Here is a 121,230-nt window from a genome sequence, read left to right as displayed (position 1 = left end):
CGATCTGTGCATTTTATGCATACCTAAGTGCATATGGTGTGTATATGTCGCAGGAAAAAGAAAGTGCAGATATAACCGTGTTAGGTTTTCTAAGTATTGCATCACCCCTCCGGCCATTCTAACCGGAAAATGCTAGACGTAGTTTATTTTGTCCTTGATGTTTTTTGCGGCATATACACCGAAGGTGCAGATATAGCCTTGTAAGGCTTCCTAAGTCTTGCACCACTCCTCCATGCCATCCCAGTAATGCATGAGCGCCAAAGCGGGAAGCCACGGATAACAGTGTTACTAACCAGGTCTTTGGTCTGACCCGGCTGGGGGTCGAATTCATGACTGAAGTATTCAGTGTGCGGGATATCAGGCGACATATCCTGCTCCCATATAGTCATTCAAATCTTGATTTATACGAGATATAATTTGATTGTGCAAGTGCAATCATGTGCAATGTGCATTGTATTTTCCTGTTAATCGCAGTCATATTTTTTTGCTTGCGTGCGACATAGCTTTTACATTTTATCAAATTGCGATTCGTGTTTTCGCGCTTATTCAGCCCCTTGTGAGACAACTATATGATTACGTTTATGGAGGAGAGGTCTAGGTCAGTGGTTCTCTTGTAATACACTGATCGAAAACCTGTCAATTCTACAAGTCGGCAGCTACGGAATCAAAACAAAGAAAATTTGCCTATGGTGTAAATTACCATAGTAGTCGACTAACACCATGAATACCACAAACAACAACAACAACCTGTCAAATCATCATGGCAGAGTTGCTACATGTGGCATACAAAAGCCGTCTCGTTCTAGCTGAAAGATCCGCGACCAGTAGCTACAAATGCAAACCAGACCAGCAACACTAATACAGAGTGACCATAAATCAGATGCATCAAATGGGTTATGAGAGTTTCAATTTAGCCCGCAGGCATACAATCTTGATCAATCAAGTCAAGTATGCGGTTGCATCAAATGATGATTTGTAACTAATCGTATGTCAATACTGCGACATTCGACGCTACCGTGCGCGTACGACGTATACATATTACATATAGGCCTAGATATAGACATAAGTAGCAATCGTATAGCAGGTGAGGTGTGGGTTGAGATAAAAAATCAGAGTTGCAGCTATCGAAAACCTATCAATACACTAATGAAGCAAGAAAAGACGCGAATTCCTAAAATAAAGAATGCCTATATCAAGCAATTTCGGTTTCAGAGTAGAGATCACCTTTGTGATGCTCCAATACCACAGGTGGAATTTTGTTGGAAAAGCAAAAGGGTGAGAAATATTATTTAGTCTGTTATATTAGATATACCGCTGAAGTAAAGTATAATTCCAAATCAGTTAAGTATATATACTATAACTATACTATAACTATATATAGTTATTTGACTGAATAATGAACACACATAACGGCTGTGTCGATAGAATATTCGCTATTATTTATATCTCGTGGAATTGTCAACTTGTCCAGTTTATTATCATGCGATGTGGATCACAGCCGTGAGCCAAAGGGTTATAGTACCCCGCATAAGTAGCCTATAACACCAGACATTAAAACTACACATCACAATTGCGACGATAACTTTGCTCTTTGCGGCATTTTCACTAGGGATGGTGTGAACGTGAGGTTCACGTTCGCGTTCTGTGTGTGAACCTCAGAAATTTAGAGGTTCACGTTCACAAACGAACCTTGGTAAGTTCTGCACTGTGAACTTTTTTCATATATTACACTTTTCACCTCATCATAACATCTTTGATTGAAATTATTCGCATTTCAACTGCGAGCCACTCTATGCATGGCGCTGGCAGCAAAAAAAAATCAACTCTAATCGAGCATAGACCTTGACAATCTCAAAAATTTCACTTGCTTTGTTACAAAAGGTTGCTCGAAAGATCCAGCTTTCCGTTTGTGAATATTTAGTGACTCTCTGTTGTGAGCTTGACTCGCAATCACACAACATCAAGAGCGAAATACACTACATGCAGGTAGTCAGCGAATGATGGTTATTCATCCAAACAATGAAATTAATATTGTTGTCTGATGTAAAAAAAATCGAGCAGGCGTACGGGATCAATTAATCTTGACTTTATATGTTTATCGTACCATAAAATCCAAATCCTTGCGATTGGGGTATTGGCTACTGCTGTATTACTTTTTAATGGGGTAATATCGGTAGCAAGTATAGAAACTCGTTTTACACCCTGGTCACTTTCAACGTAGCAATACTCAGACGCCAAATACGTTGTCCAGTCTGACCTATACCGTTATGGCGTAAGCATATATTCCCTTGCAAGTCCTCGTCGAAATTGTTGGCAAAGCGACGGAGGATATTGATTTCATGATAATATTATATCATTTGATTGCCCAGTTGATACATTTGGCGAAGTTCAAAACGTCAGTATGTACTTCAGCATTGTGGCATTATGTGGCCCGAGTCGTCGCTAGGTACCGTGCACATTAATATAGCCTATCACTTCACTGAAATATGGGGTTGGAATTAGCAATATGTCGTCACGTGACGTCATGGGGTTCACGTTCGCGTTCACACAGAACCTTTCCAAAAGGTTCGCGTTTACACGAACCTGAACCTTTCAGAGGTTCACACCATCCCTAATTTTCACGACGAAGTGATTTTCCTATAACTACATTATCTTGCTTAGATGCGGAACCTGCGATCAATCGCTTTTGTCATTTTTCTCTCCTTGTATTGCTTATCCCTAATGGCATTGCTCATGACGCGGGACAAAATCCACGGTATCAGAGGATTGACGACTTTTGTGAGGCAATCAAAGTGGAGGCTGAACCATTTACTTAAAAAGAGAGCTCAGGTAAAGCGGGTGAGAATTTGCAAATGCTCTATTCCCTTCACGAACCACGACCTGTGTTTAGTCATGGTGCAGAATTTGTCACTTATTGCGTGCCGTATTACGAAACCAATGTAACACTCGTATTGAATTGACGACACTCGATTGACGGTATACTCTTTTGTACAGGATATTTCATTAGCAGATTAGCTACACGTGATAGCAAACCGTTATTGCCGTCATTGTCACAATGGTCCATGTAAATATAACTATACCTGATCATTGTGATGTAACATTAAACTGGGTCAACTGAGAATTATGTCCGTTCCTCCCCCTATACCTGAAATTAGATGGGATCATCGACGAGCTCTGACTCCTGAACATTGAACGATATTGTCAGGGTGGTGACTTTATATCACTTTGATTAATCTCGTTCTGAAGCTGATGTGCTTATCTATATCCTGTAGGCAAAACTTCCGACAAATTCTACCGCGGAGCGTGCTATCGAACGCATTGCGGAAGAGCAAGACGTCGCCCAGAGTCGCCTTATTGCATCACTATCAGAACCTCACGTTCATAAAAAGTTCACAAACAGTGCGTTTGGCGCTTGGATGAAGGTGCATATCACATTATGCACATTTTATGAATATGCCTTCCTAATTCTCCTTCAGGATCCAAACTCTACGGATGATAGAATCTTCGTGATGGACAATTACTATCGCAACAACAAAGTTGTAGTCTATGATTCGATGGAGCATTTTATGGCGGGCTTTGAGCCGGAAACGCATACACTTCCGGTGGACTGGGGTGGTACCGGGCACGCTGTGTTAAACGGTCACTTATACTTTAACATGTGGGTATATGTGAGGCCTAAAACAATACGTATACAGTCATCCACACCACGGGTTCAATATGCTTGCAAAATGCTAAAATTTCCACGGTGGAGCAATTGCCATAACCTGTCACCGAATAAAAACTAATTTTACCTAATCTAGATAATATCGTACAGGCCATGCATGTTCTGTTCTTGTTCGTTCATGCAAGCCAAGTTCTGCGCAGTGGTGATTAACGTACGAACGATCAAGTTAAACTGACGTTATTGTCTTTGTGGTTGCATTATAAGTGATTACGAAGTATACTTGAAATCGTCTCGGCGGTTGTCCCGTCGCGGATTGTGCTACCGTAATTCTATATATACCTTGGCAGGTACAACACATCAATCATATGCAAATACAACTTTGAAAGGCGATCACTAGTACGCTCTAGTAACCTCCCGAATTCCGGATTCGGAAATCTGTCTCCTTACCAATGGGCTGGAAGCACGGATATTGATTTTGCCGTTGATCAAGGTGGCGTAAAAGTAATTTACGCCACGCCAAACAATAATTGGAATATCGCAGTATCACAATTGGAAGAGGAAAGTTTGAAGGTAACGCTTAGATCGGCGAGAATATCGATCGGAAATGTGCTAGCTATTAGCAAATCATTTTGACCGCCACTATAGCCGGCCTTGAAACAGTAGCGATTCACAAATTTTGTGAATCTGTGTGCTCTTCCATTGTGGAGTATACCTAAGCATACTTCACGGCAATATATACGTTCTGAAGATGCACTGTACCATTTCATTGCTTCTAAACTATTATTTTGTCGTTGGGGAAATCTATATATGGGCTCACTACGTCATTTTATTGCGACCTGGCGGTATACATTAATTCAGTACTTCCCATCAGTAGGCCGCGAACGTATTTCTGGTGGGTCGCGAAGAATTTATAAATGTTACAGTTTTTTATTCAATTTTCCAAAAAATTCCAAACACGGTTAGACGGGCTCATACCCGTTCTCCTGCTCGGAATTAAACCCAGGCCCCGCGCTTACAATAATTTGCGAAACAGATTTTCATGACAGTCATTTTGATAGGAGTGCGAAATTGGGCAGTGTGTTTTCGTGTATGCCTTGAAATTGGGAACGTTGATTGGACAATGCAATCCAGCCCGATTGTAATTGGCAAACAATACTCGGGACCCTTTTACGTTCGACGTAAACGACGAATGACTATGTTTGAATACCCACGTACTCGTTTGTATAATCCACCATTACGAGCATTCTTGTCAGCTTGATACACTCGTATACTCAAATTGTCACGCAATTTCACTTGTAAGCATCTAATTTAACTCGTCACTGACACGACCTATTGTACGTTGAAATATGTTCTCATATGTTCGGTCATATTCATATCTCATGGTTGGTCGCACAATGAAACATTGCGGTAAGAGTAGGTCGCGAACTGAAAATAGTTGGGAAGCACTGTATTTATTGATATAATGTCTGAAAAGCCCCGACCGACCAGCAATTCCCTACTTTTGATTGTACTGCGTTACCACTCTTAGGAATAAAGTAATTCGAGATATTGAAAATCAGCGAACATATTTCAGCAACGATAACACGTCCAAAATGGCCACGATTTCGATCAAGTATCTTTGTAAACTTAAAACATTAGTGCTGGTGGGATAGGCCAATACCATTACTGCCAAACCGTTCACAGACTCGCAATTCATAAAGACGTACTAAAGTTGCACGGTTCCAATTTGATATCGTGCACGTCTATTACGAGAAAATGAATACATTGTTCGTTTGAGCGGGTCCCGAATGCGGACGCTAGTACTAATGTCATCAGGGATATCTAGATATCCCTGAATAATTCCCAGTAGCGTTGTATTTAAAACAAACGGTGTTTTAAAACACTTTGTTTAAAACATGTTTTAAACAAAGGCCTTTTAAAAAAAATTGTGTTTGTTTTAAGTTGTAAAATTATGCCATTGTGTAAATACTTTCCGAAAAACATGTTGTATGAGCTTACGGACATATATTGACATGGGATGATCGGAACCCTCAAAATAGTCGGTTCAACATTAATAGTACAGATATTTCGTCAAATGAGCTATATTTACCCTATATTTTCAATTGTTAATATCAATCCACTATGACATCACAATTGAATATTCGCAACGTCATGACTTAAAATAAACATTAAAAAATATGTTTTAAATTTGGGCCTTTTTTAAACATGTTGATTTTGACATTGACATTGATCTTTGTTTTAAATGCAACGCTAATCCCCAGAGTATACACTTCAGGTTAAACAGACATGGTATACGGACTTTCGGAAGAGATCAGCAGGGAATGCTTTCATCGCCAATGGAGTTCTGTACACACTGCAGCGGTATGATGTCCACGTAACAACCTTGAACTATGCATTTGAGTTGAGAACGTCGCGATGCTCCTGGCCTAAAATTCCAATCGAGATCAGGTGATTTCTGTTTTCATCGCTAAACTCACTGTAATTTCTGAGCTTTTTGAGTCACTGCAGCTGCAATGAGGTCAGCGACGTGAAGCCCAGATGAACCACCGACACTGAGAAACCTGGCAGAGCCGAGGCTCGAGCCAGCAACCATTGCACACTCAGCCATGCACCCGCTTCCCCACGTCACCGAGATAAATTTGTCTCCAATCACGCACTATCAAATATCAATACGGAAATCCAGCTTTAAACGAGCTTACGCGGTATACTTACACCTATACAGTCCATCCTCAAGATTACCGGACCACGACTGACCTATCGATCTCGCTTCCCATGACATGCCGCCCTATTTCTTGTCGCATTCTTCTTCTATACTATCTTCTTTACTTTCATTCAGTGTGCATGCCTCCTCTTTACATCGCCTAGGCCACGGTGGGTGTCAGATTCCATAGACTACTCCTTGTCGCTTCGACATCTTCCTGTCTTTTCATTGTATCGCATTTTTGTGGTGTATTGAACTGATAAAATTGCTAATAAACCAATGATGATGATGATGATGATGATATTGCCAACCCATTATGCATTGTGCATAAATGAGAACCGCAATGACTCTGCTTCCACAATCATGCAGTATAATATATTTCGTTAATGGGATACTTTTAAATGATTAGGTATGGAGCAATGTCCAGTCTGGATTACAACGACAACGAGAAGAGGCTTTACGGATGGGATAGAGGGCACCTGGTGTCATATCAAGTCAAATTCATCACGTAAACTCCCGAGGCAAAGAAGACAGAACTGGAAAATTGAGAATTAAAGGCGTACATGGGCCTACTACACGCATCCTGAATGACCGGCTCCGCATAAAAGTATATACTACACCACCGAATGTTGCATTATTACAATGGGCGCTGCAATTCAGAAATGTTAGTATTCGAAATATGATAAAAATATACTGTGATAATTTGCAATAATAATCCGTTCAAACTCAAGTCATGCGGCTCATGCCACCATAGAAAAATTTCTAAATAATTTAGACACGATGATACATGACTGTGTTTATGTTTATTTCTATTTCTATTTATATATTAGAATTATACGAATAAATTTTCGAAAACGGTTGGACCAGCGCCAAAGTGTTTAGTGTTTACTGAAGGATGAGACACTGCAGAGTGAATATTGTATTATTTGCATTGAAATAGAAATCATTATGGACATCATGGATTGTGGTACCTAATACGTCCCCCATTGAGATCCATGCGACCCCTCATTTGGTAATACCGAAAGGATTGGCATCTGATTTCCATCGCAATAGTACGTACAATTGTACGTAGGCTATACAATATAGCCTATATGCGCACCAGGCATTATCTGAATCTTAAATTTCGAAATCCGAATCCATTCTGTTCCTTATGGAGATTTCAATATCAAAGTTCGTATAAAGATCCGATGATATAGGCTACGTATAATCCTGCTATTTAAGATATGTATCAGATGGATAAAGCAATGTTAAAATATGAACCGCCTGATTGTCCTGGTTCGGATCCAATCGTCTGACGAGCTATAACAATCCAATCCTGCTTCCGATAAACGTACCGGATACCTGTCTGATTGGAATCAAATCCGGATCACCCTACGTGACTCCAATATTATATAGATTACTACCATCGGTTGGTCATCAGTATATGTAGACACTAGAGAAGAAAAACTCTAGGCCTACTAGAATTATTTCATTGACCTGTAGAAGAAAAATGCTAGCAGCTAAAGCGAGAATTTTAGATAGAACATTACTGAGCTACATAACGAATCTTCAGCAGTGTGTAATGTGTATGGATAACGTTCTATTAGGGTTACCGCAATTTACCAAACGTCCTCCTTTAGGAGGATTTGTCTTCCTTTTTCAGGAAATTGAAAATGTCCTCCTTTACAGTTTACAGGCTAATGGACAGGGTCATCTGAAAATCGGCATAAATGATGCTAAATTGGTAATGTGGACGTTCGAGCGGGTAATTAGGGAGTCGAATCATAGTGATGAACGTTTTAGTCAACAACATAGAAGTATCGTAAAACGAGGGTAATGCAGAAGTCAAGTGTCAAAGTGATGAACTTTTTTTCTTTTTCTTTTACTCAACACCATAATATTTCCATTGAATATTACAAAATCAGCTCCATCAATTTCCTATAACTCACTTTTAAAATGTCCTCCGGTCCGAATTCCAAATTATGGCAACCCTACGTTCAATGATATGTATATCATTGGTCAGGTTCAAGCCCCAACCTTTTTAGAGACTACTTGGAGAATAATTTCTGACTCGAGGAACATTTTTTTAAAATAATAACTGATTTATTTTTCTAGCTATAGATAGTATAGGCCTAATAATTAATCAATGATGATTATTCAATAGTCGTCAGATTCTATCGTAATAATCCTAATCGCAATATTCGTGATATCATAGCCTGTATGGAGGCTATGGTCAAATGATATGTATGTATAACAACCAAAGTAGTTTTGTTCATTTTACACATTTTGAGAAAATTAACTTCATGTAAAAGTTTTAATTTTCTGTCGACATATCATGATCATGGCTAACTTTGAAACAATGTGAAAAAATTAAATAGCATCAGTATATTAACATTTCCATCATTTCAAAACACCACATAACTGCGATACAATGAAAAGATAGGAAGGTGTCGAATCGGCTTGGAGTAGTATTTGTAATCAGACACCCACCTGAGCCTATAGGCGGTGAAGAGAAGAGGCATTCACACTGAATGAAAGTAAAGCAGATTAGGGTTGCTATATGCATCTGGTCAGTAATATTTTAAATTAATTCTGTCAATAATATCGGTTCTTTCACATGTTACTAGTTTTGATCCTCTCTCCATCCACATGATCAGAGTTAGCAATAGAGCTGATGCTGGAGGATGATGTCCCTCGATAATGTAGGGAACGTAATTGTACATCTTTAAGACATGTTCATGTCACACCGATAAATTATTTATCAGCCTCTAGTGCCAGTGCGCACCACTGAGCTCTACGGTGGTTTCCAACCTTTTATGGTCGCGACTCCATTTTCAATGTTCTGTGGCCCGCCAGCTCAAAATTTGTTTATGCTGTTTACCAAAAAAAGGTCAGCGCTTTTGCCCAGACCAAACCACGACCTATTTTAAATGCTGATTAAGTTCAACATAAAGGCAAACAACCCGCAGGTTAATAAGAACCACTACCTTTGAATAAAGCATTTAAACGGCCTTAACCGACTCTACAAATATATACCATTCTCCTATAATTTAGGGCTACCATACGTCCTCCTTTTTAAGGTTTTTAAAAATGTCCTCCGAGGACGCCTCTATGTCCTCTTTTTGGGCAGTTCGACCTCCTTTACAGCTTTCACAGCTAAGATAATGGATAGATTCGAGTGAAAATGGTCATAAATGACGCTAAATAGGAAATTGGTGGTTCGCTCGAAAGCGACGACCTTGTCTTTTAGTCCCACCATATTTTTCAGCAAAAATAGCGAATTCCCCTGATTTCAGTTTTGATCAGCTAACTTTTCTGATTCGGTAAAATTGTCTTCCTTTCCCTATTCCAAAATATATGGTAACCCTATTGCGATTACAATTTTCAGTAAATTTCGGTTATTTTCATTTATATTTGATTGCAGTTTTTGCAAGGGGGTATAGCAGGGTTGTAACCAAGTCACAAGGCTCCGAGTCACAAGTCAATCTCACTTTTATCGTTTTGACTCGAGTCAAGTCGTGTCATTTCAATTCACCACCGAGTCAAGTCCGAGTCCAAGTCAGCGAGTAGAGGGTCGAGCCCGAGCCACTTTTATTAACTCTGTTTGGTGATATCGAATGTTTCGCATTTATAATATACCAATTTTCCTCACTTTTAGCAGTTTCTGGTCGCATATTCAAGTACCAGTACCAACAGACGAAATCCCAATAGTGTGTTGGCTTCGGAATTACAATTAAATGTCGGTCTTGGCCGTCTGAGTGTCGAGTCAATGACTTGTTTCGAGTCATGCGCAATGACTCGAGTCCAAGTCGAGTCAATACACATATTGACTCGAGTCGAGTCGAGTCATTTCCGTATTTTGAAAAAATGACTCGAGTCAAGTCGAGTCATCAGAAAACCGTGACTCGAGTCGGACTCGAGTCGAGTCATGACTCGAGTCATTACAACCCTGGGGTATAGTCTCTACATTAAAAAATATATGTGATGCTAAATCGCCCACAGCGTGAAAAAAGTTTTCATGTAGCATAAATCTGCCTAAAAATAATGTTGTTTATGTTGATTTACGATAAAATTATGAGCCTATACTTCAAGCCTTTAAAATTCCGGACATTTCAGCTTATTTTAGAAATTCCTCCCGGACGCAGTTTGAAGTGAATAGTGAAATTCCCGACATGTCCGTTAAATTCCGGACGTGTGGCAACCTTAAAGCAGATAATATACAAAAGGAAAACGACAAAATGAGGTGGCATGTGGCGGATGGCGATATCGATATGTTAGGCTTTGGTCCGATGATCTGGAAGGCTGACTAGCGTTCCTTTAGAACAGCGGTTCTCAACCTTTTTGTCTCCGCGGACCCCCCTTAAGACAGTCACGGACCCCCGTGGACCCCCAAGTTTTGGATCAAATATATCTCGATTATCGACTAACCGTTATCTGTCTTGTGCAAATATCGACCTTAATATGCTAGCGATAATAGCAATCAGGATGCTAACAATCCCAACGGATAATTCGATGGCATGGAAGGTTATGGCTGTCGAAAAGAGAATTGTCCAATATGAAATTCGAAGTTATACACAGAGCAAACACCACTAATGGCAAGTAAATCGCGCGAAGCGCGAAAACTTTTTTCCGTTGACTGCGGCTTTGAGCCCTTCTTCAATTGCGTTGACCTCATTCTAGTTTGAGAACCTCTGTCTCAGAAGAATGTGAATGGTTGCAAATACTTCGAATCGAAGTCACCCTGGTGGACCTTACACTACTCCAACTTCCTATTTTTTCCACAAACCCATACAGAACATCTCTAAACAGCAATATGTTTGTATTAGTAGGCTATTGGCAATTAAATTGAGTTTGCACTGTATTTGATTAGGCGGCTATTCTGGTTATGTGAGTCAAGAAGTTTCAGAAGTAATAAAGTGAAACGGCCTCGTGTTTTCCCAAATTATGAAAAAATATGTTTCCACCATTTTGCAAATTTCGAGGTTTCGCGGACCCCCGGTTGAGAACCGCTGCTTTAGAAGAAATTGCTTATATTTTGACTATTGACTTGAATGCGGACATGCTCGACGACTGTCGGATTATAGCCGACGGGATGCTACTATTGGGGTCCGGCATACTTGACAAAGCAATGTGTTTTTTTTTGTATTCTGTACTGATCATATGGTAGTTGCTCTTCTTTGACGAGCGTGTGCCGTACTGGTGCGCTTTTCAGTCCGAGGTGACGTAGTCGTTGAAATTTTAGGGACTGTGGCCGCAATGAAACAGATACATAAACTTGGCAATTTCTAGCTTCCTCGTGTCTTCTGTGTTTAGATAACCAAATCTTTCGAGTAGCGATTTATCAGTTGCGCATCCAGGCCGCCAAGATATGACCGAAAATAATGAAAATATGACAAAAACTTGATTTCCTATCATTATTGTTAAAAATGGATCTCAGATTTTGAAACAAGAAATAGACATAAACTACTTCGTTTCCACCGCGACGATGTAAAGAAGGCTAATATAGAGATATCTCTCCATCGAATTGCAGTCTTATGGTGATTTTGAAACGATAAAATTGTGATCAATTATCTGAACACCGAACAACCAAATGATATTAATCCCAGGACTTAACTCTCTCCTACATCGGAAAAAAGGCCATAAGTCTGTTTCGGAAATTGTGAATACGGATACCGAAAACAAACTTTCAGACCCGGCGGCCATCGCGAATCACTTCAATGAATATTTTTGTAACGTAGGCCCTAATATTGCTTCTTCTATTCCAAAACCTGTGTCGGCCAGGTCAGAGGTGAGATCGATATCCCAGTCAATTGTGCTTGAACCTACGACCAAATACGAAGTAGAAGTAGCCATCCACAAACTGAAATCGCACAAGGCCGTCGGCTATGACCAAATCCCATCATGATTTTTAAAAATGATAAGCCTGCACATCGGTCAATATATGGCCCATTTTTTCAACTTCATGATCGAAAATGGAGTCTACCCAAGCTATCTAAAAAAAGCCAGAGTAGTGCCTGTACACAAAGCTGGGGATAGAACTAATGTCACCAACTACCGTCCGATATCCGTTCTCCCATGCATCAGGGTTGTATTCGAAAAGTTGCTCCTCTCCCGCCTGTCCTCATTCCTCGCCAAAATGTCTATCATTTCCCCTCAACAATTTGGCTTCCGAAACAAACACCAAACCGCACATGCCCTCCTAACAGTGGCCGAGCAGTATTATGATATCTCAGAGAAGCGAAATGTGGGATGTAGCATTTTTTCTCGATCTAAAAAAAGCGTTTGACTGCGTGGATCATAAAATTCTCATCTCGAAATTGGCGCATAACGGACTTCGGGGCCCACAACTTGAGCTCATGAGAAGTTACCTCACTGGACGCCAACAAATGGTTGCGATCTCAAACACCTTGTCCTCTCCTCACCTGGTGACCTGTGGTGTGCCCCAAGGCTCAGTACTTGGACCGGTCCTCTTCACCTTATATGTCAACGACAATTTTGAAACCTCCTCCTTGAACACCACACTGTTCGCTGATGATACTCACCTCCTCTCTTCCGCATCTTCTACGGCAGAACTGGATGCCCTGACTGGGGACCAAATGCCTAAAGTCCATGAGTGGACGGCCCAGAACAACCTTTGCATAAACGCCTCGAAAACCCGATTGCTGACAGTAAATTCAAAAAATAACCTAACCGTTAATATCGCTGGTCAGCCCGTTTCCAACACAGATAATGCCAAATATCTCGGGGTTTTACTGGACTCGAACCTGTCCTGGAAGAGTCATATTCAGTCCCTAGAAACTAAATTATCACCGAAGTGCGGCCTGTTCTACAGCCTTGGGCGTTTCATGCCAGCATGGGTTCTTCTGATACTCTTTAAATCCTTAATCCAATCGAAGTTACTTTATGGCATCCTCTGTTGGGGGGCTGCCAGTAAAACTGCACTCAAGCCACTGCAGAAACTACAGCATAAAGTACTCCGAATCATAGCTAGGGCCCCAAAGGGGCCTGGCTGCCCATCCAATAAGTCGCTGCTGAAGAGATCCGGCGTCCTAAACATAGAAGATATGCGGAAACTAGAAATCGCCAAGTTTATGTATCAGTTTCACTGCGGTCGTTGCCCCGAATACTTCAATGACTTCTTTACCTCTGAATCAAAAGCGCACAGGTAGGCTACAACACACGCGCGTCCACGTCGTCCAAATATCATATGATCGACCGAAAAGATCATCGCTCTATCAAATATGCCGGACCTGATGTGTGGAACAGTATCCCGCCGGCCATCTGGCAGTCGACGAGCATGTCCACATTCAAGTCGAAATACAAGCAATTACTACTAAATAAAAACAGTCCATCCTCAAGATTACCGGACCACGACTGACCTATCGATCTCGCTTCCCATGACATGCCGCCCTATTTCTTGTCGCTTCCTTTTTCTATACTATCTTCTTTACTTTCATTCAGTGTGCATGCCTCCTCTTTACATCGCCTAGGCCCTAGGCCAAGGTGGGTGTCCGATTCCATAGACAACTCCTAGTCGCTTCGAAATCTTCCTTTCTTTTCATTGTATCGCACTTTTTGTGGTGTATTGAACTGATAAAATTGCTAATAAACCAATGATGAATGGCAAAAACACGAAACCTGAAATATAAAACACTGGCAAATATGGCAAGAACTAGAACGATACGTCATTCTGGCAGATCTTCCTAACACTTTCTACTTTTCTAGTCAGTTCTGTGTGTGGGAGGGGTATAATGTATTCTAGACCGTTAAGTGCCCAGCTCTTTGATAGTATCCTCACTATCGTGTCCTGTGGGACGGGTAGTGTTGCAGGTATTTATAATTCACACTTGACTATGAATGTTAGTTTTTTATTTAGTGAATGCTAAGTTTCGCGTAACGCCGTAAAGCTTAAGGTTTAAACAAGTCTTTATCTGTTTAGTTTACAGGCACACTGCTCCAAGTGACTTAATATGACAGATTATTGTCGGAAAATGACCTTAGGCACTTGAAACGACCGTGTTGCTCGTATGCTGATCTGCACTGCAAGCTCGAATACATATATAAGATACATTTTCGTGAAACATCTGTGCTGTGGCTTGATTTGAACTGTGACAATGGATACTAAACGCCCATTTAAAAAATTGAGTGAAGAAACTCTAACAAAACAACCGGATGAAGTTTTTGATCTGCTTGAAAAATTAGGCGAAGGATCATATGGATGCGTTTTCAAAGCAATTTACAAAGAAGCTGGACAGGTAATGCGTTGTATACCGGGCTCGCGTACTGGCTTACTTGAAAAGTTTATATAATAGCAGCTCAATCTATGGCAAGTTGTGATGTTGAAGCTGAGTGTAAGCCAAAAGTATTTGGGCTTATTTAGATTTGATTATATTATTCAATTGTATGTTGCCAATATATAACATTGGCAGCAAACTTGCGAATGAATCATGTATAGTGCTTTATGCTACAAAAGATCGAATGATTTCAAGTGTCAATTATTTTTCTTGGTTATACGCCTGATTGGAAACAGTGGTTGTTTTCGGCAATGAGTTGCGCTTGACAGAGGGGTTTCTTACATAGAATAATTGGCACTTCTTCGATGGCAGTCAGAGATCGAAAAGTGTTCACCATGATCACGAATGAATGTTTTCCATGAATACGAATAAACATTTATAAACGTCAAAATTATTGTTTTTGCGTTTGGAGAGGGTTAGGGGAGATATTAGGGTTGCGGGAGGGGGTTATTAGGGTTGTGGGAGGGGGGATATTTGGGTTGTGGGAGGGGGGTATTAGGGTTGCGGGAGGGGGATATTAGGGTGGCGGGAAAGGGATATTAGGGTTGCGGGAGGGGGGATATTAGGGTTGGGGTTAGGGGGGATGTTAGGGTTGCGGGAGGGAGGATATTAGGGTTAGGGTAGGGGATATTAGGGTTAGGGAAGGGGGATATTAGGGTTGGGGGAAAGTGGGGTTGGAGGTGGATTAGGTTCAAAGTTGGGGTTAGATTACCCCAAACCGTGGTTTAACCCATCTCCCTTTCCCCCAACCCTAATATACCCCTCCCCCAACCCTAATATTGGGATACCCTAACCCACCTGCAATCCCGCTTACCCAAACCCTAATATTCCCTTCCCCCAACCCTAATATCACCCTTCCCCAACCCTAATCTTGGGATACCCTAACCCCAACTTTGTCCCTAACCCACCTCCCCTCCCCCATCCCACAACCCTAATACCCATCTCCCGCAACCATGATATCCCCCTAACCCCAACCCTAATATCCCCCTTCCCACAACCCTAATATCCCCCCTCCTGCAACCCTAATATCCCCCCAACCCCACCCTAATCTTGGGATACCCTAACCCCAACTTTGTCCCTAACATACCTCCCCTCCCCCATTTCCCCCAACCCTAATATCCCCCTTCCCCAATCCTGATCTTGGGATACCTAACCCAACTTTGACCCTAATCCACCTCCAATCTCCCTTTCCCCCACCCCAACCCTAATATCCGTCTCTCCAAAGGCACACAAAAACAATTTATTTTGACGTTTATAAATTTTTGTTCGTGTTCATGGAAAACATTCATTGGTGATCATGGTGAACACTTTCCGATCTCTGACTGCCATCGAAGAAGTGCCGAATAATTAAGGAATTGAATGCAAAGTTGCGCGTGACGTTACCACCAATTCCACTCTGGGTTATACGGGTCCCTCATGCTTTGCCTTGTCATTGTAACCCTTTATTATGGGTATAAGGATGGCTGTAGTGTCGGCATGTGCCAGACAAGGTGCTTGCCTTTCTACTTCGAAGTTTGAACATATATCCACGAAAATTTATTTGCCTAGCAAAATTTTCGAAATGGCTACACACCTCCATACCATATTACTGAAAAATAGCTTGTAATTTCAGATCTCTATACGATTTGTACTTCGTCATTCTGGTACACATTACTAGATATTCTGCACATTGAAAATTTGATATTCACGAACGTCTAATGCTTCATATGATTGATATAACCCTATTAATACGGCTACACAAACTAATTCAATAATGATATTTTTATTATAGATATATTATAAATAGTAATTTATAGAGTGATAGTGATGTACGATACCTACACTAGAGTGTAGGTTCAGCTACAACTGTTTTAGTTGGCCCATGGCTATACACCACTGCCACTGCGATATGCTGACTCAATCAATAACTTGAATTTTCAGGTCGTTGCCATTAAGCAAGTACCCGTCGAGTCGGACCTGCAAGAGATAATAAAGGAGATTGCTATCATGCAGCAATGTGATTCGCCATATGTTGTAAAATATTTTGGCAGTTACTTCAAGAATACGGATCTATGGATTGTCATGGAATATTGCGGCGCCGGGTAGGAATGATATTCTACAAAGCAAAGTTTTAATAATAGACTTTGGCATGAAATAGATTTTGGTTGAATCGAGACAATTTTCATCCAAACTTAATTTTCAAAAATATTTGTCAACAGGGTTGAAGTCACAAGGTTCCGAGTCACAAGTCAATATCACTTCTACAGTTTTGACTCGAGTCAAGTCAATTCATTTTCAATTCACCACCGGGTCAAGTCCAAGTCAAGGAGTGGAGTGTCGAGTCCGAGTCATAGTGTTTGGACTCGAGTATAAGTCATTGTGTTGACTGTTCGGTTCCGAGTTAATGTCATGTGAAACCCACTTTTACTACTCTGCGCGATGATATCGATTGCTTTGCATTCATAATATACTAATTTTCGTCACTTTTACCAGTTTCTGGTAACATTTTCAAGTATCAGTACTGAGAGACGAAATAATAATAGTGTGATAACTTTTGCTATTCTTCGAAATTACCATGAAATGCCTGTCTTGGGGTAGACGCAGTCTCGAGTCATATGGCTTGGTCAGACTCATGCGCAATGACTCGAGTACAAGCCGAATCAATACACAAATTAACTTGAGTCGAGTCATTTTTCATTGTACATTCAGGTCAGTATCGGACATCATCAGGATTCGTAGAAAAACACTGGATGAAGAGCAGATCGCGACGATTCTCAGAGATACTCTGAAGGGGCTCGAATATTTACATTTCATGAGAAAGATACACAGGCATATTGCGCCTTGTCACGCATCTGGATTTTAATGGTATTGACCATGTGGCTGTCTTTTCAGGGATATCAAAGCTGGGAATATTCTGTTGAACACGGAAGGCAACAGTAAACTGGCTGATTTCGGGGTGGCCGGTCAATTGACTGATACAATGGCAAAACGAAACACTGTGATTGGCACTCCTTTTTGGATGGCGCCCGAAGTCATCCAGGAGATAGGGTACAGAAATACATGCTTCTCCGAGAGTATATTTGTGGCTATCACTTTGATTTGATTCAGGTACGATTGTGTAGCAGATATTTGGTCTCTCGGGATCACAGCAATCGAAATAGCTGAAGGAAAACCTCCGTATTCTGACATCCACCCGATGCGTGCAATCTTCATGATCCCAACCAATCCTCCACCTACATTTCGAAATCCAGAAAAGTGAGTATAAGAGTATAAAATTACATTGGGAGAGTGAGCCCCGTTGGGTTACATCTCGAGTGTACCTGCATTGCTGTGCTACGAGTAATGCCCCACCAGGTCCTGGGCTCATCACAAGAATCTTAGCCGTTAATGGTATTGATGGGGCTTGGTCAACGACTGACATGGTACTTTCTACCAAGGTTCCGGGGACTTTCCCCCTAGTCAGGCCAACTTGGTGGCGAGACTAGGAAAGCAGGTCTTCCCAATGCTCTTACCTGAATCTTTGTGTAGCTTTATATACCAAAGCATTCCGAATTAATAGCATTTGAGGTGACTGGCACTGTCATGTTCAGTGGTTTTTTTCACGAAATTATTTTGGTAATATTCAATGTCCTGTACAGGTGGTCGATGGAATTTATCGATTTCGTCACCAAGTGTCTTGTCAAAAGTCCGGAGCAGCGTGCTACCGCCACTCAGTTACTCCAGCATCCCTTTATCAAAGGTGAGCCCGGTTGCTCGGTGTGGCTGTGTTGAGTCAAATTTCTCTATTCTCCTTCCAGCTGCAAAGCCGGTAGCGATCTTGAAAGAGATGATACAGGAGGCGATGGAGATTAAGAAGAGAAAGGAAAACGATGGTGTGATGGATCACAGTGATAGTGGAGAAGAGGAAGACGATGATGAGGTGATCAATACATGTTAATGTTATAAGTTTGTTGTAATTTTTAGTATCCATGACTTGGAAATGGGCACAATTTCTATTTTGAATGTTACTATAATTGAGATATCAAAATGAGACTTGACACTCTTCAATAGAGTGAATTACCTCATCTCTCGTCACTCTCGCCCAGATCTAACATTTTGTTCGTCACTTGCCCTCACAATTGTAACCGGTAAAAGTTTCTAAGTTAGTTAAATACTGCTATTGAGTTTATCAGAGGTGTTCAGTAATCAAGTACTTTAGAAGTACTCCAAGTAGATTTTCCTTACCAGCACTTCTTCCTCAAGTGGTTATGATTTTAGACTACTTACTACTTGACAGTTTTCTGTAAATCTACATGTAAATCTTCTACTTGAGTACCGACGGTGACTACTTTGACCACCTCTCGAAATGGCTGCTTGTACTTGTAATCAAGTGAATTTTACTTCGACTTGAGTAGCTATGAACAACTTTGTGTTCCAGGTTGACACCAGCACGATGATAACGCCCGGAGGCTCCACTGTTGACGGTGATTTTAACACCATGGTGACCACTTCAAGTGAGTATTGGAAATCAAATTAGTTCCAAATCACTGTAACCGTTTTAAACACATGACTGCCTAATATGTTCATCACTCCGACTCGAACATTCATATAAATTTATGAGAAAATTATGCATTTATTACTTTAGTTATTACCAAATTGTTACTTAGTGAAGAAAGCTATTCTATAAATAATTGATTCCGCCTATATAATATTAAACATATTTCTAAAAACATCACTTAATTACTAAATTTTGTGCTAAATATTAATGGAATAGTCGTATTACCAGCCAAATAAATTTCTAACAAACCTATTGCTGACACAAGCGTATGACAGTCGTTTATGGTTGTTGGTAGGCCTAATTTCTAAGATTATCTCCGCCAGATCTTTTTTCATCGATGACCACTGATCAGAGAAACTATGTTTCAGGCCCACCAACATGAAAAACTGGATAGCTTCTTTCTGTAACTAGAATTTTTAGTAACGTATCAGGAAATTTAGTTCAATTTAAAGTAGCTGGAGTCCTAACAAATTCAGTATAATATGCTTTCCCAACTCCTACTCCATCATAGAGAATTTGACTAAACTATGACTCCAGCCCCACAGCCCAGCTAGTAATTGAGCTTACGTTACCCAGGCAACGCCACAATGATCGAGCACGGAGAGAGTACTCTCGAATCCAAGATCGGCACCATGATCATCAATGAAGACGACGAAGACTCGGGCACCATGCAGAGATTTGACACGGGCCCGAACCCGAATTCAGATTCCGGCGGCAACGACAGGCCGCAGTTCATGGACTATTTCGACAAAATGGAGAAGAGCGACTCCGGTTCAAATTCAAGGTCCACCGCTCTCGCCCCAGACCAGGCGTGGAAGATCAACAAGAACATCACCGAACTGGATTTCGACTTCTTGAAAAACCTTTCCTTGACCGAACTGCAGGGCCGGCTGAATTCTCTGGACCCGGAGATGGAGAAGGAAATCGAGAACTTGCGCAACAGGTATCGTCTGAAAAAGCAGCCGATCTTGGAAGCGGTTGAGGCGAAAAAGCGGAGGCAGCAGAACTTTTGATGTTTGTCCTGTTGTTTTCTTTCTCAAGTTTTACCGAAGCTGAGGCTGCACTGCAGTGTTATGCGTGGGGCGCAGGTGAAGATTATTTCAGAGATGCATGGTTGAAAAATATTCCAGAAACTGAATATCACGGCGTCGAAGAAAAAGATAGTGGAATAGCATTTTTCTGCGCTGGTGTACAGAAACGGAATTACTGTGTTGTCTAGGTGTCGAAACTCAATTTGCTCGCAGGCCGATTTTCTAGTTTTTGATGACGTCTCAGGCTGCAGCATCAATAGTAGGGTGTTCGATGTCTTTCCAAGTATGCCTTATTTGACAGGACCTCGCGAAATGATATTCCACGCCCATTGTGAAAATGTGATTTACTGTGTAAGAATTTGCGCCTGGCCGCACAATGTCCTCTGTTCCGTGGCCCGCCAATTTAGACCCCTGATGTAGGCTATTTGTACTCGGACCTATTGACGTTTTGATCATATATATCGGCGATTTTTTTCATTTCAACTCTATTGTCTATGGATCAGCGTGGTATGTTGCTATGTGTGGAAAAGTATGGATCATCTGAAGCTGCTATTTAGAGATGTCAAGTTGTATATACTCTTTCACTTGTCATACTTGGCTGACTCAAAGTCGAAATAGTGCGCTAATCATTGTCGATTGTGAGACGTTGGACACATTGGCTAATAGGATTTTTTCCCAAGTACTTGACCCATATGACTAGCTGCAGACGGGGTATCTTGGCACGTCTCTGCAGTGCAGTCTAACACAGGTCAACAGTTCAATGAATGTACACGGAACCATGCACCCTATTCACAAGTAGGCAGTATCAACCACTACATCCCCTGGGGGTAGATGTGGGGAATTGTATGTAGCAATAGGTAAAGAATAGATAGCCATTTTGTGTAATTGTATTGTCATGCAGGGTATGGGGTGATATGTCACCATCTCGATCGAATTGTACTGCTCTTTATCATCATTGATCTTTTTTCTCTTATTCTCAATAAATGGATTCATGTTGCTACAAGTTGCTGACTGCCGTGTAGCACACCAGCTTTCTTCACAAGATTCACATATAGCTGACAAACACATCGCCATGTGTTAAATCGAAAAAGATGTCAATATTGTTGTACATATAATTATCTATCTTTACACAATGACATGAGATACGTGCCAAGCAAGCGATAATACTATTCAAGTATTTAAAAAATATGAAAACGCATCCAATTCTGCCGCGCTTGAGATTATACGTGGTGGAAAGCCCAAGACAATGAACGGTATAGTAAATATTCATGAAACCACACAGCTATATCAATGACTGATCCGTTGATGATCTGACAAAATTGAAAATATATAATATCCAATCGTCCAACTATGTGACTCACTAAAGGCTGCTGAGCCACAGTCCCAATAAATCAACCTTGATCTGTTGCCAATTAAAACTAAACTGCATCAGTATGATGTGATGATGATCCTGCGACAGCGGCGGTGAAAAATTTCCATGCCATTTAGACACGACAAATTGAAATATCGTGACAGGAACGGTCGCTAGTATGAATTAATGAGTAAACAATTCTAATGTTGAAAGACTGGTTGGTTAAGTTATCAGGTATTGAATGTGCCGCAACACACTTTCAATCGCGAACACACAAATTTTGTTCAGGACTTTGTGACAACAGTGGAATTCACCAACCACAGGATTAATAAAAATCCGAGTAATTCAAATTGTGTTTTATCATGGCCGAGAGCTGATGAATACCGCCACTCGTCAGCAACAGTAGCGTTCACCATAAACCCTCGGCGATAACAAGGCCCAAGGTCGACAAACTAGCCGGATTCGCACCGTTTCACGGAACTTATTTCGGAAACAGGGACGACGGGACTATACGACCATACCGCATGTGACTATGATGTATCAGTACAGTCGCTATTAACAGTGCCATGTCATGCGTCGCTTTCGGATGTCAGAGTCACATCTCTCGAGCTGTCATCGGTGGCCTTGTCATCAGCGTCAACATTCTCAGTCTCGTCACGGTTATCGGTGCCAGTGTTATCTGGGCTGGCTTTGTCTGCTTTCCTCGACACTTTCAACGTTGAGAAATCCGGAGTTCCGCCACTGTTTTCAAAACCGTCGTCTATCTCCGTCTGGGTATGAGTAGATATCAATTATTATTATTAAACGAATCGAAATCTTGCATCGCAAAATCCATTGCAGGAATACAGACATATTGGGTGCCTCTGATCGTGAGTTGTCGGTACAACATAGGCCTACAATATTTACAGCACCCAAAAAGAGGACATTTTAGTCGGCAAGTAAAACGAAAATAGAATTGATTAGTTTGACATTTCCATGGTAGTTGCACGCAAAAGTTGCAAAATCAAATTTATTTCTCAGATTCAGGTCATGAATACTTTGCGTTTCCCTCAACTTTTGCCAGTAAGGAATTATTATACCGAGATCGTGAAATTCTTTACATGAAATTACATACAACCATCAAGATGATGGAAACGTATTCAGCTAATAGGCCGGCTACAGTAAAGTTTTGGACATAAATATGCCTCACCCAGAAGTCTTGTTTAAAGTATAAGCAACTGACTCGAAATGCCCAAAAAAGAGCGTTTGGGCATCCTTGGAGGACCATTCACTTTTTTGGAGAAGAGGACAGATCCTAAACGAGGACATATGATAAAATGACAGGCATATCGCTACAATGCGAATATCAGTGGACCGTAATTTCGATAGTTACATTATATTCTGCCATGTTGCTTTCACTTTTGAATCTGTTTGAATACATTTAGTGAGCCGATAACACGAGAAGTCTTCAAGTCATATTAATGTGTCTTGCGATGAAAGCAATCTTCAAGTGGAGTACCATCGAACGGCCATTCAAGTATTGAAATCTACAGAACATCGACATTCTGCATATATCAACACCGTAATCCAATTTGCCGGCAAAGTAAAAGTTGACTTTGTACACAACGTAGTAGTCACACATGAATAAACAGTAGGGATGGTGTGAACCTCTGAAAGGGTCAGGTTCGTGTGAACGCGAACCTTTCTGAAAGGTTCTGTGTGAACGCGAACGTGAACCTCATGACGTCATATTGCTAATTCCAACCCTACATTTCAGTGAAATGATGGCCTATATCAATGTAGGGACGGCTCAGGCCACATTATACCACAATACTGAAGTACATAGTGATGATTTGAACTTCGCCAAATGTATCAACTAGGCCAAACAGATGATACAACAATACCATAAAATCAATATCTTCCGTCGATTTGCCAACAATTTCGACGAGGACTGGCAAGGGAATGTAAGCTTACGCCTCAACGGTCTAGGCCAGACCGGACAAATGTATTCGGCGTCTGAGTATTTCTACGTTGATATTCAGCAGAGTATAAGACGGGGTTCTATACTTGCTACCGATATTACCCCATTATCGGGTTATACACAGCAGCAGTTAACACCCAAATCGCACGGATTTGACTTTTACGATACAATAAACATATACAGTCAAGATTAAGCCCATATGCCTGCTAGATATTTTTACATCACACAACAATATCAAATTCATTGATTGGTTGAATAAGCATCATCCGATGACTACAGTGTTTTTCGCTCTTGATGTTGCGTGATTGCGGGTCAAGCTCACAGAGAGTCACTAAATATTCACAGACGGAAAACTGGATATTTCAAGCCAACTTTTGTAACAAAGCAGGTAAAATTTTGAGATTGTCAAGGTGCATGCTCGTTTAGTGTTGAATTTTATGCCGCCAGCGCCATGCATAGAGTGGCCCGCAGTTGAAATGCAATAAATTTCAACGTAAGATGTTATAATGAAGTGAAAATTGTAATGTATGAAAAAGGTTCACAGTGCAGAACCTACCAAGGTTCGCTTGTGAACGTGAACCTCTAAATTTCTGAGGTTCACACACAGAACGCGAACGTGAACCTCACGTTCACACCATCCCTAATAAACAGTTGAAATTATGGATAACTTAGTTGAAAAGTAATTGATGGTTAACAAAACAACAGTTTCAAAACATGAGCCAGTGGCGCTGTCTCAAACTACGACGAACATCGTAATCGCAATTCCGACGATGTAAAGTTGCAGTTTTGCTAAATTTCCTACCGACTATTACTACCACAGACTTCAAAATCAAACCAAATGTCTATCAAATGTTACCAAAAAGTGTCGTTGCAGCTACAGAAGTTATTAAATTTTTTACTTACTTCCTGCTTGGAAGAATTTTTGAACTCAAATAAGTATGTTGATTTACTTGATAATAATATTAATAGTAACTAAAAATGTAATAGCAGCATCATTTCCGAGTAGATTTACAAGAATGTGTGAGTTCTGTGAAGAAAGTATAGCTGCAGTGTCAGTGTGTTTAAAGTTTCCGGAGTTGGAGATGGTACATTCAAGATGTCAACGGTTGGTGGCCATGTAAACTGACTGGTTAAGGCACTGCAAAGAAATATCAACTCACCGAGTCATCGTCCAGGCCGTCCTCCGTCGGCGTCTCGATGACAGTCGAGGAGAGTAGAGATATTTCGGGCGAGAGGCCCAGCTGCTTCCGAATGTTGGCTTCGAATTCAGTCTGGGCCGGCGAATGCTGTGAAAAGAAAGCAACATTTGCCGGACGCTCAATTTTCGTGACTTCTTCTACAGTATAACGGCGACCTCTTGCAATTTTTCTAATGATTTATTTATGTAGTATGCTTATTAATCGCAGAATGGAGAAGCCAATTCATCAGAAATGGTGTTATCAAAATGTTCAGAAAACCATCTTTGACATATTCAAAGCTTCTAGGTATCAAGGGGTTACTTAATCTTAATCTGACCTCGCTTTCCCCCGTTACAGATGCATCTGAGTTCTCAGAGGGCTCCTCCACTGCGTGCTCCTGTGAAACGAGACATTTTCATGATCTTATTTGAACAAAAGAAATAGGCCTGCACCACAACTTGTGAATAATAAGTAGAATAATTATTCTATATCATTTCAAGAGATATTCGTTGGCACAGTGAGAGCATTCAGATAGATCGGAATTGAATTTTATTATAAGCATAGATTCCATTACTATAATGCAATATAACTTTAAGGGACTGATGAATTTTACTCCTCAGACCTCCCCCTACAAACCTGATGCTATGTCAGACTACGATATCATAAGCCCAACTCAATGTAATATACACTCGAGGACTTAAAATGTCAGTTCGAGATCACAATTGACTCACATTAGCAAGCAAAAGCAAGTACCTGTTTGTGAGATGGTGTTGCGAGAGTTATAGTCGGAGTAGTCTCTTTCTCACTCCCGACTTTAAGAGCAGGTTCCTCCAGAATGGGGACAATCAGGTTATCCCGCGACATGAGACTGTACTTTATCACAAACACTGTGAATCTCCGACACAAATGACTTTCGTTCTGCAATTAACCCAAAATAATACTCATATTGCCAGTTGAATCAACACACCACCATCTATTACCTCAAATTCATCAAAAACATGCCTGTGGTGATAATATGCATGCGAGAAAATACGATACACTCTTCGGCATACTGACCCGAGTTTTGCCACAGATGAGTCCTTGATGCTAACTCTGTAAAAAGTATTGACGCCACACTATATAAGTTCTGTGGGAGATAATAAGGACTAATATAAGAGATGGAACACAAAGTCATTGATAGAACCAAATCACTTTTATAGGATATCCTACAGTATAATATAAAATCGAAAAATATAGTGAATCATATAGCCAATTCTTTTGCCTAGCCTCAACTGTACATATACCGAGACCAAGCAGCTACCTGCTGGGGAAATATTTGTTACTGTTCAGCAGGCTGGCAGCCCCGTCGAGCGTGTGACGGGTGTAGTCTATTGCCGGACACTCCTTGGGTGCTTTGTGTGCGGCACACAAAAAGATCCATTGCTCCGTGGCAGTCATTTGAGAGCATGTTTCTGCGGTGCAGTCCATTTGTAACTTTACAGCCAGACCGTTGAGCTCCATACAGAATTGCCTGTTCGGAAAGAAATATAGGCCTATGTTGCCACTAAGAAATTGTTGAAGTATCATCAATCTACCTCAAGTGTTCATATTTCCAAACACCTTCATCTTGACCGTCTGGTGCGTTTAATATCTTGGCGATATCCGTGTAATCTTTCCTGATGGTTTGCTGGATATGCTGCTGCACGGCCAGCGTGCTGTCCATTTCATCGAAATGCTGATCGGGCCATCCACAGAAATCCTTAACAGAATGGTTTAGCATAAAAATCAAAGCTATATAGGGGTATATTCCCAGGTATCATATCAGATATCATCAGAGAGCAGATTTTAGCTAGTAGCCTACACGACTGGTGCAGTTCGTGCCAGGGTTGTAACCAAGTCACATTGTTCCGAGTCACGAGTCAATCTTACTTTTGTGGTTTTCACTCGAGTCAAGTCGAGTCATTTTCAATTCATCACCGAGTCGAGTCCGAGTCCAAGTCACCGTTTAAAGGCTCAAGTCCGAGTCATAGCGTTATGACTCGAGTCGAGTCCAAGTCACAGTATTGAATCATGTTCAACTCATGTTTTCAATCCTGATTTAGCTTATAGCTTATAGAGAATCAACGAATTCATTCTACATGCTATCTGATATAGAACCAACGAATTCACGTCTAGATACCAGCTGATAGAGAATCAATAGATGCTGTTTATGTAGACTTACAGTTTTTCTTTCGCATTATCAGGTGGTTGACTAAAAATAGGTCAGCTTTCCTGCTCAGCTCCCGAAATAGCCGCCGGAGCGTTACAAATATGAGAGGAAATTTTGGATTAACTACAAATAGAGATTTTCGAATTTTACCGGCCACCTCATGATATTGTTATATTGTGTGAAAATATGATTCATAGCAAATTTGGCTCAATTCCAACTAGGAAAAGTGAATTCATTAGAGTGGAATATTTTGGATATGAAAAAATAGTCGGCTTACTACTAGCATTTAATTATATTATATGAAATAATTTCTCACCAAAAACACTCCCTTTATTTTAAGATATAAAATTTTCTTCTCTCATATCATTGATTCTACTTTTTAAAATTAAGCCAGATTCAGTGTTCGTTTTATGCAACATAACAATTTTACCAAGTAGCCACCCAGTAAAATAAATAAGAAGTTATTTTTGAACAACCCTATTGTGCAAACATAACACAACATTAGCCATTCATTATAACTCACGTGCACAATGCACATAGCTAACAAAACGTCAAATGGATGGAGTGTATTGTGTGTGTTTTCACTGACAGCAGATCAAATCAATGATGAGTTACAATTCAAAAATAATAAAGTGGAAAGGAGATCCTCATATATGTTATAACGGCATGGCCTTAGAATAAATCCATATCTACTGAAACACGTCTCACTGGTGCACAAGATATAGGAATTGACAAGCATTTTTGAACCACATTGAAGAGCATTGGATACTCACTATTTCTGGTCGCCCAATAATGCAAAGAATCATCGCCTTCAAATCTACACATGAGCTTATCAGTCTCTTCCAAGTACTTGACCATCTGAGTCATTTCATTGCCTCTAATTGAACTTTGCTTCGATTGTTTGCTTGTATAATTGAAAAGTCTCGAGTACTTTGATTGCGGAGGATCTATTACCTCATCATCACAGGATGATTTTGTACAATGCTTTGCTACTATATGTGCCATCGTCTGTTTTTTTCTGATATCAGACGAGTCCAACGAAAGCAGTGGCGACAAATAGCGATATTGGCAGAATTCGTCATATGCGTTGATCTAGCCAGTACGCTTCGCAAATTTCTTCATCTTCAAGTCATATAAAATATGCCGAGTCGATGACTTGGGTCGAGTCATGCGTAATGACTCGAGTACAAGTCGAGTCAATCCAAATATTGAAAAGGGAAAATGACTCGAGTCAAGTCGAGTCACCACAAATTCGTGACTCGAGTCATTACAACCCTGGTTCGTGCAGATATTGTATAATTGTCACGAGAATATTGCATTCATCAATGACGCTGGTTCACAGCAATGCTTCACAAATTCAACCCCTACCAATTCAATAATAGTTCAAGTTTTGTGTCAGGTATTTTATCAGATCCAGTTCCCCAGAATCGTTCAAGCTTCGTCATCATCAACTATAACCTATTCGTGTCTTTTTTTCAAAAACTGTACGATACGCACAGGCTTCATATTAATAAAATCTACTTCTCTTTTAAATTTCAATACATTGTAAACCATTTCATCATTTCTATACACAAGACTGTGATACAATGAAAGATAGGACGGTGTCGAGAAGGTAGAGATTGCTAACAGATAATTGTGGTTTGCGCAAAAATAGTAATAGTAATAATAATCAGCAGATTTGTTGCAGTGATTATACGATTAACAATACAGATATACGATCATGAGTTTGATAGGTGTGAAATAAAAAAAGATCATTAAATTCAACTCACAGCAGCCTTAGTGCCCGGTAAATTCCTCCGTAGAATTTGGCCCGTACTCATTGTTCCACTTTCAGCAACCATAGAGGATTCAATTAAATAAGAGATATTCTCAACATACTAAAAATGATTGAAAAACCATGATTTGGCTAGGCGGTTCAGTACTAGACAGATCATATTCAATTCATTGTTGAATCAACAGCACAATAAAGCAGTTATCATCGAGATTCAACAGAAAGGCAGTGATAATTACATAACAATGTCTAAAATGAAAACCAAACATTGCTGTATAACAAGGACATCACAGATTGCCACATGGACTTATCCAATTGTCCATGTTGTTTTTAAGGTTCAGTGCATTTCCAAACAAAGATTGGCTAGAAAGCCAGTTTCTTCATCAATAAATAAATATTCTGGTCGATTGTCATACCATGCAAATTATTGGCATCACCCTGTAACCTCATCAATAGTCCACCATATGAAACATATGCCGAAAGTCTCGAGGCAACATCACTTTCATCTCCTTCGATACGATACACCTTTCCGTACATTACATACTCAAATTGATCTGCTCTTGATGGTTGCTGTTCCCATAACGGATTGTATTCTCCGTCGTCCGGCGCACCGTCATCTTGAAGTGTCGTGGCTAATACAAGACGGAACTTGTCTCCTAGTTCCATCGGGTACAGCTGAGTGTTGACATCCAGGATTAAGTCCATTTTAAAAGACTCACTATCACAGTGAAGTCTAGACACACGGTCGAACTTCTTACCCTCAGGATCAACATCTTTCACATCAAAAATATCTTCAAACAATACGCCAGCCATCACGAAATGTTGCAGACTACCGCGCCGTCCTCAAATGCTTCTGCTCATTTACTAATTCTCGTTCTCGGTAATCTCTGGATGACCTATGTGAATCCGGCGGAATATGCTTACGTCATAAATACGAATTTGCTGATTCATTCTCTCGCCAATGTTTCGCTCGTCGATGCACGAAATATTCGTCACGGAAATACAAGATTTCATGCATTAGTGAGAACACAAGCACGTGTAGAGATGCTAAGAGGTCATATATATATATGTAATAGAATGTTACATTACCTATGGTTGTTCAGCGACGGAGTCTATTGCTTGAATGCTACACAACCAGTTGAACGATGATACCGTACTACTGATGATACCTGATTAGGGTCAGACTTGAACCTTAGCTGTGAATTCAAAATGTTCTATTTTGAAATGCCTTTCGCTCGATTATACTCATATATGTTGTAGATAAGACCTTCTACTGTCCAGGAAATGTATTCATTCAATGAGTACCTCGGAGGGAAAGCCAGCGGAATACTTGTAAATTGCGAATAATTCACAATGCCGGTAACGCGGCTGAATGGTCGCAACCAAATGAAATGCCTTTCGTCGCCAACCAAATGAAATGCCTTTCGTTACCGGCATTGTGAATTATTCGCAATTTACAGTTTTACGGTTTCATTGTTCAACTCCGTCGCTTAACAACCATAGGTAATGTAACATTCTATTACATATATATATATGACCTGTCAGTATCTCTACACGTGCTTTTGTTCTCACCAACGCATGAAATTATTTATTTCCGTGACGAATATTTCGTGCATCGACGAGCGAAACATTGGCGAGAGAATGAATCAGCAAATTCGCATTTATGACGTAAGCATATTCCGCCGGATTCACATAGGTCTCTGGATGTCGGTTTCGCGATCCGGCTTTCTCCGCATGGACCACAGAGCACTTCCCTCGAGCATATTTAGTTCCGAGTCAACAGATATTCGACTAAAAAACACATCAAGTAAATCTGCCGTCTCTGAAATATAACACTAATCACCACTTAGCACGGGTACTTTTAACAATTAACGGAAAGTTATCCACGATTCCCATAAAGGTGGCATGTAGCGGGGGAGATAGCGTAGCGCTGAAGAGCGTCGGCGTCATTCATGCAGGCACGGTTCGATTCCCGAGGCCGGACGTTATTCTGGGCTCCTCGTCCCCCGTGTCGTTGTTCTTACGTCGACAAAAAAGCCCCCAAAAAAACTGTTAAAGAAAGAAAAAGAGCAAGAAATAGCGTTTAAAAAAGGATCGACGAAGAAAGAATATAACAACGAAGAAGTTGTGACATCGGGCACTAGGTCGAGGTGAATGCCAGTTCAAGAGACCCCAAATGGTCGTTTGACATCACCCTATTTGTTCATTACATCGCATCGTGTGTCTTGTATATCGCATTGTACATTATGTGTGTGTCTTGGGCAGATGACAACATAATCTGTCGGTTGATTGATTAATTAGCGTTGTATAGGGTCGAAAGTTGTCGAAACGACTTGGAGTAGTCTTTGGAATCAGACACCCTGACATCAGACACCGAGGCCTAGGCGATGTAAAGAGGAGACGTACAGTAAAAGTAAAAGAAGACAGTACAATAAAAAGCAAGCGACAAAAAATGGGGTGGTAATATGTCACGGAAAGCGAGATCGATAAGTCAGATCGTGGTCAACTAATCTAGAGGGTGGGCTGGTATTTATTCAGTAGAATTGCTTGTATTTCGACTTGAATGTATGGATATGCTCGTCGACTGTTAGATGGCCAGTGGGATACTGTTCCACACGTCAGGTCCGGCATATTTGATAGAGCGATGATCTTTTCGATCAACCATATGATATTTGGACGGCGTCGACGAGCGTGTGTTGTACTTGTGCGCTTTTAATTCCGAGGTAAAGAACTCATTAAAATATTCGGGCCAGTGACCACAGTGGAACTGATAAACTTGGCGATTTCTAGTTCACGCATATCTTCTATGATTAGTAAGCCGAATCTCTTCAGAAGCAACTTTTTGGATGGATGGATGGTTGGATGGCCATTGGCCGTGGAAAATTTACGGGATGGAAAGCTTTTCGGTACCGGAAATGTATCTGTACCAATGTTTTTCCAGGGTTGTTACCAAGTCACTTCCGAGTCACAAGTCAATGTCACTTTTTATAGTTTTGACTCGAGTCAAGTCGAGTCATTTTCAATTCAAAACCGATTAAAGTCCGAGTCCAAGTCAGCGAGCAGAGGGTCGAGTCTGAGTCTGAGACATGGTATTATGACTCGAGTCCGAGTCCGCAAGTTATTGTGTTGACTGCTCAGGTTTCAGGTAAAGTCGTGTTAAACCCACTTTTTATAACTCTTTTTGCACTGTAAAAAATCTGGTAGATTTACTGGGAAATCTCTGTAAATTTTACCACGAATTACAGGTCGCAGCCAATTAATGTGCGTAGCTTGTCATTTTACATTTTGATATGTAATATTACCTTAATATAGCTGTAAAGTAAGTTACCAGAAATTCTTCGCAAAATTACTGACAGTTACTCGTTACTGCAGTTTACCGGGCTATTGGCAAACTTGATTAGCTTCAAAATCGCTGCAGCCAATGTATACGTAGAATTGAATGTTACTGATATATCATTCTAGAGGTGATTTGACCTGATTGAACCTCGTTTGCGAGACTGGGGTCTGTCATACCGAAATTGTTGGCCCTAGTATCAATTTAAGCTTAGTAGGGTACAAGAAATAACTGACAATCGTAGCTAATGTGGTACACCGTAGCCATATTATATTATAAGGCAATGGCTGTACGGCCAGTCTCGCTGGTTACATTCGTTGTCACGGATAAGGCTGATAAGTTAAAAAATTAGTTCAGGATGTATAATATTGCTCGGGGAAACTAGAAATATCAGCACCGCATGCTCAGCTGACCATTTGTTAATGGCGGACAAGGCGACCTGTGATAGGTTACATTAGGTGACTGCTTTTTCTGAGATTCGTAGTAAACAACCAACGCACAACTGTGACATCACAAGCAGCGTCTGGTTAGGTAAGTACAGTAAGTAGTGAACAACACATGGAATATATATCAATTTATACGAAATTAGATGAAAAAAGGGACTATATGCAATGATAAATGTTTCTGTATGGAAAAAACGACCCAGATCAAACATTATAACGTGGCCAGTAAATATTATTGGTGTCATGTGTCAGCGGATGAATACCATTTATTTCGAAATCGTTCGAGGGTCGTCTGGCCAGTGGCTATGAGTGAGATTTGAGCAAAGGGTGGAGCGAAGCTTGTTGTGCTTGAAGAAAGTGGACACGATCGTTGAAGATTCCTAGGAATGCTGAATGGAATACGCATCTTAAAAGGTAATACAGTACTACATAGTATTTGTTACCGTGAATATCTGACTCTGCACACCAGCCCTCGATGACTTAGATTTCATGATTGATATATTTCATTCGCCGTATTCTCTGTTCTATTTTGGGATATTTGTCGACTTATATAGTGACCACATACTCCGCTGCGGAGGAGTTGAAACTGTTGGCTTGGTAATGTCATTTTCGGGCCATAGCATAGATATGTTTTCATCCACTGCTGGATTTGTTTGCCACACATGCCACCTTAAATACGGAACCTTTTGCTTCAATACAGATAAAGTCATGAATCTCTGCTATGTCATGTAAAAGGCGGAGCCGTCATCACACAATGTGCCAGTACCGGTACTTCAAAACATGTTATATTTTTGTTAGCGTATTTGTCTTAGTCTTTATAATGTCATGTCCACTGTCTAGGTTAGGAACTTTGCTTTATATAGCGACTTACGCATGAATTCTTTTTAGTGGAACTGCAAGATACTACTTACACAGAAGGAATGAGAATGAGAAAAAGAAACAATTGGAAGTTTGGCCGGTGGTGGAATTAATTCACGTTTTCTTGAGACCACTCGTGTTACTGCATGTCTCCTAAAGAAGAATTAGACCTCCAGCAGCAATATTTTTCCGTCGATAACCACTTCATCGTGATATCATGAATGAATATACAGTTTGTTCCAATGTCGTTTTGGGGATGTGAAGAAAATGTTGCGATATTTTTGCATCGGGTTGCTTTGCGATAAGTATGGATGTACGTGAATTTACAAGCTGGTATGTAATCCTGATTTACAGGGACAGCATGTAGGTAGGTAGGCGGTAAAATGACAGTCTCGATCGCAAATGTACAGGAGAACATGTAGATTAGATATACCGGTGGTGACTGTAACATTACAGTCTTGCGTGTAAAGTGAGATTACCGGACGAGTGTAAGTTAAATTTACATTGACTAACGGTAATGTTAGATTACCACGAAATGTCTGGCTACCGTGCTTCCAAACATTTCGCGGTAAATCGAGGTTTTTATTTTTTACAGTGTGGTGATATCGAATGGTTTGCATTAAAAATATGCTAATTTTCCTCACTTTTAGCAGTTTCTTGTCGTATTTTCAAGTAGCATACCATGCAGTACCAATAGACGAAATCCTAATAGTGTGGTTATTTACTATTCTTCGAAATTACAATGAAATGTTGGTCATGGCCGTCTGAGTCTCGAGTCATATGGCTTGGCTAGGTTCGAGTCATGCGCAATGACTCGAGTCCAAGTAGAGTCTATACCGGAGGTGTTCAGTAACGAAGTACTTCTACTTTTTCGAAGTACTCAAGTAGATTTCCGCTACTTGCGATACTTACTCAAGTAAATCTGCTTTCTGATACTTGTACTTCTACTTCGTAAAATTTTGTGATCTACTTACTTAATTCTCGCTATTTTCAGTTTTTCAAGTGGAAGTAGAGTAATCCTCCAATCAGAAAGTTAGCCTGACGAATTTTCGGGCTGTTTTCGCGCAGTATCAACATTCAATTTTCATAAAAGTTAATTAAAGACAAGAATTTTCGTCGCGCTTCGCGCAAGATACTTATATGGAGTGACAAATATGTTTTCACGAAAGTATCGGTGATTATACTTCAGATAGCGGGTTATGTGGTTCCATTCACGCCGCATTGTCGCCCACATGAAATATTTCATTATAGTAAATATGGCCCATACGTCTGAAAGTTGAAACTACCGTTTCGCAATCTAGCAATTACCCAACCTATCATATCGTAATCTAGCAGCTCAAAGCGTCTGGCCGTCTGTCCTAATCTAGAAAAATCCGGACTCTGACTTTTTTGTGTGTTAGACCTGTTTTAGCAGAACACCATTCAAACTTTCTGGACAAACGACATAAAATATATTTTCCGCATTTTGGAAGTAGTATTGGTATTTCTCTTTCAATTCCCAGTGTAGTATCATACTTTAAGTTCTAATTAGTTTCATTTCTTCTTTCTGGAGATCATGCATGATGAAGTAAAAGAAAGTGTAGTGATGCCTCTATTTTCCGAAAATATAGCCACACTATATGACATTTTTACGATCCGATATATTTTTTATTAAGTATACTATAATCGCTCAAAGTGCTAACACCGTATCCAATACCAGGCCATGCTATGTTCTAAGACGGGGTGTTCGAGTAAACAAAGGATTAGTATCGCATTTCCATATCAACACTATCTTTTGCATCACATGATGGGGACGAATGATTATGCTGTAAAAATTGATACCGCCTGGGATGCATCAATATGAATCAAGCTCTCTGCGCCTTTCGCATTGGTCAATTTGCGACTTTTGACAGTCCACGCGAACGAATTACGACCGTTTTCAAACTACTTAGGCCTACTTACTTGACTAGATTTAAAGTCTGTCAATCCTACTTCTACTTGAAGTAGTTCTAGGCTGCTTTCAAGATCTACTTCTACTCGCACTTGAGTAGATTTTTGCGTCGCTACTTCTACTTCAACTTGAGTAGCTTTATTGACTACTTTGACCAACTCTGGTCAATACACAGATTGACTCGAGTCGAGTCGAGTCATTTCCGTATTTTGAGAAAATGACTCTACTCAAGTCGAGTCATCATAAAATCGTGACCCGAGTCATTACAACCCTGTGTTTTTCCTCCAGTTTAGCAGTGTTGGGAGGACTCGAGTCAATTTTTTCGTATGACTTAACTTGACTCTAGTCACTTTGCAAAAATGAGGACAAAAGGGCGTCCTCCGAGGACATTTTAAAAAAGTCAAAAAAGAGGACAAATCCTCTTAAAAGAGGACGTATGGTCCCCCTATGGTCAACTAAAAAAAATTTTCGCGCTCCGCGCGATCAACCCCCGATATATAGTTATTGCTCTGTGTATAGTCAGAATTTCATCTTTGAGAATTAGCTCATGAGCAGTATAACCTTCCATGCCATCAAACTATCCGTTGGGATCGCCAGCATTCAGGTTGCATTTTGTGATATGACGATAAGGGAGGTGCGAAATGTTTTACCAGACGTGCCTAAAAAAGTTTGAGAACCACTGACTAGTAGCAACGTATAGCTGTTTATTAGACGGTTCTGTCCTTACGTTACACAGCGCTCACCTTTACCAACCCTCTTTTATGATTAAATCGAACGAATATAGTTTATGCGTTTATATTCTCACGGATGTGTTGATGGTTAGGTTAATGCAGGGGTGGGCAAACTACGGGCCGCATGCGGCCCCCATCACCGTTTTGTTCGGCCCGCTAAAGCCTCCGTAAACGTAGAAATATTGATAAAATGCGTATAAAGATCAAGTTACTGTTGGTAAGAGTATTTTTTTATTTTATTGATGGCGCGATGGCCCGACCTCGCGGTCCATGTATTTTGAAAGTTTTCTAATGCTTAACAGCACGCAACGTGAATCGTCAATGACTTAATTCGGACCGCATATGTGTGATTTTAGATCGGAAACATGAGCAAGTTTAATATATTGTGTACTGTTCTTGCTGTACACCGATAAACCGATTCGCGAGTGTGTTAGATACATTCGTCTTTTTTATGCGTAGGAGTATTTATATGTATAATATTTATATATTGCAGAAGCGTATTTAAAGTTAACATATAGCCTAGTTATGATGTTGTCAGAATTTTGTGTCCTGGGATTAAACCAAAAGTACAAGCAGCAAATCTATGAACAGATCGTTGCTCACAGACTCAATTTTTCAATTAGTTATAATTATCGCGATTAGTTATAATATCGCGACAGGGATATCTAGAGTTCTAGTTATCCCTGAATCGGGACAGGGACTTTCATCCCTAATTTTGACAATGAGGACGACCAGCATATATAAATTCTCGTCGATGTTTCTGAAGCGTGTACGTCTTCGTCAAATCCATGTTTGGTTTGCTTTAAATATACAAATATATTATTTCCATGTTGTCAGTCACTATATAATCAAATAACAATCTATTGAATTTTGGCTTACTATTCCAATTTTATGTTGGTAGTGCTGCCCATCACGAGCTAAAAAGTTTGCCCACCTCTGGGTTAGTGTATCGTAAGATATCAATTTTTTTCAGCTTCTCGAGGCTCCGTATTCGATCCCCCACTTTGGCTGATAATAACAGAATGTAGAATGTAGGATGTAGGCCTGCTTCAGAGTTGTCAAATTCAACTGGGGCGAGCCAGATTCATATATTCAAATCACTCGCGGGCCGCACCAGTCAAATGATTCCTAAATGCTAGCTCAAAATTCATAGATTCTTTAAATTGGAATATTTACATGCTCCCTCGCGCTTTGTTTTAGTTGTAGCATAATAGCGTCCTGTGTCGAGTGGACCAATGTTCCCTCTAAGCTGCGCACGTGCGCAATTGCGCAGCGCTGACACGGTCTCTGCGCACAGAAAATCTAAGCTGCACACAAAAAAGCCAAAGTGATGACCTTTTTTAGTCGTTACGCACTGTTGTCCATAGGAGACCGCGCAGTGAGTTGGTGAGTACGCGCAAACTCGTGAAAAAATAGAGGGAACATTGGTGTGGATGTGGACTGTGGACACAAGCAAATCTTACGGCTCAGTGAAATTGGTTATACGTCACACTTTCCATTTGGCTAAAGACAATTTGACGGCTTGCCGAACATTAAATTTAAAAAAATGGATATCAATCGAAAGCTACCGCGGTACTGATTGCGAAACTATAAATTTTATTCTGCTCGTGGCCCTGGAAGCTCCAAAGTCAGCCTCGAATGTTGTATCGTAACGGAGTTCAGTATTGTGAGGCAACCATGCCGTCTGAGCAGCTCAGGAGCAAGTGCGCACGAGAGTGTGAAGGCTCAATCGGTTGCGCAGCAATGGTCGATACTCTTGTGGTTTGCGCTACTTCTTTACCTGCTCCCAGATATTGTTGCGTCACAATCCCAAACTTCATTACAATGCAACATTCGAGGCTGATTTTGGGGGGTTCCAGGGCCACGAACAGAATAAAATTTCGAAATCAGTACCGCGGTAGCTTTCGATAGATACCCGTTTTGTCAAATTTTTTCGCGCTCGGCAAGCCGCGGTCGAAAATTATACCGTCAAATTGCCTTTAGCCAAATTGAAAGTGTGACGTAGACCTTTTTTACTGAGCCGTGAAATTTACTTGTGTCCACACCATATAGGACATTATGGCTATGTACAATGGCGTCAACCCTGCTTAGTGCTTATGCGTTGTGCTGAATACAAAAGATTTAACAGTAAACGGGGCGTTGGAATTTGAGTGATTTGGATCCAGCTCTCGACTTTTTGCGTCGAACTAATGCAGAAATGCGAGTGTTACCATACGTCCTTAAGGAGGATTTGTTCTCCTTTTCGGGTTTTCAAAAATGTCCTCCGAGGACGCCCAAATGTCATCCTTTTTGAGATTTTGTCCGCTTTATTGAGAATTTCGGTTAAATATACGACAAAATTCGACTGAGATACAGTAAATCAGCACTGAAGTAACGCTTCGGCGGCTATTTCCGGAGCTGAGCCAGAAGGCTGACCTCTTTTTAGTCAACCAACCTCAAAGTGGGGAAAATTTATAATTTTTATTCGAATTTCACTCGACAATTCTAAGTCTGAAAATTTTGAAACGTGTCCTCCTTTCCCGATTCCAAAATATGGTAACCCTAAGAAATGCGACCCTGTGTAGCCATTATATACTCCATGTAACATGCATATAAATTATCAGGGTTTTTAGTATTGACGTTTCCGCTTCTGTGGATTAGTTTTTGGTCAATTTTCCGTAAATAACTCAATATATGCACTTTTTCGCTTTCTCGGAATTGAGTGTCAATATCAGCGACTTGCTCCTGCGAGGATGACTAGAAATCACAAGTCACCAATCCGCTGTCCGGTGGTTATAATGTGGTCTATGCATACTAGACATTTGCTATCTTGAAAGAATATTTATTAGAAGTATTTTTACTGCGAAATCGAGAAATGTGCTGGATAAAATACACGCATTTTTCAATCTATACTCAGAATTGCTTCGCGGGCCGGATGAAATCATTTGGCGGGCTGTATGCTTGACACCCCTGATGTAGCTATATAGGCTACATACAGTTACTGACGTATTTCATTAGCAGTATCTACGTGTGCATGTGCGACACAACGCATTTCGCATGTATAGGCTATTTAACTGTATAGTCGTTATTTGATTAGGATAAAGGACCAATTAATCTGTCTTTAAAACAGCTAGCAAAATGTAATGACTTTAAAAGATCACTCATCCTTCGAAAATTCAATTTTACTTGAATTGTGACTTGACTCGAGTCACCTCCATAAAACGAGTGACTTGACTTGACTCAAGTCACCTTCGAAAATCGATTTACTTCACTTGACTTCAGGGACATTTAGATATCCCTGCTTAACTTGTGCGTAGCATTTGCTGAAGGCCAAAAATTCCATTTTTGTGATGTTCTCAGCTTCTCAGTGACCTGAAAGATGGCACTGTTGCGTTTGTATCAGTTGAAACTACATAATATTGACGTGAATGCTCATTTATTGAAAATCAAATCAAATGATTGACATCGGAAAGCCTATAACACCTTCAACAATTAATTGATAGTTCTACTGAAGTCTTTCGTATCATCAACTATTCACCTTTCGCATTGTTTATGCGTTCTCTTGCGCGAGACGGCCTTTGAAAGATTTTTAATTATTGTATTGTGAATACACTTATGATTGCTCAGTGTCATTCACTTCTTTAACCACTCATCGGAGAGTAATTGCTCTTGCAGTATTGAGATATCAGCATAGTCTTATGACTCCATTTGTATGTGGGTGTTTGGGGTGTTCTGACTTATGATTGTCAGTATCAAGTCAGTATCAAGGGCATTTCAGAAACGCGATTGTGAACTACCTGATTAGTGCTTAGATTAGGATTATGTGGAATTCAGATGATTTTGATGAATAAGTATTGCACTGGAATAGCAACCATATCTATCGTTTTTGATTGAACGAGAGAAGTAGAAAATCTTATTGTAACCGGAAATATGTCAGGAAATCCGGAGATACAACATATTTTGATACGGAACCGTCCATCCATGGCTTGTTGTTGTTGCGAATGCCAACGGTGTGGAACGCACACAATGAAGCGGGTCATTTCGAATAAATAACGCAGAGCACTGCAAATGATTGCTCATTTGTGGGGCCAGACCTAGGGCCCGATGTTGTCAGGGGACTTTCGTAAAAATATTATTCTAATCAGCCCACATTATAAGAGCTTTATATTCGTTAGAAATGTAGGAGATTATTTTAAGTTGAGGGTACTTCGTATATACCTTTATGTAATGACTTGCATTCCACAAAAATATAGGGATTAAGGCATATGATGGACAATAAAGATGTGATATTAAATTTTACCGAAATCGAGAATAAGTTTGTCATATGCGGGTGTTTTACTGTGAGGTAGATGGTTACAAATCATCCAGGATCAGGACAGACAAATTAATTTTTGATAGTTACATTTTAAACATGTACTGTGTACAATTGTACATCAAATATTCATCATGCTATTAAGGGAAAGAATTTATTTTGCCATTGCAAATAAATAAGTACAGAATGAAGTGGGAAAAAAATGGAAAGAAATTTTATTGGATAATAATTGAGATAATTAATGTTAGGAAGGCCGAAGGGTATATGCATGTAATGTTAGTATTGATAGGCCACTTCCTTTTTGCAGGGTACAAGTATTATTTAATTTTACCTGAAAGTGGGATGCGTATTGCATACTATATGATTATGATGATTGCTGCGATGTGCACATGAACAAGTTTATTCCCACGAGAGCGGTACAATAAATATCCAATGAGCAGTCCAAAACATACACGTGGCAACAGTGCCGATGACGCCACCCTATACACGCCAAGCTTAGCCATAACACCGCGTGCTTCTTCTGTACCCGGAACATCCCGAATACCCTCTCCAAATAGGTCAAAGCCTCCCCCGAAGCCGAGGAGCCGAGCATCGACCCCACTCAGGTACAGGGAAATCCCACTGACTAGCATATTATTTAAATAAATTTAATCCTGTCTTGATGTTCAGATCTCGTCCGTCCAGTGTATCGCCGATCAGGGTTGGAAGTCGTAGCCCACACGTCAGTCCGATCAGGGGAAATCATGATTTATCTGTAGGCTCAGGTATCCTATATCGTTAGTCTTATTAGCCTACCGATGACCATGAATTTATGACTGAATGTAAATGAGCATGCTGTTATTTAGAGCTTTTGATATCCCATGTTGTCTTGAGATATTGCAGCTGGAGGCAGGTTTTTACACGTTGACAAATTGTTTGTATTAAGATGGCGGATCTGGCCGTAACTTGGTCAGGTATATCACGCATGATATGATCAAGAAGCTATCGAAGGGGAATGAACAGTTGGACCAAATCAGGACTCTGAACTTCAACCTAGCTGGAGAGAAAAAGATTCGGGTATGTCATTGTTGTTACGTAATCATTAATAAACCCATGCCCACCTATGTCACCGCTCCATTGCCATAATTCAAACATAATCATGTTGTAATGTAATGGCATCTCCGAGAGAGCTCTTCTATTGCTGTAATCTGTAGATTGAGACCCACAGCCTCAGGATTCGGGACGATAGAATAGCAAGACCTACGATGTTTGGTTAGGCTACTTTAATACTTCAGGAACGGCAATTGTCCAAATCCCTGCACTTCCAATAAATGACTGTATGCCAGTAATGGTCTATAACAGGGGTCACCATCCTTTTTGCAACCGAGGGCTACTTTTGCGTAATGATTGAAGCGGCGGGCTACTATTTACTCCCGCCGTTTACCCGCACCACACTGTATTTCCGCTTTGATATTCATAGCACTGGGCAGGACTGGACATCATGTTATCTGTTTCTATAGCAGTCAGTGGGAAGCCTGGCATTGTATGATATCAACTAGTGCGCTGTACTCTGGTATGCAACTTAATTGACACTGCAATTCTGAGTGAGTGTTCCAGATGTGCATTGATTAAGCGTGTTTTGTGTTTGTTTTTGATGAAGTTCATGTCCGAAAAGGCTGATTCACAACGATAAGTTGAACCATAGACGCTTGCAACCTTCATAGCTGCTGCGCATACACCACTGTACTTTACCGTGTCAACAAGGCACCAAACGTTTGCTGCAGACTGAGGTGGTGGTCATTTTGCAGTGTTATAATTTCAATCTTCAACTGTTCAGCATCCAGAAATGACAAGATTTCATTATATCGGACAGCAGCAACGATTACATAAAGTTAGAAACCTGGTATACTAAACTGCGTTGAGTGTAACAGAAACAAGCTGTGTCAAAAGATGCAATACGTAATGGGTATACAGATATTCAAAATCTGCTAGTACTTCACGGCCATCTAACTCCGAATAGTAATATTGTTTACTACTTTGGTATTGTCCTGGACATCGAGCTATCATAACGGAACCCCCCGCCATTTCGAGAAGACCGTGAATGGCATTCCGTCATGTCGCCTGTATAGGCAATGCGGCGTAGGCTATCTTCAATTTCTGCTGGTGATTCTATCACATACATCTATATATTACTAATGGTTATTGAGGATATTTTTAAGTGTTTATATATGTAAGTTACATGTTAGTGTATTTGAAACAAGAATAGCTGAATCAATCAATCTATATATTCAAAACATCACTGGTAATAATCTGACGAATAGTAAATGCTGCTATTCCACCTTTTTTAGGACGGGCTCGCGGGCTACTCATCTAGTCCTCGCGGGCTACCTGGTGCCCGCGGGCACCGGGTTGGTGACCCCTGGTCTATAATCTATAGGCCTATATATTCTCTCATTTCATTTGTTATTTTCTATCCGTAACATATGAGCATGCAGCAGAATACCATATGCTTTACTATGCGTCAAATAATCATAAGGGTCAATGTTCAAATTGGGGTTGGGATAGGGTTGCGGTTAGGGTCAGTATTTGTTTTGGGGTTATAAAGTCACTTGTTAGCACATGCCGCATGCTGAATTGTTATTTTTCATCGTGGCGCATCTTGAAATGTCGGGAAACCATTATCTTCATGTGTTTGTAATTCCCACGACTCCACGAGCTCAATGATGTTTCTTTACTGTTGTGGTATCATGGAATGATTGGCAAAATAATTACACAGTATTTCTTCGGCTTTAATTCAACATTGGATATACGGTACGGATCTTGCAAAATGTTCACCTATTTCAGTTGGGGACTTTGTTATGAGATTGAATGCCCCCCCGGTCTATCCCAGAAATTATCGCTTTTGCTAATGAAATGAAGTAAAATCCACCCATCCATCTATCTGTTCTGTCTATGGTTCTTGTGTGAAACTTGACTTGAATGATTCCTTTATGGTATTAAACTGTGTGGGCATTGAGTTATGGCCTGATCTATATTTCCTAATACTATTGCTACATTACAGGTATGATAGTATCCATGATATGTATAATAATGATGTGGGCTCAAGTTTCAATGTACTTTTTGAAACAATTCTGATATCTCAAATCTGTCCATGTTTTCAGTACATTGAAAATCTCGAAGACTGCAAAAATCTGACGTCGTTGAATTTCAGCGGCAATATTATCATGAAAATTGAGCGCATTGAACATCTGACTCGGTTACGAGACTTGAACTTTGCCAACAACCAAATTAGGTGAGGATACCTTGCTTTCTTGTTTGTCTTATAGTATATTGGTGATGTAATACTCTGTCTTTTTTTAGCAAAATTGAAGGACTGGAGTCGTTAACAAGCCTCCAATTATTGAATCTCAGCGGAAACTTTATTGAAACTGTTCCCATGTGGTTTGTGAAGAAACTGAGAGCACTGCGTACATTGAAGCTTGCTAATAACAAAATATCATCGGTTCGTGTCATCAATTTATTATATATTTTATAACACTAAAATAAACCTCTTTGTAAAGTTGATTATACCATATCGTATCACAGACTGAAATGACAGAATACGTAAATTACCTCATTTGAGATTGGGGTCATTTGAATTAAGACGTGAGCAGAACCTTTAAGAGTCTGTAAGTTCAGATTTTATGATCCACCAATCATAATAATTGCAAATACTTCACTGCAAAGAAATACTTCTGACATTCTCCTGGTATTTTTTATCGTTAATGAGGACTTGTAAGATATTCAGAAAGTTTGAATTTTGTTTCAGCAAACACACTTTACTTTTAGCATTGTTTTCCGGAGATTTGAAGTAGCAGACTGCTCAATTAGCCTACATAGAAATTATCACTTTAAATGTTTTTTGCAACTCAATTTGGTTTTAATTGCTTCTCATAAATTTTTCTGATGTGTTAGTTGATCTCATTCTGAGCATTTGTAATCGTAGTATGGGTTTGACCCGAGCCTACGTTTTTTAGAATCTTCATCCAAGCGATCTTATCGTTTCAATTCTGGTGCAACACTTTTCTCTACAGTTATCCGAAGTTGTGAAACTACGTAACTTCCATGATCTGCAGTCATTGACAATCGCCGGCAATCCGCTTTGCGATCTGTCACATCATCGAGCGTACATCGTGTTTCATTTGAGGACACTGGAACAGCTTGATGCACAAAATATCACGTTGAACGAGCGGTCAGCCGCCAAGAATAGGTTTGCTCAAGGTCAGTAACGTAACTGCGATAGGCCGATAGGATATATTGGTTGAACAGTAGTCTCATTACATCAACTTAATCATTTTCCAATGGACTTTGTTTACTATTCTCGTATAGGCCTACTGCGTGTGTCATAATTAATTTACCATTGCAGAGGAAATTGATCGTTTGTCCGCGGAACTTGGGAAGACAACTACTGACCTGAAAGATTTGAAGGTAGATATTATCCCGGTAATCTGTGGTATTTCTTGTTTTGGAGTGACAAAAATCTTTTCATTTGCAATACTGGGATACGATTGATCTGTTTCCATATGTTTGTCGGTGAAAAGTTATCAATGAAGTTAATAAATATCCCATTCAGGGCAATTACACATAGATCGCATTTGGAATATGCCTTTTTCCAAACACGAAATGTAGTAGACCTAGTAGTTTGACTTGTCAATAGTGTTTGTTCCAAATGAATGTCGGATTCACGACTTTAAATTTTTCTGTCACAAGGAAAAGCATGACGAATCTTTGGACCACTTGGAAATGCTGAATGTCAGAGAAAGGGAGTTGACCGAAAGAGAAGATAAACACGAAGAAATCAGGGAGGAAATGAAAATTGAGTTGGATACGAAGGATGAGCTTGTAAGTGCCTGTGTAGTTGTGGTTGAAGCGTACGTCTGCTTTGACACACGTTGCCAGAAAGAATGGATTTAAAGCATCATCTTGATGTGAAGCATTATGTGTTTGTTTCATTAGTGCGAATTTAGTTACAGGCCAGTGATCTTCAATTTCTGAGCGTGTTCGACTAATAGTTGAGTTTTCTGTTATAGACCTAGCTTACTGAATAATATGTTTTCAATAATTACTAAAGTCTTAGAATTTGATCGATACCAATGGTTTTTGAAATTTTAATATTGACATTGTAATATCAATCCAATTTTATTATTGGTTTTGTTTCTTAACCACTAACACGGATAAGTAATATTCTTTCTTCTACAACATTTTCAACCCAAGCTATTTTATCAAATATGTGCCTCAAGTACACGCGCTGGCCACATATAATGTGACAATGCCAAAGGTATTTTGTTTAACCACTTGTGGTCTAGGTAAATAGACACAGGAATCATAAATGGATAATAAACTGAGCCCACCTCTTATACACTGAATAAACATTTTGTCTGTAAAGCAATCCGTGGATACTTCTTGGTATTGGTGTGCTCCAGAATTCATTGTGGCTTTGATTTTGAAATGGAATCTCGAGAGTTATGTGTATTTTAATGTTCCATTAGTTTTGAAAATCTGAAGTCCTTTACACTCCTATTATGAACTCATCTTGGCGTGTCTGACATCACATTTTTAGTCTGTATTATAAGCGAGTTGGTCATACAAAACTATGCTACCAGCACGTTTGCTTGCCCAAAGTCATGAATGTTATCGTCCTTAGCTACTGTAACTGTTCATTGATTCCCGGATTTCTATTCACACAATGTTGAACTATTATATTCATGTGCCGTGTTGGACAATAGTAGTCACATCTTACTTTACCTTGGTCAATTTATTTGCGTGGGAGTGGCCCAAGTATGCTTCGGACTTTATCTAAATCCCGTAGATATTTGTTCAACTAATCTATGTCGCTTGGCAAGTCGGAATGCTTTTTATTGTTCTTGTTGTTTCTAGCTGAAAAAGAAAGCAAAGGAGTTGCAACGTGCCCAGGCGAGTCAGTTGCAACTGGAACGGGAACTGGCTTTTTACAAGCTGGACAAAAAATTTGAACCGTTCGACGTAAGTTATGTTTATAAAGTTTAAAACAATCATTAACTCTAATTAGCAACCTAATATAAAATTATCAGCATCCCAACGATTTTTTTGTTGTGATTTGATGCCTAGGTCTTCTAGTAAGAGTTTAGCAGATTATCATTACCGGTACTAGTCAGGGCTTTGGAGCAGCCGTAAATTTAGACTGCTCCAGCTCCGGCTCCGGAGCTCTCTTCTATCATACATTAGCTCCGGCTCCAGCTCCGGAGCCGCATTATAACCACTGCTCCGGCTCCGGCTCCGGCTCTGAAATAATCGAATAGTCCTGTCTATATCAGGGGTGGCCCGCAAATGTGGCCCGCGAGAGGGTTTTGCGTGGCCCGCGAGGTAATGTCCTATTATACTATCGAAAATGAATAGCTCAGATTGTGAACTTGCAATGCCAATCAAAAATTACAATTCTGGCTGCGACGCTTGAGATGTTGATGACTAAAATATCAATTCCGACGCATTGGCAGATCCAGGGTCCAGTCACATTTTCAGTAAATCGTCGCACATTACAATAAACTAAAATAGTAGCGAAATTTTTATACACGCTTCGCGTATTTAATTTTCACACGATTTCTTGCTTGATGGCCTACCCCCTACTGAAAATGAAAAAAAAAACGCCTAATTTAGCCGATTGAGTCTAACTGTACGCAATTACGCAATTACGGAAGAAAGTATTTTCGCGTTTGCGCTCGCATAAAATCGTCGACGGTGAAATGTAGGCACAAAATTATTGTCGCATATTATCGGAGACCTTCGTTATCGATGTGTCCAGACGCCGAATAGTCATGTCCTTGCAAACTGAGCCTAGCGGGTGGTATACAATAGACTCGCAACTCTCACCTAGTTTATTTATAAACTTGGAAAATTTTACCCGCTTGGCGTGGCTAGTGGACCGCGCACTCATTCGTCAATTGCATGTGCCCCTTTAGCCGAAAAGGTTGGCCATTCCTGGCCTATATAGATTACTAATCGACTAATAGGTTAGTTATCTATAGTAATCTAGAGTCCGTCAGCCGTCAGTAACATCCGATGTAGCAACAAAGACATATAGGTTAAGCCAGGGGTGGGCAAACTACGGCCCGCGGGCCGCATGCGGCCCGCAACACCGTTCTGTGCGGCCCGCGAGAGTCTAAGGAAACTTTGTAAAAATATTGATAAAATGCGTACTAAAAATCGAATTAATGCAGGGACTTCATTAAACTTTTTCTGAGTATATTTCACCATGATAATTCTAAGACAGCTTTTCTCAAACTGGTGGGCGCGCCCCCTAGGGGGCCTGAAAGCATCTGAAGGGGGAGGCGAAGCTGAGCTCAACTGAAGAAATTATCGCGCCCCGCGCGATTTACATCCAATTCCTATTCACTGCTCTGTATTTAGCTAGAATTTGATATTTCAAAGTCTTTCATCCATAGTCGTAACCTTCCATGCCATCACACTATCCGTTAGGTTTGCTTGCATCCTTGTTGCGTTTTGTGATACGACGGTAACTGTGGCGCGAAATCTGCCACCATCATAGGGGTGGGGGGGGGGGGCGTGTCGTGTCTTAAAGAGTATGAAACCACTTTTATAAGGTACATAGGCCTACTTCCTATATTAATTTTTTGTTTAATTTCTGGCGCGACAGCCTGATATCAACTGCTCAACATCACAGAAGTCCTAAACGAGATTGACATAATTCAGATCACGAGTGGGATTTCAGATTGGCCACTCCAGTATCAATTATTTCTGTGATGTGCTTATAAAAAAGGATTCGTGCGTGTAGATTCGTTCTCTGTATGCGTAGACTTGGGGTATTTATATATTATTAACACATAGTAGAAGCGTGTTTGAAGCTAACATGGTTATGATGCTGTTAGCACTATGTGTCCTAGAACTGAACCAAAAGTGGAGTTAGTAAATCTAAGAACAGATCGCTGCTCACAGATTTAAATTTCAATCCTTTTAAGAATCGGGACAACCGAGTTTCATCTCTATAGTTTTGACAAATTGGTTATTGAGGTTGACCAGCCTATGAAATCTCGCCACTATATTTCTGACGCGTGTACGATATCATTAAAGCTATGTTTGGTTTGTTTTAAATAAGCACATATATTATCCCTATGTCCCCACTATATAATCAAATACCAATATTGCGTATTGGTTTATAGTCAATGTTCCATCTAATTTTTTACGAGTATGCGCACACTCACTGCGCAGACCCTTGGACAACAGTGCGTAACGACTAAAAAAAAGTAATTACTTCGGATTTTTTGTGCGCAGAGACCGTGCGCAGCTTAGATGGAGCATTGTTTATAATCCCAATTTTATATAGTGCGGCCCGCGAATGGATTCAGATGCTGAATGCGGCCCGCGAGCTCAAAAGTTTGCCCACCCCTGGGTTAAGCCGTGCCGGCTTGTGACTTCATACTGAATACTTGTCAATTGTCGACAACATCACAGTTGCACTAGAACGCAATTTACTCCATGCCATTGCTGTGCACAGCATTAAAATTCAGGCCTGCTGTTCAATTATGATAAATCAGCAGATGTAGTTGTTGCATATATAATAGCATCTTATGAAATAGGTCGGAGCCGGAGCTACTCCTCAAATAACGGGCTCCAGCTCCGGCTCCGGCTCCGGCTAAATTTTATGTAGAGCTCCGGCTCCGGCTCCAGCTCCGGTGAAAATGCACGGCTCCGGGGCTCCGGCTCCGGCTCCAAAGCCCTGGTACTAGCTATCGAAATCTGCATTATTCACAGGAGCCAGGCTAATACTAATATTGGTTGATGACATGAGGAAATCTAAATTCGAAAAAAGCTGTGCACGTTACTGTAATCTACTGATATCTGAATTGAACCAAGTCCAGCATTTGTTCCGTCGCGGTCGGTTTTGCAACAAATCTTTAGATGCATCGCAAATTTGTAATATAATAAACTAGAAAACTCACAGGACTCACCCTCAATAGTCTATTTTCCAAATAAAAGAGATGCAAAATGCATGAGCCTTTTTGAGAAGGTCACATGAATCCCGTTACTGCATCATATTTGATCCATTTCTAGGTTACCCTACCCTTATGATTTTCTAATCTTGGTGTGATTCAACTTTATGTCACCCGACACATCCTGGCGGTACTTATAGTCTTGAAAGTTTTTGACATTTTGGTCATGATTGCATGCCTACTCCGTGAGAGTTTGATTGAAAATATTGTACCAAACACAATTTGAGTGTTATCTTAGATACCACACGGACTAAGTGACGAAGACGATGCTGGTGGGGATGCACCCTACATCGGAAAATCTGCGTATAAAAGAAATCAATTTGCAGTTCCCGGAAAGGCACCAGGAAATGTGAGTATACGTTCACCCAATTTACACTATGTGTGAACTATTACCTGGAATTGCACTGATATTTACGCTTTCCGTGTTTGTTTGTGGTGTTCATGGTGTTTGTCGACTACTGTGGCCATTTACACCAGGCCAATTTTGTTCAATTTTATTTCGTAGCAGCCCACTTCTAGGCTTTTTATAAGATACGGCTTGCACAGATGATATGGCGAGGAGGAGCCTAGATAAACCTCTAGCACTTAGGTAGGAATTCTGAAGTCGACCTCGGTCGGACTCGAACCCGCAACCCATTGGCGTTGCAGCTGTGGATTATACCACTGCGCTATCTCGCCACCCCTTGCTTTCTGTGTGATAATGATCCTATAATTAAAATCAAACAATTGCTTTTGCATCATATTATACCCTGTTTATTTACTTGGTGACTAGTACGATGCAGGGTCAGTGGAAATCAGAAGAATGGCATGTAATACCGTAAATAATTTTTGTCATTTATTGCTATTCTCTTTTTTTGTTCTTTTAACTTACATATTTGCAGGCTTCCACAGTTGACGCCGCTCTTCAGGAAAAGGAACGGTTGCTACAGGAAGGTGAGATTTTGTGTTGCATAGAGATAAGAGACGTGATAATTAGGACAAGTTTTTGTTGCAGGTAAATCCGTGGAAAGTTGCATTTATTTTTCCCAAAAGAAAAAGTCGCATTTATTTTTTCACAAAAGTTGCACTAAAAGACCGCATTTTGGTCGGTTGACTAAAAAAAAGGTCAACTTTCCAGTTCCACTCCCGAGATACAGTTTGCCATCCACATTCTCCATTGGTTGATTAAAAAAAAAGGTCAACTTTCCGGCTCAGCTCGCAAAATGCCGGTTGGAGAGTTACTTCAGCGCTAATTTACGGTGTTTCAGTCGAATTTGGCCTTGTATTTCACCAAAATTCTCAGAAAACAGTGACATAATTTCCAAATATTTCCAGTAAAAAGTTGGTTGCATGAAAAATGGAAAAATCTTTCATGTAAAATCGAAAAAGCTGCAAAAAGTTGCATTAAAAAATTGACAAAAGTTGCAAAAAGTTGCACTATAAGATCCTTTCAAACAGCCTAAAACAGCATTCTACATAACTTCTGAGTAATTAGGAAGCTGCCGGAAGCTGTAAAAAAAAGTTGCCAAAGTTGCAAGAGCTTGCTCTTGTGATAACGAATTTATATTATAAAAATATTTTAAGACTTTCAAGTTGCATGCAAACATTTCATTTTGACGAAATCTCAAATTTTTCAGCGGCAAATCGACTGGCGGAGCTACAGCGGGAGTTACGCGACACCGAGGCACAAATCGATGATGCCAACGACGAGTTGGCGAAATTGCAACAGGAGGCCATGGAAAGGTCGATGACGGAAGCAGAGAAAGACAATTTGAGAAGACGCCTCGCCGGCAAGATTCAGAAAGTTTGTCAGGTCAGTCAGCCGAGTGATATATAATGACTCGCATTCATAATAAAAATTTTCCCAAGTCTCAACAGTTTCTGGCCCTATTTTCCAAGTATCAGGACTGATAGACGAAATACTAGTAATGTGGTGACTTTACTATTCAAGAAGTTACAATGAAATGTCAGTCTCGGCTGTCCTAGTCTCGAGTCATATGACTATCACAAGTCTTGCACAATGACTCAAGTCAAGACGAGTCATCGAAAAATCGTGACTCGAGTCATTACAACCTACTGTATGCACTGATTTTGTCCGATTCTGAAACCAGAGTCGTAATAACTCGAGTCCTGACTTGAGTCGCAATGTTTTACTTGACTCGAGTCATTTTCGTAAAGGAGTCATTTTGCAAAAGGACTTAATTTATGTATTGACTCGACTTGTACTCAAGTCATTGTACTCGACTAAGTCATATGACTCGAGAAATGCTAGATGTCTTGATTCAAGTGTCGTTTATTATGAATGATGACTGGGACTCGAGTCTCATTGACTCGGACACGACCCGTTGCTCCCTAACTTGAAGTCGGGCTTGACTCAGTAGTGAGATGAAAATGACTCGACTTGACTCGAATCAAAACTATAGAAGTAAAACTGACTTGTGGCTACAGCCCTGTTTGAAACATACGTAATTTCCGAAATTCGCGAAGATCGCGGCAATTTAATTTCCATTTTCCATACTCAGACGAAGGAAGAGGCGGAAAAGCTGGAAGACGAGCTCGAAAAGGACCGGGAGGCTTTACGTAGACACAAATTGGAACTCGACAGGATGAAGTCACGATTGAAAAAGCTCGACCCAAACAGCCCGGAATATGTACGCTTTCCAGTCGGCTGTCTGTCTGATTGCTGATTTTATGTCGTCCGCACTTTTGCAGGCGCGACTTCGATCTCAGATAATAGACAAAGAGAAGACGATAGCGGATTTGAACCAACGGATCAGAGAGAATGAAGCGAAATTGAATCGTCTCATCAAAGGGATCGCTATCGATACCGAGGCGATTAAATCTCTTGAAGAACAACTGGCTAAAGGTGCTGTAAAATATTGTTGTATCTTACAACAGAGGGTCATGTAGAGTTGAGTTAGCATAGCGAACTCTTGGCTTACCGGTAAGAAGTGTTCTAATAGCCCTACGATACTGTTCTGTGTTTGTGAAGCATAACGGTTCTGTATTTGTGAAGCATATCCTTGAAATTAGTTGGTAATGAATTAGTGGCAATGCCAACACAAACCAACACAATTGTATATTTGCACGGTGAATGGCGCTTTGGTGTAAACAGACATGTGTTACGTCTCCATTAATTATAGCCTTATATCAATTAGGCTGTAAAAATTTATGGCATTGATGGGTGCAATTTGTTGCGATAACAGATAAATCGGCACTTTTGCAAACCAGAACATTTCCTTTGATATTTTGAAGGTCTTTCCGCTATTCGACAATCTTTGCATGAGCTAGCATATTGTTTGGAAATACACATACAGCAAATAGCTTTTCTTGTCGTAAATGGGAAAACTAATTTCGGTCATCGATCATTCTTCTGATACTGTGACATATCTTATTCAGTATAAAAATGATTATTAGGAAAATATACTATTTATGGAATTGATTTATAATTTATGAGAACTTTTATTGGAGCATGTCTCATAACTTAACACTTCACACATTCACGCATTTGTTAGGTACCATGACAGAAGATGACGGATTGAAAGGCGAATTGGAAGATATCATATCGGGACTGCAAGATTACATTTTGAACGTACGGCAGAAGGCACACGCGCAACAGGTCTGGTGGTGTGGACTCTTATTCGTTCACTTCTTTGCAAAATGTTCTTATTTCGAAAGTTTTCGTTGTTATCCATTGACTATAATTCTTAAATCACATTTTAGACCGAATTTGATAATATCTTGCGAGATAAAGAGCGGTTGTTACGCAAGCTTCAAGCTCTGGAAAGGGCTAAAGGACAGTTGGAGGAGGAGACTGAAGATTACGCCCAACTACAGCAGCAGGTAATGAACATTATATTGCGGTTTGAGAATATATAATCTCTCCTTTTCAATGGGTGAGGTTGTGCATTTTCGTTTGAGACGTTCAAATAGCCGCATTGTCTACATACATCGAGATAACGGCATCTATTTGCCTTAGGTGACCTTAATATCTACTAATAAGTGATATATACAGTTAATCAGGCAATTTCTTGAGTTTTTCATCAGCCAAATTGCATTGAGCATTGCTTTGAAGAATAACATCATATTTATCTTTCTGCAGCAGTATTTTTTGACCCGGTAAATCATGGATTGCAGTTGGGTGGAATTCCTCCACATTACTCCGTAATTATTACTGAATATGATTGGTAATTATGATTGTTAATCAAATTTCTGTCTGTTGTTCCTCGTAATTTGCCAATCTTAGAGATTTTGGTTTTGATACTGATATTACAATCGAGTCTTCTACTTCTGGCTCTTTGTTTTCTCCATTAACTATCCTTCCACCGCCCACTCACTAACATCAGGTGTCAGTATTGGGTGAGCTGAACGATCTGTTGCAAGCGACGCAGGACTTGAATGAGTCCATTCTACGCGGCGGGAGTAAGAAAGACAGAGGAATGACTGATGTGGCTCTCGACCCCATATCGACAATGCACACTGTAAATATAAAGGGTCATTTCCATCGAGCACAAAACCTAATCATCACACACTTTTCATTGCTTGGCTCTGCATCTTCATGCTGTCTGGCATTGCGTATTGATTATAGAGTTGTATGGCGGCTTCTTGGCTCTCCGAGTCAGTTCTTTAATCATGCATCTTATTTGTTTTTGATATTTTCATCCATTCGCATGAATTGTTGAAGTCTGTGCCTACAAATGTGATCATGATCAGAGACACTTTTTGCTATCACATTTTCACCTTGACATTATTATTCTGTGTGGGGATAAATTATCATGACAATCACTTGCAAGTTATCGCAAATTCTCAGTTATATGGCTTTTGATTATTACTACTTAATATATTGGCATATTAAATAATGATTGAGGCCTCTGACATGTCGAAATGCACTTATAATCAAAACGAATTACATCCTGCTAGCATGGAAACACGTTTTGAATACCTGCATCGTAGGGGTCATGGTGTATTTTACTGTATATTTTTCCATAGTAAATGTACAGCTTCTTGGAGGTACAGAACTTCAATATACAATTGAATAGTGTATTCATATTGAAATAAACCCGATTGTTAATATACGATGTACTTTTGAATTCTCTAATTGTTGCTGACGATTACCCCTGACAAGTGTCAGCCGAAAATATTCGGGTTTATTTCAATATGAATATACTATTCAATTGTATAGTATGTAAATCTATTGGATGAATTTTAATAATATATTGATATTGAAATAAACCCTGACATTTTTCGGCTGACACTCGTCAGGAACTAATAGACAATTAAAAATACCATTGTATAGCAGCAGTCATATAACCTATTATGACAAGTAACAGCCGAAAATATTATTGAATTGCATACTTAAGTTCTGTACCTCAAACGTCTCGTCAATGTAATGGATTACGGTGATTGGAAAATTATGTAATCAATATGTTCGATTGTGTTCATGGCTTACTATGACTGCGGTACTAATTTTGCTTCGAAAAATAACGCTTAGTTCCGCCCACTAGATTGGACCTTATGATGAAGGTCATCCGCGTATTTTCATCTTAATCACTGATCTTTGACCGAAATCGTTTCAAATTTGTATCTGCCATGAATGCTCATAATGCCACTTTCAGCTGAAGACACTGAACGATTCTTTAAACGAAATGAGAGATATCAACGACGCATTACAGCACGAGGCGAGTGAACTGAGTGTCCATGACCAGGAATTACAAGCTCAGCTGGAAGGGGCTCAGGATCACATACAAAGGTATGCAATAATCTCGACTCCCACATATTGGGTATCGGTAGGAGTAGAACGGGGAACTGTAATGCTATAGCATTGATTTATATAATCTTGAAATAGATAAATTTATGTGAAATGCTCGTAACTGACGTGTGAAATAGCCCCCGTGTCACAGCAATTGAAACATTTTCGAAGATTGCAATTATTTGTAGTGTTATTAGTCACGTTGCGTTCGTCGCAAAGAAGTAACGTGAAATTTCAAATGTGACCAGCTCGGATTAACTGCCACAAGTAGCCTATGTGCCCCCTCTACCAAATCTGCTATCTGATACTGCTTACTTGCATACTTGTTCTGACTTTCTGTTTTCTATGTCCTATTGATGTAGTTGTCAGATGTCTTGGGAATCGCTACTACTTGTAATTGTATATAAATTTTCGGTAATATTCAATGAGTAGCACCGCTGACTACGTCGACCACATCTGCCGACTTCAGTCTATTTCCTTGCAAATTTGAAATAGACTGAAAAGATCCTTGAAGGACGCGGACGGGCGTCTGAAGTGCGACCAAGACGAACTGGACCGCCAAATGGAAGCCACCGCTCGATTGCAGAATATCGTCGGCGACAGGGAGGCAGAAGTCACAGGACTGAGGAAAGAATTAGAAAGGGCAAAGGTTAGTTTCTTTTAAGCAGGATTACGTCTTTTATTCGAACGAAGCTTTTGGTCCATGTCCGTCACTCAACCCGTTTCGTGTGAAAGAGCAGATTTTTCTTGTGCCCCACTTGCGCACTGTAAGACATATGTAGCATTCTTTAATACTTTCTCATCCTGTTCGAGCTTGAAATTTTTGAGACTGAGTAAATCGGATATGATTCTGAATAAATTATATTCAAAGCTGCTCGTCTATAACGAATATTTTTGGCTGAGGTGGGTAATCGTCATCAACTAGTATAGAATTGAGAGGGACATCATTGAAATAAAACCTAATTTCGTAGTTGCTGGCCAAATGTTTTGGAGAATATTTCTGAGTTCAACACCCAGGTCGCCAATGATAAACTTAACCAAAGCCTGACCGATCAAAGCGCTCAATACAACAAAGCGCTGGGAAGCCTGCTAGACCCGCGAGAAGTGGCGAAACGAATCGCCGAAATGAAAGAGAAACTGCGTCGCGGCGACCATTCGACTATGACGCCTGACAGCGAACTGGATGCGGTCGGAAAAGCGCTTGCTGATTTACAGAGAATTTTAATTGACATGCTCGGTATGTGATGGGGTAGTCTGAGTATTCGTAGATTGTGCTTTGTGTCGTTCAACTATTTGTCCGTTTGAAGGCCGCGAAGCTGCTGACAGAGAGGCTGCCGAAAAGCGACTGCAGGAGTTGGAGAAGAATACGGCAAAACTGAAAGGCAAACTTCTGGAGGTATGTGAAATTAGTTACATTAGTTACACATTAGTTACCTTGCGTTACTTGAACACGGATCTCGAAGCTTTTTACATCTCAACATTTTAGCAGCCCCTGTGATCAATAAAACGCGCTGCATAGCAGAGCCGCTCCATTTAGTCATTGAGACTGTTCAGCAGAGGTGGTCAATGAAGTGCTTTACGATTTTTGAGTACTCAAGTAACTTTTGCCTGCTTGCACTATTTACTCGAGTGGTTATGATTTTAGTAATCCCATAATTTTCTACTCAAATACCAGTGTGGATCGAATTTCACATACTTTTGCGGAGTTTGATGATGAATGGCATGTTTCAATGGTATGCGTTTTAATATATATGGAAATTCAGTCCGGTTTGAAAATTTGTTTTTTCCGCTTTGCACTACTGTTTGCCATCTCACCGAATAGAACCAAATACGCAAACATTCCAGGCGCAAAAGGAATACAAGGAAGCTATGGAGGCCGCCACCAACGCAAAACTAGAAGCGGAAAAGAACAAACACCAACAAAATCTCGCCAGGCTTGAAGACGAGATGGACGATTTGCACAGGCGTTTGCGCGACGTGAGTTATCCTCTGGAAATTTTTCTTTTTTCGGAAGGACATATCCAATGTCTATATTGCTTTTTCAGGCCGAGGTGGACGCTGATCGAGCTCGAGAGAGAGCCAATGCCGAAGTGGAAAAGTTGAAAGACGAATTGTATGCAAAAGAGGAGAATGCGAGGTTGAGAGATGCCAGGTAATTGTGATGCAATTAATGTCATTATAATTATAGGAAAAGGCTTCCAATAAGATACTCTCACTTAAGAGAATCCACTACTTAGCAGGGTTGTAATGGCTCGAGTCATTACTCGATTTTAGTCACGATTTTTTGGTGACTCGACTTGACTCGAGTCATTTTTTCAAATGCGCAAAATGATCGGTACATATCGTCTATCAGTCCTGATACTTTGAAAATAGGGCCACAAACTGTTGGGTTGGGACTGAGGGAAATTACGATAGAATGAACGCGAGCCATTCTATATCTCTCGAGCAGAGTTTAATATAGTAGGTTGAACCAGATTGCACTGAAATTTGAACACAGTGACTTGGACTCGGACTCGAGTCACAACACTCTGGCTCGGACTCGACCCTCTACTCACTGACTTGGACTCGGACTTGACTCGGTGGTGAATTGAAAATGACTCGACTTGACTCGAGTCAAAACTGTAAAAGTGCGATTGACTTGAGACTCGGCACCGTGTGACTTCGTTACAACCCTGCTACTTAGACATGTTGAATCCAATAGAATATTAGTTTCAATATTTTATTCCCGTTGTGGAAGCCTCGAAATCTTGATTGGCCGTATCGCAGCATACGAAACATGTAATACAAAGCTACACATGTTATTGGAGATGAAATTCCTGTGAAGTCACGATCAAGCCACAGCATTGTTAGCAAAGTACGATGAAATAAGTATGGTCGAAAAATACCAAATTATCTTTGATGTGATGTAGCACTGGTGTTATTTTCTATCTGGTCACATAAAACATGCATATTTGAATTTTCCACATCATACATATAAAGTCAATATTAGAGCCAATACTCGTCTCAACACCTAATACACCATTTTGCCAGTCTGAGTTATGAGCATGGTGTGGTCATGGAATGATTCGTCTAGTATGGTGTTTTGTTTCTGTATTTCTAACACCATAACCACCCAGTTAAAGCCACCGAGTTGATAGTACTACTTCAACACGAATCCATTGAAATACACAAAATAATAGTCTTGCGCAGATCGTGAGTCCTTACATCATGCAGCCTCGTTTGTACTACTACACGGGCAGTATTTACTCGACTTTGCAATGGTCCCTATTTGCGAGTATAGTTATTACAGGGGTTCTCTATCGACCCTTAGGCTAGTTATTGATAGCCTTCCCGATCGGATACCCTAAATCAGTGGTTCCCAACCTTTTTGTCTTCATTCCCCACTTCAGGTTTATTCTGATCCTTCATTCCCCACCAGGACCGTAGACGCGCGAAGCGCGAACAATTTATATAATTCATGTTTGAATAGGTCAATATGATCGGGAATTGCATATATTTCGCTATTAGCCCCTTACCAGTAGAGCTGAGCGAGGTGTGTTGGAAAAGGTAGGACCCCTAAATATGAATTAAACATCTTCGGGCGGACCCGTTGATATATTGACTTCGTTACATGATGATATTTTGTGACCTATATCTGCTATATCAAAAGATATTGAAATCGCCAAAACTAAAAGGCACACACGATTTCAAATTGGTATTGCTTTACTGGCAAATAATTTTATCCCTGCGGGATGGCATTTGTCCTGTGGAGTTCAGATCGCCAGGACAGGAACATTCGGCGCCTGCCATTTAGCCGCCTATGGACAATTAAACATGCATGTATATTGTATATATATCGAAGTTTTCGTTCACTACAAGGGCATTCCTTCTCGGCCAAGGTCTTCTCGCTGCCGATCGCTCTGGCACATATCTCGGAGTCGCATGTTACATGGCCTATAACTTCATATGTCTCGGTGCGTCGTGGCGCAGTAATGGCCGACGCCGAAATCTCTATTTCTATAAATTCTACGTATTTTCGTCGGGGAAGGGTACCCAATAATCAAAATATTAGTCAATATTAAATCGCACGCCCAGCGCAAATGAAATTTGAATAAGTGACATGAATTTCAAAAAAATACTCTATAATTTATGTTACTTCATGAAATCATTTTGGGCTCCTTCGAGCTCGCCCCCGCCAATTGGGGGGTTTGGGGTGCGGCAGTTACGGTCCTGTTCTCTACTACCCAACACTTTTGTCATCACCGAGCAGCTATTTGCTGGTTTGACTACACAAGACACACAACCACGCCAGTACGCCAAGACAATCGCCTATAACTGCAACGTAAAACGTATTGTGAACCGATACCAGTAACGCTCAAAATTTCGGGAACGCGTTATTTCAGGTAAAACTGGTAGTGCTGGATGCGTTCGTGACGCCATCATTGGAAATCCAGAGTTAAAAATGAGGTTTTGTGAGTACCGCTCAATATAGTTTTCGAAACATACATTCCAGGGCAGAACTGGTAACGGTAATTGCACATGTATCTCCGTGAATATGAAGACTGTCCTGTAGATAATTTTAAACAAACGCGTCTATTCTCCACCAGAAACCATTGAATTCCCCACCAGTGGGGAATTCCCCACCGTTTGGGAACCACTGCCCTAAATCATTGGAAAATACAGACTAAGTAAAACTGGTCAAGGGCAATGCTTTCTGATTCAGGACCCAGCAAGATTTGCGGGATCTGGAAAGGGAGCTCGGGGACACGAAACGAGCGCTACGTAGCAAGGACGTTAACGAGGCCGAGATTGATGAACTGAACGACAGATTGAAGAGGTTGCAAGTGAGTCATTTGTAATTGAAAGACTACTCCAAGTCGTCTCCCATTATTCTATTAAATCGCAATTGTGTGGTGATATTTTCTGAAAAGAATTCCAAAGAATGATGATGACGATTGCATCTGCTCTACAGCTATTCTGGATTTGAGTAGTGTTTTACTAGTTTTCAAAAGTCTTGAAGACCGCTATTTCAGCCATGTTGTCTTATCTCAGAACTCCCTGATCAAGAATGTTTCTTACAGCGCAATTACTATTTCGCTTAATCACAGGGGTGTGTGGGTTCTAGCACTCATGTTGTCCCGAAATATTGTTACCTGATAGCTTTCAGTGCGCTGCTGGATGTTTCTAAATTTGTTATATCGTGTCAGACAAATATTGCCAACATTCGATAATTGTATAACTATATATTTCACCTGGGTTGATTGTTATAACCAATCTCAGAAGAATTGTGTTTCATGATTCTTTCCAGTGAGATATTTTATAAGATGTTGCTACTCTACAACAACAAATAGTAAAATCATTGAAATTTATATTTACAAAAAGCAGTTGACTCATGTGAAATATGTCATAATATTTCGTTAAGAGTCAGTTCGTTTATTAATATAAGAGCACTACAGTATCTCATAAAGAGTCAACATAGACCACAACGACTCTTCATGAAACTCCTAAAAGCAGCTGGCAGTAGAAAAACGATTTGTAACGTTTGTTTCTCCGAATTTTTGCGCCTCTGCTATAACTTGACGACCGCTCTCAAAATGTTTGACTCCTTTTGTAGAGATACCTTTTTTGTCCGGTGCCCTCCTTAACAAGCTGTTATGTTTCAAAATTTGCTCAGAACAATAGGACGCCCATTATATGCGCTATCAATGACTGGATACTCCTTTGTTGTAGCAAGTGGGAATCCAAGAAGGTTTTGTAAACAATTACTATGTTATAATTACTGGGTTGCGTTTGATTGGGACGGTTTTGTAGCTAAGAACACATGCGAGTTGACTTGTTGGCACTGTCAACAGTGGCGTGTTTTGACTTGACGGGATATGAGCATAGTGCAAACTGATTGATCCCACTCAGTAATGATAAGACAGTGTGTATAGGAATGTACGTTTCGACTGGATAGGGACATTGGTGTTTTAATTAGGTCATTGGGAGGAATGTCTATGATGCTTTAGTAAATTTAGGATCAAAATAGAAAGCAGCATTAGCTATTTAATTGTCAGGTTTTAAGTGTACCTACCTAATCATTATAATGTTTCACGTTGCCATTTTGGCAAGACAATAAAATATAATGCTATAAGTTTTTGCAAATAGAGTGATCCTGTTTGATATTTGTAGTTGTCACCTTCGAAAGCGTGGTATCAGGTATAAATTGTACACAGCAGGCCGAGCAATTTCATATATTACTACATCTTGAAATATATTGTGATATTCAAGCTATGCCTGGCAACGTCGTACAAACAGAAATGCCGACTTTGAATAGGCAATAATTGAAACGGATTTGAAGACGATAGAGTCTGTAGGCTGTTGGAAAATAATATCAAGTTCTGAGTATTTGCGTTTCCGAGGATTGTTCAAATATTCAATCACACTTAGCACTGTTATCAACGTATGATGTGGTATATCTATCGTCAAGTATCAATGATTTATACTGGGCGTTTGTTGTAACTCCTTGAAATCTTATATATTAAAGCCTCCATTTACCTTTGTGCAATGATAATGTTATGTCTGTATCTCGTAATTTTGCATAGCATATCTTATTGTGTGAGTAACCTGTGGTTGCAACGTGGGAATTGAAATCTTCGAAAGGTTATTTCTGATATGAGCCGATCCCATTCGGATATCAACATATCTTCGTTACGACATACTGTCCGTCACAGAAGGTTGCCAAATCATCGGCGTAACATGGTAATATGCTATTTACTATCCTACCACGATAAAAATGGTGCTAAAATAAAAGTTCAACAGCTTTGTAGGACTTTACTCGAGTACAAATTAACATAAACTGCCGTCTAGTTCATCCAGTTGCACAAAATGTGTCGCTAATTACGACTCATGATGGGCTAATTTAGAAATACCATGAATACCTTGAATTGGGATTGATACGACAACAAAATGCTTCATGATGAAATACAAATAAATAGCTACCGGCTCATCTATTTGAAATTTTTTCACGTGTATTAAGTAGCAACGTGACCTTCCGTAGCTGTTTAAATGAAAGTAGAAGTAGTCATACATACAGACCGCTTGATGAGGCGGTGATGGCAAACTATTCAGCTCAAGTAAAAGTACTTAATTAACGAGCATGTACCTCTACAGTTTGGTGGTGTCGTTTTTGGCAGGTATTTCCAAATTCATTTGCAAGACTGATAATAACCTGCGGTACAGTAGAAAGTGTTGGCTTTAAATTGCATTGCTATTATGAGTTATGACACTGGCTGTTTTGAAATTCTTTATTTTGTATACCCTGCCATCTTGCATGCCTCGCAGTGATGCCATGAATTTGAATGCCTCCCGATTACCTTAGGGCTTCGCACACGAGCGTTTATATCTATACCACGTTCAGCTGTTGCTATCTTGGTGTTCAGGACGACAGATTGCGTGAATCTCGAGCCGCCGCTGATGCGGACGCCGCGGCTGCCCGGGCCAGACGCGACTTACAGAACGCAGAAGATCAGATCCAAACATTGAGGGACTTGCTGAGAGCACAGGAATTGAAGGTACGCTGAGAAGCGACACCCATTGCTACATGTGGTAGTAGATCTAAATACAAGGAAATGGGCAGTTAAATTATTGTAGTCGAATAACGGGATGGGAATTTTCCATTTTTGCTCATCGCAAAAGCACGTCCTCTATGAGGCTGTAGTCGAGTAAGTTACTATTACCGAGTGACGGAGAGCATGGCACTTAGATAACATCAAAACCAACAATATTGCGTCTTTCACTTTTGATCGCAGGTGGTCTTAGCAATTCCAATAGAAGTTTCAAGTAGAACTACGCCTAGTCCGAATTTAACTTTATTGGTAATGTTTGCAGCACATTACCCGTATTTTGTATTTTCAACGTTGCGACAAAATATTTGCTTATCAAGTCGAGTAACCTATACCTATATCTATGATACTCTGACAAATTTGAAATCTATTTTCCATTATCAAATTCACACGCTAGCTGACCCCCATGGTTGTAATAATTGATGTTGTACATGTAAGATTATGGGAATCGAACTCTTACCTAGGATTCGCATCTCGACCGTGGGCGCGTTGAAGATCTCCGCGACGCCCTCGCTGGCAAACTAGCGGAAGTCGAAAGATTGAGGCGGCTATTGGCCGGACTGAAAAACGACAGCGCTGACGAGGTGGGCGTGTTGTGTGAAACACTACCCTGATTTGAAATATCAGCATCGCTCGTTTTTTAGATCTCGTCCCTCTTGAATGAAATCGAGGCTTTGAGGAGAGCGCTGGCCGGACACAACACTCAGATACGAGGCCTGGTGCCTGTAGGGTATGTGATCATGATTGGATTGTTTGTGTTGACGTGATAGGTCGTGCATTTACAACGTCCGGCATCCAATACTGTTAGACAGTTCACGCATATATTAGATGTTGAGTTGTCACCTAAAACTAACTGTGCACGCGGAGCGGATATCTGCTTACTTTCAAAACGATTTGAATCAACTAATGCCATTCCATTTGTTTGACTCAAATGAGTACCGAAAGTAAGCTCTTGCGCCGCTGAAATAAACAGTTTAGAAGCCATTGGTTATCTAGCACTGCTTTGTTACCATATCAAAGAGTTGGCAATGTATCACAATGACATATTTCTATTTTTTTTTACTAGTGAGATCGTTTACAAAATCTGATTGGCTTAATTCGATCTCTTAGTTTTTGAGTAAAAGGCACTAAACTAAATGCAATTGCACTTTTTGATTAAATGGAAGAATTCATGATGACCGATATTCAAATTAATTCAACAGTGTGCTATAATATTACCTACTTTTAGGGGTTATTACCAGTTTGTGCCAAGTCAAGGGGACGCGACTGGAAAATGGGTTTTTGTAACCAACGGCAAGCACGCTGGCCCATCGTACGCTCAACAACCACCCATATATACTACCGGTAAGTATATGTAATTCATAATCTCTTTAGTTAAATAGTGTGAAACTTTATATATGTTAACCTGTGCGGCAAGTTACTTGAGGCATAGCACCAGCGTCAGTAACAAAGTGACATAGCACCATTGAAACCATTGATTTTGTTCATAATTGTGTAAAACCGCATTCAGATCCCGGCGCGCAACCCATCCTAACCCCCGGTACACCTGGAATGATTGCGATCGGAGAAAACGGCCTTCCCGTCCTAGTGCCATTTGAGGGTTTTTTCTGCAACGTACCAGAACATCACGAAATCGAAGATGAATTAGAAGAACTGAGGGTACCGTTGACATAGGAAGGCTACCGTTACAGAGATGGATTGATGTTTTTGCTTATTTTGCAGGAGGCTTTTGACAAATGCAAAAAGAAAAAGAAAGCCTGCCATAGGGAGCTGGACGATAGCGCATTCGTTCACGATTTGGAAGAGAGGAAAATTCATCTGGATACAATTATCTCTGAAAGAGAGGTACCCGATATATCTAATGGCAATTCAAATCGTGTCTTAACGGGGACACTATTTTTGGCCATGAAAATGATTAAAATGAAGGCCTGTCTACACTAGAGCAGGGGTGTGGGGCCTGTCGGCCTGCAGAGAAATGTAAAGTTTTGAACAGTGTACGGCACCTGAAATGAGTTTCTAATTACGCTTGGTCCGTTTGTTTACATGAAGTTCAAGTGAGCTAAAGTTATGAAAACAGAATTAATTTGATAACTTTAAAATTTTGTCGCGCGTCTCGTGATTGCTACGTTCGTCCGATGCCGAATTATATTGCCAACTCTCACCGTCAACTTTATCATTTCCTAATGATATAGTGAGCCTAGCACCTATCAGAAAGCCTATGTATGTAGTTTCTCAGCCTTATTTAAACTTGACAAACTTGAATCTGGTGTCGAAAATTGTAAAGAGACTATAAGAGTGTAACGTTCATAGCTTAAATTGATCATATCATCATCGAGTATGGTCCTCGTAATACAATCCTTGTCAAAATGGAGCTCTTACACACTATGGCTGATGTCTTTGTCAGATGCAAATTGCCAGAATTCCGTGTCTTTGATAATGATGCTTCTTACATTTAGTTGCTAGCAATCCTTTATGCTAATCCATATGAGATCTTATTCATTACCAAATAACATCATCGTTCGAAACAGGCATGTTTGGAAAAGTTGAAGGAGGATGAAGAGAGAATGTCCAAAGAAGGATTGGAAGTCGCCAAGGAATTGGCGGACTTGAAATCGGAACTCGCTCGGAGATTGAAAAATAAGTAAGCGACATTCCATGCATTCGCGTCGCCGGGTTTGACTTTTTTATGATTCCGATTCAAAGACTCGGATTAGAATTTGGCCAGAGTATGATTGTTTAGGGATTTGGTACTCGGGGAAACTATTCTTACGGTCTGGGCCAGTCTTGTCACTAGAGGTGTTCAGTAATGAAGTATTGTTTTATAATGAAGAATTGTTTTCGGAATACTTTGTAATTAAGTGGTTATGATTTTAGACAATGTCTGATTCTACACAAGTTTCAGTTTTGTTTAGAACAAAATAGGCTTACTTGAGTAGAAATAGCACTTAAGCTCAATATACTATTTTTAGTTGGTATACAATTAGGAATATTAGTACATTGAGCTTAGCAATCTCTCTCCGCCCCAATTATTAGAAATTTCATGCTGGTGACGTCATATTTTGTGATACGATTGTTGATATACCTCTAAGCAGCTCTTCAAATACTTACTTTAATATTTACTGCGCAGTTTCGATGGTTTCCATTTCTGTGCAGAAACGCCTTGGAGGGCGAAGTGAACGCGCTGCTGGAACAAATGCAAATGGAACAGGCGCTGGCTCAGCAAGAGGCTGTGACCGAGGAGCTCGAGGCCATGCAGAAAGATCTGGTTCGGAAGCGAGCAGATTTGAAGGAGGCTGAGAAGAGGTTGCGCGAAGCGAAGTTGGAAGAAAATGATGCCACCAAAAAAGTAAAGTCCAGTCTGCCTCCAGGATAGATTGTTCAAATATCGGTGTATTTTCCGACTGTTGGGCACGGAAAAGACTCATGTATTGCGGCTAAACTGTATTTTGTCGTAAAAATTTATAGGCTTTCGCTTTACGACCAAATTGTCCATCGACGGGATACATATGTTACAGATAGTGGCCGGATTCAAGTTTTTTGTTACAAATGTCATTTTTTTCCGCCTGTTCTGTTACAAAAAGTCTTTGATAGTAACCATTAATGAGAAACGGTTCGCTGATCTCAAAATATTTCATGAGATGATTTCATAGAATCGGTGCCAATCGGCTGAATCCGTCCACCGATTACGTATCAAACAGCACCAAACGACTTTCTAATCGGCGATCGACTGATTGTACATGCAATGTTCTCATTTCGTTTCTCGTGATATTAATAGTTTACTAATACTACTACTACTACTACTTGGAATACCCATGGGTAAACAAACGACACCAATGTAAACGTCCAATTTCGTTTAGTTCAACCTCGAAATTCTAGAATTCGACCTCAGAAATTTACTTGTATGCCCATGAAGGGGCTGAAGGGCCGGTGTGGTCCGGCATCTTTGCTTGAGGACGGTGCAAGATGTAAAAAGTTCTGAGAAGTCAATTTTTTCATTCCATCTATGTAACGCAGTTGTTTTCACATCTTAGCACTACTTTATATTGGCGTCGCATGCACTTTGGTGAAATTTATTCTTTTTTACACCAGACTGAGCTATTACTCGAAAAAATGGAGATCTCACAGCAGAGACTCACGGATTCCGAGCAAGACAGTATCGAGCTAGAGAGAAGGGCGAGAGACACAGGTATTGTGAGATTTAACACTGCTATCTACCTTACCTCTCAGGTGTCTGCCTTAAGGTTTGTTGAACTTTCGGCACAGGGGTGGATGTGTTGGTCCTTTCTACAACTGGTGTGGTTAAAAAGTTGACAGCCCCAGAAATGTTGGTGATCACATACAAATATACATATATATTTCGTGCAAAAGTTCAAAAGTCAAATTTATCGCTAAAGTATCTCTGTCAGTTTGATATACCGCGTATTATTGTTGCTACCACAATACTAGAGATATACACGAATATTGTATTGCGTTGCTCGAATAAATTTCACTGAGACGGTATGCTCTATCATTCTACAGAAGAGCTGCATTGCGATTTTATGAGTTGGGCTATTTAGGACTACGCAACTTTGGTCGAGATGTGTCTAACACCGTACATGCTACCATGGCACCGCTACGCATTCTCACAAACGCTGCACCGTTTTCACAGGAGTGCAGTTAGTTCGCGCTCACAAAGAACTCCGCCAATTGCAAACTCAAATGAAGTCTGCGGAGGCACAGAAGATCAGCTTGGAAGACGACTGTCACCAACTTACCAGGGTATGTGTACGGTAGAGTTTTTGACATATGATATCATACTAGGAGTGAGATTCGAAGTCTGCTAGCTCTTTTCTAAACCCGCGAGAGACAAGGTTGAAAACGAGGTCGATTTCTTCCAGGTGATCACGAACAAAGAAGCGGAATTCACGGCGCTCGAACAAAAGACTGAAAATCTGACGGGGAATTTGGAGAGATTGCACTCCGAACTGTTACTTGCCGAAGAGAAGCAAGCCGATCGTCTATCTACTTTGCGCGAAAGCGAAAAGGTGACTTCAAATTTGCCGTTTGTAAAAATTGGACTGTGTTCCTTGTTGTAAAGCTTATTTGAAAGAGGGTCGCATTCCTTTATTAAATTTCATTATTTCACGACTTCACAAGATTACATTTGAATTTGATGCAGGGTTATAATCAACTCGCAAGTCAATCTCACTTTTATAGTTTTGACTGGAGTCATTTTCAATTCACCACCGAGTCATGGTATTATGACTCGAGTCCAAGTCCAAGTCATTGTGTTGATTGCTCAGTTTCCAGTTAAAGTCTTGTTAAACCCACTTTTCATAACTCTTGTTTGTTGATATCGAATCATTCGCATTTATAATACTAATTTTCCTCGCTTTTTGCAGTTTCTGGTCGCATTCTCAAGTACCAGTACCAATAGACGATATCCCAATAGTGTCGCAATTTTACTATTCTTCGAAATTACAATGAAATGCGGGTCTTGGCCGTCTGAGTCTCGAGTCATATGACTTTGGTTCCAGTCATGATCAATGACTCGAGTTGAGTCGAGTCAATAAACAGAATTTGAGGAAATGACTCAAGTCAAGTCAAGTCATCAAAAAATTGTGACTCGAGTCATTACAGCCCTGATTTGATATGTTATGTGAACATTAGGGTTGTTCAAAAAACACTTTGTTTTCCAAATCTCACTCGCCTAGTGACTAAATCGTCAGGTTGTCTAAGAAAACGATGTACACCAAATTTAACTCAATTCCAACCAGTAGAGGCCGTGCAATCTTGAATTGAAATTTTTAATTTATTATTAAAAAATAAAAAATAAAATTTTTCAAATTTTTCTGTCAACCCCATGAAATTGTTGAGCTGTCTTCAAAGACGATGCAAAACAAATTTGAGTCAATTCCGACTAGTAGAAGCGGAATTATTTGAGTTTTTCGTTGATAATCCCCGGGTCAAGGATAATCCGAGAATTATCAACGAAAATCTCGAATAACTCCGCTTCTACAAGTCGGAATTGACTCAAATTTGTTTTTCATCGTCTTTGAAGACAGCTCAACAATTTCATGGGGTTGACTGAAAAATTTGAAAATTTTTTTTTTTAATTTTTAATAATAAATTAAAAATTTCAATTCAAGATTGCACGGCCTCTACTGGTTGGATTTGAGTAAAATTTGGTGTGCATTGTTTTCTTAGACAACCTGACGATTTAGTCATTAGGCGAGTGAGATTTGGAAAAAAAAGTTTTTTTTGAACAACCCTAGTGAACATGCCTAAGGACTCATGTGTATAGCTTGCAGACTTCTTTGGCATTGGCGAAATTCACAGCTGAGAGGAAAGGTGAATTGTGCAATTTCTGAAAACCTCGTGTAATTGATATCTAGAACGTCAAATATTTTTTTAATCAATCGGTTGTGGAACCTAAAATTTAAGGACGTTAGTTATGATACATGATACCAAGTTTCGACGTTGAATCCTATCTCGCATGCGCATTCTGCAGAATGAAGGTTGTTTCATTTTTGCATCTCTTTTGGCAGGTACTCGCAGAGAGACGGGAGGAATTGAACAGGGTGAAGGAACAGACAGCGATTCAAAAGGACGAGATCGAAGCTTTGGATCGACTGATGGGGAAACGTAGGACGGAAGCGCAACTTCTTCAGGTGGATTTTATTTCCAACTTACCCCAAAGCACTAGGGCCTAATTGTTATCATATGCTACTGGGGTTAAATCGGATTATTTGAGATCAAGCACCAGAAAAAGCCTCTAAAACAGTTCAATAATTGTGCAACCGATAAAAGCACACTAGGTCAGAGTTAACTTACTACAAATTTTTACAATCTAAAGTACTCCAGTAGTAGCTTCTCAAGTAGATTTGGTCTTGGCACCTCATAGTTTAGTGATTACTGGACATGACATGGCTACTTTTGAAGTAGCAAGGTAAATCTCCTGGATCAATAAATGACTTTACAAACTGTGCAATTCTCGAAAATATATTCGATCACCATGATACGACAGACACAGCTTTAGTAGAAGTGGAAGTATTCTGCAAACAACCACTTGTGCACTCTGAAAAAGTGGAATTACTTTGTTGCTGACCACCTCTGGACGCATCATCTTTTGTCCATGCAAAGTCTATATTGTTTTGGAAAAATGTTTAGGACAACATCGAAGAGCATCAAAACGAGCTGGCCACCGTACTCCGAGAGGGCCAGACGGACGTGCAGGAGAAGCAAAAACTAATCAAACAATTAAAATCCGAGGTCGAAGAGCTCGCGAATCAAAGGGCCGAACTTGAAACGCAGGTAACACTTTACAAAACTCTTGTTCATACTAATGTTATGTTTGTTTCATGTTAACTTTATGCATACACTCAGGTGTCGAGTCGCAAAGATGAGATCACAAAATTGAGAGAGTTGAACGATCGTTCGACGGAAGACTTGCAAAATAAACTGTCGGAAATAAGCAAGTGAGTCGGTTACGGTAATCTCCTTCCATGAACTACGTATAACTTTATGTATGCTTGGTCTTTTAATCATCGAATTGGATTAAAGATTGTAACAAGTCACTTGACCTAATGACCATGGCAAGCGAGATCTTCAACAAAGGCTAGCGAACAATTCTATTTTCTAATCACCACAGGCATAAAAGCGAACTGAAGCACGTCTTGGAAATGTTAAAACTAGAACACCAGGACCTGGAAAGCCTGAGACAGCAGCACGAAAACAAGGTGTCGGAACTCGACAAGACGCAGCGTCACCTGCTGGACGAAAGATCGGAATTAGACAGGCTTCAGATGGAAACGCAACGGAGGGGCGCCGAAGTCGATCGGAACAAGCAAGTAAGAGTGTTGATGTTATAATATAGATTTGACTAATCGGCTAATTTATTGCATTTTTTTGCAGATGGTTGATAAATATCGAAGTGACGTAGATCATCTCACAACGGAAAGAAGTTCGCTTGAAGACACGGTCAATTCTCTGACGAAAGAGAAAGAATATCTGACCGAGCAATGCTCTAATTTAGAAGAGAAGTTTCAAACGACGAAGCAGGTGAATTTTCAAAGTTTCCATGAAAATAAAGCTATAAAAGCGATGTTAAAATCAAAAATCTAGGTTCATATTGACCCGGTATTATCAGATACAGATTCTCCTTGTTAGTTAGAAAGTGAATTCTGCACCCACTGGAATGCTGAAATTGGAATATCCCAATGCATTCTGTGTTAGGCTCCTTGTGGGTTAAAACAAGCCCTAAGTTTAAATCCAGTAAGGCTGAGTGCATAGATATGAGTTGCGGGCTAATCATTGATGACAGCCAGTAATGAGCTGTCCTGCTCCGCATGTATGCTGATTATGTTATCCAGCTCAGCTCCAGGTTGATCTAGGTACTGATCAAGCTGATTAAAGTATCGTAACGTACTCTAGCTACCTCAATTCATTTCCATTCCTGTAATGATGGCATATGTTAGTTCAATTAGTGCTCTCAGTAGTTGCGGTCAAATTTTGTAACCATAATTACCATACTGGTTTAAGGTTAGGTTGCCCTGTACCGTTACTGACTATGCTTTCCAAGCTATGACATCTCTGAGAACTTGTCTTATCCTAACAAGAGACACACAACCTCTCTGTGAGTTGAGTTTCTATGTTATATTCACCAGTTCCACAGTAGTACAGTACCGAATATAGAAGACCATATAATGCCATTATTATGTATAATATCCGTAATTAGGAACAATGAAAGGTGATATACTGCAAACCAGTTTAATCCACCCAACAAAATAATCGGTGGTCAAATAATTAATGATTATGACCTAATCTAAGCATCCATGCACTCAAGTCATCTGAGGTCAGTAATTCCACGTCACACGCTTTATCGTTCCATGGTGTCACTTGCTTTGTGTAACATTATGTTCTGTTTATACAGGCCGTTCTAGAAGCCCGGATCGGCATCGATAAATCCAAAGCAGCCTTGAATCAATTGGACAGAGATATCTCACAGGAAAAGAAGGAACTCAGCGAAACATCCCGAGAGAAATCAGCATTGATAAAAGAGGTGATGTTTTTTGTTATTCAACTTTGAAATCGGTCACTTACGATTCACTAAAATACTATTACACCGACATTGTCAATCTGATAGCATTTATGAAAACATTATTAGCTTTGAATAATGAAAAATGGCCCTGATCAACTGGGCATATGAGCTTGCGACACTTGAGCATATGGGTATATGTTACAGTTAAATTTAGGGTTAGGGTTGGAGTTAAGGTTATGATAAGGGTATATTTTGCCGGTGGGATTAGTTTCTGGCTTATAAAGTTCGACTGTGGCATGCTCGAGTATGAAAAGTATGTATAAGGCCCGACTGAATGAAAATGCAGCGCACATTTGAAGCTCAATATTTGAGGATAATTAGTTGAACTGTAAGGACGTCTTTCCCTAATTTGGTCCTGTCCGATCAGTATTTTAAATAAATAAGTTCATGACTCGGAGAAAACGAACATTATTGACCGAATTGTTTCACGATGTAACTGTAGACTCTTGTTACTGTCCGCAGGTAGCCCAGCTACGAAACTCTGCTAGAGATATCAAGTCTGAGATCAACTCTGGACGTACTGAAGTCGACGAGATTCAGCACCAGCTACAAACGTTGGAAGAGGTATTGTGCTGTATCCTTGTGTGCTGATGTAGGTGGTCAGAAACGAAGTACTTGCACTTTTCCGGAGTATTCGACTAGATTTTGTCTCCTTGCACTTCCAATCAAAGTGGTTATGTTTTAGACTTCTTCCATTTATACTTGAACAGCTTCTTAGTAAAACTACTTTTTTATACAATTTCGAAAATTAGAAATTAGTTTTGCTATAAGTTTACATCACTTTTATGAAAAACGTAATAAGAACTGCATGAAACAGCCATTACAGTAGATGGTGAATACATTTTCAAAGCTTGTCATCAGCCATTTTGTGTTACTTGCGAGACACACCTCGCGATTTCGAAAATAGCATCCTTCCATTAACTGCTAAAAGTATGCGACCCCTCCGTCAAATATACTTTTTGAAACTGCTTACATTTCCGACCGTCACCTTTTTATTCGAATCCGAAATAATTTATTTTCACCGCTGACGTTTTTTCGCAGGATCTTCGGGCTTCGACTAAGAAGCGCGACGAGATCATTTTGGAAGTGGCGGGGCTGAGGGAGGACGCGAAACACCGGTCGCATCAGATCGAATCCCTGTCGCAGGACCTCGTGCAGAAGCAAGAGGAGATTGAAAAGTTAACGCGGGTCTGTAACGAGAAGGAGATCAAACTGGAGGAAAGAGAAAGGGTATTTACGAGTTCTGGTTTCAATAGTATCGGTTTCCGCCGGAAACGGTTTAATCTAATGTGGAAAAGCATTATGTTTTGTTTCAAATATTTTTTTCACGTTACACATGCTGCATGATATATTCTAACTAGTCATGGCGCATGAAGTTGGATAAGATTTCGTAGGGTGCCTTTATTTTGTACATGCAAGCTAATGAAAAGCTAATTAAGCTAATGAAGTAGTAAGCTAATGAAAAGTAAGCTAATGATAAGCTAATTAAGCTAATGAAAAGCTAATTAAGCTAATGAAAAGCTAATTGAGCTAATGAAAAGCTAATTAAGCTAATGAAAAAGTAAGCTAATGAAAAGTAAGCTAATGATAAGCTAATTAAGCTAATGAAAAGTAAGCTAATGATAAGCTAATTAAGCTAATGAAAAGCTAATGAAGCTAATGAAAAGCTAATTGAGCTAATGAAAAGCTAATTAAGCTAATGAAAAAGTAAGCTAATGAAAAGTAAGCTAATGATAAGCTAATTAAGCTAATGAAAAGCTAATGAAGCTAATGAAAGGCTAATTGAGCTAAGGAAATGCTAATTAAGCTAATGAAAAAGTAAGCTAATGAAAAGTAAGATGATGAACTGGTGCCGTAACGTGAAACTTTTTAATCCGGCAAATTGGATTGTCACGATTAAAAGTTTTTAATCAGACGATTAGCATTCTGGATCAGCTAATTTTATGATCTCCGCCACAAAGCGTGTGCTTTCCAAAGTGCTTTTGTCGTCAAAATTGAGGTCGGGTGCAGGGGTGTATGATGTAATTGGCAGTTACAACAGTTACAGAGGCATTCATATTAGCGAGTGTCGAAACAGTGAGTCTCACTATATGAAGGAAGGCATGCAAAACAGGGAGGCATTCATGGTTACCACGCATTCAAAATAGGGATTGTCAAAACAACGAGTGACGTTATAGCAAGTTCATAACCACAAGACAAACTCAAAACATTAAGGACAGGATAGGAATTTTTGCTGATATGTTTGTCAAGCCATATTGATGTCTCTCTTTAGGCACTCGCTATATTAATGCCACAGCAGACACACGAGGCCTACTTTTCCCGCCTTGTTGACATTTTCGAATCGTTCTAGGAGCTGGGCAACTTGAATCGCGAAGTTGAAAGGGAGGAAGACCGCTTGTCGCGCATCATCGCGCAGCTCACCGCGGAAATGGAGCGACTCAAAAAGGATTTGAACGAGAGGAAGAACGAACTCGAGGAAGCGGCCATGCAACGGGACGCAGTCAAACGCGACATGGACAGGCGAGTGGTCGCACTTATTTTACTTCACCCGGTGGGAAGCGTAAATACAGAGATCGGCATTGGTCAGTGTTTGGCTAAAGAGCTGTAAATTCCTACTCAAGTACAAGTAGAAGTAGTAGCGATTTCAAATATGTGTCAAAACTACCTAGTGCTACTGGTACTACAAGTAAAAGTTGAAAATGAAAACTGGAAATACTGCATCTGGACACCGGTAAGCTATTAGAAATATATCAGTATTCCTAGTCTTGTAGTCGCGGATTATGGTTCTCCCTACTGTGTAGTGACGTCAAGGATAATGCCTACATGCTACATTATTTTTTCCTCTAATTGCTGATACCGATACTTGTTTCAAATATAATATCGATTTGATATTATTGGCCGGTCTCTAGTTATCGCCACCACCAAGTCCCGTCTAATTGTCCCTTTTGATTTTCAGGCTCGGCCACGTGGCGGATAACTTCAAGGGCGTCGAGGCGAAAGTGGAACAGCGCGACGCGCAAATATCCGCGTTGGAAGACGAGGTCGATCAAATGGAAAGGGACAAAGCGGGGTTGAAAGGACAGCTGGCGGCCGCCAAGGGAGAGATCGAGGCCCTCAAAATTGAAAGCAGTCACGAGCAGAACAAATTAACGCAAAAGGTTTGTGCTCCGCTATGTGCGGCAGTTCTTTCAGAGTGCTCAGCTGGTTTTGCCTACTTGTACCACTTGAGTCATTGTGTTTTTTGATCCAGTGTACTACTACTTGAACATTTACTAGGCAAAAGTACTTACTAAATTTTCGAAAAGTAGAAAGTACTTTGGGACATGATTGCATCGCTTTTATGAGAGACATTTTCTTGAAAACTCCATTGTTGCAATATTTTTCGACAGATTTATTTATTTTTACCTGTCGCAGATTGAAGATTTGCAGGAGGAAATTAAAAGGAGCAAGACCAGGACTGCGGCGGAGATTGCCGCCTTGGAGCAAGCGGCCCAGGATCACTGCGACCGGGCCTCGAGATTAGCGAACGATTTGAATAAACTCAGGGAGGAATTTATTTCGGCTAAGAAACTGTTCAGGTGTGTCAGCTTAATTCATGTTGGCGTTATGACTCCTTGACTGTGCATGAGCACGCTGGCGGTGGTTTATTCTCTCGCACATGAGTCGGATGTGCTGTCATTCCTGTCAATGAAATTTCAATGGCATTACAGCGCAGCATTTCAAAGCCTGCGTTACTCTCAATTTATCATACATACACTTGAATAATATATTCATATACAACTGAGTATTATATTCACATCGAAATAACCTAACACTCATCGGAGGTAATTGTCAGCAACTAGCAGAGATTTCAAAACAATTTTGTATTGTTATATCATATGATGTCGATGGAATAAAAATTCAAGCAATCAAGGCTTAAGCTCAATTTTTAGATTATACACGATCTTGTCCTGTTGGTACAAACTACGTTGGTGAATTTTGATAGAAGTTGACTCCGAGGCACACAGTGCATCGGGAGTCATTATCAGCCGGCTGGTCCTTTCTGCGTTAGCCCTTTCCATTGCCCAGGCATAGGTTCGCTGACCAGTGGCTGACAACCAACGGGAATCAAACCTACGCCCACTTGTCCGTGGGACCAGCAGCGTATCCATTAAGCTACTGTGCCAGCTACATATACTGAGATGCGATGTCTTTTCAGAGTGCAAGAGGAAGAATCGGATCGACAACAGGCGGAATTCGAGCGAACCCTCAACGACTTGAGATCGGAAATGAAAACCGCCAGCAAAAAGGAGGAATTACTCAATGACAATATCGAAAATTCACTCGTCTACCCAGACAATCATTCCACCGCGGTGTTCCACGACCAGGACCCAGCTCCACGCCATACCCTACGCGAGGTGTGCTTTTATATATAGTCAGAGGTGTTCAGTAACGAAGTAATTAAACTTTTTCAGAGTATTCAAGTGGGATTTACCTATTTACACAACTGGTTATGTTTTCCCAGTTAATACTCTTCTATTTAACAGATTTTTACGCAAAACTACCTACATTTTAGACTTTGAAATTTGTTTTTTGGGTAGTGTCTTTAGACACAATCTGGTCTTTAGTCACAGTTTGTAGTCACATGACTTCTGATAAATATTATTAGTGTTACTTTTATTTTCACCAGTGTTCACTCTTACAATAAATGAAATGATAAAATTCCGCCGACAGTTGCATTGGTATCTGCAGATTCAAAGATCCATTTCGCCGCTTCGATCGAAATCGCCGGTTTCCGGCTTCCGCAAATCTTCCTCCCCTTCGAGACATCGCCACGGCGATAATATTTCTTCGATGCAATTACTGAGAGAGCAGCTCGCCGCTCAACAAGAAGAGATGGCGTCTCAAATTCGAAGACAGGTGACACGCGTGCCACGTGTTGATTGATATTGCTAGGGGTGAATGCTCATGTTGGTATCTCGGTGGCGGTATTATTATTATCAAACCATTTTGTGTGGTTGTGATATTGGAGTGCATTAAGACGTTGCGAATCTAACGCAAATGTAGGCTATTTGAAAATACTGTTTTCTATTCCGAAATTTTTGTTTCAAAAATGTTAAGTGGATGTACGATTGTTCAGCTGACACTCATTAGGAACTAGTAGGGATATCAAAAGAAGTTTATGCATCAACAATCCTATCACCAAATATGTTGATATACACATTCGTTTTTTAATGCCGAAATAGTATATTGAGCTTAAGCGTTGTCTTCGCCTCGATTAGTTGTAATTTCATGCCGGTGACGTTGTATTTGGTGATACGATTATTGATATACACAATGCTATTTCCAATTCTTTACCAGCAGCTGACAATCACCCCTGACGAGTGTCAGCCAAAACTATTCAGGTTTATTTCAATATGAATATACTATTCATTTGCCTATTGAAGTTCTGTACCTCCAAGAGTTTCTTTAAAGTGAATGTCTTTAAAAACGTAACTCTGGAAGTGATATAGGTAAAAGCTACCATTCGTGAACTCACTTCAAGTAATTTGTCACCCATCAACATTTGGTTGTGTGTTACCTCTGCCCGGCCTTCTTCGCGTTTCGATAATATCATTATCGGTTGGTGATACATTTGTAGATGTCTCGACACCGCGAGGCATGGGAGGAGAGGAAAAGGCAGTCTGAAGGAAAACTGGAATCGTTGAGAAGAAAAGTCGATAACTTGGATGAGTTGGTATGACCTGTTTTACTGCCTGTGATATCTCACAATCTCAGAATGTAAGATTCCTGTGTAACGCCTCCGTCAAGATATATTTCTCATGGTGTTTAAACCTTTGATGTGATACTCTCAGAAGTTATCAGAGACGAAGTGTTTCTACTTTTACAGTAGATTTTGCATACTTGCGCTACTTATCAAGTGGTCATGTTTTGGACTGCTTTGGCTTCTGCTTAATTTTTTAGGCAAAACCACTTCATTATTTGAATTCCGACTCAGAAATGAGAAAGTAGTTTTGGGATAGGTTTGCATTACTTTTTGAGAGAAACTGGATGAAATAGCCGTCTATATTTTCGAAACCTATTTGCACTGTCACTAGTTATTTCGCATCAGTAGCAATGCTACATTTTGCAACCTCAGTGAATGAAATTATGCTGACACTATCCGACGCATCAAAGAATATTGTAAGGTTTTAAAATCCTGTTATTTTCAGGTCAGCAACACGTCGATGAATTCGTTACCAAGAAACCGAGATAATTCAGATGAATCTTTCCCGACAAGGGACTATTGAGAAGCATTGGCATTCTTGCTGCGAGCATAATGTTAAGAGCAGGAGATTTTTGCGGCACTTTCACAGAAATAGTGGGATGATGACAGACATTTGACGCCGTGAATTCGAGGATAGGCACCTCCTGCGATTAGTCAACAATCTTCCATATATGTTACACTTGTATTCACTTTTACGTGCCTTCATTCCAGTATAATGTATCTGATCACCTTTACGTTTCGTGGGAGATAGTTTCTATCATGTTACTGTTCAGATGTGTTTTTGCTTCTTCAAATTTTACCTTGTGGTTTGGAAATCCACCGTGCCTTGTGCCAAAGACTTGTAACCGAGATTTGGTGTAGCACTCATATTCTTCAATGTATTACCGACATAGCATTCACATCACACAGGATTTTCTTTACATAACTTTTCACTTGTGCCTTTTAGCGATATGCATAAAGTATAAGTCCGTCCACCAGATTTATGCATTTTCTACCGCATACGATATATTTACCGCGTTTAGTTCAATGTAATTGTAGATAAAAGGATTTTTATTCGATAACTATGATTATCAATTTGTGATTGGTATTGCTCAATATCTTTCGTTATGAACAAGCTTGTTTTACTGTTTGTATGTTCCTTTGTTTGCATCGACCAAGATTACACGTCCTTACATACAATCTGTTTATGTATAGCATAGCCATTCAGTTTACTAGGCCTACCTCACAATTTTGACTCAAGATTGATGAAAAACGTTTCACAAGTTTTTTGATTAATTCTGTTCAAGCCGTAATGATAGAACAGCGTTATGTTATATAGATATAGCCAAGTTGGTGCCTTGACATCACCTGCTAAATCAAGCATGAAGTGAAGAAACGTTAAGTGCCGAGATCGCGTAGTTCCACAGCTGCAACACTAATGGGTCACGAGTTCAAGTCTGAATTATAAGTGTCTGATGTTTATCTAAGCTCCTCCCACCATGTGATCTGTGCAAGCGGTATCTTAAAAAAGCCTAGAATGACAGTGGGCAGATCAGAAATCCTAATAAAGGACATTAGCTTGGAATACAATGACCTAGAACTCGAAACACCTGAGGAGATAGTTCATTTGCTACAGATATAAGCTATGCGTCGTATCCATTCCATACCGTTCTTGGAAATAGGCATTTGGTCGCGCATTTCGGCAGGAACCGGGTCTTGCTACCAGAGGTGATCAAAGTATTCAAGAAAGCTACCCAAGTAGAAGTAGTGACGCAGATGTCTACTCAAGTACGAGTAGAAGTAGTCCTTTTAAAAGCAGCCTAAAACTACTTCAAACGTAGTAATGACGTAGAATTTAAGTAAACGTAGAATTGACAGACTTTAAATCTACTCAAGTAAGTAAGTAGTTGTGAAAATGATCGTAATTCGTTCGCCTAGAGCCATAGACTGTCAAAAGCTGCAAATTGAGCTATGCGAAATGTGCAGTGCTTGATTAATATTGATGCATCCCAGGAGGTATAAATTTTCAACAGCATGAGCATTCGTCCGCATCATGGAAGGAAAAGGATATGGCATTGATGTGGGAATGCGATAATCCTGTTTTAAAGTAGTTCATTGCTTACCACCTCTGCTTGCTACTGTGCTTATTTTTCAAACGTCGAAGTCTGCGAAATGAAACGGCAAGTGCCATTGGGCAACCAAACGCAGTGCACTTCCCATGAACAGTACATATATTGTCAATGTGTGCCTTTATGATTTCGGCCGACTTCAAAACCGGCTTGCTAGTGAATTATATCACCAAGTTCTGAAATTCATAGAACCAACAGGCTTGAAGTTACAATGTTTATTGTAAATAATTGACTCCACGTAAAAAATATTGGTTGCCTTTGGACTTAGCCATAACTTATAACATTCAATTCACAGTGTTGCACAACCTGTCACAAAATCTTCCAATTGTTTGTATATATAGAATGACAGAATATCATGCAAATCATTTTGCCCGGAGACGATATTAGTAGGTGTCACAGTGTCTATGAAACCAGTCCTTGATGTGATGAGAAATGATGTCACCAGCTTCTTCATACTGAAAATTGAGACGTTGGACTTGTGATCCATTTTACCATCGCATATTCCTTATTCCCGCCTAAATAACTTCTACCAAATTGACATGCGAAGTCGGCCGATACCTTGTCTTCTTTTGTGGAAACTCCTAATAAAGATGTTTTGTTAAACACATAAGTGTGCAGGAAACGGATGCAATTACCGATCGAACGATGACACATCAGAGAACAGTGTGACGGCGAAGTCGATACAGCAGCGTCCTTGCTTTTTTTATTGCACATTGCCATACGCATATTCTGAATTCAAAGTATTTTCTTCTGTAGCGCAACGGCAAGTACGTTACATATTAACAATTGTGTCACCAAATACGCTCAAACATGTATATACCATTCTGCATTGCCGGAACTATGTACTATCCAATTCATCACAACAGACCAGGGGTGGCCACTGGCCAGATCTGTTACCTGGCGGAGCCGCAAGCCACGGAGCTTGGTATGTATATGTTCACTCAAAAAGAAACGTAAAGGCTACCAAGCAATTATTATTGCTATGTAGCGGTTTGAAATTAGGCTTACAAGTCGATTAAACAGTGAGGAGCAGCACCTTCAAGAGTTGGTTTGTCAAAACTGGTCGATGCTCAAGATCCACAAATTTTATCGCGGAATAAAATGACATTGTAACTTTGTAATAATGTTTCATGTTGCTAGTTTTTTAATGATTGCATGTTATTTGACTGGTGTGGAACACAGATTTACCTCCAGCATCATTGAATGCAAACTCTTCCTCCCTTTCTAATATTTCAAATGTTTTGGTTCCTGTTTTTTACTTTTTGCAATTATTTCTCTATGGCATTTCTGGATTCAACACTCCAATTTAATCTTGTATAAGTGCTCTTGAGAAAACTTTGGAATCGTTATGTAAATCGTAAGGCAAGAATCAATATGGAAAACAAAATGCATATCAGAAAGTATCATTTGCATTGGCACTGGAGTAGAAACGGTGTGTCCCTAGCCCTACCCTACCTTCGAAGCATTAATGATTGGCCTCTTGTCTTCACAGAAATGTTTGAAGGATGATCGATTTCCATTGTTTTCCAAACCTGAAACGCATACAAACTAAGAACTACATACAGAGAAGAATCATCATTAATCATCATTAGGGCGTTTTTTTTTGTTGACATGTCAAAAATTTGTCAAAATTGTTCATAAAGTCAAAACATTTTTGATGTCTTTATTTCATTTGTATTGTAGATTTTGCACTGCCGGTGAACGTATCATTTGATATTTTACAGCTTGTAGCTTACTTTATAGGCCTACTGTTGTAAACGGCTAATTGTCTGCTCATTTTGAATCATTAACGGTCAAATAAAACAAATAGGTAGTCATTGTATTATGTTCAACGTACCGCAATATCCTAAATGAAGAAAGACTTCTCGAGCATTGCATCATTCTTATATTGAGAAGCGCATGATGAAAAATTGTGATGTAGACAACATTGTCAGAACGAAGCAACATGGTGTGTCGCCAGCAGTGTACGCACAACTTGAGTGTGTCACCAGCCAACAACTGCTGCTGTTGAACGTCCTTGGCAAATTTCTTAGTAAGGACATGCACTTTCTACCCAAGAATGTAGGAAAGTATCTCCCGTTGTACTACAAATTTTTTAAATTATTTCCACCATAATACGTATTACAACCACTGGAATTCTTCATCGGGGCAGATTTCGTTAAAATACTGTTTTTTTATGTACAAAGTGACCTGTTTCTATGCTAAAAACGTTTTTCCAGGCCAAACTGCTTCGTTAGGACAGCCAGTGCCAACCAGAAATGTAGATAAGTGGTACAATTTGACATCAATTGGGAAAACACCTAATTTGCATACGTTGGGTCAAAATTCACTTTGTTTAGGTCAAAAAACGTCAAAATTTTGATTTTTTAGGTTAAAAAACACCACCCTAATCATCATAAATTATAAAACTGCACGGTTAGCGTAGTGAATAGCATTAAAGTTTGGATTAGTCTTGAATCGACCTCCATAAAAACTCTATCATACATAGATTATTAACTGTCACTAATTCGTCAAAGTTTCATCATATTTAACCTGCATAGCAAGCCGTATAACAGTGGTTCTCAAACTGAGGGGCGCGCCCCCCTTGGGGGCCGTAAGAGTTAACGAAGGGGAGATACGAAGCTGACGTCAACAGAAATTTTTTACCTATATATCATGGTTAGTTGTCTGTTTATAGTCCGAATTTCATATTTGAGAATTCTCTCATCAACTGTCATAACCTTCCAGGCCATTAAAACTAGCCGTTGGGATTGCCAGTATTCTGATTGCATCTTGTGATATGCGGCAAGGGGTAAGCGAAATTTTTCACCATGATAAAGGGGGGGTGTCTGAAAAAGTTTGAGAACCACTGCCGTATAACATCTGTAGGTTCAAGATAATGAGGCATTCAAAACTTACAATATGGAAGCCTCTTTAGCAAGTCAAGGCATGGTTGGCAAACGCTTCCAGACTTCAAGAATACTTCACAGTTTTTTGATCTGTAATTAGGCATATATGCGTAAAGGGATGAGAGATTGCTTACCGGGTATGCATATATCGCAGGCTAATTACATAATAAGTTACCTTGTAGCAATTAAATCCAAGGTTGGAGGTGGAGGAACTGTAGTCATGTCTGCATCACAGCTGTGAGAAATTTTGTAATGTCTAATAATGGTATCGTCCTGAAAATCGCAGCTTTCAACGTTAGGAATTCCGGCACACGTCTTCATAATAGACAATGAATGCAACACTGTTTCCAGAGTCGTTTTCCTTACATCGATTGACTCTAGCCCGGCACCTTTGTCGGTAAACCATCCATGAAACGCGGCATGGATATCCAGAGAATTACTTATTTTCATCATCAATTTTGGAAAACTGCCAATGTCCGCTTTGGTATACAACGCGATATGATCCTTATTAAACTTGAAATCCCATGACTTTGGCATGTACTGCGATGCGCTCCTTTTGATATCATACAAATGTTGATGGTATATGATTTGTCCGACTGTCTTGATAGATGCATCTACATCACTTGGCGCAGTTTCTACACTTTGGTTCGGAAGGTTAAGTCTGATAGTAGCACCAACTCTCAGCTGCAGTCGACCTCCTTCTGCAAATATATGAACATCGGTATGTGTCTACTGAAAGCTTGTCTGCCAACAGCAGCATAATAATCGTATATTAATTTATGTATGCTAACCTGATATGATGTCTTTGCACTGAAAATGCCTTCGACACACATACACAGAGTCCCGTTCATACATAGATTCTAAGCATTGGTCATCTCGAAATGTGCGTATCGTCTTCTCAAGATCCTCGGCCCAATGCAAGATACTTGGGTTGCAGAAGTTTCTTGTTGGCATGTGAAAAAGTGTTGGTTTACCAACACCCAACTTGACATCGCAATCAGGGAGGCAACAGCTTCCAACGGTATCGAACTGTGAAGAAGTGCATCACTGAGATTTTCTAGGAGAGAATACAATGGAGTCTCCCATAGCGAGTTTTAGTCAGCGGGCCAAATCCGACCCGGGATCTGAAAATCAACAGTCAGAAGAACAGAGATGCTGAAGTAGACACTGTCGGTACTAAAGTAGAAGTAACAAGTAATGTCATCAATTTCAACTCAAGTTGAGATTTACAAGTAAAAAGCAGAGTACTTGGCCTATTCTTGTCTAAAAATCTGAAAACTGTCAAGTAGAAGTAGTCTCAAATCATAACCATTTTAGGAGTGCGACAAGGCAAATCTACTTGGTATAATTTAAAAACTTCATTAGTGACCAACTCGCAGAAGAACAAACAATGTAAAAAAAGATAAGTTTTAAAGTCCGCAGAACCGTATCAGCAATGGCCGGAATGGGTTTTCAAATTTGCTCCGAGTGTGGAATTTTAGCAGGATTTTTCTGCCGGTATATAAAAAATTTAGCAGGACATCCTAAAATTTTTCGATCCAGCTGTAATTTTTCTGCCCCAAAATCTACAACACCTAGTTGATGAAAGATAAAATTCCAAAATTTTGAGCATCCGCCAATCAATGTCCATTCGCAAGCATCAAGCATACAAGCCGCAAATCAACATGCATAAATCGTAGGTGCGCAAATGCTATCAAAAAATACTTATCCACACTTAGATATGATGAAACAAATCAAAGTAAGTGTCAGACATGGGTAGTAGCCTGCGTATTGGGTATTTAGGCTACTAGCTGAAGGAAATGAACAGGCCTCTTCATGACATATCTTGAGTAGTCTGTACTGATTTTCATATCAAATTTGATGTCAATAAAATTTGTCTTGATGATTGTGACTTAAAAAGTTGTTGCCAACCAATTAGAAAAATTTTTATGGCATAAATACCTGTGATCTTTTCTCAGGGCTACCGCAATCAATCCTCTTTCCCTCATTCCATTTAAATCTGGTAGGTCCAGCGTCCTTGCCTGATGGAAAATGCCAGCTGCATATTCTCGTATTAGACGATGGCACAAACCTCTCTCTCCTAAAATACATTTCGAAAATCCAATTGTAGTGACTTATCTGAAATCAATGGCCATTGACTCAATTACACGGTGCTGGGACACACAAAAGTTGGTGTGTTCTCACTGACATGAGCAATAAGTGTTTCCATAAACGTGTCAATATTTATTGTGTTTCACATGATCACTGACTGTGCTCCCCACGTAACTCAATATATGCACATGCACATCAGAGGGTCACGCATATATTAAATTGATGCGTTCTTTAAATCAGCTTCTCAAATACCTTAGGTGAGTTTGGGTATTGACTTGACATGTAGGCTACTTGAGTCATGGGGCGAATAGGGCCAGAAACTATCTTTTATGTTTGAATGAGACTGTTAAGAGTAGAGATGGTCAGAGTAGTCAACATTGGTACTCAAGTACAAGTAGAAGTGACGACATAAATTCACACTCAAGTAGGCCTATACAAGGTACTCTACTCAAGGACTTGTGACCATTACAAGTTTACATTTGGTGTCATGGTGAGCACTGATTTGATGTGGGACCTACACCAAAGCACCTAAAATTCGACATTTGATAGTGTTGAACTCGGAGTCGAGCTATTATTTTCCTCTTACCTTATTAATTTCAGCCACTTTCTCGTGGTTGTCTGGCATTTCGGAAATCGATGAAAAGACAGGTCCGGATTTGTTTTATTTCTGTTATAACATTCCGGCACGCAACACTGTGGCATTTTGAGCGGCTGAAAAACAATATAATCCTTCCTAGTTAGCTTAAAAAATCCCAGGAACTCGCTGATGAGACCTCGAAGACACTATGGAACACCCACATGTGGCACAAATAACCCCACTACGTATGGAAATATGAATGAAATACAGGCAAAAACCGCAAACATTTACACTGGAAATCGTGCGATCAGAATAACATAGTCACGTGACTATTTGGCAAAACACAGCTTTTCTCGGCCACGCCGGGAGGTGCGAACACGTGTTCGTGAACGAAGAAGGCAAAAAGAGAAAAAGGATATATTTTCTACAAGCATTTGCGCACGTGGTTGGTATGGTAGCTGGTAATCAGTCAGACGATAAGCGGGCTGGACTTAGTGACACCCTGTTCCTTTATAAAGTCATATCAATATGGAAGACATTTTGGCAAATTATGGCGAGTGTGACGACTATCTATCTGCTGAAGATGAACTTTCCGGAAACAATTCGCCGAGTGGGGGTGACGCGAGAGAGTGCGAACCGACTACCCTCGCGTCCGTGGAAAAAACTGCAGAGACGACGAAAGTTTCCGATGTAAGTACTATATTAGCATGATGAAATCCACTGCTATACTGCTATAATTAATAAAATCAATCTTGTGCAAGTGCAATGTAACTTTGTTTGATAATCCAATCATTTAGAATTGTGTCGCTTCGATTATTAAATGCTATTTTTTATTTTCATGTCAAAGTAGCCATCAACATGCTCGAATTATCAAATGGAGGCTAATGTGACATCGTCTTCTCTGTCTGCCGAAGCATGTGATGATCTAGACTCGAATTGTCTAATGAAAGCTAATGTGACATCGTCACTGTCAACCGAAGTATATGATGATCCGGAGGCTGTTATCGATTCCGAAACCTCGTATGAACAGATAACCATCAAAGATGTGTCAGAAATGGAGACGAATATGTGCTCCGAAAGTATCTCTGAGATCACAAAAGAAAAAGATGAAGTGGTAACATAATTTGCTGAACTATTGTTTGGTACTGGAAGTTGTCGATTTGTTCTCATATCAGTGGTTTTGTATGTCCATATCCATTAATCTGTTGCAATAACATACCGGTGTAGTGTCAATAGTTCTAGTCGTTATTTCATGAACCAAATGTGTTACAATGATCTTTGCTGTTCATTCAAAATATTTTTCTGATGAGCCCCTTTGATGAAAGATCAAATACGTGGCGGCTGTGCTTTGTGCAAGTACATCCGCAATGACCGTGTCCCTATTGTCTCTTGACAGTTATATACTGTAGTTGTGCAGAAGTATCAAATGGGGTTGGATTTCTATCATCATTATAACTGCCTCGACTGAACTTTGGCCTAAGACTCCGTTTGAGTTGACCGTCATGACTTATCCGATTCAGGAGCCACGGGACGATGTGCTAGAAGTATAATTTTTATTGAATGAATTGTTCAAGTCAGACAACTCCAATGAATGCTTCTTAACGATCAAAACTAATTTTGTGTTCAACGCCCACTTTAGGTCTTCTTTGCTAGGCTGAAAAAAACATGTTCGCATTTGTTATATTTCAAGACTAGGGGTTCTTCTTAGGTAAAATCTAACAAAGAGGAGTCTGGGGACAGCGATTCAGACTGTGAGACCAGCAGCAGCTCTACATGTGAATCCAGTGATGATTCGTTGTAAGTTGAAACGGAAGACTTAATCTCATGTCGCCTTCTTGATGCGAGTGGTGTGATGTTTAGAGACATTGAAATCAGGAACAGAGCTGTGGATTTGGTTGAAGAAATCAATGCGCTAAAGAGCAACGAACCGAAAGTAAAAGGGGAAATACTGCCATCTGTGAGTGTTGAACTGTAGTAGGGGATGTTTATTGTAACATAACATTATAACTGATGTGATTTTTTTAACCTAAAAATCATGCCTTATGGTGGAAATGATTTAAAAAAAATTGTGGTCGTACCACGCAGGCGCGTAGCCAGGTGGGGTTTCGGGGGTCGAAACCCCCTCCTTTAGAAACGCGAAACCCCCTCCTTTTACGCGAAACCTTGCTCTTTTTAAATGACCGCTCTGACGCTGATACTCGGTTGCAATTCAATAAGTCGTATTATCAGTATTGCGCGCGGCGAATTAACGAAAGTCGCGGCCAATTAACGAAAGGCGTGTTGCTAATTAGCCAGATTCGTCCGTGCGCATTGCACTGCACAATGTAACGCGACACGATCTCCCGCTGAGATGATTGGTGAAATCGGGTCATTTATTGTCGCGCGTTCGGCAATCATTGCTAGCCTTATTTACCGCGTCTCCGACAAGCCTAATTCCGCTGGCTTGAATAATCACATCTGCAATAGGCGCTGTGCGCACGATATCGTCACTGGCCTTCACAATCACATCTGCATTGGCTTGGTGTGCATGTGCACGATATCTTTGCTGGCCTACACAATCACATCTGCGCAATAGGCCTAGTACTAAAGATATCGATAGCCGAACTACCGCGTCTTGGGCCTACCATGCTTTGGCTCCTATTTCTCGATGGCTTAGATCAGTGGTTCTTAACCTTGCCCACAGCGCCCCCCAGGGGGCGCTGGCGACTTCGAAGGGGGGCGGAAGCGCTCAGGGGGCGATATGGGGGGCGCTGGGCTCAGGGGGGCGGTATGGGGGGCGCTGGAGAAAAATGGCTTTGCAGTAGATGATTTGGTGATAGGACTTATCCTTAATGAGTATTCAGGGCAAATGAACACCGAAAACTTCGCTACTTATAGCCTTCAAAATACATAGGTTTGATTGTCCATGGGCGCCTAAATGACTGACACCGAATGTTCCTGTCTTGGCAATCTGAACCTCAGAAGACGAATTCCATCTGGCAGGGAAAAATTATATGTCAGTGAGGAAATACCAATCTGAAATTGGTGCGTCTTTTAGATTAGTACGATTGGGCGACAGGGATATTCCTGTTGGGCGATATCCCCGTTGAGCGATTCTATATTTTTTGATATTGCAGACAGGGGGTCACGAAATAACATCATGCAACGAAGTCATACCAACGGGCTCGCCCGCCCGAACATGTTTAATTATTAGTAACAGGCCCTACAGTTTTCAAGAAACCTCACAATGTTCGCGTCAACTTTTGATGAGTCTGCGCACAGTCAACAACTCACTGCGCTGACCCTTGGATAACAGTGCGTAACGACTAAAAAAAGGTAATAACTTCGGATTTGTTGTGCGCAACGTAGATTTCCTGTGCGCAGAGACCGTGTCAGCACTGCGCACGTGCGCAGCTTGGAGGGAACATTGCACCTCACTCAGCTCTACCGGTATATGTGTTTACATGAGCAGAGAGAGGATAAAAATTGATCTCAATTTACATGCAATTCCCGATGATATTGACCAATTTAATCATTAATTAGTGAAATTTTTCGCGCTTCGCGCGACTAGGCGAGCATAGCTGCCTCAGTAAATGGACACCCAATGTAGATACCTAATAGGCTATCAGCCAATAGCGGACAGCCTAATAGAGGTCTGGGAGTGAAGTCTCCCGGAAGTTTGGTTTATCACCCGATGGGGGCCCTGGACCAACGTTTTTTGTTTGGAGGGGGGCTGACGAAGTGCTGTTACGGCCCTGGTAACGAATAATTGTACCTGCGGGCACGCCCGAATATGTTTAATCATCAATTACGTGCCCTTTATTTTCCTATACAACAGCTCACTCAGTGCTACTGGTAAATCTGATTACGTGGGCTGAGAGGATGAAAAGTTTACAGCGAGTTATATATGTAATTACCACCTTTCCATTCATGCATTATAGAAAATTTGGTACCTAGGGCGACCAGGCCACACAAACTTTGCTGACCATCAAAATCACGATATGGGGCTCGTGGGGGCGAAGCCCTCAGAGGTACAGTTTATCACGCTATGGTTGCGCAAGGCAATCGTTTTTAGGAGGGTTGACGAAGTGCTATTACGGCCCTCCCTCTTACTCATTGTCTTTATCACATTCCTTGCAATATGAAGTTGGGGGGCGCTGGAGCACGATAATTTTTGAAAGGGGGCGCTGGAAGAAAAAAGGTTAAGAACCACTGGCTTAGATAAAATGCTATTAAGTATAAGCTGATTAGCGATTGTGATTAAAGAGTGACATCTCGTAACTGAATGACATCGCATGTCCGCAATCATGTTCGACGCGTGCGTACATGCGTAATTGATTTCCACTAGTCTTCAGTTATAGTCCAGTAGGCGTGAGTTATAAGAGGTAAGGTTTGAACCACCTGAAATCGGCGTCATTATAGCACATATTCCATAAAAACTCGTACATTTTTACTTGCGCAAATCGTCGCCGAGGCTACGTAAGACGCAAGACGCAATGATGAGCGGGCGTATTTAATTGTTGGACGCTTTGATAAGCGCGCGAATTTAATTGTTCAGCGCGTTGATAAGCGCTCGTATTCAAATGTTCGACGCGTGCGTATTTCATTGTTCACGACAGATCAGGGAGTCGCTAATTACCAGTACTTCCGGACTCGTCGACAAGATTATCATACGCCTGTAATCGTTATTTACGCATCGCATGTACTTAACCCTAATGAATCGATGCTACGTTACTAAATTCGGGAATCCCTTATTTTTCGGCTGGCTACGCGCCTGGTCCCACGAAAGATACTTTTCGACATTCTCGAGTAGAAAGTGTCTGTCCTTACTAAGTAGCTTACCAAGAATCTTGAAAGCAAGCGTTAAGCAGCAGCAGCAGTTGTTGTCTGGCAACACTGAATTTGTGCGTAGAGGCACACCGTGTTGCTTCATTCTCACAATGTTGTCTACATCACATTTATTCATCGTGCGCTTCTTGCAAGAATCAATGCCCACGTAGCCTTGCCTCAGTATATTGTGAACGCACCATGTCAACATATTTGTTTCATTTGACCGTTTACAATTCAAAATTAGCAGACAGTATGCTGCCTATAAAGGCCTATAAAGTAGGCTACAAGCTGTAAAATGTCAAATGATATGTTTATTCATAGCCTTTCTGTGGGCTATGGGTCACTGACAGTACAAACATCTACGATACAAACAAAATGCATTTTCCAAAAATATGTGACTTCGTAAACATTTTTGACCTAACGCTTAATTTTTTCATGTCAAAAAATCGCCCTAATTATAACATATGTACAAGGCTGTGCGGCAAGTTGTCAAGTGTCCTATTTGGTTATAAGTTGTAGTCATACTTGTTTAAGCGGGGATTCAGTAAGTCGGACCAGTCTGATGTTTTTCGTATTCAATGAATTGCTGTATACTGTTTTAATTACTCTATGTGGTAAGGTGCTACTGTAATCAATGTATTGAGGGCCATTTCATTCAGGAATTGCCGCCAGTGGAAGATCTGAGTATAGTCCTACCGCAAGACACCGTCCTTCAAGCTGTTGGCAAGATCACACAAGTCATGAAAGACAATTCTAGTATGTAACGTTATTACATGAGCTGGTAGATCTTGTAGAAGCAATTTTTACTACATTTTCATTAATCTGTCCTTACCGTAAAATTGTGATGTCACAATGGTGCTCATTCCCATGGAATAGTGATAATGCGCACCGGTCTTGGTGCGCGAGTATGGCCTAGCTGTGAAGATGGCTATGTTTGTTGAAGTTCTTGCCGTATATCTTCTTTTGTACGTCATATATATTATTGCCGTTGAAGAGGATGACGTCAAAGTAGAAAATTCAATTTCTGTGACTGGATCAGTTACGGATAACTTGTCGACGCAATCCGCCGGCCAATAACGTTGTTGAATGATTCGGATAATGTTATTTTGAGAGCTGAAAAGGACCTCTGCTTGTGCCCGTTTTGTACTTTGGTTCTAATGTTGATGTATTATTTCAGTTGTAATCCAGTCTCATCCGAACAATCCTGCACTTGATTTTGAAACTGTTCTGTTTTTATCGCACAGAAAAGCAATCGGAAAGGTATTTTGTATTTCACTAGAGTTGTAACTCTTTCTAATGTTTGTTTGTTATTGAAGGTCGAAGAGACGTTCGGTCCCGTGCCCAATCCGTACTACATCGTGAGATTCAACAGCGAGGAGCATATGAATTCGAATGGCGTTAAGCTCGGAGAAGAAGTATTTTACGCTCCCAAGTTGCAGGACTTGACAAGTTATGTATTTCTCTCGGCGCTAAGACAGTGAGTGATCACTTTCTGAACTTCTTTCGCTTGCGTATGCATTTTTAATATCTTAATCGGCATCGTTGTTTTCGTGTAGACTTCGTGGATCTGATGCGTCGTGGTGTAACGATGTTGAGCCTCCGCCATCTTGTGTCGATTATTCCGATGACGAGGAAGAGAAGATAGCGAAAAAAGCACGTAGGGCAAAGAAAGATCAAGGATCTGAAGTTCAAGGTAGCCTTGTTGTACTGTTGAATAAGACAGTGATACGTCAGCATATAAAATCAATTTTGTTATGATCGTGAGCCTGGTGACAGAACAAGTGGTCACTGTTAGTGCTCTCCCCCACGGGTACATATACTTTGTGAATGTCGCGCAATGTCTGCAATGTAGGTACAATATACGAACTTATACCGTGCAATATACTTATATGCAAATAATTATAACTGATATACTGGACAGATAGCAATGTCGATAATACCAGCGCAATGTCGATAATTCGACGCAATGTCAGCAATGTTGAATAGGCCTACACCCGATCTCGTCTGTTGTCATTCCATTAAGTTAATCACCTGTAAATTTTAAAACATAGGAATTTCACATTACATCCCCACCCAATACCATAGATATATATATTGTAAGGTATAAATTCGTATATTGTACCTACATTGCGGCGACATTGCTGATATTGCGCCTAATTATCAACATTGCGCCGGCATTGTCGGCATTGCGCTGGTATTATCGACATTGCGGCAACATCGACATTGCTATCTGTCAAGTATAATATCAGTAATAATTATTTGTATATAAGTATATTGCGCGGGATAAGTTCGTATGTTGCGGTGATATAACTGATATTGCGCCTAATTATCGACATTGCGCCGGCATTGTCGACATTGCACTGGTATTATCGACATTGCGGCAACAACATCGACATTGCTATCTGTCAAGTATAATATCAGTAATAATTATTTGTAGAATATATAAGTATATTGCACGGTATAAGTTCGTATATTGTACCTATATTGCGGCGACATTGCGCAGAATTATCGACATTGCTCTGGTATTATCGACATTGCGGCAACATCATCAACATTGCTATCGGTCAAGTATAATATCAGTTCTAATTATTTGTATATAAGTACATTGTACGGTATAAGTTCGTATATTGTACCTACATTGCCGACATTGACAAAGTATATGTACCCCTCCCCCACTTTATTCTTCATTGCTACTATTGTGTTATATTTTAGAGCCACAAATCTTTCGTTAAAGTGACATGTAAGCTATCATAAGAAATGTTGCAGTCTGCCAAAAGGGCACTTTTGATGACGTAATAAGCAGCCCTGATTTAGATTGGCAGACTAGGGTTATAGGGTTGTATATTGAACTAGAAGTGTAGCTGTGACGGATGGTTATTTTAGCTCTGAATGAGATAAGTCTTACAATTATATAGTTTGTGCTGAAATATTATTGATGTTGTTTCCTAGACAAAGTTCCCACAACATCTGGTGTGAAGCGTGATTCTGGTGGAAGGGCAGCAAGACCAAATAGGTGGCACAACGAGTCGCAAAGGTATTCCTACCTTCAGCTTGCTAAAATTCTTGTTGCTCAGCGATACCTGGCTCGATGATGTGAATTGTAGGCATTTGGACTGATCAGTTGGCTGTCCAAGTCTCACCCTGGCCCGATCGCGTGTCTGTCACTGGGACTTCTGGGAAAGAAGTTTTTTCTTTTCTGTGGTCTCTTTGCTTGATGCCGGTCTGGTCTCTAAGGGTGGGACTTGTCAGTCGTCTATGATTTGTTTCTGTTATCTGAGAGTTGATCGAAACCTAGCTACTGGGAAGACTGTGATCTTTCGTAGAATTCTGAGTATAGTTATATTTACAGGTTCAATGTGATGCCATATCCGAATCCTGAATTCGATGGCTGGAACGCTGCTGTAAATAGAATGTCAGCACAAGGCAAGTTGACTAGAGGATTCTATTTCTGAATGACGTGTTTATGGTTTGCTTTGTTTGCATTGTAGGTCATGCGACCCCGCCGCGACATCAGAATCCCGGTCCGCCGTTCCATCCGCAGCACTGCATGAATAGAATGCCAATGCCCCGGCCTTTTGATTCACATCCACCGTTACACTTTTACCCTGGCAATGATCACTTTTCAAGTGAGTTGATGTTGTTGAGTTGTGTTTAGCGTGTTGCTTTCTGGGTTGTTAGGGCCATTTGAACCAGACTATTTAGAATGCAAGTTCTCCATTCTCTGTATTTATATGGTGGATCACAACTGGACTGGTATTCAAAGCTATTCTTGCCAGTCTAGAATACATTAGTTACTAGTGTTGTGTGACCCTCTGCACACTAAGATGTAATGTTTCCCCTTGTCCTACCACACCAGTGTCAACCAAAATCCAAGTTCCCTGTGTTCTCGTCAGATTTTGCAAATACCACCTAGCTTGAAGCTAGCATTTTTATTGATTGATTTGAATCCATTTTAATAAGTTGCACTAATTCCTAGGGAATGTCCGACCTGATGCAACGTGGCAATATTATCCTCGGGACATGATGAACAGTAGGTTCTGCCAGCCTCCACCGCCGCCACCACCAACTTGATGTGAAGTCCCTGATGCCACGTTGATGATACTTTCCCGATGCCTCTTGTGTGGCATTTCCACACAGATGACTATGCCATGCTTCTGGCAGGCAGTGCTGGCACTGAGCATGCTGCGTCTGGGGAGAATGTGCCTTGCCTGCACTTCGTTTGCGGTCCTTCATGTATCGAGTATGCGGAATAAATTTCAATCTCTTGAGAAACATGTTGAACATATTATCTTTTTGTTCGTGTGCTAGGCAGGGTTGCGAGTACTACGCCTGTTTTCAATTCGACTCCTAGTCATTCACCGAAAGTGATTTCACACCTACCCTGGCTAGGTAGCGTCTCTATCCGTTTTGAAAAACTTATTGAGCTTCTACGCCTCGTTACGACAATAGTTCTTTGACAAATGTTACACATTGGTTTTGCATTTATATATGAGAAAGCAAATTCATTTTTCCACATAGTTACAAACCCAGATTTTGCCGTTCCTTGTTCTGTTTTTTCAAACCATTCGCGTTGTGTGAAACACTTTTTAAAAGTGTACTACGCAGCGGGATTCTCTTGAACCAGAGCCCTGACGAATACAGGTTCAAAACAATACTCTAACTAAAGTCAATAAGTCAATATTCACACCAAACAGAGACGTCACGATAAGAGATCTAAGTAGCTAAATCAATATGTAACAATACGGTGCCAGTAGTAGTAGTTGCTTTCATAATGAAAGATGTCGCGGGTCGAGAACCCCTGGCCATATTAAATCGCGCGAAGAAAATTTCCCAGTTGAATAAATCTCTCGAGAAATACTCTATAACCGTGGTTCCCGAACTTTTCAATAAATTAGCGAAAAACAGTCCCTTGGGGCATTCTTTTAATGACTCACGAAATCAACACAATTCTCAGTTACATCGTCACAAGTTTTATCCGTTTAAAGTTAATTAATTGGTAATAATTATTTTGTTAAGCAGGCGAAGGTAACGATGATCGCTATACTCGAAATATATTGGAATCGCTCACGCGTAGGGGAGACCGGGGACAAATGTAACAATCGACGTCACCGCTAGTAGGGTGGAGAAATTTCCTTGATATTTTTAGTGAACATGCCGCAGTTATGTCTCCTAAACATACCTGCAGTTAAGTTGAGCTACGACGTGAAACCCCGGAATAATTAGGAAAAATACGAAATTTTGGACACTTGAGAGCAAATATTTCCTGGTCTACGTCAAGTGAGTAGAACGTAACATATGCAGCTGGAATGTTACCATAGTCTACCGTGATGATAGGAAAACTAGGACTTGCATCGCCGGGAAAGTACCATACCGAGACTCTAATCATGGTCGAGCGTGTCGGAGGCACTTGTAACACTTTTGCCCCGTTACAATATCTTTTCAATCCTGAATATCTTTGTTCATATGTTGGTATAACCATTTATCTACTGCAGACGAATCTTGCAACAGCCAGAAGTTAAATACCAGAACAGATACTATATACCTTGACATACCAACCAATTCTAACATATGGTCATTGGTCATCTGTCGGAATGCTGGCCATACAGAAGTGGTGATGTGAAGCTTATTAGAGTTCGGTTATTGCCGTGAATCTACCATCCTTTCTCATGTTGATCGACTTTTGGTGTGTCGACCTTCAATGGTCAGTTGGTCACTTAAGAACTTGGCAATGACTTAATCCTCATCCCCTGACTTTGAACATGGCCCACTTACATTTTGTCATTTGGTGTGAACAATTTTTTAAATTTTGTACAGAACAGAAGAATGCCATATTACACAGTGACGGCTCGTCCTATAGGGCAACTGGGGCATTGCCCCACCTAAAATTCTGTTCAATAGCAGTTCTTTACCATTTAGAGACGCACAGCAATCTATATATACCGAAATCAAAGCGAAAATCGTATTCTTCTTGTCCTTTCGCTTGTAAATGCCCATATATAGCGAAGTCTCTGCGAAAATCGAATTCTCTTCCGTGTTTTCGCTTTGCGAATGCCTAGCCGGGGCATGCCCCGGTAGCGCTCATAACAAGCTTTCACTGTCTGTTCTCTCAAAGCCGCGCACAATAAAGAAACAGTGATTTACTCTCTCCTATTCATAAAATTACCGAGCAACCGGGGCAACATAGCCTAGTCGCCCTTAAGGTGTGATGTAACAATCGTATCTATATCTGAACTCGGTTACCGTCATATGCGTTTAGTCGACCTTTGCTGGTATAGGTCGATTTTGATGGTTACAGGGTTTCTACTTAAAGTTTAGGGTAGTAATTCCGTTTCCGAAGTTGAGTATGTGCTGACCGTCATGTATCGCAAACAGATTTTACTCAAAAGCCGGTATTGGTATCCATTGATTTTGACGATGTTCCATACCGAGATCGGTCATGATATTTGGTACGGTAAGTCTTAATGTTAGTATCGAACGCTGTACCAAGTTTCAAGTTTGTCACTGCACTGTGTTTGTGGTAATTTCGTTTCCTAAGTCGAGTGAGATCTGACTCGTCATTTATCGCAAACATATTTTACGCAAAGCCGGTATTGGTAGGCTTACCATATTTTGGAAATCTAAAAAGAGGACACTTTGTCAGAAATTTGTAACTTCCAAAACCGGGGTAGAATTCTCAAAAACCGGTGAAATTTTCCCACTTTGTGATCGGTTGACTAAAAAAAAAAAGGGCATCTTTTCCGCTCAGAGCTCAAAATACCGTTTTTTACTGCACATTGCCAGATGGATGACTAAAAAAAAAAAGGTCATCTTTTCGCTCAGAGCTAAAATCACCAGTTTTCACTCCAAAATACCCGCCGGAGCTTCACTTCTGTGCTAATTTGCGGCATATCACTGGCAATTTGCTCTAAATCTGACCTAAATTTTCAAAAAAGAGGACAAAATCTCAAAAAAGAGGACAAAAGGGCGTCCTCCGAGGACACTTTCAAAAAAGTCAAAAAAGAGGACAAATCCTCTTAAAAGAGGACGTATGGTAAGCCTATAGGTATTGGTCTCCATTGATTTTAACGATGCTCCTTACCTAGATCCGTCATGAGCTTTTGCATGGTATGTCTTGATTTTAGTATCGAACGCTGTGCCTAGTCTCTAGGTTGGCACTCAATGATTAGGGCAGCAATTTCGTTATCAAGGTCGAGTATGGTAGAGATGTGCGCTGATCTGACACTTAGCCCACCTAACGCATTGCGGATTTCACGTAAAAGCCGGTGTATCTGTGTTAACGCTAACTGTGTTCCATACTGAGATAGGTGATGAGATGATGATATCATGAAACAGTTTACTAACATCCTCGGTTTGCATTCAAATATTTACTTTTATTTTATATTCTCCAATGTCAATTTCACCGTGAAATTGTGGCCTTCAGGCCATTTGCTTACAATTACAACCCCTGTCAAGCGCGATAGCTGTTTCGTTTTCGATGGCGGCTAAGAGCTGATCGCTTCATCAGCCTATTCCTCAGTAAATTTTACGCAAAATTCGGTGTTGGTCTGTTCGTATTAATTTTGACAGTGTACCATACCGAAAACGGTCATGAGGCTATTTCTCGATGATTTCATGTAACAGTGTACCAAGTTTTCGGCTTTCATCCACGTATTTATTCGGTAATATATTTTCCCAAGGCGATTTTGCAGCAGACATATAGACACTATAGACCGTAAGCCGTATGTGTCGTGTGACAGTCTCCAGCCTCAAGGCCAAAATCTCCTATGCTGTACCGGGACGGAATTTCCGAGGCCGCTATCCGTAGTTCTTCAGAATTATGTTTTGGATTCAATATGACATGTCCAATCTATGAGATAACAATTGCGTATGTGTCCGAACTCGTTGACCTTTCCAGTTAGGCTTACGCAATCTCTCGAGTTATAGTCATTTCCATTGCTGCAGATAATTAGTCAGGTATAGTGCGAACATGAACCGTGTCGAATCTTTGTTCCGTACGCCGTTTACGCAGTTACCACACTTCAAGTCACAGCTCACCGGCAGACCTCTCGCGGCACACACGTTAAAATCACTGTTGTCGGGAAGTTCGTGTTACCGTAGTCCGTACCACCAAGTTACTTGTTTACGTTGGAAAACGCCATTGTGACGTCATCTTGATAAAAAGTCGCTTGCAGCCCTTGCCCCACCACCCGATATTGTCACGAGCCGCCACTGATATTACACAATGTTGTGTCCTCGTTTTGCTACACTATCATCGGCCCATTTCACCAAGATATTTTTGCCAGGTCGGTTCGCACCTTCGCAAGCGACCGAATGCCCAGCCTATTATGTAACTTGGTAGAAGAGGCCGAATGTGTGTAGGGAGATGATGGAATAAATGTGTTTTTAGTACACTTTGAGCTCATGAAGAAGGCTCGAAGGGTGATACTGTATTCAGATGCAAAATGCGATGGGCGTAGCCTCGAAGCGTTAAACATCTCTTTCTTTAGTTTAGTGCAATAATACAATTTGTGCTCCCGTTTTCGTTGTTCATTTCGTTTGTTTTACTTATAAATAACACTCTTATAATTGCCCCGCATGGGCGGTAAAATTGCTCCTGGGTACGGGGCGATTGTAACATTTGAGCGGCGATTTTCGCGACCCAAAATTCCATGACGGATTGTTGATTGAGTTGCATTTTAGTTTTTATATCAACTATCGAGTTGTTCTCTTCTTTATATAAAACTTTGGAAAGGAAATTTCAATGTGAAAAACACGTAATTTAAAAAAATACAAAAGTGTCACAATTTTCCCTTCCACTATACCAGACCAAACAAAAGAAAAAAGTTCTTTTTGATTCGCATTTCCACATGGAGGGCATTATTTCCTCCGTGGGTAGCACAGATTGTAATGATTTGATTATTTGGTGCCTGAGTGAGATATCGATATCAAAGGTTCGGCCATTTCGATCACTTTGGGTCACGGTTCACCACTGATCTTTATGCAGCAGCGCACATCGTGGAATGTCTTTGGTTCGACCTGATCCGGCAAGGGTCAGAATCGAAATGCCGATGATGCACAGCCCGCAGGTTGCACACCCCTACACTAAAGCATTCCAATTGCCTCAAGCGATATTCTCATAATTGCGAATACAATATGACTTTATTTGTGCAAAATTATGCGTATTTTGTTCGAGAGTGCGTAATAGCTGACGGCTTGTCGGGATTGGACTGGAGCGATGAAGTATAGCTTATTATTACCTTGCGACTCGCTGTCTGGGGTTTGCGAATTCTCAATCCACAGATTCACTCGATACAGATATATTTCACAAAGTATGTCGGAGTGGCGTAATAAATGAGTCTCATCTCTACATGAGAGAAAACGTGGGTTTTTATATACCCTAAGAAAGTAGATGTAGGCCTACTGTTTGGGCTATTAGAAAGACGGATTTGTGAAATATTCGCAATACGAAAAAAGCGTTGATCTCTAGCCAGGAACGTAACTGCCGCACCCCAAACCCCTATTGAGGGGGGTGAGCTCGAAGGGTTGCCCCCAAATTATCTCATGAATTAGCTTAAATTATAAAGTAACTTTTTTCAAAACGCTGCCAAATCTCTTGATTATTGAGTATACCCTCATCCCCAAGAAAAAAATACGCATGATTTATAGAAATGCCACGACGCACCAAGACATGGAGTTTCAGGCTATGTAACATGCGACTCCGAGAAGTGTGCCAGAACGATCGGCAGCGAGTAAACCTTGACCGAAAAGGACTGCCCTTAAGTTGACCGAAAACTTTTTTGCGTCCCCTACAAACTCGCGAAATTGGGGGTTTTGGGTGCGGCATGAGGATCCTGCTAGTTTGCCCTCTAGTTTACCGGACCACGACCTGACATATCGATCTCACCTATACCGTCACATGCTACCTCACTTTGTCATCCTGTCCTTTTATGATCTCTTCTTTTACTTTTCATTCAGTGTGCACTGTGCGTGCCTTCTTTTTACAATGGTAAAGATGGGCATGTCGATCGTCACCGAATAGAATGTGTCTCTTGATGAACGCCAGGGAATACCGGATACTATTTTCCACTTCCCAATAATGAAATGGACAAACGCAAAATAGCCCCAAGATGCGCCACGTGTCAATCAAATCAGTCACAAATTTTCATATAAATGTATAATAATTATTATCATTCATCATTGTAATTATAGCTTAACTCAGGACGAGATTACGAATATGCCCTCCATATGAAAACGAGCACGCCACTATAGACTATATCACTGTCATGGTGAACTGGTCTGAAAGTCAAGCTGGTGTCGCGAAACATTATCGCTGAAGTGCTAACGCAGATTGCTATATGTGATGTAGGCAGCCAACGAAAGGATCTCATAAAGTCCGAATCCCAAAGTTGGCGAAGAGCACGAACAATACCGTGATTACTGTCTCATCGCAGGTGTACCTGTACAGTATACATACTGTGAGTACACGTGTGCAACTGATCAAGTCCAGTCACGGCATGGCAGTTACTGAAACATGCTGATTGCGCTCGGTAGCATTGAGAGGTAGACGTGTCGTCGCTGTCCAGAGGTGGTCAGTAACGAAGTACTTCTACTTTTTCGAAGTACTCAAGTAGTTTTCCTCTACTTCTGGTACTTACTCAAGTAGATCTGATTTTCGCTACTTCTACTTCTACTTCGTAATATTTTGTGATCTACTTACTTACTTTTCGCTATTTTCAGTTTGTCAAGTAGAAGTAGTTCGATCTTCCAATCAGAAAGATAAGCCCGAGAAATTTCGGGGCTGTTTTCACGGAGTATCAACATTAAATTTTCATAAAAGTTGAGTAAAGCCCAGAATTTTCGTTGCGCTTCGCGCGCAGTGGATATTGAGTTACCAGTATGATTTTTCGAAAGTATCGATGAATATAAGTCAGGTAGCGGGTTGGCGTGGTTGCATTCACACAGGGATATCTGGATATAAGCTAAACAGTGTGACATTTTTACGGCCCCGCATATTTTTTATTAACGTTTACTAATCGCGCAAAGTGTTTACGTCGTATCCTATACAAGTTCTCCGTATTGGTCTTCGACTAAACTACGGACCTTATAATATGGGGGAGGGATGGCGCAACACCATGCTATTTTCTAAAATGTGCTGTTCGAGAAAACAGAGGATAAATATCGCATTTCCGTATCAATACTATCATTTTCATCCAATGATGTGGACGAATGCTTATGCTATCAAAAATTGGATACCTGCTGGTATGCATCAATATGAATCAAGCTCGTCACCTTTCGCTTAGCTTTGCACCTCTTTGCAATCCATGTGAACGAATTAGAATCGTTTTCAAAACTACTTACTTACTTGAGTACTTTTAAAGTCAGTCAATTCTACTTCTACTTCAAGTAGTTTTAGGTTGCTTATGTAAGAAGTACTTTTACTTGTACTTGAGTAGATTTTTTCGTCGCTACTTCTACTTCTACTTGAGTAGCTTTCTTGACTACTTTGACCACCTCTGTCGCTGTCTGGCCGGCAGCAACTGCCGGCTGATTGCTGAATTGGCTGGTGTCGTTTTTCAATCGCGCCTTGAATTTGAGAAGATATTTTGTCGTTTCTTTCCACATTTGGCTGCAGCATTTTCAAAGAATAATGTTATAAGTCAAGATATGGATGCGCGTCACCTATTCGAAATCCAAGATGACTTGTACAAACTTGAGCAGAAACTCAGGTTTGGCTTACGCTAGGGTTACCATATTCTGATATCCGAAAAAGAGGATACTTTTACCAAGTCTCAAAAGATGAAGTATAGGTACAGGTAGCATTCATTAATACGGGTAATGTGACTGCTAATATCGATTTGTTGACTGTCAAAAGGTCGTTTTTCCGGCTCGACTCCCAAAAGAACCATCCCCACGTATAATCGGTTACGGCTGACCTTGCCGTCGAAACCCAGATTTCACGTCTATCATGATGGTTGTTTCTCTACGATCGCCTGACTCTCAAACAGAGTTGGTCAAAGTAGTCACCGTCGCTACTCAAGTATAATTAGAAGTAACGCCGGAATTCTACTCAAGTAGAAGTAGTAGTGGTGATTCAAATCCACACCTATTTTTGCCTAAAAACTGAAAACTGTCAAGTAGAAGTAGAAGTAGTCTAAAATTATAACTACTTAATAAGTAGTGCGAGAGATCAAAATCTACTTCAAGTACTTCAAAAAGTAGAAGTACTTAGTTACTGACTACCTCTGATCTCAAAGCTATGAAGGAGGACGAATTGCGAAAATGAAGGACATTTAGGCTACCTCAGAGGACATTTTAGATTGGTTGTTAAAGGAGGAAAAATCATCCTATATAAAGAGGGCATGTGGCAACTCTGGGTCCCACTCCATATTTTGCGCGACCTCATTCAATTGTGAAAGGATCGATCGTATCATGTCTAAGCTACATTGTTGGCCAATGACCATGCAATCACGTCGCGAATCGCGACGCTTTCGGTAATTTACAACGGAAGTGAGGCTTATGAAGAAAAGGCAATTAAGCTTGATAGTGATGTCGAAGACAATTTTAACCGATACCTGGATGCGTGATTGTAGCAAATAGGATTGATGCATTCGCTTAGTCGGGTAAGCAAGTAAGCTATTGTCCAATAAAGCCATCGAGAGCGTTTGGTGAATAGATCCCTCGCGGCATCGAATGCATCAAGGTAGCGGTAACCTGTCGAGAAATGTTTTTAAAGTTGTGCTTATTCGATAGGACGTTATGTATTTTCGTTCTTGATGTTTTGCGGCATACACACCGACTCTTGATTTACAAACAAACGATCTGTGCATATTCATACCATGAGTGCATGATGTGCATATGCCGCTGGACAAGCAAGGTAGGCCTACATTGTAAGGCTTTCTAAGTCTTGCACCACACCTCCAAGCTACCCCTGTAATGCCGAGCGCCAAGCGGGGAAGCCATGGATACCAGTTTCACTAATCAGGCAGTTGGTCTGTCATAGCACATACATACTATGTCTCATTCTAGACATCATCTATCACGATTCTTTATTCGGTTTATATAGCCTACCTATCGGCATCGAGTATCCAAGAAGAAAGCTCAACACTATCACGGATGTTTGAATCAACGCAGATCTTTCTTTTTTCTCGCGCTCTAAATTTGTCGCCGTACCTGCAAATTGGTATAATCATCATGAATTTCTGTGACCACGCAATCGAGATATTCTTGTACGAATGATCATAATTTCATCTTCATCATATTTTTCAAATTTTCATCAAATCAATACACGACAAGATTGCGATACAATGAGATGATAGAGGGTAGCGAAACGGCTTGGAGTAGTCTTTTAATCAGACAACCATCTTGGCTGAAAGTAGACTATGTATGATAGGCATGTTTTACAAGAAAAAATCTTGCGATGCACTTCGCAATTAACACCGGCACGAAAATTGTCAGGCTCACTGAACGGCAACAACAACATAAAAAACGAAGGATAGGCCTTAGCATGGAGCACTCAATTTTAGATTTTGCGATGTCGTCATTACTTCTGAATTGTTGCAATGGTGAGCGATGTCACTAGCTTTGCAGGGCCGATGCATTTATAAGCTTCGGTATATGTCATTTATCATTAACAATGTTAGGTCACGTAGATGAATGGTTATAGGGCACTGAAGGTAATTGAAATCTGCGGCCTATCCTTTGTTGAGTACAATCAATTCCAGTGCCGGTCCGGAGCCCGAAAAATATAGGGTAAGGTTACAGAAAAATCAAACTACTATATCACGAATCACTGACCGAAAGAGGGAACCACTGCAGGCCTGCAACGGAAAAAAGGTAATGACAAAGAGCGTCAAAACTGCACAGGCCTATACGTCGCTATGGGAAGCTTGACTGCAGTAAAACATTTCAATTGACTGTCACCCAGTAGCCAGCACCACATATTTCCAAACACACCCAGATGCATCTCCTTCACGAACCTTGTGCTCTCTTCATGTGAAGTAATCTATAACCGATTACGCAGCTGCACAAAATAATACCAATTGTTGGTATATGCTGTAAGACGGTCGACGTGTACCTCCAGTAAGTTCTTATCACAAGTCGCCTGTAAAAAGGATAAAACGAGTTACGCAGTTGACCGTATATGCATATGGGCGTTGTGACCGATGTTCTTTTTCGTCTTGCTGTAGTATAAGCGTTGGGGAGGAATTCAGTTCAGTTAAGTTGATAATTAAATTTTCATCCAACCAATACACCTCAAGATTGCGATACAATGAAATATAGGAAGGTGTCGAAACGAATTGGAGTAGTCTTCAAATCAGAGTGCACCTTGGCTTAGGCTCTATGCGAAGTAAAGAGGAGTCACACACAGTGCACACTGGAGGAAAAGTAATCTCAAGCTCTGACTAAAGTATTTGTTCTTGTATGTGGAGAACATCAAAGTTTTATTTACGATGTTTACGAGCGTAACGACTTTCTGTTGTTAAGTCCGACCCGCTAAGCCCCAGACCACGAACGCACCGTACACCAATTCAAATATAATCTCTAGATTTATTCGTCCTCTATGACCTCACCATTTCCCGTTTCCTATGCTGCAACTTGGGCTACCAGGGATGCGATCAACGTGATTCGAAATGCCTGATGTAAGCATGTAGACAACAAATGTCGTCAACATCGATTCGATCCACAATACAATAGCTGTCATCTGAATAAAAAGTGATAACCTGATAATATATATTATGATAAATATTTATTACGAAAAATATAATTGGTCTTTCATTAATTAATATCTTTCATTAGTTCCAATAGTAAATATTAATTGCTGGCATTATATATAGTAGTTTCGCTAGATTTAATGCGAAATGACTCGGATGCGTTATTAGAACAACATTTATCGCCATTGATTTAAAATTATTGCGCGTGTTATGAGCAGAAGTATCTGTGATATATTTCTAATCGGATAGTGGGCAAGTTTCTTCACCATTTTTACAGCTTCCTAAATACTCAGAATTTATGTAGTTTGATGTTTTGAGCTGTTTGTGGGCATTTTATCTTGCCAGTTGTTGCAACTTCTTTCTATTTTTCATGCAACATTTAACTGCAACTTTTGTGAAGTATTCAACACTTTGCGCGATTAGTATACGTTAATTAAAAATATGGCAGATCGTAAAAATGCCATATAGTGCATAGCTTTATTTTCGGAAAGTATGAGGCATTACTACACATTGTTTATACTTCAACATGTATGTTTTCCAGACAAAAGAAGAGAAACTATAATTAGAACTCAACATATAATACTCGTAGTGGAAAGAAAAATACAAATGCTGCTTCTAAAAAGCGGGAAATATATTTCATGTCTGTTTTCCAGAAAGTTTCACCGGTGGTCTGCTAAAACAGGTCTAACGTTAAAAAAAGTCAAAGTCCACTTTTCCAGGTTAGGACACGTCATGGGCTGGGTATAATAGATCTAATAGGTTATTGCTAGTTTGCGAAACGACAGTTTCGCACCATATGGGGGGGGGGTGCATACTTATTGTGATGAAATATTTGGTATAGGCGACAATGCGGTGTGAACGGAACCACGCAACCCGGTATCTAAATTATATTCAGCGATACTTTCGTTAAAACATATTTGCCACTCCATACCTACTGTGCGCGAAGCGCAACGAAAATTCTGGGTATTACGTGACTTTTATGGAAATTAAATGTTGGTACTCCGTGAAAACAGCCCCGAAATTACTCAGGCTATCTTTCTTATTTGGGGATTAAACTACTTCTACTTGACAAACTGAAAATAGCGATAAGTAAGTAAGTAGTTCAAAAAATATTACGACGTAGAAGTAGCGAAAAAAAGATCTACTTGAGTAAGTACCAGAAGTAGAGGAAAACTACTTGAGTACTTCGAAAAAGTAGAAGTACCTCTGACTATACTATGTAAATATATCTCTTGAATAATTCACTGTCATTTAAATTGAAGGACCTTTTCCTTTTCAAGGACGCCAAGGCGAGACCGCCGAAAATTTCATTTTCACTGGCTCACCTTTTTCAGGCTATTGATTTTGCCAAAGTCAACAACACTGAGTTTTGCTGCAATGCTTTGTATCAAGTTTATGTAGACTTAAGGGGTTTGGGGTGGGGTACATTACTTGTTTTGGAGGGAGGGGAGGGGCGGATCGCTGCTTTGCTGTTTGTATTTTTGCGGAAAATTAGACGTAATTTACCGCGGTTTCACCAGGTCGTTCGTGACATGGGAAAGTACCAGATTTAACAGCTCTGCAGGAGCTTAGAGCTAAATGATGTGATGTAGGTTACAAACCTAAAGAACATAAAATTGTAAGCATAATCGATTGAATAGCCAAGAAACATACGGAACAAGCACAAATCTTAAACTGTTGGGCTATACGACGGAACCTTTCGCGTAAGCCATACTTTAATAACTAGGGTTAGGCCTACCACACGTCCTCCTTTAGGGGGATTTGTCCTCCATTTTTAGGTTTTTTAAAATGTCCTCTGAGGACGCCTTAATGTCCTCGTTTTTGGCAATTCGTCCTCCTTTTAAGATAGTGGATAGATTTAGTGAAAATGGGCATAGGCTAAATGACGCTGATTAGGAAATTCGTGGTTCGAACGAAAGTGACGATCTTTTTTTTAATCAACCAATCCCAATGTCGTGAAAAATTTACCAATTTTTCCGGATTTCACTTCAGTATTTTAAGTCTGAAAATTTTGAAAAAGTGTCTATCTTTCCCGATTCCAAAATATGGTAACAATATAATTACTCTAAAAAACTTGTGCATAAATGCAACTTTCTCGCGATTTTAGTGAATTAAAAATTGCCCTACTGATATCTCAAACGGCTTGAGACATAAATCATTCCTCCTCCGACAACAGTGGAATACTTGGTTGCTTACAATCCAACTATACTAGTAATTTTCAGTAATTGTCTTGTTCCACCCAGATATATAGTCAGGCCATACTTGTGTCACGTACTACATTGACTATACAAAATTTCTTATTCTCATCGAAAGTAAATTTTGGATGCATTTGCAAGGCACGAACGTAACCCGCCGGGTTGAAAAAAGCCCCCGGCAATTGTGGTCACTTGTCACTGGTCCGGATATCTCGAATTCTCGATCATTAAAATTAATTTTTGACTTCTCTTCGATTAGTAGTTATTCGTTATCATTCTCAATGTCACGAAAATAGTTGCCTGGGATCGATTTGTCATATTTCATTTAGTTTTTCATGTTTCGTACACTGACAATTGCGACGAAAAAACGCCGTACTTGCCTTTCCTTTTGACGGTGTGAACGATCTCATTTTCCGAGGAAAGTACAAAGCCAGCACTCTCATTATGCAAAATGAAAATACGTGGTGCGTTGTACAAGTTTCTGTTAGCAGGCGTAAGGATGTAGTGATCTATAAAAAATAATTTCAGTATCACCATATCTCACTGCTTCTTGTTGCAACAAAGTTTTGACGTACCTTACACAATATACTCGGTAGGGAGAACTTAATGAATCCATACGTTCGCGAGTACATTACCACGTTACTATTTAATGCTGAAACAATATCGCTGACACAGAGGCTCGCGATCAAAATGTTGAATGCTGAGCTGCGAATGAAATAATCGTCATCACGGTATTTTGAGCATCCAACCGGGCCATCCAACCGCAGTTTCCCCACTTGCTAGGCCCTCCCCGTTATTGTAATGTTATGAGACATACCGAGACGTGGGATATCTATAGCTTGCAATTCACCAGATTTGGTAGCAGAGTAAATTTGCGTTCATCAATATAACGGTTTATCATTTCACACCACAATCTCCGAAAGATGCATACAAGTATAGGCATCAGAGAGAAAGTGTATGTTATACGTCATAGTAAGATTACCACGATCATGTCACCGAGACGTGATCATAATCCTAAATTTGACCTTAGCATCGATGATTTGAAATATTAATAATAACGGAATCGCCAGCCATTAATTGCACGCAAGATGTAGGCAAGAAAGAAATAGCATTTTTATCCAAGATGAAATTTGCTAAAAAATTGAGATTTGTGTTAGAATGAAGTTGCTGTGACCCAGACGTGGAAGTATAGTGTCAACGAATTATAGGGCGCGATAAGTGTATGCATGTATTCTTCTAACGCACGTAGGTTGAAACGTAACCTACATTATCTATCTTTATGTTACAATAAGCTACATAATAAAATTACCTTTGTAATGTCGCGCTGTCCCGAATGACCAATATTGTGATAGTGTTCGCTAGAAAACCGAAAACAGCCATCATTGCAGTCAGCGAGTAGAATAGAATCACTTCCCATTGCGAAAATATCCCACTGTAAAACGCAGAGTGCTACTGTCCACTCGTGTGTGATAATAATCCCGTGGCAATCTACTACATACGTTATATTACATTACGATGAACCGAGTGATGGAGTCAGGTAGTATCACCTGCATTCAGCCAACACAAGGACAATGAGCGTTCATCTATTACACCCATTTTCTTCAGATATCGCGCATCCCTAAATCTACATCGATATAAATAATAACCTTTGATGTGTTCGGTTGCCCCCGCCTGTAACTTATGTAATCAACAATGTCATCACAGTGATTCCCAAATTGTGTGCCGCGGCAGATTATAGTGCCGCCACAGATTCTCAGGTATGCCGTGGATTTTTTGTTGGTGAAAATCTTCAAAATTTTTAAAAATAAGACATGAGGCATGTATGCTATAGCATATGCGACTTGGGAGCGCTCTAACTGCTTCATAGCTGATCATGAGGGCGATTTTATTTACCTAAAAAACGCAAGATTCTGACCTAAAATATCAAAATTGTGACCTTTTTAATTAAAATTTGTTGTAGTACAGCGAAAAATACTTTCCTACATTCTCGGGTAGAAAGTGTCTCTTTTTACTTAATAGCTTGCCAAGAATGGTGAAAGAACGTTGAACAGCAGCAGTTGTTGGCAACACTGAAGTTGTGCTTACACTGCTGGTTAGGGATGGTGCGAACATCTAAAAGGTTCAGGTTCGTGTCAACACGAACCTCGAAGCCTTCTCGCGGGCCACGGGTTGGCCGCCCCTGCTCTACCAGTGGTTCTCAACCTTTTTGGCTTCGCGGACCCCTTTTGACCGTCACGGACCCTCGCGGACCCCCTAAAGTTTCAGTTTAATTTTAGCTCTATTATGGTGCAACCATCATCTGCAAATATGAGCTGTAGGCTCGTGATATACAGCAAAATCATGATTTTTCTTGAAAATAACATCATACTATTTATGTAGAAATTGATCGACTTTTATTATTTCAAAGCTAATTTTGCTGCTGTATTTCTTGAAGTAGCCTACGTGGTCGAGTCTTGAAAATCCACGTCTTCGTTTTGATATGAACGAGGAGTGCCGAAAACCATTTCCGCAAAGATGGATGAAGGCTAAGGCAGTATATTAACGCATAACGCTTCCGACGATACTTTTGGTGTGGTCGCAACATTTAGGGCGCCAAAATGAAGAAACATATATTTTATGAACATATCACGTCCAGCATCTAGCGCAGGGACGGGTAACATACGGATCCATCCGGCCCGCAGAGAGTTTCTACCGTCAAAGTGAAATTCTAATCTAATAGTATAGACAAAGTTTATGCGCCAAATAATGGAACCAAGTTTTCCAGCCTGAGAAAGACTGTCATGAAACGACTTGTTCTGTTCGGGTTCACATATATATTTACGAGCAAACATTTTCGACCATGAACAATTGAACATTAACAAGGCAAGGCTGCATATCAATATAACTGATGATATAAATTTCAGGGTCGAAGCGTAATGCTTTGATAGCAACGAAACACTCCTTGTTCATCAAAAAATCAGCTTTGTCGATAGGGCATCCGCAATAAGAATGCGCTAAATCTGATAGCCGAGCTTTACGAGCAGGTATACCATCGTCCGATTTATGACGAGTGTCAGCCGAAAATATTCGGGTTCAATTCAATATGAATATACTATTCAATTGTATCGAAGTTCTGTACCTCCAAGTATAGCTGTTCAATTAGTGGTTATGTATATCACAGGATAAAATGGATTTCGTGGCGAGATTTCAATCCCTGCATTGGGACAAATTAGGGAAATACTTCGGAAATTTTTATTTCAAACGACTGTTCACTAATTTGATGAGACTGACAACTTCAAATCGAGAAGACATTACGAAGCCACCCTGATTGACGTTACTATCTCCATATTTTTATTTTGTCAACAAACCCCAACTAAACGTCTCTAAACAGCAATATGTTTGTATCAACAGGTTATTGGAAAATTGGCAATGGAAATGAATTTCCACACTACGATAGTTCATGTCAGACGATTATTATGATGATATGAGTTATGAGGTTTTAGCAGCTGTGGTGCGAAACTGCCTCATGCTTTCTCAAATTAAAAAATAAAATAAAAATTACGTTATCAACCATTTTAAAAATTTAGAGGTCTCGCGGACCCCCTGAAATTGGTTCGCGGACCCCCGGTTGAGAACCGCGAGTCTACAGTCTCTATAATAACACCATGTCAACCGATTTGTTTAATTTGATCGTTTATGATTCATAATGAGCGGACAATGAGCCGTCTACAACGGAAGGCCTATGAAGTAGGCTACAAGCTGAAAAATTTCAAATGATAAGTTCACCGACAGTGCAAACATACGATACAAACGAAATGCAGGTTGCAACAACATTTTGACGTTGTAAACAATATAGACGATTTTTTGACCTAACGTTTTAGACCTAATCCGACGATTATCTTGTCTTATCTTATCCTATGCGACGAATGTGCTTGTGTATACGATAATCGGATAATGTAAGCCGAAACAAAGCTGCTTCGTTGACAAACATACTCACACTTCCTTGTCAATTCCAAGCAGTCCCTGTCGTTTAGAGATTTTAATTTTAGTAATAACTCGGGCGGTTTTTTTTTTTGACATGTCAAAAAAAGTCAAAATTAGGTCAGAATTGTAGCGTTAGGTCAAAATTTGTCAAAATTGTTTACAAAATCAAACATTTTTTGACCTCTACATTTCGTTTGTATCGTAGATTTTGCGCTGTCTGTGAACTTATCATTTGATATTTTACATCTTGTAGCCTACTTTATAGACCTTACCGTTGTAAACGGCCCATCGTCTGCTCATTGTGAATCATAAACGGTCAAATGAAACAAATAGTGACATGGTTTTATGGTCAACGTACCGCAATATCCTAACTGAAGCAAGACTGCTTGGGCATTGCATGGTTCTTACATCAAGAAGCGCAAGCTGAAAAATTGTGATATAGACAACATTGTCAGAATGAAGCAACACGGTGTATCGCCAGCAAGCAGTGTGCACACAACTTCGGTGTTGTCAGCTAACAACTGCTGCTGTTGAACGTTCTTTCTCCATTCTTGGCAAGCTACTTAGTAAGAACAGACACTTTCTACCCGAGAAAGCGCAGTGGTATAATCCGCGGCTGCAACACCAATGGGTGTGGGTTCGATTCCGACCGAGGTCGCGACTTCATAATTCCGATAGCTAAGTATTGGAGGTTTACCTAGGCTCCTCCTCGCCACCTCATCCGCGTAAGCGGTGTCTTACAAAAAAGCCTAGAGGTGGGCTCTGCTATATGTTGGCAGTTACCGAAAATAATGAAGAATATCGGCCTGGTGTAAATGACCATAGTAGTCGACAAACACCATGAATACCACAAAACAAACACTTTCTACCCGAGAATGTAGGAAAGTATCTTTCGATGTACTACAACAAATTTTAATTATTTCACCATAATACGTAATGTAACTACTGCAATTCTTCATAGGGCCAGATTTCGTTAAAATACTAGTTTTTGTTATGTAAAAATATGTCCGTTTTTGAGCCAAAAACGTTCTTTCAGGCCAATCTACTTTGTAAGGACAGACAGTTCCAACCAGAAATGAAGATAAGTAGTACAATTTTAACATTATGTGCGAAAACACCTAATTTGCATACGTGAGGTCAAAATTTGGTCAAATTTCAGTTTTTTTAGGTCAAAAAAAGTCAAAATTTAGATTTTTTAGCTCAAAATCTTCCGTTTTTTAGGTAAAAAAAAATCGCCCTAGTAATAACATAAAAGCCATGTGCACATTGCTATGGATATGTAAATTGCCATAATCTTTTTGTAGCAGTCAAATCCCGAACATATAATTCTAACGTAGACGCCCGCCCAACTAATACGTGACAATTAGGCTACCATACTGTATCAAAAATGATATAGTTCTAGCAAGCCTAAAATACTTCCGCCCACAATACGAAGGCATGAAAGGTCATCAACAAACGCTATTATATTAGCAAATGCAACAATATAGATAAGATATGCGACTGTTGGAATTACGGGTCACAATTAAATATATATAAACTATACACTATATTAGTGGAGTAGGCTATACTAACAGTTTTGAATCACTCACCCAAATTCCTGGGCTGCGGTAGAGGAATTGTTGAATAACAGCATATTCTCGTTCACGATCATAGTGAGGCTCATTGAGCGTGAGATAGCCAGACCAATAGGCTATGTATGCCCGGTACAGTGTACGAACGTGCCGTCGTGCAGCGTATGTCTTTTGCTTCACCGTAATTCAAATTTTGCTTTACTACGTTCAACTAATATATCATTTACAGTCCTTACACTAGACAGCACTACCAACGAAGATAATTGGATACTACATTATAATAACATACATAATTATATAATTACATAATTACAGAAGCCACGAGGTAGGCATTCGCATCTACGATAATCTGCGGCAAAATACACATCAAACGTCAAACGCAACCACAGAAACGATTGAATAGACACATGTGATTTCAAAAATCACAAGCACACATACATACATTCATTGTTTTTAGAGCACCCTCGCGATATCGCGAACACCACGAACACCTCGCAATATCGACCCGACAAAGCAAAATCGAGGAAGGATTGAATGTATGTGCAGTACATTGTACACATGGTAGCATTGATGGGGGTTGATTCTTGGCGACTGAGGTATTTTGCACTGGATATGTTCATTGATGAAACTATATTGTCCAACGTGACATAGTCTATCAGTGATTGAACCATGCACACATTTTTCCAATAACAAGTTTAAAGTGAATGGAATTATATATACGTATTGAGCTAAATGAAGCAGCTTGAGTCGTGCGTGGCGGCTATAACAAAATGCACGAGCAGTATAGCAACATGAAACTGCCTAGTTATTGAGCTAAATCCAAAAATTACGGCTCTCATTCGCGGATTCCAAAATTTGCTGATTAGTGATTACTAACTAAAAATCTGCTGTTGCGGGCAATGATCACCTACTTCATATCCGCTGGATATCATCTACTACAGAGGTCTCAAACACGCGGCCCGCGACGACATTTTGTAATTTCAAGTATTCAACAATGTATTCAAGTGCAATATATCTTTGATAGATATCAGAACTTACATTTCACCCTAAAACTACTATGAAAATCACTGATATCTCAATAAAGTTCACCATATCACATCACTCTTAAAAGCTAACATGTGGTTGAAGATCAGCTGTTACGTCACATTTCTAGTTCATGACGATAAAACATGACCCGTTGATGATGCGTGACTGAAAATTGTGATTTGGTTTGGTGCGACCTTCTCGTACAATTACTCGATTTCGGATTGACTGGGTAATTAAATAAAAATGACTCGAGTTGAGTCGGGTCAAACGTTAAATTCAGAGAAGGACTTGCGACTCGGGACGATGACTTGTTAATCCTACGGACGCAACAATCTATGAAACTGTAATGAGAATAGGAATATATCAAAAGGTCGTAGCTTGCGTTGTGTAGGGTATATAGCTATCTAATCAGGTCAGTATAGTAACCATTGGCATTATATGACACCCCCCGCCCCCCCCCCCCCCCCGTGACGAATAGTTGGTTACATGCTAGGTGTTTTTTGTTCTCTTTATCGATGTTATCATCGGCGGCGAGAAGGGTAGTATTACGCTCTACAGCTGTAACACCAATGGATTATTCGCCGATTGGACATTTCTATTTCAGGGGTTATTAACCAGGGTCCGTAGACCCTATCGGGGTACGAAGCACCACATCCGGGTGTGCGAGATGAATTGTGGAATTAGGCATATATGCAGTGGAATATGTTCTTGGTCAATTTAATTCAACTGGAAAAGAGTCTTCGCGCTACGCGCGATTTTATTTGAATGGGCTTTCAGATTTTAATATAGGTACAATAGGAAATTGTGTTGAAAATAGACATGGGCTACGAGAAATTTCATTGGAAGCACAAGGGGTACGATCGCCAAAAAAATTAAGAAGCAATGCAATTACTATGGCTCAATAATGATTATATTTAAGTTTTTACTAATATGTTCCAATAATAAACGAAGGTAAAATCTAACGCGGATCTAATTTGACGTTGGCAATGACAATAACAATAGCATATAGGCTACTTATCACGACTTTATCAAAACCAGGATTAGGCTACACCGCTCATATGCTCCGATATCAGATCAATCTTCAGTATATTTTAAAGTATTCTACATAAAATTGTGACACGTCAAAGGTCCATTAGCCACAATATTATAACCCGACAGTTTTACGATATCACGATGCAAACTCTTGTATGATGTCTATAACTCACTAATTAAGAAAATTATGCCCGGCACAAAAACAATTTTATTCAAATATTTGAGACTGTGATTTTTTTCCGCGTCAAGCATGAATAATACAATCGTAAATTACAAGGTCCCGTCAAATAAGGCCTACTGGCAAATTATACATTGAATATCCCTATTATTGATGCTGCGGCCCGCGACGTCATTAAAAACTAGAAAATGGCCCGCGAGCACATTTGAGTTTGAGACCTCTGATCTACTATATATCTAATCGCCGGATTGATCAATTCACTAATCCGCCGTAAAACCAGATTTCATTATTCGACTTTTTGACCTCGACCCTATGCCTCGACTCGCAATTGGAAATGAACGGAATGAGAGAGCACCAGCAGAGAATGTGCATGACGAGTCAGAATTAAAGACAGCGCTAGTCTTGTAATGTTACATAATGTAAATGTAACAAATAATGACGTGGGAGACTAGGCGAGATGGTTGATTTCGACGTCATTATCCAGGTAATCTCGCCTCAGTCCGCAATCCGAAACTTTTTGAGTGGAAACTTCATACTAATTACGAATTTCACAGCGCTCTTCCATATATAATATGCGCATAAAAAATTAGATTTATAATTCGAATCCTCATACTATTCGGTGTGAAAGCCTAATCCAGTGTAATCCATCAAGAGCATAATTATTTTAGTGTTCGTGCACCTTGTCATGTTCGATTGTTCGGTCTTCTCTTAGTACACATCATGTTTTCGAGCGTATTCTTGAGTTAAGTCAGGGGTGTCCAATATTTTTTTCGAAACTGACAAACAAAATTGGCGTCATCGTCGGTGATATCGATCCATCTTCCACAAAACGCTGATGATCTTGGTGTACTGGCGTAGGTTCGTTCGCCATAACCACCTCGCCAATTACCTATACTGGAACATTACTTACGAATAAAAGGGGATTCCTCCCAGTTGCAGTTATATCACCAAGTATGAGGCGTCTCATTACAAGGTTGGCTGGAGGGGAAAGAGTGTAAAGCTACGCGCGCGAAGTGTTCGTGGTCAAAATGGCGTCACGGTGGCGTATTCTGGCAGGAAAATCTGACTTTGTGGGGTCACACTAGTCTTCTAGAGCAGGGATCGGTGACATTATTTTTGCTCTGGTTACCCGCTTCAAAATATAATTTCTTTCGAGTGCCTGTCTTCAAAAGCACAACTATTACTCATTGAGAATTTATTGCAGCTAATACAATATAGCAGTGCTTTTGAAACCTGGGATGGTACGCACTTGTGCGGATGAAAATTTTTTCAGTGGGATGATAATCGTGTTGCGCGTGAGTGCGGATGAATATCGGGATGAATGCGAATGAAAATCGTAGATAATTGTTTCTTTTTCTGACGTCAATAATTCAAATATACCTATTAGGAAATTCAAGTGCAGTGGCTGCCAAACTTTTGTCATTGCGAGGCAATTGTGAAAACTTGTTTGTCTTTTGACGCACCACTCAGCGTAGCTTTTACTATAACTTTGTCTCGCACCAGACGTAGTAAATTAATTTGCGCATTATAAATGAAAAGTTTGGTTCCGAAGCCGGTGTAATGGCAAGCAGACATTACATCAGCCCGTGAGCCTGCGACACGCGGGAAGAAATGACGTAAATTTCACGTTCTGCTTTCTTACAAAAATTGGTTTAAATTCATGATAGCATTTTTCCGACTGGTTTCTCAGGAAAACGCCGCCGAAAACCGTTGGAATGCTTTAGTCTAGGGGTGCGCAAAAAGCGAGTGCGGGCCTAAATGAGACATATATATTTCGGCGCTAAACTGCTTTGCGTCGGGACACATGAGGATGAGAAGTTTTCGGCAACATATCTAGTTCTAGATATCCATGACCTACCGCTGGGAAAGTGCGTTGCCCAAAAATATCGGCGTCGACGAAACCTTGGTCAAAAATGGCCACAGCTGGTTGGTCAAAACTTTCGATATTGATATGCTCAGTCGTCGAAATGGTCGGCAGTTGGCACCGATGTCCTTGCAATCTGAGTAGACAGTAGTACAAAGGCGACGTGCAGAGGAAAATTATTTATCTCAAGTTGATGTCGCGTGCGTCAGACATGTCTCGTATAGCTGTGTTGCGTACAACTGTTGTCTGTGATGTCATAGATGCCCGTAAAATCGTACCATAAAATGCAATATTTTTTAATGTGTGAGGCCGGGATCGCGGGATGCCACTAAACACCGATTTTGGGTCGCGATCCAAAAATTTTAGAACTGCTGGTTATTGAACTGCTATAACCTTCAAGTTAGAATGAGATAAAGAGCCGAACACACCGTATCGTGACTCTTCTCATTTACTCGCGAAACATAAAATGGGAAATTAAAGAAAAACAGAACAAAAGTTGGAGCAGCGTATCATAAGCTAGCGAGCTCTAATATGCCTAATCTTCTTGATAGTTTTGGAGCTTATTTTCCAAGCCATCATCAGGCAGAAGCACTGAAACAAAGGGGTTTTTAGTGCACTGTAATTTAAATCAAAACGAGGGAAACGAGTTTTTTATTGAGACACTTGATGACCTAAACCAGTAGGCTATTATACTATCGTTTCACATCTGAACAAAATATAGATAAGTATCTTCATTTTCTTTTCGTATAACAATTTTCGGTTGGTTAGTGCGGGTGAAATTTATTTTGCAAAAAAAGTGTGGATGGCGCTCAAAAAAATATTGAAAAGCGCTGCACCATAGTGTCCTATATGGTGTCGACACAGGAAAATCTCACGCCTCAGTGAAATTGATTCACGTCACAATTTCCATTTGGCTACAGCCAATTTGACGGTCATTTTTGACCGGCTTGCCGAGCATTAAATTTGGTAAAACGGGTATCAATCGAAAGTTGACTCTGCACTGATTACGAAAATATAAATTTTATTCCGCTCGTGGCCCTGGAACTCCCACAATCAGCCTCGAATTTTTCATTGTTATGGAGATTGGCATTGGGACGCAACAATGCTGTCTGGCTCTTTTTCTCTTGAGCTACTCTCTCGTTTCGCCAGACAGCATTGTTGCGTCCTGAGCTACTCTCTCGTTTCGCCAGACAGCATTGTTGGGACACTATGGGTGCACTATAAGATTACTATAAATAGTACCCAGTGGCCTAAAGCAGTAACACAAATGTTTCGATTAAAGAGATTAAATTGATTTGAAAAATATTCAATGATCTTGACTACTATAATTCTGAACCTTCACTTAACTTACAAAAATATACTATCTTCTCGTGAACCAGTAACGTACTCCTCGCGGACTAGCACCGGTCGATGAACCACAGGTTGTCGACCACTGTCCCGAGAAGCGGTTGTGGAAGTTTACCTATTTTCAGGGGGTCGTGAAGTTCTGACCCTTTTTAGTCCTCTTCCCAAATAGGTCGTGAGTAGGCATAGGGAAAGGGCTGAACTGTTGTTTTGATTAATCAGCTTACCAGCTTTAGAGGATGGATCACGGAACACTTTCAAATCGGAAATTGGGTCTCGGATTGAGACCATAAAGAACTTGGAACTACTGTTCTAGAGTCTAGGCTGTGTTTCCCAAACTTTCTACCGCTACCGCCCCCTGGACAACGAGTAAGGTGCCAGTGCCAGCGCCCCCAACACGTTTTGTGATAGTTAAATTATTGCTGTTGGTATACTCCGCGAAAAAAGTCCCTAAATTTCCCCGTATCATTCTCTCTCTCTCATTGGAAGAATAAAATACTTCTACAGTTCTACTTCACAAACTGTAAATAGTGAAAAATACGTGAGCATCACAAAATATTATGAAGTAGAAGTAAACGTAGCGACAAATTAGTTATACTTGAGTAAATACTAGAAGTAGAGGAAAACTACTTGAGTACTTCAAAAAAGTAGAAGTACTTCGTTACTGACCAGCTCTGACCCAGTCTACCATCGATATGTATCAAAACAAAGGACATGTAAAATCTCTGACCAGTTGCCTAAGCACGAAATTCGTAAAATTTGTAAACTGATTATGACTGAATAAATAGGGTCATCACTTTCGCCCAGTCCTAATATCATCTGTTCAGGGTGGTAACGTTTTTTTGTTCTATTCATGGTGTTTGTCGACTACAATGGTCATTTACACCAGGCCGATGACTGAGAAAAAGTCATAACTTTCGTCCACTCCTATATATATAGGACCACAGGATATAATATCGGCATCATTGTCGAAAATAAGACAAAACTAAGGACTCAAGTAAAAAATAAATGTGACAAATCTTTAACATAAGGACAATGTCGCCCTTCACACAAGGACAGATCTTTAAAATATTGCGGTATGGCAACCCTGCTTTAATCAAGTCATACCGATTTCGTCGTGGTAGGGATTCTTCAAACGCCGAGTAATACACTCACTCGTGACATTATTGTAACCTGCAACTGGCTCGGCAATTCTGTGAGCTGTAATGGTGTTGCATGGCCTCAGACCTAATTTCATTGATTGATTGCGTGCTTGATTGAATGATTGATTGATGACTATAACGAAGACCTGGGCGTTGTGCGCGGCCTGCGACACGATTCTCAGGGTGGTGAAATAGCGTAGTGGTACGTTCCACAGCTGCAACACCAATAGGTTGCGGGTTCGAGTCCGACCGTGGTCGACTCCAGAATTCCTACCTAAATGTAGGAGATTTATCTAGGCTCCTCCTCGCCATCTCATCCGCGTAAGCGGTGTCTTATAAAAAGCCTAGAAGTAGGGCGTGCTACAAGTCGGCAGCTGCGGAATAATAATGAAGAAAATTTGTCTGGTGTAAATGACCATAGTAGTCGACGAACACCATGAATACCACAAACGACAACAACAGTGGGTTGCGGATTCGAGTCCCACCGAGTTCGACAACGTAATTCCTACCTAAGTGTTGGAGATTTATCTAGGCTCCTCCTCGCCACGTGATCCACGGAAGCGTTGCCTTAAAAAGTCTAAAAAGTGGGCCGTGCCACAAGTCGGCAAGTACGGAATCATAATAAAGAATATCGGCCTGGTGTAAAATGACCAATGTAGTAGAAACACCATGAATATCACAAAACAACAACACGATTCTGAGCGACCCGTGAAAAGTTTTTTGGAATTTAGACTATAAAATAATAATGTTAATGTGTGGACAATAACTACTGTATGTATATTATTGATCCGGAAATGCGTTTACTTTGTAGTCTAGTTTATTTATGTACCGTGATTGCGTAACGTAATCCAGGTTCACGATAAAGCCAATAGAATATTGCACATTACGCCGTACCAATTAAAGATATAAGTCACTGTTTTCACATTCAAGTTCAAATCTTTTTGTTGCAAGGTCCGTGCTTTGTTACGTCATACGTTTCAAAATCCTAATTCGTAAAATATGCAATCAGTGCACGTCATTAGCGGTTATCATCACTCTCAAACAATGTTATGTCAAGCAAAGAAAGATGCAATGTAATTCGCTGCTTTCAATTTAAAAATAAAAATACACGTCGCAGAACATAATCTGTTCGTCACAGAACATAAACTTTTCTCTTGCATGGCCCGCCAACATTTTGTCTGCTTCACATTTGTCCCGCCGGGAAAAATAGTTCCCCACCCTTGCCTAACGAATGCTGGAACTGAACCAATGCCTAATGTCTCTCTCTCTATCCCTCTCTCTCTCTCTCTCTCTTGACTCTCTTTCTCTTATTAATCGTGCATAACCTGTAAATTTATCATAGGTGACCGCTAAGGACAGTTGAAGGCAGTGGCGTAGGGGCATATGCTGCCGCCCCTGGCTTTCGGTGAAGATACCGCCATAAGTAGACTGCAGAAAATTTTGAAATAGTTTCAAAATACACAAAAAATTGAGAAAAATGCATTAGGCAAATAAAATATCAAAAATCGCCTTGAAATTGAACTTTTCGAGCTTTCGCCGAAGTTAAATCAACGATAATATCATAAAAATAAAGTTTTTGATCGTAGTCCATTTCTATACAAAGAATCGATAGAGCTGATAGCCGATTATGATTCATGGGGAACGTAAATACGACTTCGTCATTTTGGGCTTTGTGGAACTTCTCTCTGAGCTCGCAATTGAAACGCCAATGGCAAGATAAAGTTTTAGACAAAAGCATAAATAGTATTGAATCAAGTAGGTGTGGTCTAGCTAACCACGGTAAAAGATCAAACGCCATAGGCGAGATAGCGTATAGTGGTATAATCCACAGCTGCAATACCAATGGGTTGCGGGTTCGAGACCGACCGAGGTCGACTCCAGAATTCCTACCTAAGCATTGGAAGTTTATCTAGGCTCCTCCTCGCCATATCATCCGCGTAAGTCAGAGGTCACCAACACGCGGCGTGCGAGGTCATATTTTGCGCCCGCGACCTGATTTGAGATTCCGCGAGAACGCTTCGTAAAGCATTTTGAAATTCTAAAATTGATTTCAGTGTAAATTTTTTGTTGTTGTCGTTCAAAATAAGTTACTGTCTTGTGTCCAACATCACCATTTCTCATTAGCTGATATGGCCTCTCGATGACGATATAATTCCATGGAAGGAGAATTCGCTGATATGAATGGGCAATTGGGCATATTGCCTAGAAGTTCAATGGCCCATACACTGCTAAGACCGAGACGCTTACAAAACGACTTGAAGCTTCGACACAAGATCAAGCGTTGCGACTCCGAGCTTTTTTTGTAAAGTAATGTTAAGGAAACTGCCGCCTGATTGCTTCTTTTTAACGTGGACTGCATTTTGGCTGCATCGTAATTTCGTAAAAGCAGACAGC

General features: G+C 40.3%; 8 protein-coding genes and 3 long non-coding RNA genes across 18 annotated transcripts; 5 read left to right on the top strand and 6 right to left on the bottom strand.

Annotated features, from left to right (window-relative positions):
- The first annotated feature begins 961 nt into the window (after positions 1-961).
- LOC145459510 (noelin-2-like) lies at positions 962-7,239 on the top strand. Of its 2 annotated transcripts, none has more exons than XM_080338169.1 (7): positions 962-1,275; positions 2,662-2,829; positions 3,273-3,422; positions 3,477-3,658; positions 4,012-4,234; positions 5,940-6,025; positions 6,775-7,239. In XM_080338169.1, exons 1-7 carry the CDS (start codon positions 988-990, stop codon positions 6,875-6,877), a joined length of 1,200 nt encoding a protein of 399 aa, XP_080194295.1. In that variant the 5' UTR covers positions 962-987; the 3' UTR covers positions 6,878-7,239. The 2 variants fall into 2 exon arrangements, with proteins under 2 accessions (XP_080194295.1, XP_080194294.1); XM_080338168.1 differs by having other exon boundaries at positions 968-1,275; positions 5,940-6,112.
- Positions 7,240-14,251: 7,012 nt separating this feature from the next.
- On the top strand, positions 14,252-21,188 carry LOC145458391 (serine/threonine-protein kinase 3-like). Its single transcript, XM_080336748.1, has 9 exons — positions 14,252-14,599; positions 16,559-16,719; positions 17,327-17,446; positions 17,510-17,665; positions 17,726-17,872; positions 18,256-18,356; positions 18,415-18,536; positions 19,035-19,110; positions 19,731-21,188. The coding sequence occupies exons 1-9, from the start codon at positions 14,459-14,461 to the stop codon at positions 20,165-20,167; spliced, it is 1,461 nt and encodes a 486-aa protein (XP_080192874.1). The 5' UTR covers positions 14,252-14,458; the 3' UTR covers positions 20,168-21,188.
- Positions 21,189-21,277: 89 nt separating this feature from the next.
- On the bottom strand, positions 21,278-28,762 carry LOC145458392 (MOB-like protein phocein). The gene is made up of 8 exons (XM_080336749.1): positions 28,632-28,762; positions 26,249-26,412; positions 25,975-26,184; positions 25,655-25,766; positions 25,428-25,592; positions 25,012-25,071; positions 24,657-24,782; positions 21,278-22,306 (listed from the first exon to the last, which is right to left on the bottom strand). The coding sequence occupies exons 1-8, from the start codon at positions 28,701-28,703 to the stop codon at positions 22,106-22,108; spliced, it is 1,110 nt and encodes a 369-aa protein (XP_080192875.1). The 5' UTR covers positions 28,704-28,762; the 3' UTR covers positions 21,278-22,105.
- LOC145458393 (DNA-directed RNA polymerases I, II, and III subunit RPABC3-like) lies at positions 28,740-29,522 on the bottom strand. Its single transcript, XM_080336750.1, has one exon. It carries the CDS (start codon positions 29,444-29,446, stop codon positions 28,997-28,999), a length of 450 nt encoding a protein of 149 aa, XP_080192876.1. The 5' UTR covers positions 29,447-29,522; the 3' UTR covers positions 28,740-28,996.
- Positions 29,523-31,823: 2,301 nt separating this feature from the next.
- Positions 31,824-33,554, top strand: LOC145459206 (uncharacterized). Its single transcript, XR_013921307.1, has 2 exons — positions 31,824-32,824; positions 33,299-33,554. It is a non-coding gene; the product is annotated as an uncharacterized LOC145459206 (long non-coding RNA).
- A 6,954-nt stretch (positions 33,555-40,508) lies between these two features.
- On the top strand, positions 40,509-78,537 carry LOC145459188 (uncharacterized). Of its 3 annotated transcripts, none has more exons than XM_080337820.1 (50): positions 40,509-40,825; positions 40,890-40,984; positions 41,146-41,276; positions 43,361-43,491; positions 43,560-43,701; positions 44,273-44,459; positions 44,605-44,666; positions 44,949-45,080; positions 46,116-46,220; positions 49,461-49,571; positions 50,104-50,155; positions 50,839-51,014; positions 51,724-51,852; positions 51,914-52,067; positions 52,717-52,820; positions 52,925-53,044; positions 53,548-53,682; positions 54,817-54,950; positions 55,446-55,599; positions 55,968-56,187; positions 56,258-56,346; positions 56,796-56,927; positions 56,996-57,102; positions 59,653-59,773; positions 62,351-62,482; positions 62,998-63,117; positions 63,178-63,263; positions 63,762-63,877; positions 64,044-64,192; positions 64,256-64,378; positions 65,062-65,174; positions 65,687-65,879; positions 66,623-66,719; positions 67,182-67,291; positions 67,411-67,557; positions 69,061-69,183; positions 69,683-69,826; positions 69,899-69,990; positions 70,164-70,362; positions 70,427-70,573; positions 71,445-71,573; positions 72,075-72,176; positions 72,654-72,842; positions 73,963-74,132; positions 74,569-74,770; positions 75,027-75,190; positions 75,811-76,009; positions 76,344-76,511; positions 77,233-77,328; positions 77,804-78,537. In XM_080337820.1, exons 1-50 carry the CDS (start codon positions 40,653-40,655, stop codon positions 77,879-77,881), a joined length of 6,684 nt encoding a protein of 2,227 aa, XP_080193946.1. In that variant the 5' UTR covers positions 40,509-40,652; the 3' UTR covers positions 77,882-78,537. The 3 variants fall into 3 exon arrangements, with proteins under 3 accessions (XP_080193946.1, XP_080193947.1, XP_080193948.1); XM_080337821.1 differs by having other exon boundaries at positions 67,411-67,561; positions 69,065-69,183; XM_080337822.1 differs by lacking the exon at positions 53,548-53,682.
- A 1,129-nt stretch (positions 78,538-79,666) lies between these two features.
- Positions 79,667-85,417, bottom strand: LOC145459191 (uncharacterized). 3 transcript variants are annotated; one of them, XM_080337827.1, is made up of 9 exons: positions 85,314-85,417; positions 85,032-85,156; positions 84,296-84,434; positions 83,146-83,383; positions 82,530-83,055; positions 82,365-82,444; positions 80,922-80,998; positions 80,102-80,195; positions 79,667-80,047 (listed from the first exon to the last, which is right to left on the bottom strand). In XM_080337827.1, exons 2-9 carry the CDS (start codon positions 85,145-85,147, stop codon positions 79,917-79,919), a joined length of 1,401 nt encoding a protein of 466 aa, XP_080193953.1. In that variant the 5' UTR covers positions 85,148-85,156; positions 85,314-85,417; the 3' UTR covers positions 79,667-79,916. The 3 variants fall into 3 exon arrangements, 2 of the variants coding, with proteins under 2 accessions (XP_080193953.1, XP_080193952.1); XM_080337826.1 differs by lacking the exon at positions 85,314-85,417 and having other exon boundaries at positions 85,032-85,304; XR_013921300.1 differs by lacking the exon at positions 85,314-85,417 and having other exon boundaries at positions 79,992-80,047; positions 80,102-80,216; positions 85,032-85,305.
- A 47-nt stretch (positions 85,418-85,464) lies between these two features.
- On the top strand, positions 85,465-94,103 carry LOC145459189 (H/ACA ribonucleoprotein complex non-core subunit NAF1-like). Of its 3 annotated transcripts, none has more exons than XM_080337823.1 (12): positions 85,465-85,712; positions 85,873-86,136; positions 86,731-86,819; positions 86,883-86,979; positions 90,491-90,587; positions 91,009-91,091; positions 91,148-91,308; positions 91,388-91,524; positions 92,781-92,865; positions 93,181-93,254; positions 93,320-93,457; positions 93,808-94,103. In XM_080337823.1, exons 1-12 carry the CDS (start codon positions 85,551-85,553, stop codon positions 93,900-93,902), a joined length of 1,482 nt encoding a protein of 493 aa, XP_080193949.1. In that variant the 5' UTR covers positions 85,465-85,550; the 3' UTR covers positions 93,903-94,103. The 3 variants fall into 3 exon arrangements, with proteins under 3 accessions (XP_080193949.1, XP_080193951.1, XP_080193950.1); XM_080337824.1 differs by having other exon boundaries at positions 85,499-85,712; positions 85,870-86,136; XM_080337825.1 differs by lacking the exon at positions 85,873-86,136 and having other exon boundaries at positions 85,467-85,712.
- LOC145459192 (uncharacterized) lies at positions 91,374-92,608 on the bottom strand. The gene is made up of 2 exons (XR_013921301.1): positions 92,497-92,608; positions 91,374-91,628 (listed from the first exon to the last, which is right to left on the bottom strand). It is a non-coding gene; the product is annotated as an uncharacterized LOC145459192 (long non-coding RNA).
- A 6,149-nt stretch (positions 94,104-100,252) lies between the features above and the next one.
- On the bottom strand, positions 100,253-104,661 carry LOC145458709 (uncharacterized). Its single transcript, XM_080337166.1, has 6 exons — positions 104,381-104,661; positions 103,787-103,911; positions 102,879-102,980; positions 102,383-102,521; positions 101,292-101,436; positions 100,253-100,267 (listed from the first exon to the last, which is right to left on the bottom strand). Exons 1-6 carry the CDS (start codon positions 104,509-104,511, stop codon positions 100,253-100,255), a joined length of 657 nt encoding a protein of 218 aa, XP_080193292.1. The 5' UTR covers positions 104,512-104,661.
- A 2,407-nt stretch (positions 104,662-107,068) lies between these two features.
- On the bottom strand, positions 107,069-108,639 carry LOC145459220 (uncharacterized). Its single transcript, XR_013921312.1, has 3 exons — positions 108,026-108,639; positions 107,292-107,421; positions 107,069-107,225 (listed from the first exon to the last, which is right to left on the bottom strand). It is a non-coding gene; the product is annotated as an uncharacterized LOC145459220 (long non-coding RNA).
- Between the last annotated feature and the right edge of the window lie 12,591 nt (positions 108,640-121,230).

The sequence above is a fragment of the Botryllus schlosseri genome, chromosome 16 (genome assembly GCF_051294905.1).
Source record: "Botryllus schlosseri isolate E-star chromosome 16, Bs_hap1, whole genome shotgun sequence".
Lineage (NCBI taxonomy): Eukaryota > Metazoa > Chordata > Ascidiacea > Stolidobranchia > Styelidae > Botryllus > Botryllus schlosseri.
The sequence above is the reverse complement of the archived record's forward strand: the minus strand, read 5'-3'. Positions and strand labels throughout refer to the sequence as shown.

What these genes read in the sequence shown, in the direction of transcription:
- LOC145459510 (XM_080338168.1), top strand. Translation starts at nt 988, where the DNA reads ATGTCAATACTGCGACATTCGACGCTACCGTGCGCGTACGACGTATAC. An exon ending in TTTGTTGGAAAAGCAAAAGG is followed by an intron (nt 1,276 to 2,661) that starts GTGAGAAATATT and finishes TATCTTGCTTAG; the next exon opens with ATGCGGAACCTGCGATCAAT. An exon ending in AAAATTCCAATCGAGATCAG is followed by an intron (nt 6,113 to 6,774) that starts GTGATTTCTGTT and finishes TTAAATGATTAG; the next exon opens with GTATGGAGCAATGTCCAGTC.
- LOC145458391 (XM_080336748.1), top strand. Translation starts at nt 14,459, where the DNA reads ATGGATACTAAACGCCCATTTAAAAAATTGAGTGAAGAAACTCTAACA. An exon ending in ATGGAATATTGCGGCGCCGG is followed by an intron (nt 16,720 to 17,326) that starts GTAGGAATGATA and finishes TTGTACATTCAG; the next exon opens with GTCAGTATCGGACATCATCA. An exon ending in ACATTTCGAAATCCAGAAAA is followed by an intron (nt 17,873 to 18,255) that starts GTGAGTATAAGA and finishes TGTCCTGTACAG; the next exon opens with GTGGTCGATGGAATTTATCG.
- LOC145458392 (XM_080336749.1), bottom strand. Translation starts at nt 28,703, where the DNA reads ATGGTTGCTGAAAGTGGAACAATGAGTACGGGCCAAATTCTACGGAGG. An exon ending in AACAAATATTTCCCCAGCAG is followed by an intron (nt 25,767 to 25,974) that starts GTAGCTGCTTGG and finishes TACTTTTTACAG; the next exon opens with AGTTAGCATCAAGGACTCAT. An exon ending in CTGTAACGGGGGAAAGCGAG is followed by an intron (nt 24,783 to 25,011) that starts GTCAGATTAAGA and finishes TTCTTTTCACAG; the next exon opens with CATTCGCCGGCCCAGACTGA.
- LOC145458393 (XM_080336750.1), bottom strand. Translation starts at nt 29,446, where the DNA reads ATGGCTGGCGTATTGTTTGAAGATATTTTTGATGTGAAAGATGTTGAT.
- LOC145459188 (XM_080337820.1), top strand. Translation starts at nt 40,653, where the DNA reads ATGAGCAGTCCAAAACATACACGTGGCAACAGTGCCGATGACGCCACC. An exon ending in ACCCAAACAGCCCGGAATAT is followed by an intron (nt 51,853 to 51,913) that starts GTACGCTTTCCA and finishes GCACTTTTGCAG; the next exon opens with GCGCGACTTCGATCTCAGAT. An exon ending in ATGAATTAGAAGAACTGAGG is followed by an intron (nt 64,193 to 64,255) that starts GTACCGTTGACA and finishes CTTATTTTGCAG; the next exon opens with GAGGCTTTTGACAAATGCAA.
- LOC145459191 (XM_080337827.1), bottom strand. Translation starts at nt 85,147, where the DNA reads ATGCCACAGTGTTGCGTGCCGGAATGTTATAACAGAAATAAAACAAAT. An exon ending in GCCCTGAGAAAAGATCACAG is followed by an intron (nt 83,384 to 84,295) that starts GTATTTATGCCA and finishes ACTTCTTCACAG; the next exon opens with TTCGATACCGTTGGAAGCTG. An exon ending in GATGTGTCATCGTTCGATCG is followed by an intron (nt 80,048 to 80,101) that starts GTAATTGCATCC and finishes CATCTTTATTAG; the next exon opens with GAGTTTCCACAAAAGAAGAC.
- LOC145459189 (XM_080337823.1), top strand. Translation starts at nt 85,551, where the DNA reads ATGGAAGACATTTTGGCAAATTATGGCGAGTGTGACGACTATCTATCT. An exon ending in GAATCCAGTGATGATTCGTT is followed by an intron (nt 86,820 to 86,882) that starts GTAAGTTGAAAC and finishes TGTGATGTTTAG; the next exon opens with AGACATTGAAATCAGGAACA. An exon ending in AAGGGGAAATACTGCCATCT is followed by an intron (nt 86,980 to 90,490) that starts GTGAGTGTTGAA and finishes CATTTCATTCAG; the next exon opens with GAATTGCCGCCAGTGGAAGA.
- LOC145458709 (XM_080337166.1), bottom strand. Translation starts at nt 104,511, where the DNA reads ATGACAGCTATTGTATTGTGGATCGAATCGATGTTGACGACATTTGTT. An exon ending in TGGATACTCGATGCCGATAG is followed by an intron (nt 102,522 to 102,878) that starts GTAGGCTATATA and finishes ATTTCTCGACAG; the next exon opens with GTTACCGCTACCTTGATGCA. An exon ending in TGCTACAATCACGCATCCAG is followed by an intron (nt 101,437 to 102,382) that starts GTATCGGTTAAA and finishes AAAATGCTGCAG; the next exon opens with CCAAATGTGGAAAGAAACGA.